Consider the following 143,680-nt stretch of genomic DNA (forward strand, 5'->3'; position numbering starts at 1 on the left):
GTGAAAAAGCAACAATTTTGAAATTTCCAAAAAAAAAAAAAAAATACAGAAGCATTCTGTGCCCCCATCCAGCTCCTACATCGCCACATTGTCTTCTTGATGTGCACTTAAAAAACTTTGCTTTGGATGTTTTTATTTATTTTTAAGACAGAAAGCACGAGCAGGGAAGGAGCAGAGAGAAAGGGAGACAGGGACCGAAGCGGGCTCCGTGCAGACAGCACAGACCCCGACACGGGGCTCGAACGCACAAGCCATGAGATCATGACCTGAGCCCAAGTCGGACGCTTAACCGGCTGAGCCCCCCAGGCGCCCCTATGCAGTATTTTTAAAAGCAAAGTTAGGATGTGGTATGTGTGCTCCTGTATTCACTCAGGAGCAAGATTTTGCAGCAGGCCTGATCAGGGGTATGATCTTGGAGGACTGAGGATCGAAACCAAACGCGGGGGCATCTGTCACAACCACAGGGGTTCAGAAGAATAAGCGATTTCCACCAGCAGCCAGCCCTGAGAGCGATGAACACCTCTTTGGGTTTTCCCTACGTTTATGATAAGAGGAAATGCTACATTTCACTCAGAGGTTAGTGAAAATAAACATGTGGTTTCCCCACCACGTTCACAGGCAGGTCTGGAGGCGGGGGGAGGGGGGGGCACCTGCAGGTCTCCAGGGCCCTGCCAATGTCTTCTGAGATCCAGGAAACGCTGGGGTCTCTAGATGAAAGCGGATCGTCCACAGAAAGACCCCAGGAATCTATAGTCCTCACAAGCCCTGACAACAGTGGGCAGCAAGTCGCCAGTGTGCTCGTGACAGCGGGGAAAGTTTCTGTCCTTTGTCGCTGGCAAAGGCAGGGACCTGATCTAATTACACCTGAGGGACCCTCATCGGTGGCCACAGCTGGCTTCTGCCCAAGGCATCACTGAATGGCAATTAGTGCTACCCCGGCGGGGGTGGAGGTGGGGGTGGGGGTGGGGGGAAACAGCCTGTTTTCACAGTATTTCTTGCGCAATAACCTTCCTCTTGAGAAAGTGGGAACGCTCCCCGTCTTGTTCATCACGGAATCCAGCCAACTGGACACACTCAAGAAGTATTTGCTGGGGCGCCTGGGTGGCTCCGTCGGTTGAGCGCCCGACTTCGGCTCAGGCCATGATCTCGCGGTCGGTGAGTTCGAGCCCCGCGTCGGGCTCTGTGCTGACCGCTCAGAGCCTGGAGCCTGTTTCCGATTCCGGGTCTCCCTCTCTCTCTGCCCCCACCCCCCCACTCTGTCTCTATCTCAAAGTTTGTACCAAATGTCCACGTGGAGACAAAAACCTGACGTGCAGGAAGGATCTCTGCGAGGGGATAGAAATGTTCCAAAGTTAGATTCGGGTGAAGCCCGCACGCTTAACACACTTACCAAACGTCACTGACTTGTGCACCCGGAAGGCGTGAATTTTACGGGAGTCAATTACAGCACAGTTAAGCCTGTTAAGAAAAGAGTGATAGACTCCCAGTGGAGTCTGAGGGGTCCTGGAGACCTCCACCTGAAGGAAGGGGAAACGCCTCTTCCGGAGCCCAGAAGGAACTCCCTGGTACAAAATGCTGTGGGTCTCCCGGGGTAAGCAGTGCAAAGATACGGTACCTCCGAGCCTGGAAACGAGGTAAAAGCCAGACGTGGAAGTGTCGTTATCTACAAGTGGGAAGGCTGGGCCATTCCTCACCTGCAACAGTCATGCAGACACCCAGTCACGTCGGATTTAGTGCCGTGGCCAAAGTACGCCCTTGTGCTACCCACGGGGAAAGCTCTGTGTGGACACCAGTAGCAGGAGGAAGGGTCCTGAACACTAAAAACCACCTTTCAGGCAACTTGCACGTTAGTTTCTTCACCCTCTTTCCGGGCTCTTTTTTTTTCTTTTTTTTAATTTTTTTTTTTTAACGTTTTATTTATTTTTGAGACAGAGAGAGACAGAGCATGAACGGGGGAGGGGCAGAGAGAGAGGGAGACACAGAATCGGAAGCAGGCTCCAGGCTCTGAGCCGTCAGCCCAGAGCCCGACGCGGGGCTCGAACTCACGGACCGAGAGATCGTGACCTGAGCCGAAGTCGGACGCCCAACTGACTGAGCCACCCAGGCGCCCCTCTTTCTGGGCTCTCAAAGCCTAATTTGTGCATCTCAAAGTCACGGCGAATCTTCTTAAAATTCTATGGTTGCATGTATTTTTTTAATTGAAGAAAAAAAATTTTTTTGGAGAGACAGAAAGTGTGAGTGGAGGAGAGGGGCAGAGAGAGAGAGAGAGAGAGAGAGAGAGAATCTTGAGCAGGCTCCATGCTCAGTGCTCAGTGCAGAGCCTGAGGTGGGGTTCAATCCCACGACCCTGGCAGGATCACGACCTGAGCCGAAATCAAGAGTCAGACACTCAACCGACTGAGCCACCCAGGCGCCCCATGGTTGCACGTTCTTGGGATCGGCTTAGACTGGCGTTCCCCCAGAGAGGTGGCTTTGGTGCAGGTTTCCTTTAAAGACACCGTAGTGAGGAGACACCTTCTAGTAAGGAATGAAGAGGGCTCTTCTGGGCATGTCTACAATTTATCTTTAAGCAAAAAGAAACGGAATCGGGCATTGCAGAGTCAGGCCTTGTTACGTGCCCATGTCAAACGAAGACCTCCTCGGGCCGGACTCTCCTCCACCTGTACATACATCCCTCCTTACGAGAAACAGGAGAAGCTTCAACGCGGAACTGGCATGAGTTGGGGCAGCAGCACAGGGAGGGACCAGGCTGCCTTCCCTCCCCCCAGTTCCCTTTAACCTGCCTGCACCCCGCCTCCCCTCCACTAAGAAAGAGCGGGAAGCAGGTAACACCCCTCACCTGAACTCAGCCCCCTGGTGGATGTGATAGCGAATGACACCTGTACTTTACTACCTGGAGCGGGGGTGCAGGGGCGGTAATACCCATCCTGGGCTGGCGGGTATCCGTACAGCTGCCTTCTGGAGTTTTCTCACTTGGTCCTGTGTCTCCCCGGGTAGCCGCACATGCCCCTAAGGCCTTCCGACACACAAGGGATGGTTCATCAAGCTGCTTCTCTGCCTCTGGGCAACATTTCCCACTAAGGCCTCAGCACTGCAGAGTGGGAAAAAGTGAACAGGACACATTCCAGAAAAAGCAATACTAGGGAGTTAAAAATGCTAACTTGCTCTTTTTTCTCGAGAGAGAGAGAGAGAGAGAGTGTGTGGGCAGCAGGGGAGGGGTAGAGGGAGAAGGGGAGAGAGAGAGAGGATCCTAGGCAGGCTCCACGCCCCGATGGGGGCTCAAACCCACAATCATGACCTGAGCTAAAATAAAGACTCGGATGCCTAACCTGCTGAGCCACCCAGGACCCCCCCCGTCCCGTCCGGTCCTTTTAAAAACATGTATGAGCACCAAGCCAAGGCTCCTCAGTCCTGCTCAGCTTTATCCCCACCTACGCCTGCAGGCGAACAGCGTTCCAAGCCCGGGGGCTCGGGACTGGCACTGAGACATCACTGAGGGGCACTGCGAGAAATTTCTCCAGCAGACCAGCTCCCTACCCACCGGAGGGCACAGAGCCCCAAGATACATGGTCACCATGAAAGAAAGCAAGGCAGGAAACAATCTGTAGAGAAGGGGACCGCGTACGCATTGAAATAAAGGGCTACAGATGAGAACATACAGGTACGTTTCCTCATGCGTGTGCTAAAAACTGGGGGGACCCTTAACAAGCCAATGACGGGAGTTTACCTGGAGGGACACGGGGCGGACGGGACGGGCCGTGTCTCTGACCTGCAGGAGCGAATTCACTAGGCAGTACTTAAGTGAAACAGAAATACAGAATTATGACAGCGCTATTCTGGTTTCAACACCTGACCCCGGGGCTCATGTCCTCGCGGGCCAGTGCCAGGGAGGCTAAACCCAGGCTTCCTCCACCTAAATAAAACCTCACTCCTATTTCAAGAGCCAATGGCTGCGTGCTCACCAAGTATCATGCCAGGAAGTACTTAGTCTCTAGTACTTTGGGGACCGATGAGGAGGGAGGCGGGGGCGTGGTGGGAGGGGGACAGACCTTCCGTAGGTCACCTTGGCTCATGGTGGCGAGGTTTCCAGACGGTACTCCGAACTCCATTTACTCTTAAAAGTTAACCTCTTAAAAGTTAACCTCAAACCTCCCCCCACCCCCCCAAAAAAACGGTTTAAATGTTCCTGTAAGAATCCCACACAGAACTGACATCTGTGTAAGATCCGTTTCAAACAAAGGTGTAAAATCACCAAGTGCCCCCACGTAGGTACCGACGCCGAATTTCCGAGGAGGAACCGAATGTCAAGGGAGCCTATTTAAAAAATGTTTCCGTGTTGAGAGAAGCAAGAGGTGTTCTTGATTGAGAGGGGAGGCTACCGTATACGGTGGTGTTTGGTCCAACCCTCTAAAATTAGTACAGAAAAATCAGCCATCGCTCTGACACGCTGTTCCAACAAAGACCGTTCGTCAAAAAACAGAAGAACTGAAAAAGCTATTTGTGGCTTTGCACGGCTTGACGAAACCAATCACACGTACACGAGTTACTCAGCAGCTGCGGCCATCTCCCGCCGTGGGATGGACGGGGACGGGCGTGCGGCCCGCGCACGGCGCGCGGGACGTTTATCTGAATCCTGCAACTTGGCTCTAACGTCAGTGGTTCCAGAACCTCCCTACCAAGTACCTGTTGTCCAGTGGACTCCAGAAACTCAGTCACCTTCCTGAGGATGTAAGAGACTTTACAGTTAGAGCCGTAACAAAAGATGCCGTGTTTACCCAACAAACAAAATCCCCCAATTCAAAGCCTCTCCTGCTCCGCAAAAAAAGCCCTGCCAACTTTTCTGCAGAGCCTCTGCTGGGGGCTCCAAGGCGCCAGCGGCCTGGGCCGCTGTCCCTGGCTGGGCACCGAGGGCTGGGGAGCCGAAGCGGCAGCTGCTGCCCGCCTGTGCCCGCGGCCAGGTGACAGTTCCCATTTTCCACTCTCAGGTGTCAACCCAACGGTTAAACCATCAGGTCAATGCAAACGGGAAGCAGCCCTATCCGATCCTGAGTTCTTTTCCTCCGCACCTCAGACCACACTCGCCAGGAGCAGGGGGCTCCGGGGGGTGGGGGGGGTCCGGGGGGGGTGGTGGTGTCCCAGTCCCAACCGCCCAATCATGCCACTTCCTCTGCCAAGCAGGGAGGCCTTCCGGTTTCAGGATACACATTCCTACATCCTAGCTCGTGTGTCAGCAGCATTCTGCCAAAGCAGCGGGTGAGGGCTGCACACGACGGCCCTGAAGCTCAAGATGACCTCAAGGGGCTGCACCATCACGTGGTCCGGTCTGTGGCTCCGTGGCTCGCCCGGGGGCCCTGACCGCCCCCCATCCGGCCGCTTGTACAGGCAACATCTTGGTCCCATCCAGACCCGCCTGGGAGCAGAGACGGCAGTTCTCCAGCACACGTGATGCAAATTCCCCGCTGAGCCCCGCCGGCCCCAGTGCCGTGGACCCACTGCCACCAGCTCCGACGGCCTCCTCCCAGGCTGGCACTGGGGCCAGGCTGCCTGCCGGTCCCCCTGCAGCTGTGCTGCTACAGTGGCCCCTCTCCCGACCGGAAGCCCTGGAACCCCCGGGGGGGGGGGGGCGGTTCATTCGGGCTGAACTGCCCAGCGAGCAGAGGCACAGCCGGCCCTGGGCGGTGGTACAGGCAGCCCATTCCCAACTCACCGCCTCGCCCCCACCCCCGCCCTGCTGGTCCCCAGCTGTCAGGGGTCATGGGACCTCGGGAGGAGACAGGCTAAAACCCCAGACCAACTTCATGTCATCGGCCTGGAAATCACCTCCGAGAGACCCTAGCAGAGGAGCGACGGCATGGATTTGCATCTGTCACGTGGCAACGTAAGTCCACACGCGGACGGAGTTGCCGTTCCTGGACGAGACCGCCCCCCCCCCCACCCCAACCCACGGCAAGCACTCAGCCCCAGGCATCGCCGTGGGGTCACGCAGCACCTCCACTGCCCCACGTCCTCGCAACCCGCAGAGAGCCGACCAAAAGTTCTGTTTCGCTTTATTGGATACGCCAGGTATGGGAGTTACAAGTGAGAGCCACCGGGATGCGGGGGTCGCGCTGTGACTGAGCGTTCTCTCCGGCCAGCTGGGACAGGAGCGGACCTCGCCTCCACGTGGCAGGAGCGCAAGCAAACGAACGCACGAGCAAGATCCGGTGGCATCCCGGCGCGGGTGGCACCAACGGTTAAATTACTAAAGCGCACAATACGTCAAGGCAAATGGTGCAGAAACCACATAAGTTACAGTTTTCGGGCCTGTACATGATTCTCAAGACACGAAAGAACAACACCGTGCTCCGTACGACGTCGCTCCTCACGTTTCCAAACCCAAGAAACGCTTTCCAGAAAAGTGGGCAAGATACACATGCGGGAGAATTCAAACCATTTCACAAAGATACAAAATCCCATCGGCGGGTTTCTCTTTTTTAAGGCACATTTTCATTGAAGGCACACAGAACTCCCACCGCAGGAGCCCCGGGCTCGTGGGACGCTGGTCGGTGGCAGCATCCTGTTCCCGCCGATCCTGGGTGGCTGAAGGGGGAGACCGACCCTGGCCGGGGGGGCGGCGGGGAGAAGGCAGGCCTCCCCCGGCCTCACACAGGCCAGCCGCCGGGAATCTCAAAGCCCGAGGTCGCACCTCGCCGCCACCCCGGGACCTGTTTTCCCAAAGTTTCATCACATTCGATCCATATGCCAACGTGGAGGGAAGATGCCACCTACGTTCCTGCCGAGCACGGGCAGAGAGCACCGCCGGTCTGACCTCAGGGAATGCAGGCCGTGCAGGTGGGTGCCACCCATTTTCCCGGGCCCCCGCCCCCGCCCGGCTGGGTGCCACGAGCACCCACACCCTCCAACCACGAGTGGCCACCGCGGCAGCTCTGTGCACAAGGGGACGACGAGGAACAGATTTCGCACGGTGACACCGCAAACCAGCCCGGTGGGGGTTGCCCGAGCCTCCCCGGGTGCCCGGCGGCCCGTTGCCCCTCAAGCTTCCAGCTGGCCCTCGGCCTCATCCATCCGCAGAGTGTCATTGTCCCCCAGCAGCTCGGTCTCCGGGACAGAGCCGTCCTCCTCCTCGGCTTCCTGCACAGGGCTCTGGGCCGCGTCCTCCGGGGTGTTCTGTGCGTCCTCGGTGGCCTCGGAGAGCAGGGCCGCCCTGTCCGCCATGGACGTGCTGGAGGGCGCGGTGGTGACGTAGCCCGTGCTGGTGGAGCCGCTGCCGCTGTGGTGGGAGCCAGGCTTGGGGACCACCTGGGCGGGCACCTGCTGCGGGGCCATCTGCATCGGGATCTGGACCGGGTAGAAGTTGGGCAGGTAGGCCCCGTAGGCCGGCACGGGCTGGTACCCGTTGACGGGGATGTAGAGCTGGGGAGGGGGCACCATGGGCCTGATCTGGCCCTTCACGGGCATGAACGGGGGCTGCGGGAAGGGCTGGGCCTTCGGCTTGGGCCCCCCGTAGCGGGCGTTGCTGACGTTGCTGACCGGGCTGGTGCTCAGGGAGCTGGTCTGCGTGGCATTGCTGGCCCCCGAGGTCTGCGCCGAGCTGTTGTAGGCGGACAGGTTGCCCCAGGCCCGGAGCCGGCCGTGGATGTCCTTGAAGCGGGGCCGCCGGCTGGGGAACTCGTTCCAGCACTCGAGCATCAGGGCATACACCCAGGCCGGGCAGTCGTCGGGGCAAGGCAGCACCTGCCGGCTGCGTATCATCTCCACCACGTCCTGGTTGGCGTGCCCGCAGTAGGGCTGCAGGCCGTAGCTGAAGACCTCCCACAGGACCACGCCGTAGGACCAGATGTCCGAGTCCACGGAGAACTTGCCGTACACGATGGCCTCGGGAGACATCCAGCGCACGGGCAGGAGCGCGCTCCCCATCAGCTTGTAGTAGTCGGCCGAATACACTTCGCGGAACAGCCCCAGGTCCGAGATCTTCACGCTCAGCTTGTCGTACACGAGCACGTTGCGGGTGGCCAGGTCCTTGTGGACCACGTGGTGGCTGGACAGGTACTCCATGCCCGAGGCGATCTGCGCCGCGACGTGCACGAAGTCGGGGGGCTCCAGGGTGGACTTCACCGTGCGGTCGTCGTCGGTGCTGCCCACGTCCGAGTGTGGCGAGCGCATGACCAGGAACTCGTGGAGGTCCCCGTGCGAGCAGTAGCTGAACACCATGCTGAGCGGCTGGTCCTTGGTCACCACGCCCAGCAGGCACACGATGTTGGGGTGCTGCAGCCGCGCCCGCAGCATGGCCTCGTGCCGGAACTCCTCCCGGAGCGGCCCCTCCGCTTTGTCCTTCAGCGTTTTGATGGCCACGGCCTGGTTCTGCTCCCCCGGCGTCGGGCCGAACAGGTGGCCTTTGTAGACCTTCCCGAACCGGTCCTCCCCGAGCTCCTCCATGAACCTCACCGAGGACAGGCTGATCTCCTTGAGCTTGGCCTGCCGAGGAGAAGAGGCCCAGTGAAACACGGGAGGGGGACAAGCGGAGCAGCTGGGAACGGCGGGGGGAAAGCTTAGGGGGCAGTCCCAGCAAAGCCCCCCCGGCCCTGCCCACCACTCTCTGCTCTTCAACACGCTCTGAAGCCGTGAGGCTGCCTGAAAACCTTGAACGGCTCCCAAGCAGCCTGCAGATGACGTCCCCCCAAATACTCTGGGGACGCCGTCGCAGTGCGCGTGCACCTGTTAACGCTCAAGCGCACACCGCCCCCCCCGAGCCAAGCTGGGCTCCACTGTCCCGGGGGCACCCCTGGACTCTCCCAGCCGCGCCCCCACCCCGGCCTTTCCTGCTGCTCTGGAAATGTGCCCGCCCTCAAACGAGGTTCTGCGACCCCTCACCATCCATCCCCAGAGCCCCCCAGCAAACACACAGTGACTGCCGGCTACACAGCTGAACGAGTCCACTCTACCTCCTTCAGAGCCCAGATGGGAATGAGCTTTCCCCCAGTGCCTGCAAGTAACAGAAACGTCCCCTCACGTAAGGCAGGCGGGTGATGACTTTCTCTTGTGCTGTATTTTGGGGTGCTCTCGCTGTCCTAGGAGCTCTCGGGGAGGGGGTGGCCTTCAGCAGCGCTCTGTCCTACCCCCACTAGGAGTCTGCTGCGACCCAACTCCACACGGACCAGAAAACACACCCCAGCCCCTTGGAAGAGCCAGCCTGGCCCTCGGGTCGTGGGCCGATCCAAACCCTTTTCCTTTTGTTCTCCCGTGGGGAGCGCGGAAGCCCTGCAGGTTCAGGACCAGGATGGCTCCCTCGGGCTCCCTCGTTAGCGCGCAGGTCTAGGCGGAGGGGGGAGCCGTAGAGGGTGGGGCGGGCGATCCCAAACACGCCTACAGCTTACTTCCTAAGCACACGAATGTCCTGATACGTCTTAGAGAACACACAGCAAAATCAAGGGCGGTTTAAAATAGTTACGTGTCAGGGTGCCCGGGTGGCTCAGTTGGCTGGGTGTCGGACCCCCCCCCAAAGTTTTGGCACAGGGCATGATCCCAAGGTCTTGGGATCGAGTCCCGCATTGGGCTTTATGCTGAGTGTGGAGCCTGCTTGAGATTCCCTCTCCCTCTGCCCCTCTCCCCAGCTTGTGCTCTCGCGCTCTTAAAATATAAAAAATAAAATAACAAAATAAAACAAAATAAGGGAAAAAGAAAAGAAAGTAAAATGAAAATTAAAAAGCAAAAAAAAAAAAAGAAAGTAAAGAGAAAAGAAAGTAAAGAGAAAAGAAAGTAAAGAGAAAAGAAAGTAAAGAGAAAAGAAAGTAAAAAGAAAAATAAAACAAAAGAAAGTAAAAATAAAGTAAAATAAAAATAAAACAAAACAAATTAAAAGTCAAAATAAAGTAAAAATAGAACAGAGTAGAATTAAAAGAATAGGATAGAGTAGAGTAAGAATAGAGTAGACTAGACTAGAATGGAATAGAACAGAATAGCTACGTGTTGAGTTTCGAGCAAATCGAGAAGCCCAGCGATCTCCAGGTAGAGGCTACGCCTGGAGGGGCGGGAGACCTGCTTATGCTGGTTGATGAGAGGCATCTCCACGTCCTGGCTGGGAGAGGCCATCAGCTGCCGCCGCTGTGGTGTGGACGCAGAGGCCTTCTGCTTATTCCGACACATGCAGACCAGGAAGAAAAGGCACGCGATGACCAGGGGAATCGCGATGCTGGGAACCAGGATGTACAGAATTCCCATCCTGCTGCTGTCCTGGGGGCCTGTGAACAGCAAGGGTCACGAGTTTTTAAGAAATATCCCCCTTCCCACCCGACGTTCTCCACCAGCGCCCGCCCCCCCCCCCCCCGCCCCCGACTCCACTATAAGAGTCAAACACAAATGGATACGTTTATGAGACACGATCCCAAACTGCCACCAAGGAATCAAATGGGAATGCCCAGCCAGCACAGAAGACAAGTGAACTCAAAGGGTCTTACGGGAGTAATAACCAAGGTACTGGGATGAGCAGTGACCCTTGTCTGCAACATTTGAGGATTTTCCACATTTTCTGTATAACGGACACATATTCTTTTAAGATAATAATGAAAAACGCATTTGATTTGAAGGGCACAGGCAGCCAGCGAGTTTGACCCTATACGGTGTGCAACTGGGGCTCGAGCATTCTTGAAGAAAGCATGGTGGGATGTGGGAGGCCTCCGTGAGGATTTACCTTTCTCCGTAATGAGAAGCAACACTCTGTCTCCCTCTACAGGATTTACGGAGACGCACAGGGGGCACGCTGGACTGAAGCACTGTCCCAGACCAGGGTCTGTCTGTCCCTCCCGTCAGTCCCATGCCCCCCACCCCCACACATAAAATCAAAACTCTCCTGGCCCCGCCCTCGAGGCAGATGTTCTAGAAGCCTCAGGGGCAGTGGAGATTCCGGGTCATGGCCATTTGTCATCAGGAGGGCCGGGGGAGATTCCACATGCCCCTCAGGCCAAGGTCAGTGATGTGAGCTCAGTCCAGACACCCTTGCGACCATCCATCTTTTCAAAATCACCAACAGATAACATGCTTATTAAGGACTCTAGTGTTACAGGAAAGTGGGTATTCCTAACAGCACATTCACCAAAGGCTATCCCACTGTCAACAGGTTGGTGTTCACCTGATTCTCTATGTGTATTTTAAGGTGACCCTGAAATAAACGGTATTCAGCTATTTCGGCACACAGAAGCAACAATTTGACATGTTTTTTAAAAATAGAATTATCAGTAGAATTCTTTTCAGATAGAAATCATATCACCCATATTTTCCTGTTCCTGGTTTGGTGGCAGAATAACACATCTCAGACAAGGCTTCATGAGAAACAGACAGCCCTACGCATTCTTCAATGGCCGCACACAATTCCATGGTACGGATGTGGTTCGATCACCATCCAACCCCCTACTGGTAAACAAGCAGCCTGTTTCTTATTTAGTTACTAAAAGTGACACTGCAATAAATACCCTTAGCATTTGTGCCCTCTTGAGTGCAGGTATTTTTGCAATGTAAGGTATTCTTAGAATTGCCAAATCAAACGACATACGGATTTTTAGGTTTTGGTTTATTTTTAGCTACAAAAGTAATCACTGCTCGTTGTAAAAACGTCTTACATTTTAACATCTCTGTAGGCCGTGGGAAATCACCGCTGAAAGTTTGGTGTGCAGTGTTCCAAAGCTTCACCCAAAAAATGTAGGTGCCTATGTGTGCTCACACACACACACCCACACACACAACCCTTTCCTCTATGAAGAAAGAGACAGAGAAGGGGAAGGAGGGAGGGATGCAGAGAGGGGAGTTGCGGGGAGGAAGAGCAAAGAAATAACACAGCTGTTGCCCTACAATTTCCCTCTTTCCCTCAACAGGACACCATGGACATCCTCCCTTGCAGGAAATTGTTATAGACAACTGTAGCATTCCATGAAGTAGCTTTACGATAATCTAACTACTGGCATTTTCATTCTTAAAGTTTATTCCTGCAGCGATCACACATTCTTGAAGGCCAGTGTTAAGATCTGCGGTGACAGGTGCCTGAGTGGCTCAGTCAGCCCCGTAGCTGGCTCTTGCTTTCAACTCGAGTCATGATCTCACAGAGATTGAGCCCCTCGTCGAGCTCTGCTTGAGATTCTCACTCTTCTCCCTCTGCCCCTCCCCTGTTCTCATTCTCTCGAAAGAAAGAAAGAGAGAAAGAAAGAAAGAAAGAGAGAAAGAAAGAAAGAAAGAGAGAAAGAAAGAAAGGGAAAGGAAAGGGAAGGAAAGGAAAGGAAAGGAAAGGAAAGGAAAGGAAAAAGGAAAGGGAAAGGAAACGAAACGAAACGGAGGAACGAAAGGAAAGGAAACAAAAGGAAAGGAAATGAAAGAAAAGAAAAAGAAAGATCTGTGCTGAGTAAAGAGTGGCAAACTTGGAACTGCCCAATTATACTTCCAGAAGGTGATGGATGCTAGTTTTCACTCCTGGTGACCGCAGGTGGAGACGTGCCCGGCCCGGGGCCAACAGGGGCACAGTGAGCCTGGTTTTGCTTCACTGTTCATCTCTCCTCATCCATGTCTTCTCAATAATGTTCCACCAACCCACTGCCTCCAGGGTCCAAAATATAAGACTCAGAAGGCTCTTCTCTCGGGGTATCCAGGCTGATGGTATCCAGGCTCTTCTCTCGGGGTATCCATTTATTTTACGGCAACACGTAAATAAATGGTTGCAATAGAGAAATAACGTTTGTAGTTTGTACTGTCTGCAGCCCTTAGTCACACCCTCTCTTCCTGTTCATAATGTAACAGAGAAATTGCAGGGAAACTGGTTACAAGACTGAAGTCCTGTTCTTCCCAACTCTGCCGAGCCCACCTATGAAAGCTGGCGCAGCGGGAGGCAAGGGGGGGGCCAGGCGGTGTTGCGTCCCTAGCGACCGACGCCAGGAAGCACCCTATCAATACAGCAAAACCTTGCATTGGGAGTAACTTGTTCTGCGAGTGTTCTGCGAGACGAGCAAACATTTCTAATAAATTTTAACTTGATCGATGAGTGAGGTCTGGCGATACGAGTCGTATGTGACGCCGGACGTCACATGATCAGCCCCGAGCCAAGGGTTCTTGAAATTCGCTTTGGGTCACAAGCATGTTTCCGGGACGATTTACGCTTGCAAATCAAGGTTTTATCGTACCGGCACACGTTCCGTGACGATGCTGGTGCAGAGACGAGGGGCCTAACCGAGCATCCCAGCACCACACACAGGTGACAGAGGGCCCCCAAAACGTAAACAGCAGTCCACGGAGCGGTGCAATTAGCAGCCCACGCCTCCTCCGACCTGCCTCTAACTTAAAACGTCCTAGAATGACCAGGTATGACTTCCCTAACCGCCAACGGCTTTACTTAAAACCGACAATCACGGTGGTGACGTGGGGGCGGCGGCAGCCCCACGTCCCCACGAGGTCGCACACAACAGTCAACACGTTACAAAAAAAAGAGAGAGAGAGAATACATACTACAAGGGGGTACGTCACACAGTTCCATGCGTACGTTTTTATTCTGCGTGAAGCACCAGGGGCCCTCCATCTGCCCCCCGGGGTTCCGGCAGTACGCGTGGCCCCCTCCGAGCTCAGGGAAGTCCGTGCTGCTCAGGTGGTGGCTGTGCGGGAGCTGCAGGGCCCACGGCTGGCACTGGTGCCCGGACTTGGTGGTGGTGGCGGTCCCCCGGTAATCCGTGCCGGAACCGTTGTAGCACTGATGGTCTGCGAGGGAGGATGCGTTAGGAGGCTCGAGGGCAACGGGCAGCGGCCCACTCCCGGGGGGGCGGGGGGGGGGACGGACAGCACCCTTCTTCAACTACCCCACAAACGGAAGCAACGAAACCACCGCGCCCACGTCTCCCACACTGGAAATTTCCAGACCAAAAGACTGTACGTACGTAGCTTCCCAGAAAAGCGCCACTAAAAGTCATGACTTCATAAAGCCCTGAGCCCACGAGTGAAACTGGGGGTGCATCTGGGGCGCCTGGGTGGCTCAGTCAGTTGAGCGTCCGACTTTGGCTCAGGTCATGATCTCCCGGTTTGTGGGTTCGAGCCCCGGGTCGGGCTCTTTGCGGACAGCTTGGGACCTGGAGCCTGCTTCGGATTCTGTCTCCCTCTCTCTCTGCCCCTCCCCTGCCCACCCTCTCTGTCTCTCTCTCTCTCTCTCAAAACTAACCATTCAAAAATTTGTTTTAAAAATTGGGGGTATATCAGGGACACACAGGTGGGGAAGAAAACCCACCCGGCGTTATACCACGATCCCGAAACCACCTCTGGGACCCACCAGGAGCCTGCATTCCAGAATGAGGACGTCAACCCCAACCTCATGTTCACTTGCAGCAGAGGCAAAGCAGAAGTGAACGGGGTGGGGTGGGGGGGGTAAACCCCCAGGCCCACAGCCTCGGAGACCCTCTTTGCTGCCCAGCGAGGACACCACGTGCATCTCTGCAGCCCAGGAGGAGACCCAGAGAGCTCTCTGAGCCAGACCTGGGGTGTGGGCGTTGAACAGTGGTTATACAGAGCTTGCAGGGCACGGGCACCGTTCTAAGCGCTTTCTAAAGATGAGCTCACTTGATCTGCCTCCCAGCTTCGGAGGATAGTGGTTCTTATCCCCGAGCAAGGGGAGGAAACTGGTATTTAAACTGTCCAAGGTCGGGGCGCCTGGGTGGCTCAGTCGGTTGAGCCTCCGACTTCGGCTCAGGTCATGACCTCACAGTTTGTGGGTTTAAGCCCCGCATCAGGCTCTGTGCTGACTGCTTGCTCAGAGCCTGGAGCCTGCTTCAGATTCTGTCTCCTTCTCTCTCTGCCCCCTCCCCCGCTCACGCTTTGTCTCACTCTGTTTCTCAAAAATAAATAAAATGTAAAAAAAAAAAAAAAAAATTTAAACTGTCCAAGGTCACACTTGGGGAAGCCCTACAGCCAGGATCCGGGCGTGAGCGGTGAGCCCAGGGACCAGGCTCTGAACTGCCCTTGGTGAGGAGCTCCGCCCCGCTCTGGGAACCCCCAGCCTCGCCAAAGAAGTGAATCCAGTCCCAAGCCTGGGGGGGTAGGGGAGAAGGTGGTCTCTTCCCTGGGTCCCCGCCCCCTTCAAGGGGCAGCGCACCTGACCTGGTCAGGGCTGGGGCGCTCCTCGGGGATCCCAGGGCAAGTCTGCCTCCCTCGGTGCTGTCGGCCTGCGGCGGAAGGACTCCCGGTGACTGCGCCGGGCCGGTGGGGACCCCGGGGCTCTAACAGACACCCCGCCCCGCCCCGCGCCCGCCGGACTCACAGCGGCCCAGCCTCTCCGCAGGGATGCCGATGCGCATGCAGTTGGCGGCGTCCGGGCTCTCGGGCAGGGGCAGCGCCTCGCACTTGGGCAGCTGCAGCCGCATGAGGATGAGAGGGTTGGAGCGCGCGATGGTGTATTCCTGGCGGCACAGGTCGCTCTCCAGGACCTCGCACTCGTCCCGGCACAGCTCGCGGGGCTTGGGCGCCCGGGAGCGCGCGTCGCACAGCGGGAACACGAAGTGGCAGAACGAGGGGATGGCGAACTGCGAGCACTGGTCCGACAGGTGCGTGGACGTGCCGATCATGGTGAAGGCCGCTGCGAGGGCGGGGAGACTGGCGTTAGCTGTGGGAGCCCCCGAACCCCGCCCCACCTGGCGCGCCTGGCCCCGGCTCTAGCCAGGTGTTCCCCGCCTGCCCGCGGCCCCCGGCCCCCTTTCTCCTTCCCGGCACCGAGCCCCCCCCCCCAACCCTCCACGCTGTCCTGCGCACACCCGGAAAGGCGCTCACACGAGCAGGCCCCCGGGCCTCGCAAGAGCCGCCGCGATCGGCACCAGACACAGAAAGGCCCTGGTCCCCACGCCTCACTTAACACAATCCAAAGGGGAACAAGGAAAACAAGGGTCTCATCCAGCTGGATGCTTTTTCCATCAAAGGAAGATCCGGATTTCCGACCCAAAAGCCACTTGCTAGGACCCTCCTGTGACCTGTGTGGGTAGAGCAGTGACTTCTAGAGGCAGAGATTGGAAAAAAGCACAGGGACCCAGGAGGGAGCCACTGTCTTCCGGCATCCCCGTCCTGTGGGCCTGCAGGCCAACGTCGCAGCCCCGGGAGGTGAGAGGGCACCCCAGAGGATGAAGACTGTGCCGGACAGATGGACAGGCGGCCAGCCCTGTGAAATGCACCGCAGGAGGAGGAGTAAGAAGACAGTGGCAGAGGCAGAGGCAAAAGGGAGAGCCAGGAAACAGCTGGAAGGTGCTCAACGTGGGAAAGGCGGGGAGGCTTTGTGACAAAGAGAGCAGAGAGGCAGGTAGAGGCAGGGGGTCCGGAGCCAGGATGGGCTGGTTTGCTGTTCAGAGGTAACACACAGGACGGAGTGTGCCAGGAACGAACCTGACCCCTGGTGTGGGGAGAGGATACGGGGTGGGAGCTGCAGGGTGAGCAGGATGAACAGAGCCCTTACTCGCCCCCTCTCAGCCATCGGGCCCAAAGGAAGGCATCAGCCACATGCCCACTGCCAGGAGGCCCATCCCCTTTGACCTGCGAAGGACCTGCTTGTAACAATTTGATCCGAGGAAGCTGAAGAAAAAGAGGTCCTTTTGCTGGCACACCTTGCAGACATGGGGAGAAAATGGGACAGGCTGGGATTCAATCCCTGGGAAGCCCCAGCTCTACCCAGGACTTGTGGTGCGGTGCCCAGTGTGACCAGCAGGTGGCGCTGCGGTTACCCCGGGGGGACGCGCGAGGCACCCGCAGCAGCCCCAGGAATAAGTGAGCTGGTGTGGGAGCCCCCTGCCCTGTTATTTACTATAGGCCAGTGGGTCACTCAGTCCCTTTCTGGTCCTGTGTCTTTATCTGCCAAGTGATTTGTTGAGGCTGTTGAGGCCAAACACTGTGGAATGGATGGCTGCACAGAGCCTGTATGAGCACATGAGGTGCATTCATGGTCCTGCCTGGTCCCTTCCGGTCTATATTGAAATTGAGGACCGGGTTTGGGTGCAGGGTCTCTCGGAGACGGCTCAAGAACCAGGTGTGAACCCAGTTCTGTCCCCTCATGGCAGAGCTGGTGACCATCAGGAGGGCGGTCATGATGTACACCTTGACCACCAGGCAGAGAAAGATTGTCTAAGAAAGCCAAACCCGGCATTTCTTTTGGGGTGATCAACCAATAGGGTGTCACAGCTGACCCTGTAAGGGTCTCTCCTCTTCCCTCTCTCCCTCAGAACATATCACATGAGGGCTGACTTCCGATCACCCAGAAGATCCAACAACTCATGTCCTCACCTTCCCCCGCTCCCCACATCACTCTGAAGACTCCTTGGAAGCTTCCAGAGTCCTGGGACAAGCACGCTCTCCAAACAGAACATCTCCACAGCCAGTCTCTAAACCCCAAGCCGGTCAGTCTAGAGCAACTTCCACTTCAATCCACAAATCTAGAGATCCTCATTTGACCCTTTTCCCCAAAGACGGCTGTAAAATCAGTCTGCTTAGGTATCTGAGTTGTTTAACGCTTCAAACAATTCCTAAAGAAATCACTGAGGGGCAATCTTGTGCCTGGAATCAGGGCTTGCCAATTAGTGGGATGTAAAATTCCAGAGTCTGTGGCTAGCATTCTAAAAGAGGGTTAGAACACCCGAGAGGACGTCAGAATGCAGGGTTCACGATAAGGCGGTAACCCGCTCCTCTCCCTTAATGAAATAAAACCAAAGAGAAAAACCACTGCTTTTGTTAAGGGTGCATTTTGTTTCCTGCAACCCATTTCATGTCTGTGAGATACATGCACGCATACACCAAGTCCTAATGTAAAGAACATAGCTCGCTGTATGTGGTCCCCGAAAAGGTTTGAGAAGTTCTGCTTCCAATGGCATGAAAAGCTTTTCCGAGGAGAGATACCAATGTTTTCAAAACGTTCTCCTGCTGGGCCCCCCACTGCCCTTTCCACTTCTCCCTGGACACCTGGCCCTGTCTTCAGAGGGCTCAGTCACCATGGGCCAGGCAGGTCTATGCATGACTGTGACCTCAGCCCCTCCAGGCTGGGGTGAAAGGCAAGGCCACGGCGCACCCGAATTTAGAAGGCCGTGTCAATGATACCCCCAGGAGCATACACCTAGGACCCTCACTCTTGCCCCTTACCAGGGCACCGCTTTCTTTGCCAGGCCCTCTGCCAACCCCACCACGTCTCCCGGGGAGCCCAGCCTCAGAGGCTGGCCGGTGGCTCCAACGTGTGCCTGGGGGGACAGCAGAGACAGGAGGAACAGGGCTTTGCGGGGCTTTGGTCTAATTCATTTTCTTACTTCTCAGAGGATTTCCCCTAAGATGACCTTCACATCAACATGTAAAGGTCAGTGCGTTGAGGGCTAACCGCCCACCAGAAACGCTAACTCCCAAAGAGACAGAGAGCCGGCCGCTTCATGCTGAAGGATCAGCTACGCTGTTCGTGCTGCGAAGAGGCACCTGAAAACCCGAAGGCTGATTCGGTCTGATGGTGCAGCGTCCCCACGCACCACCGCCAACCTGCAAACCTCTCTCCCGAACAGCGCAGTTGTGGCCCTAGTAACCAAGCACGAGTCCGAGACGGTGCAAGAGTCAGGAAAGGCGGAACAAAGAAGTCAAGTGACGGAACGCCGTGGGCACCGGCCCGCCTGCAGTGTGGCCAGCCCAGGGACAGGAGGCCCTGACGACGCAGTGAGGACAGGACAAGGCAAGACTTGGGACCCATCTGGTTGGCCCGATTCGACGAATCAGACGTATATTCTAAGCAATCTGCACTTGGTACTGTGAGCACACCAATGGGGACATTCTGGATCAAACCACAATGGCGACTCCAAATGCTTCTAATAAAGGTCTCCGCCTTTCCATCGCCAAGAACACAGAACAGGGACTGACTGTCCGAGCGAGTAACTGGCAAACACAAGCGGGTGCTCACTGTCTCACCGCAAAGATGTCGGGCTCCTTCCTACCTGTGATTCGATTTTCAATCTCTCCCTGCATCTGGAGGGAGTCCACATAAATGGTCCGGTTCCCGATGAAGCGCGCACAGGCGATCCCCCGGTAAGGCTGGCAGAATCCGTCCTCGTGGTAGTCGTCTCTGGGAAAGACACAGTCTGTGAGCACACCAGAAGACCTCGAGTATCCTTCGAGATTTTTTTTTCCCCTTGAAAATCCGTACCTTATGATCTAGCCATCTCGTTCCCCGGTATTTACCCAAATGGATTGAAAAGGACCACACGAAAATCTGCCCACAAATGTTGATTGCAGTTGTATTCATAACTGCCAAAAACTCAGAAGTAACCGAGCTATCCTTCAGTAGGTGAACGGATAAATAAATTGTGGTCCATCCAGACAGAGGAATGTTATTCAGTGCCAGAAACAAAGCGCTGAAAATGTATTTTCTCTCCCCTATGATGTTTTAAAAGTGTATTTATTTTGAAAGAGAGAATGTGAGAGGGAGAGGGGCAGAGAGAGAGGGAGAATCCCAAGCAGACTCCATGCTGTCAGCACAGAGCCCGACTTGGGGCTCGAACCCACGAACCCCGAGATCATGACCCGAGCTGAAATGAAGAGTCGATGCTCAACAGACTGAGCCACACAGGTGCCCCTCCCTTAGGATTTTCTTGGTAAAATTTTCTTTTCTGTAGCTTACTTTATGGTAAGAGTTCACTGTATAATACATACGACATACAAACTATGTGGTCATTGACCATTTACGTTATCAGTAAGGCTTCCGGTCAACATCGGGCTATTAGTAGTCAAGTTCTGGCGGGGGAGTCAGAAGTTATACACAGATTTTCAACCATGCGGGGGGTCAGTGTCCCAATCTCCGTGTTGTTCGAGAGTGAACTGAACATCTGTCCAAATTTGCAGAATGTCCATCACCAGGAGTGAATGCTAACGAATACTATGGACTTGAGTCGATCATCATGTATTGAAACTGGCCCATCGATCGTAACAAATGCACCACATTAACGCAAGATGCAACTAACGGGGAGACCGTGGATGTGTGGGTGCTACAGGTGGCACAGACCACACGTAGGAACATGGGGGACAGACGGGGGTGCTGGGCAAAAGCACGGCCCTCCCGCTGGGTCCCCCAGTCTGACTCCTGCCCCGGGGCCCAAGGGGAACAGCCTGCACATGCCCACCACGCGCACGCCCCCACCCCCTGCCACCGCTGGAGTCTGTGTCACATTCTTTCCTGCAGAACCTGTCAGTCCTGCCTTCAGCCCACGGGATCAGGCATTCTGAGGACCCAGACGCTTTTCAGGGGGCCCTGAGGATGCTCCCAGGAGACAGTGGAAGCTACCACAGCAGATACATGAGGAATGCCACCTGCTGGGGAGCAAAGGACAGGGGCCTGGGGCTCCCAGGGCAAGCTTCTAGCAAACGCCTTAGCCCTGTAATTACGTCAGTTGTTTTCCTGCAAATCTGTAACCTGCCCCTAAGCCTCGTCATCTCACCCTACGCTGATGTAGACCACCGCCCATTGAAATTCTGTGTTGTCCAATTCCGCCAAACGGACTTAAAACTCCCTATCTTAGCTCCCTCCCAGATGTAAATTCTGGACGCTCCTAACAGTGGAGACAAAAGACCGGGCGATACACCCTCTCTTCAGCCGCCTCTGGCTCTCTCCCCCCTCGGCACCTGCAGAAGCTCTTTTTCTCTCAAAGAAAGGAAGCTGGAGCCATAAATAATCTAAACAAAGAGACCGTGATGCCAACCACAGCGGGATGCCCTTTCTCGTAAGCTCGCTCAGCCGTCATTTCTTCGGGTCAAGGATTCCTCAAATATAGTTTAAATGGCCCAGCACGCGTGCTGGCCATACACACCAGCACACACACCCCACCCCCGGCCCCGTGAGCCGAGTTAACTGCTGATGAAATTAAAGCCAATGCCCACGCTCACCAAACGCACCGAAGGGCAAGTCAACTCTGCCCCGGGGTGTGCGCTCTGAGTCACCGCAGCTTGGTTCGGGGCGCTCGCACACTGTGCCGGGAAAATCGCGGAGAGGCGCGTGCTCTGTTTACCGTCACCTACTCCCAGGTTAGGAGACTTGATGCAGCCGGTCCCCGGGGGCGACCCCACAAAGCGAGCACTTTCTTTCCTCCGCTTCAAGAGTCAAGGCATAGAGAGCGTGGTCCTCTGCCGTGGGCTTCTTCCTGGCCCCTGTCAGGTGCCCCCAGAATGAGGGAAGGAGCAGCGGGCGGGCAAGATAACGCTGAGAAGGGGCTCGAGGCCACTGTGTCCCATCCACTGCTAACTCAGCTCAGGGGGCGTCTAATCTGAACTGCAGAGAATGTCCGAAAACACAGACAGAAGGGGTTGGAAAATGACATGCTTCGGGTTTCTGAATTATGGTAAAACAAGCGGGAATTACTTTCTAGTTTCAAGCACAGTTCTATCTTATCTTTACGGGGCAGAGTTGGGGACCTCTGAAGAGTGACAGAGCTGGAAAAGTGTGTACAACTGGCCAATCAAAGACAAAAGAGAAGCACTGAGACAGACGCCATCATCTGTAAAATCTCTTAAGCCACGCAAGTGAAACAGACCCGGGTACCAAATCGCAGAACCTCAATGTTACGGAAATGCAATTTTGGGGATCTCCTACATTCCTAATGTCCCAGGCACTAATCTAAGGCCTAATGACACAGATGAAGAAGAAACTTACACACCAACAGATTCATGGTCAAGGAAGGGAGACATGAGCAATTACAATATTGGATTAAAAAAACAAAAAGCAAGGGAAGGAGTAGGCGATTGAGAAGAAACGGAGGAAGGACAGAAAGTCTTTTCCGCAAAAGGCAGAGAAGATGATGGGCTGATGGCAGGTACCTTCCCCTCAATGGTACACACGTAAAAGTCAGTCTGAAGAAAAACATGGAAAAATTCCTGGATATAAGAAATGAATGACCTTTTTCTTCCCCCTCCCCCCCAGTAAGCTGCATGCCCAGCGTGGAGCCTGCTGCAGGGCTTGAACTCACAACCCTGAAATCAAGACCTGAACTGAGACCAAGAGTTGGATGCTTAACTGATTGAGTCACCCAGGCACCCCCAATTAATGACCTTTAAAGGGAAGTAGGCTCCCTTGAAATTGAAAGGTAATCAGTGTCAAAATTCCAATGTAGTTACACATTATGTAGGAAGGTAACTTCCCCCCAAACAGTTTTTTGCTAAAACTGTGGTAACACCGTTTTCATAATTGTTGTTCTTATTATGAAAGGGTCAGCCTGCATTAAATGGGCTGTCTGATGGAGTGAAGCAGAGGAGGCTATCTCTCCGGCATAGTGGAACGGGGGGAGAGCAGGAAAGAGCAAAAGCACAAAGAATAAATGGAGATAAATCGCTTTAACAAAGCCTGGAACTCCCTAAGTTTCAGGTGACCCGACAGCAACCTAATAGGCTGCAGTAACAAAACACTCTTCGGAGGAAGGTAACAAAATCTAGAGTACAAACTACAATGTCTGGTATACAAAGAAAAATAACCAAACATGTGGAGAAACAGGAAAGCTTATAACCCAGGGCCAAGAGAAACAAACCCAAGGACGATCCAGATGTTAGACTTGGCAGACCAGGGCTTTAAGGAGCTCTAAGTGCGGTAAACAGCGCATGGAACAAAGTGTAATGAAAATACAGGTAGTTTCAGAAGACACGGACACTTGGGGCACCTGGGTGGCTCAGTCAGTTGAGCGCCCGACTGCGGCTCAGGTCATGATCTCACAGCTCGTGAGTTCGAGCCCCGCATCGGGCTCTGTGCTGACGGCTCAGAGCCTGGAGCCTGCTTCGGATTCTGTGTCTCCCTCTCTCTCTGCCCCTAACCTACTCACATTCTGTCTCTGTCTCTCTCAAAAATAAACAAACATTTAAAAAAAAAAAGAAAGAAAGAAGACACAGACACTGTAAAATAATCAAGTGGAAGAACTGAAACATATAGTCTCCAGTAAACGATTCACTGGATGGTATGAACAGATTAGATAAAACAGAAAAAAAAAGTGGTAAGTTTGAAAGGTCGACAGAAAATTTCCAAACCGAAGGGCCTCAGTCAGTTAAGCATCTGACTCCTGATTTCAGCTCAGGTCATGATCTCATGGGTTCTTGAGTTCGAGCCCCATATCGGGCTCAGTGCTGACAGTGCAGAGCCTGCTTGGGGATTCTCTCTCTGTCTCTGTCTCTGTCTCTCCCTCCCTCTCTGCCCTTACCACGCTCTTTCTCTCAGAATAAATAAAGAAACTTAAAAAAAATTCCAACCTGAAACAGAGACAGACTAAAAGATTTACAAACAATAACCAGAGCCTCAATGAGCTGTGGGCAAATACAATGGGTCTAATTGATGTGCCATCAAGCCCCAGGAGAAGACAGACGCAAGGGGTCAGGGAAAAGGTTTGAAGAAATAATCCCCAACATTTTTCCAGAGTTGATTAAAAAAACAGTAACAGACTAAGCAATGTCAGCGAAGAGCGAGTGGGATAACACCGAGGAAATGACACCTGCTCACATCACAGTCAACCTGCGCAAAACCTAAGATAAATAGAGGCAGAGCAACACGACAAATCATGGCTGGCCCCTCATCGGAAACAACACAAAACAGGGTGACAGCTTCCACGCACCAGCACAGAAAATAAATCGTGAACCTGCAATTCCACACTCAGCAGAAACATCTTTCAAACAGAAGGGTCTGTTAACCAAAAAGATATAAATACGAATACATCTAATTTCAGAGCTTCAAAATATATGAGCAAGGGATGCCTGGGGGGCTCAGTCGCTCAAGCGTCTGACTCTTGATTTCGGCTCAGGTCATGATCTCACGGTTCATAAGATCGAGTCCCGCGTGGGGCCCTTTGCTGACACTGTGGAGCCTGCTGGGGATTCTCTCTCGCTCTCTCTCTCTCTCTCTCTCTCTCTCTCTGCACCTCCCCTGATCATGCTTTTTCCTTCTCTCTCTCTCTGTCTCCCACTCGCTCTCGCTCTCAAAATAAACATCTAAAACAACACAACAAAACATAAACAAGAAGTGACAGGACTAGAGGACAAAACAGAAAAATGCACAATTATAGTTGAAATATTAACACCTGTCTGTCAGTAGTTAATCAAACTAGACAAAAAATCAGTGAAGAAACAACAGTGGAAACGCTGGCCACCCCCCTTGACCTAATGGACGTCTGGAGAACAATATACTCAATGAGACAGCATGGGTGCTTCAGTGCGCATGACACATTCACCCAGACCGACCATATTCTTGCCGTAAAATCAATCACAATAAAGTTAATAGAACTAGAGCCACAAATCTCAGATCACGTTGAGTTAAATTAGAAATCAGTAACAAGAACCTATTTAGAAACTCTGCAAATATTTTAAAATTGAAGAGCCCATTTCTAAATAATCCTTGGGCTCAAAAAATAAAATACAAGAAAAATTAAATGGTATTTTATTTTATTTTTTAAAGTTTATTTATTTATTTATTTATTTATTTATTTAGAGAGAACGAGAGGGGGAGGGGCAGAGAGAGAGACAGAATCCCATCCAGGCTCTGTGCAGATGCTGGGCTCGATCTCATGGTTCACGAAACCTTGACCTGAGCCAACATCAAGAGTTGGGATGCTTAACTGACTGAGCCACCCAGGAACCCAGGAAAATTAAATGGGATTTTAAATGAAATATGAAAATATAAAATATGAAAAATGAAAACAGGCTACTAAAAATTGTGAAATGCAGCTACAACAGTAATTAAAGAGAAATTTATAGCTTTAAATGCGTAGACAAGCTTTTGTATCTTAACAAGTTGGAAAAAGAATACCAAGTTAAGCCTGAAGTAATTAGAAAATACTAACGATGAGAGCAGAAATTAATAAAATAGAAAAGAAACAACAGAAAAATCAATAAAGCCAAAAGTTGGTTCTCCAAACAAAGTAACGGAATTGCTCATACCTAGAAAAACTGATCAAGAAAAAGAGAAAAACACACATTACCGATATCATGATTGCTAAAGGGGGCATCACTAAAGACTCTACAAGATGTTAAAAGATAATAAGAAATATTATGAACAAATATGTGAACACAGATCCAATAACTTAGAAAAATATGGCAAACTCCTTGAAAAACACAATACACTAAAATTAATGGAAACGGAAATAAAAACTCAGAATAGACCTAAACGTCTTAAGGAAATTTGAAATTATAATTAAAAAACCTCCCCACGATTAAAACCCCAGCCCCAAACAATAGAAACTGGTGACTTCTGTTAAACATTTAAGAAAGAAACAGCAATTTTACACAAACTCTTTCAGAACATAAAGGAGTAAGATACTTCCTAATTTACTTTACAAGGTAAAATGATACTAATGCCTGACAGGGATGCCCAAGGACATTATAGACCAAAATGCCCTTGACCAAATGGGCACCATGCTTCACAAAACCAAAACAAATTGGACCAAGCAAAGTTTTTTATTTTTTATATTTTATTTATTCTCTTTTTGATAACAGAGACTTGGGTAATGAACGCACTGCGCTAACCAAGAATACAAGGTTATTTCAACATTTAAAAACCAGTCACCGAAAGCACAGAGACAAAGAGGGAAACCATGGAAGAATCTCGGTTGATAGGGAAAGGGCAGTTGACAAAAGTCAACCCTCATTCATTACCCAAAGTCTCAACAGTCGCTTTCTTAATCTAATCAAAAGGGCATCTATCGGAAGCCTACAGTGAATATGCTACTTAATGGGGAAATACAGAACACTTTCCCCACAGACATCAAAAAAAGACAAACCTGTCTGTTCTTACCAATTTTATCCAAATTGCTGTGGAAATCTTAACCATTATGATCAGGAGATAATCAATCATCCATCCACTGATAAACAGACACGTAAATGGTATTTGGATAAATGACTTACAGACTAGAAAGAAATAAAACTGCTTTCACTCTCAGCTGATATCATAATTTACATAGGAGATGCTAAGTAATATGTATACATATATATATTTTTTAAATTTTTATAACGTTTATTCATTTTTTTAGAGAGAGAGAGAGATAGAGAGAGAGCGCACAAGCGGGGAAGGGGCAGAGAGAGAGAGGGAGACACAGAATCCGAAGCAGGCTCCAGACTCTGAGCTGTCAGCACAGAGCCCGATGCGGGGCTCGAACCCATGAATTGCGAGATCATGACCTCAGCCGAAGTGAGATGCCCAACCGACTGAGCCACCCAGGTGCCCCTGTGAGGAATATATTTTTAAACTACTAAAAACAGGGGCGCCTGGGTGGCTCAGTGCGTTAAGCACCCGACTTTGGCTCAGGTCATGATCTCGCAGTTTGTGGGTTTGAGCCCCGCATCGGGCTCTGTGCTGACAGCTCAGAACCTGGAGCCTGCTTCGGATTCTGTGTCTCCCTCTCTCCCTCTACCTCTCCCCCACCTGTACTCTCTCTATCTCTCAAAGAAAAGTAAACATTAAAAAAAAATTTAAACTACTAAAACTAGTACAGATTTAGTAAAACCGTAGGACTAAGTCAATACAATCGTTTTCCTATACTTAACAATTAGCAAATGAAAGTTTTTTAAAATGTCATTTACAATCGTGTTAAAAGCACACAAGAGAGTAGTCAGATTCATAGAGACAGGAAGTAGAATTGTGGTTGCTAAGAATTAGGGGGAAGGGAAAATTGGGTGCCATTGTTTAATGGATACAGAGTTTCAGTTTGGAAAGATGAAAAGTTCTGAAAATGGATGGTGAGGACAGACAGCCACATAAGAGTGTGAATGTGCTTAGCACCATTGGATTATACGCTTCAAAATGGTGAGATACTTAGGAGTAAAACCTAATAAAATACATAGAAGACCTCCACACTTAAAACGTCAAAACACTGTAGAGAGAAAGAAAAGGGACAGAAATAGAAATATCTACCATATCCACAGGGTGGACCATTCAATGGCTTTAAGGAGTCAATTCTCCCAACGTGCAATCCCACCCATTGAAATCCTAGCAGGATTTTCTTACAAATTAGTTTCACTTATGCAGTGAAAAATAACTCTATCATGAGAAATTTTTTTAAAAAAAGAAAAGAACCGAGTGGGCACAATTACAGCACCAGTAAGGGGCAGACTGACATCATGTACCTCCAGATACAAGACCCTGAAAAGGAAACATCACTCGATCCGCTTTTAAGTAAAAAATGCATGGCCAGAAACTAACATCATAGTCATCACATCATAAACATCAGCCAAATCCCAATCCAGGGACGTTCTGTACAATAACTGCCTTGCACGTGTCAAACATTTCGATGTCGTGAAAGGCTGAGGAACTGTTCCTCACTAAAGCAATATGGGGGGCATTCTGTCCCAGGGAGGGGGTCTCCACAGAATCACTGAGGCCATGAAGGCAACTGGAGAGTGATGCCAATCTGACATACACTCTGAATTTGAAGCTGTTGTTCTGTAAGGAAATACGGTTGATCTTAGGAAACACGCACAGAAGTATTAAGGGGAAAAGGGTGTGATGAATGCAACCACTTCTCAACTGGCCCAGGAAAAGTAACACTTACAAACATGCACGGGCAAGTGATAAATCAAATGAGAAGGGATAAGCCTGGGGAAAGAGATCTGGGACTACGTATTACTCTTTGTGGAACTTTTCTGTACATTTGAAGTTATTTCAAAATGAAAAGTTAAAAAAAAAAAATCCCAGCACATACTTTTGTAGAAATTGACAAACTGGTTCTAGAATTTACTTGCAAATGCAAAGGTACTAGAATGGCCACAACAATCATGAAAGAGAGGAAGAATGAGGGTGCATTTACACCATCTGATTGTACGATTTACCGCGTTGCAACTGTCGAGACAATGTCACGTTGGGATATAAGGACAGGGCAACAGGACGCGATACAGAATCTCAAAATAGACGCTCACCTGTGGTCAACTGATTTTCAATAAAGGCACTAAGGCATTTGAGGAGGACCATACAATCGTTTCAAAAACAATACTGGAAGAACTGGATATTTGTACGGAAAAAATAAACCTTAACCCATAACTCTTACTGTACACAAAAATTGCTTTTGAGATAGATCACAGACCTAACCATAAAAGCTAAAACCATAGCATTTATAGAAGAAAACACAGGAGAATGTCTTTATAGTATTGAGACAAGGAAAGGCAAAGATTTCTCAGACACGACGTATAAAAGAAAAAAAAAAAATGACAGACTTACCAGAATTAAATCTTCCTGCTCATCAAAAGACAGCACTACAAAAATAAAAAAGCAAACCACAGACTGGGAGAAGACATTTTACATATTTGACAAAGGAATCATATACAGAATATATAAAGAACTCCTATACCTAAATAGGAAGATACCACAGTAAAACTGGACAAAAGCCTAACAGACACTTCACAAAAGTGTGGCCTGAAAAGACGGCCCGCTTTTGGTGATGGGAAAATGTAAGTTAAACCATCGTGAATCATTACAACACAAGATGATGAATGGCTAAAATCGTACGAGGCCACACGTTGGCGTGGACGTGGAATAATTGGAACGTTCACACACTGCTGGTGGCAGTGTGAAAATGGAAAGACCACTCTGGGGAAGAGTCTGGCGATTCCTTATGCCTTAGGTACACATTATCATCTGACCCAGTAATTGCACGGCCAGGATGCATTCTAGGGAGATGAAAACATGCTCACAAAAATACTCGAACACGAACGTTCATAGCAGCCTTAATTGTAACTGCCCCGAAGTGGAACCCAAACTTCCATCAACAGGTGAATAAACGTATTGTAGTATCTTCATAAAACAGAATAGTTATCACCAATAAACAGGAATAAACCACAGGAACAATCATTCGGATATTACATTCCATGAAAGAAGCCAGACCCAAGGGTCTCCCCAGAGGATGTAAGCACCCCATGGCAGGAATTTTTAGCGTTTGTCTGTTTCCTTCGTTGTCGTATCCCCAACACCTTGAGTAAGGCCTGGCACATCCTAGGCCCTCAATATAAATCTGTTAAAAGAATGAACGATTTCCTTAAAAATGAAACACTGTGTTTTATATTTCTGAATCCAAGACGAAATGCTCCTAGCCTCCAATTATACTGACGTCGTATTAGATGTGGCAAAAGCGTCCACCTGATCCAAACGAACACGCCTGACACCCAAATTCATGTCATACAAACTCAAGTCTGCAGCACCTCTTAGAAATACTCACTTCTGCCGTGGCCCTCTCTAAGGCCAGGATCACACGCGGCGTCCAGAGGCGGAGAGACGGCGGCTCCGGCGTTACCGGTTTACCGAGAAGTAAGTGTAATTCTCCTCTACTGTGTTCACGGGGCCGGCCCCTCCCGGGCAAACCTTGGAAGGTTGGTATTTCCTTGGATGACTTTGGAGGTCGGTGTGTAAAAAGCATTCATCCACGCATCATAGGGCATACCAGCTAATGCATGGGCTTAAGTGAAAACAAAAGACTAAGTGGGAGCATTAAATGTGTTACTACACGTCCAGCGCTAATACTCTCGTTGCCGCTAAAGCGCAAACGTCTTCGTCGGTGTCGCCTGCGTGGTCTGAATGAAGGAGAGTGTGCGCGTTCTCTAACTACTTTACCCACGATGATCTCTTCAGTCACTCGTTACCCACATCGTACACTCTTAAAATGAACTACCTTTCTATCTTTTATTCAAGTTCCCTGCTGTGGGATTCCAGGAGTTACGTCTTTCAAGAAATGGAACCTATCGTTAATGAGAAGTCACGGAGGAAAAAAAAAAAAAAAACAAATCAGGCTGGCTTCTCTCCTCCCAACAACTCAGTTTGATTAGGTCGGTGGTTTAATGGCTTTAACATCAAATGCTCTGCGTCAGCCTTCTGCCTGAGCTAGTTTACTTACCGACGGTTAAGGCAGCTTGGTTTCTCCTGAAGTCATTTTTAATCACTGGCTTGGCAGTCTCAGCTTTTGTGTTTTTTTTCATAGTGCTATTTTCCCGTAATTAGGATAAAGTTTGAACTCGGTTATGACAGTTCCCTAAAAATACCAGTGGAAGCAGTTGGAGGGAGCAGACAGCCGAGTTCTGTTTAGACACGCCAACCGTGGGGTGCCTCTGAGTCACCCGCCTGGAGATGCCCATAGCTGAGGTTGGGGGCCTGGAAGTGGGAATTCCAGGGCCACGAGCATTTGGGTGGTGAGTAGCCGAAGCCTCAGGGTCACCTGCAGTTTGCGAAGTAAGAAAATAAAGGGGCTCAGGACGCAGCCCCAAGGAAGACGGTTTCCCAGGGGCCAATGACGAACGTAAACTGTATTTGTCCAGAACAACAACGCATCTTCCATTAAGCAGTGTTTGTTGAAGCCCATTATGCGTGCACACACTCTGTGGCCCATGAACTCGGCCCGGGACAGCAACGCAGGAAACACGGAAGCTCTCACGTGCAGGTGTCGGGGGCCACCCCGCCACCGTGCGGCCATGCCACCGGGCTACCCCGTGGTGTGCATATGCGTCTGTAGTCATGAACACGAGCCACTTTTATTTAAGAGAGCAGATAAAAATGAAACCCACATATGAAACGTGAGACACGCAAGTGTTGCATTAATCCCCTCACGTTCCCCAGGCTGCTACCTGAGTAAGCTATAATAACCCTGTCTTTGAACCTGCGTCTGTGGGCTAACAGCCTGTTCTGAAAGGCTTTGTTCCCCATATACACACCCTCCACACCCTCCCTCCAAAAAGATGAAAGGAAGAGCAGTGTTTTAACGGTAGTAAATCCCTCTACCTCCCCCGACACACATGAACCGCTGTCCGGCGAACCTCCAGAGTCTGGGCGTGTGGGTGCGTGCGGGCAGCAGCTGGGGGCGTGACCTTGGATGGGAGTCACTGCGGCCGTCCCTGCTCGTGTTTCCGGACAGCAGCACGTCCCAACGCTGACCCGCGGCACTCGGGGATCGGCCAAGGCTCCGCTATTACGCACCGCTCAGCTCCCCACTTGGAGGCCCCAGCACCCCGCTTGTCCAACAAGGAAAGAGCCTCGGGAAATGGCCCAAGAGAGGAGTCGCAGGTGGGAAGAGCGGGTGACACTCCAGGGACGAAAATGGAGAACGTGTGGACACATCTGGCTTAAGCCCACTGATTTCCCCCTCTTTCTGTCTTGGTTTTGGTTAACTTCCAGAGATGCCACAAGGAGGCGGAGGTTAGTCTAGAGACCCGTGATCATGGTCAAGCGTGGGTACCCCCGACCACCAGGTGCCCGATTACAGAAGGTCATCTGCCACCACAACGCAGCAGATCAATTCAGCAGTCTCCTGAAAGAATAACTCCCCCCGACCGAGGGATTTCAGGCTAGAACTGTAAAGCTCCCCAACTCAAGGAGTTCTACTATGCAACATAGTATGTTCAAAGGAGAGAAACTACACAGTCACCTCTGTGTCTGAAAAAGTAACAGCAAAAACTGGATTTCTATGCAACTCTCATAAAACACAAACTGACAAAAATCCGGATGGAAGAATAAAAAGACAATGGCCAGGAGATCGAAAAGACACGGTCCGGGAGTAAGGCGGATGTATGTGTCAGCTTAGGCTGCTGTGACAAATGGCCCAGATGGGGTAACCTGACTTCTCATAGTTCCGGAGGCTGACAAGTTCAGTATCAAAGTGCTGGCCTCTTCAGCCCCTGGCTTGCAGATGGCCGCCTTGTCGTTGTGTCCTCACACGGCAGAGAGAGAGAGTTCTGATGTGTCTTTCTCTTCTTGTAAGGAGAAGTCTGGTATTTCTTACAAAACTCAGCACACAAATACCCTGTGAGCCACACTCCTCCCAGGTATTCACCTAACACAGATTAAAATGTATGTCCACCAAAACGTGGATGAGACTATCCTTAGGACCTTTCTCCAAATAGTCAAAAGATGCAAACTACGTAGGCATCCATCAACAGAAGAGTGGGTAAACCAACCAGTATGGTTATACTGTGGAACATTCTTCAGCAAAAAAAAAAAAAAAAAAAAAAAAAAGCAGTGGTCTATCGATACAGGCACAGCACAAATAAATCTGAAAAACGTTATGCTAAGTGAAAGAAGCCAGCCTTAAGTGGCTATGTGCTGTAGGATTTCATTTCTATGAAGCTCCAGAATGCATAAAATAAGTCCATGGTAGAAAAAAGAACAAAACAAAACAAAACAAAACAGAACAGTGGTTGCCCGAGGAGGAAGTGAGTTGCCTAAGAAGCTGCATGATGGAACTTTCTAGAGTGATAGGAATGTTCTGTGCCTGGACATGGGGTTTGCACCGCAGAGATTTTTTGGCATTCGCTGGACCTTATTAATGGGATACTTAAGATCTGCGTGTTTCATTGTATGTAAGTTTTTTTTTTAATGTCTATTTATTCTCAAGAGAGAGACAGACAGAGACAGAGTGTGAGTGGAGAAGGGTCAGAGAGAGAGAGAGGGGAGACACAGAATCTGAAGCAGGCTCCAGGTTCTGAGCCGTCAGCACAGAGCCTGACACGGGGCTCGAACTCACAAACCGAGAGCTGAAGTCGGACGCTTAACCGACTGAGCCACCCAGGCGCCCCGCAAGTTTTAACTCCAAAAGAAGAAACAAGACTAGGACACAGTCACTGAACTCTTGTCAATGATTTCCCCGCTGCAATATTTACGTACAGATACACAAATACCTATAACTGATCATGAAACACATTAAACAAATAAGATGGATTGATGGTGGAGAGACGGGTGATAAGGTTAGCACAGTGAAGTGTATGTAAACGGCAGGGTCTGGTTGGTGGGTATATGGATCCCATGTTCATCGTCAGATCCTTTCTGCTTTTCCATATGCTTGAAATTTTTCCTAATAAAATGTCAGGGAAGAAAAGAGCGTCTCAAAGCATGAAGAAAATGGTCCTTGACACAACAATTCAATTTAGATGTTAATTTCCACCAACTTTATCCTACAGTTCATTGTAATTCCAATCAAAAACACCATGGGAATTCTTCAAGGAAATTGGGGTGTTCTTTAAGACCTGATACAAACACCTTAAAATTACTGGTGACTACTGATAAGTGACAGAAAAATTTTAATTTCTATGTGATCAACTAAAAATCACGAAGGAACAATGTGAGGGCAGTGGCCAAAGACAAGGAGACAGGTGACAGAGTGGAAACATGAGTGTCCAGAAACAGCGAGCAAACCTCACTGGTGACAGGGAAAATAAAGTGGTCGATACCAGTCTTCCTCCTTCAGAGTAGCAACAACGAGGAGATTTATGGGAATCACCTTGGAAGTTAGGGAGAAACGGGTCCTCCCTTCGTGGCAGGGAAGGATCCCGCGCACACCTACTCGGCAAGATCACTGATCAAAGGTGATCCTGGGCCCCTGCGTGTCTACGCTTCAGAATGTCCCCCAGAGAAACACCAGTCAGCCTCGGGACACACACAGGGAGGCCGAGGTGGATGTGGGTCAAGGGAAATTCTCATCACTGTGGGAATATCACATGCTTCTCCCGGGACAGAGAGAGGGAGAAGGACAACCCGGGAAGTTTAAAATATACTGACGTCCTGGGCATCAAACAGGTCCAATGTGATATCCTTTAGGTAAAAAAGTGCACAGCAGCCAGAGGAAGCCACTCTCCAGATACACGCGTGTGCTAAATGCTCGGAGAGGCCTTATCTGGCACCCACCCAGTGGGAGAGATGATCCTGGGGGCCGGGGAAACTTTCACTGGACCAGAATGGCCTGAATGGTTGATCCTTCATTAAATGCATCCTTAATTAAAATGGATCCTTAATTAAAAATGAGAAAAAAATAAATGCAAAAATATTGCTGAAATTTTTATATAAAATGTGACTATAGTTGATATTTACATGTTTAAGAATTACATTATGATTACATATAAATTATATTTTGTATCTTATTTCCCGATAGTGTCTGTTTGCGTTATAGAATGTTTATATAAAGTTTACAAGTATAAAAAAATAATTTCAATATTTTTGAAATCACTTTGAAATCGCAGACATTTTCTCCAAAGACTCACAGCTGTGGCCCGGACGATGGCCACACGCATCAAACACCACAGCAGGTGACGCGGTTGGGGGCAGTGCTGGGATTTCCGTGGGAACGGCCTCCCCGTTTCCCAATGTGCTCGGGACGCCTGGGTCTTGGGTGGCCCCAGCAACCTGGCCTGTACTCCCACACACGCCCTCCAGCCTTGTAGGGTCACGGTCACGGAAAGGAACGAGCAACCGTTGCTCTGAGACATTCCTCCCTCACCCTGAGCCACGGAAAACAGAAGTGTTCCGGCCCGAGGCCAGGACGTCGCCATCCCTGTGTGAAGTCCAGCCAGCGTCCAGCAAATTCGGCAAAGACATGTGCTTGCTGGATTGAAAAACCCGGATTCTTACATAACGGAAACCCTCAGGGAATGAGAAAATGGTTCGAGGAAAACAGATACTTACTGAAAGTTATGATTTGGGCTGTGTGTTGGACCTAAAAAGGAAAAAAAAAAAAAAAGATAGGCTATTAATGCTTTATAATTTGGAATAAAACTTTTTTCCAAACCAGCCAATGGTAAAGGCAGCCACAGCCCAATGCACTCATTTGTGGTGAGCCGTCCTCGGGCCCCAGGCTTTGCTGCTGCCCAAGATTATACGGCAGGGACGATGAAAAACCACAAAATATGGAAGAGACGCTCTCTGTGTGTGCAGAAACGTCTAGAGGGATTTTTGGGGTTTTTGCTGTCTTCCCTGTCTCTCTCTCTCTCTCTCTCAGCTCATCCAACCTTGACTCACAAGATCTGGTTACTAACAGGGGCCCAGATGGTCTGGAGCCTGTGTGACAGGGCTGGGGCACTGTGGGGACCATCTCACAACTGGGATGAGAGAGGAAGCGTCCCCTCCGGTCGTGTGATTTCCCACCCCCCCCACCTCGGACGGGCACAAGTGTGTGGAACCATCAATGCGCTCCGCTCTGGCTTCTGCCTCTCAGCTGGGCCCGGGCTTCTGCGGGTGTCCGTGTCCCCATCTCGGTGCGCGAGGCCGGCCTCCCCCACCCGGCGCACGGCCTTCCCCCTATGCCTCGAAGCTCACCTTTGTGTCTGGGGTTATTTTCTGCACTCCAGGTTTACAGACCACTCCATCTGTGTCTGTTTTCCTTTATGACTAGTAAATGGCTAACAGGTTAAGCCGGGACCTCGTGCACAATGGGAAAGGCCCCAGGGGAATGGTTTTATGGATTTCCTCTCTGTTGGCTCGTGCGTGTTCGGTTTCAGGCTGCAAAGCAATCTCCTGCTCCGTGGCTGCGAGCGCCGCTGGCTGATAACCACACGCCTGGGCCGCCCCGACTCACCGAGCCGCACGAACAGGACGCCGGTGGCGGTAATGGTCTTCACCCCGTTGGTGGCCACGCACTGGTAGTAGCCCGTGTCTGTCGTGTCCAGATCTTGGATGCGAAGCCGAGAACCGTACTCCGTCTTGCGGATGATGACGCGCCTCGGCTCCTGCACGACCGGGGCATCGTTCTTCAGCCACCGCACGGTGGGGGGCGGGTTTCCGGCCACCTTGCAGTGCAGGATGGCCGTCTGGCCTTGCACTATGGTGATGTTGTTCACCGGCTCCAGAAAATTCAGAAAGTAGCCTGCAGGGGAGAGAGCGGTCACAAAACAGCAAAGCTGAGCGAGGGCTGGAAGAAAGGGCTGCCTGCGAGGAAGCCTTCCATTTTCTCTCATGAATACAGTCCGTTCTGTCACTGGTGGGGATTACATTCTAGAATATTCTGAGAGACATGCATCAGCAAACACTGAACCACCGCTCCCGGGGAAATACAGCGTCAGGTTCCTTCGGGCCTCTGATCGCAGTATTTTCATCAATCGCGGCATAACCTCATTTTCTGTGTGTTTCCGCTTAAAGACGCCTTATTAACACATATTGTTGATTCACTGACATCGAGCCCACGGCTGACGCTGCTGTTAACTCATGACTGAAAGAAGCTTATCTAACACGTGGTTTCCTACCACGAGGCACATCACAGCCTTCTGGTGTTTAGGAACGCTAGGCCGCCCTTCAGCACTGTCCCCGGGGGGGATTTTGAACTGCAAAATCACCAGGGCGCCTGGGTGGCTCAGTCGGTTGAGCGTCCTGTCTCGGCTCAGGTCATGATCTCACAGTTCATGGGTTCGAGCCCCACGTCGGGCTCTGTGCTGACAGCTCAGAGCCTAGAGCCTGCTTCAGATTCTGTGGCTCCCTCCCTCTCTGCCCCTCCCCTACTTGCACTCTCGCTCTCTCTCTCTCTCAAAATGAATAAACGTTTAAAAAAACTAAGCTGCGAAATCACCAACACAAAGCACAAAAGTGCAGGAAAAAAAAAGACTATATAGACCCCAAAAAGTACCCTTGTTTACAGTATAAGCTGGGACAATTAGACGGGTGTTGCCTTCTTGGGCCTCAGCTAGGAACGTGTGCATCAGGAAACTCTAAATGTTCACGGCTCTGGGCACGCCTAAATGCCCCCAGTGCGCCAGGAGTACCGATTTGGGGTTACACGTACACGTTAGGCAGTGGGTGAACTCGAAAATACGGAACCCGAAAATGAAGATCAGCTGTGTTTCTCTCTGCAAACCCTAGATCTTAATCCAACCTCGGGGACTCGTGATGTAATTGCACTCGGAAAGGCCATCCCCCTTCTGGCCACAGCACCTCAAAGCTTCGATGAGGAAAAATCCATCACAAAACAGACACACACTGAAAAATGAGCTAATCCCTGGCCGGGACAGAACAAAGGTGTCTAGGCCGAGTGCTGCCGAAGGCTCTGTCCCACGGCACCCCGGGCAGGAGCAGGGGACCCGGGCACAGCCCCACGCGGGAGCGAGAGCAGGCCTGACAGTGCCCGGGGTGCAGCACGAGTGGGGCTGGACAGTTGGGCTCAACCCATCCAGGGATGGGATTCTCAGCTGGTGAACAAGAGGAAGTGAAACAGATGGCAGAGGAGAGGGGTGTGTGTGTGTGTGCGTGTGTGTGTGCGTGTACGTGCCTGGTGTGGGTCAGGAACTGAGAGATTACTCGAGATGGACGTGCACTGCTAAATTCCGTCAACACGTAAAAAAAAAAACAAAACTAAGGCTCGACAGACAAGACGGTCAATCACGAGATGAACTCGCTTCAGACCAAAGGAATATAATTGAGCAATCTGAAAATGACCACAAAATACATTCATGTTCTGAATCTTTGGGTTCCTACGCTTTTTTTAAGCAGTGAGTTTGAAATCTGTTAGGACTGCCTTAATTGGATGGCAAATGACAGGATTTCTAGTGGGCCCTTGGGGTACATTTCACAGGATGGATGGTGGCCCCTAGATGTTGTGTGGCAGGGGGCAGCAGGGGGCGGGGAGGCTGTGGGTTTTAAGACGAAGGGATGGTCTTACTTCACAAGGGAGAGTGGATGCATAGCTGTTTGTAAAGGTGTCACTAATTAGCAGTAATCATCATTAACCACATCATTAACCACATCAAGCTTCTACCTTGATTCTCTCCTAGCCAACCCTTTCCTCAGTGCACTGAAGTAAGTTGCAGGTGAGAATTCTCGTGGTGGGACACAAAGCTGGAATGTGGAACAACCCCCTGAAAAGACAGGCCAGACCAAGCAGGGTGGCATTTGGACGTACACTCTTCATAAATGCAACTGCACAAGCTGGGCTGGGGGAACCCTGGTTCCCGCGGCTCCCACCTTAGACCCTGAGTCTTTTGGACACTAAACCCGATGCGATCTGACAGTCTGCAGCGGTCACTTCGACACAATCTGGACCGCCCTGATTAGGATAAAGACACCACGTCACGGTGTTCTGGCCAGAGCCCAGCTTAATCGGAGGGTTTCATAGGAAGGAAACTTCCAAGTTGCTTGATATTCAAATGCTTCGTCAAGGTTTGCATAACATGAATGCACCGGGAGGGCATATAAAGTGGTCATCAAGCCGGAATGGGAGATAGCAAATGACACATTAAAATCACAGTGCTCTCTTTTGGGCGTGAGCTGAACTCCCATCTCCCCTGATGGGAGAAACTGATGACAGTTTCTCCAAAGCCCGGTGACAAACCGTAGCTTCCCAGCAGGCACGGGCAACGGGTCTGTATTCGGGTAGAACAGGAGCATCGGCGACTCTGGGCTGATCAGCAAAAACATCTACAAGGAGCAGGCCCTGGGGATCTGGGGGCCGGGACATGATGGTCACGACTGGCTCTCATCTCCTCCCTCTAGGGGACCAGGTTGATGGTACTTCTCCCACGGCCTCCCTCCACTTTTAGGACGTTCGCACACATCCACCTGGGACAGCTCCGCCAGCCGGGGCTGCGTCTCCTGAAAGATACAGGAGGATCTTCTTCAACACGGATACATTCATCTAGAAAGGGAGGGAAGTGGGGGAAGACGTCAGAGAGGAAGGTCAAAGGGATCGTTCCTTTTGAACCACCGAGGAGACTTGAGGAGAAGCCAGCTGGTAATTGCTGCACAATTACCACAAACAGACCCAGTATCTGCTTCTCCAGAATATCTTTTTTTTCCCATCGAATAGGTACGGAAACACGGAATAATTCTTCACCCTGCCCGCCGACAGCTTCTCCTGCACTGTTGATTGACAATGAGTCTTTCGGTGTTCCCCAAGAAGGCTCCTTTCTGAGAAGTCAGAGTAGGGAACATGAACTCCTGCCTCTCCTGCCCCGTGCAAGGACACTGAGGGCGGGGTGTTACCCCACCCCACCCGGCAAGGTGCCGTGAGACCATCTACTGGAGTCAGAACAAGGCTTAATTCAGAGATGGTGCCAGTATTTCCTTTTTAGATGCTTCAGCCACAATAGCTAACGTGGCCTGAAGAGACGCGTATGTGCTGGAAGCAAACACCTTACGCCATTGACTTAATCACTCGAGCACTCTTGGCTCTGTCTGTTTCTATGAAATATCCAGATCAGGTGAACCTATAGAAGCAGAAAGCAGGTGAGTGGTTGCCAGAGGCTGGGGATGGGGAACTTACAGAGTGACTCTCAATGGGTATGGGGTCTCCCCGTGGGGTGCTAAAAATGTTTGGAACGGAAGTGTGCTGATGGTCGCACGACACCACAAGTGTGGTCCTGGGTCAGCAAATGCTCCTGAGGAGGGACGGGGAAGGTGAGACCAGGTCGGACAAACCAGGTAAAAGTGGGGGGTACGGTGAGGTTGATGGAAGCGTCAGGTGTGGGGGAGGGGCCACTCTGTCGAAAGCATGCTTCCCCAGGTGCTGGCAACCACCCTCAGATTTGCTGGAATCCTGGGGTGAGGCCACCACCGATTTCTTCCGGGCCTGAGGTGTCCAATTTTTCCAGATGCCCTTCACTGGCAACAGATGAACCCTCACCCCTGAAGCCACACCCTCCTCAGTTGGCAGAAAGCAAAGGAGAATCCGGTGCAGTGATCCAGCCCGCATGTGGAGTTCTCAACCAATTCTTCTTGACCCTCCACCATCTAAACCAGGGAGCTCAGCTCTTCACACTGGAGCCACCTGGGAGCTTACAAGAAGACCCGCGGTAACCAGGACCCAGGAGGGGTCTGGACAATGGCATTCGTCAAAAGCTCTAAGTGTGTAGTCAGGACCAGGGACACCTGCTTAAAAACGCAGAGGACAAAGAGAAGCTACGGTTTCTCTTGGGATGAACCAAACCCATCCAAGAACAAAGTCAGCACAGACCAGAGACAACCCCAAGATGAAGCATTGTTGGAGGAGAGCATCAGGACTGGAAAGAACGTGTCTGTATGTCCAGCACCAACCCCTGGAGGTTCTGGATGCGAAGGCGTACGAAAGCCTCATCTAGCTGGGAACGGACAGGGCAGAATCTCCACGGACGGCACCCTTGCCTCGACATGGGTCTTATATCTGCCTCTACCAGAAGCTTAGAGAGACCAAAACCATAGGTAGATACCATGGTAACTTACTAAACTCATAGTACCCTCCCTAGGTGAGTGCCTAAAACAGCCTTTGGGAAGAAATTAAGACGTCATGGTGAACAGCTGATATCCATGGTATCAATGCTTCTGGAATTTTCTCTAGCCTTCCCATACTCTTCCTCTACTGGAAGCAGCGGGGGGGGGGGGGGGAGGGGGGGGGAGGGGGGGTCCCTTACTCTTCCAGAAACACACCCAGCTGGTCCCTCATCTTGCAGTCAACCAGAACACCCTGTCCCCAGATCTCTGCTGTTTCTCCAGGGTCAAGTCTCTGCCAAAAGGTCATGTCCACGGACGGTGTTCCCCCGGCCGCCCCATCTAAAACAGCCTCTATTCATTTCTAACCTTGCTCCCCCACAGCACCGATCTTGGCCTGATGCTATGGCAGAGTCACATAATGGTTAAATTACGGTAACTGAAATAAGTTAGTAAGTTTTGACATCAAGAATAACAAAATGTGACTTTTTTGGGGCATGTTTCTCAACTTCATGGCTACTTCTTGTCCAGATTCAATTTAGAATCACCCCGGTAAGTTTGATTTCAAGCCTGGGGTGTTGACGGAGAAAGCGTTGCGTTTAGAGATGATTTGTAAAAACCGCCTTCTAGACAATAGGGAGAAAGCATGCTCTATGTCTCAGTCTCGGGCCTTCTCCCTCATTTAGGACATCTCTTTGTCATGCTTTTTCTTCCTACAGACCTTCACGTGTATTTGTAGGTAGTTTTTTAGGTATCCTGTAATTCTTGTCACTGGTGTGTGAACTGTTTTCATTTCTATCTAAGTAGTTTAAAGGAGGCTTAGTGGTTTAAGAAGGCATGGAGGACGACTCTTAGATTTCTACATCGACTTCCCACTGCTGCTGTAACAAGTTAGCACAGACTTAGTGGGGTAAACCGTGCCAATTTCTTGTTTCACAGTTCTGGAAGTCAGAAGTCCTAACACCCAGGTAATGACAGGGCTTTGTTCCTTCTGCAGGCTCTGGGAGTCTCTGTCCTTGCTTTTGCAGCGTCTGGAGGCGACACATGCCCTGGCTCGTGGTACTTCCCTTGCGTTTAGCCCCACCTCTGCCCCCATCACCACATCTCCAACTAGAAACTGTCACCGGCCGGCCTGCCTTTATAAGGACCTCTGCGAATGCAATCGCCTGGATCATCCAGGATCATTTCCCATCTCAAAATCCTTAACTTAATCCCATCTGCAAATCCCTGCACCGTGAAAAGTAACAACACGTCACAGGTTCCAGGGGCATCTTTCTCTTCTGTCCACTGTGTATATTTTGCTTTTATCTTGCCCCTTTACTGAACTATCTTGCTAGTTCTAACAGTTTCTGAGTCGACTGTCCTGGATTTTCCGTGCAGATCTCTTCTTCTTCAAATAGCAATAGTGTGGCCTTTTTGCTTTCAAGATTCATACCACTCACATCTCCTTTTGCCTAGTTGTTTTGCTCAATATTATTTTTTAAAATAATTTTTTAAACCTTATTTATTTTGAGGGAGAGGGAGAGCGAAAGAGAGAGAGCACACCCGAGGGAGGGGTAGAGAGAGAGGGAGAGAGAGAGAATCCCAAGCAAGCTCCATGCTGTCATCACGGGACCCAACTTGGGGCTCGAACTCATGAACCCATGAGATCGTGACCTAAGCTGAAACCGAGAGTCAGATGCTTAACTGACTGAGCCACCCAGGCACTCCCCAATATTAGTTCTTTTTAATTTAACAATTTTAAATACTGAAATGGTACAAACACACAAAACTACAAATATTAATGTAATAGATACCTGTGTACACAACATTAACATTTATGCTAACATTTTGCCATATTTGATTTAGAACACTGTTAAAAAAAATTACACATTCTAGAATGCATCTAAAACCCACATTTCCCTGTTTCTTGAAAACTGGTTATGCACCAGGCCAATGCACATTTCTACTGTTTTATATTTTTAGAAATTTTCCCTGAAAGATCACTTTGTTAGTTTTTTTTCCCCATTCAAAGTCAGCTTGGGATTTATTTTTGTTGATGCTCATTTATTTTAATGACTGTGTAATATTTCACTGTACAAACCAACCATAGTTTCTTTATCCTTTTCTCAAATGCAGGGCAGTAAATTGTTCCCACATTTTTGTCAGGGCTTAATCACCACCTGTACACACGTCTCATCATGCACACATACAAGAATTCCTTGAATGTGTCCACCCGGATGCAAAAGTGATGTCACGGGGCTTTGAAATCTCTCATTTATGTAAGTCTCAAGGGTGCCCGAAACCATCCACGTTCACCATCAACGTCAATCGAATTGTTTCCCCTTCAACTATGTCAACATTTGTGTTCAGGGGCCAAAGAACGTTTGCCAACCTGATGAATCTGAAACAGGGTTGTTTCACTCTCCATCTTAAGAATGTGTCCTGAGATGGGGCTCCTGGGCGGCTCTGTCAGTTAAGCGACCGGCTTTGGCTCAGGTCATGATCTCACGGCCCAGGAGTTCGAGCCCTAGCTGGGCTCTCTGCAGTCAGTGCAGAGCCCATGTTGGATCCTCTGTCTCCCCCCATCTGTCTGCTCCTCCCCGAATAGCATATGTTTGCCTTTTCTCTCAAAAATAAATACACATTCAAAACAAAAAAAAAGGAAGAATGTACCATGAGCTGGAGTGTCTTGGAAAGGTTACTGGCCACTGGCCTCTCCTTCCGCAGCCGTCTGTTCAAACCTTTGCACTGTTGCTCTAACTACTGCCATTCATAAATTTTCTTTTTCCTTTTCTAATATAAGCATTCAGTGTGCAGATTCCCTTCCACTTCTTCTTCAGCCATCTAATGAGTTATTTAATCTCCATACGGTTGGTCGGCCAGACCCAAATATCTTCCAACTTCCATTATAATATTTTCTTCCATTATAATAGTTCCAAGTTATTGAAAGCGTGCTTACCACACTGTTGTCATAGAACCCGGTCTACGTGATGATGATTCTTCGACACCACCGATATTTGCTTTACGGCCTAGCACGGACTCAATACCTAGGGTAGCGTTCCACATTTTACCAATAAGAATGTGTTTTCTCTAACCGCTCAGTGCAGGGATTTACATATGGGCATTAGATTAAACTTGTTAAGTTTTTCAAAATGTTAATAGGCTCATCTATTACTTTCGATGACATGTGTGTTCACGGACTCTGTATTTGTCACATGGCTATTAGTAACTCTGTGAAGGTGTGTTTACATATTGGAAACTATGTTACTGGGTGCAATAAACTTCAGGTTTATGGCATCAGCTAGTCTTTATATACTGTCTAACGCTTTTGTCTAAAAGCCCATTTTGTCTGATTTTGAGGTAGGGTACTCTTTTTTTTTTTTTAATTTTAATTATTTATTTTGAGGAAGAGAGAGACAGAGTGCAAGCCGAGGAGGGAGACACAGAACCCGAAGCAGGCTCCAGGCTCTGAGCTGTCAGCACAGAGCCCGACGCGGGGCTCAAACTCACCAACCGTGAGATCACGACCTGAGCCGGAGTCGGATGCTCAACCGACTGAGCCACCCAGGCACCCCTGATGTAGGGTACTCTTGATTAACATAGTCCTGCACTGTATTTTTAATTTTTAAAACCATTTTTATGATTATACCTTAGAAACGAATCCTGTAAACAGCATATAATTTAACATGTTAATTGATGAATCTTTACATATGAACCGTGAGTTTTTTAACTGGCAAATTTTATTTTGAATGTTTCCATTTTGTATTTTATTTCTCATTTCATTTTCATTTTAATCTGCCTTTCCTGTTTTCTACTTGATTGATTTTTTAAATTTTTCTTTTTCCCCTTTACTTGTCTAAAACATGTAGTAGGCAGCTAACTTACCTATTTTTTACAGGCAGACCTAATTTGGCAAAGTTTCCTCCAAATGCGACCAAATACAAGTGCCATGAAATGCTCAGACATGCAACCACATGCCCACCAACCAGTTTTGAGTTACTGCTTCCCGGTGTTCAGTTATACTGGATATCTAAGCCCCAGCGGTCATTATTATTTATGATTTTTACTCTCAGTTTATTTAGACTTGCTGATCTGTTAACCAAGTGCTTTTCCTTGCTTATGTGGCTTGTACTGCACCCTTCCTCTGGGCTCAGCTGAGCTCATCCTGAATCATACTTGGTCTTTGGGTAAAGGACTGAGGTTGTAAACACCCTCGGTCTTGGTCTAAGAGTTACCCATGACTTTCACACTTGAGTAATAGTTTAGCTGGGTATGGAATTCTGGCCTGGCACTTACACTGCCATCTTCTGGCTTCTGAGTTTACTGCAGAAATCAGGCTGGTTCTTGTTCATTTGTGGGTAATCTGATGTTCCCCCTCTTAGGCTGCTTTTCATGTTTCCCCTCTATCTTTACCACTCCCACGTATCTCTAGCTGTGGATTTATCTGTATATAGACTTAATGGGCTTCAGTACCATTCCCGATTCCACCAATTCTGTAAAATTCTCCACCAATACCTCATGAAATATCGTTCCTCCATTTCCCTTTATTCCTCCTCTGAAATCTGCTTCTGCATAGATGCCAAATTTCCTCCCATATGTAGTTTCTCTGTGTGTTTCGCTGCTTTGATATTCCCTAGCTCCTTTTAATCTCCAGCTGGGCACCCTCTTGCTCCTTGATCTGCCCATTAAGTTTCTCATTTCTCCGGCTACAATTTTTTATTTCTAGACAGCCTCTTTGGTTTTCAAATCCACCACTGCCTTTTCTTCCTTTATTTTTCATCCCTCTGGCTTCCTTGTTTACTAGCTCACCACGCATCCCAAGCCTCTCCGAGTGTGCCTTGTAATTTTCCACTACAGGGTGGGTTTTCTGTGGGAACCCCTTGGGGACTAGGTTCCTGCAACAGTCAATGCCAAGTCTTCACGTTAACTCTTGGGCCTGGGATTCCCCCCCACAACATTCCCAGCATGTAAACCGGGTTTCCTGGGGGGTGGTCCACGTCTTGTTTTTCACGGTAGCGTCTTCTGTGTTCGCCCCCTCGGGCCAGGGCTGAGGCGAGGACTGCAGCCCCTAGGTCTCCTCGCCTGCTGCCAATCGCTTACCTACCACACTCAGTTCCCTGGACCCCACAGGTTCCTTCCTGGTTTGACGCTGAAACCCAAGGTTCCTGCTGCGGCTGAGCCTCGATGACCGTTCAGAGGCCTTACATAGGGCACAAGAAATGTAAGTTCTTTCACTTTCCTGAGGCCGAATTCGATTTCTGTCTCAACCTCTTATTTCTCCTGATTGAAGGAAATGTCATCCCTCCAATTCCAAGTGATGTCAGTAAAGCTAAGGAATTTATTCACGTGATCGCAATCAGCATTTTCCCTCTCTTGGCTATTCTCTCCAGTGTCGCATTTGCGTCTGGGGATACTCCTCCAGCCTCAGTGCTTGGAGGATTTGAGGCATCCGCAGAGCCTTTTGCCTGTCCCCAGCATTTGCCAACGTGTGCACGCCTTACTGGTGTTCCTTCTACTCTGGAGCCCACGGATGTGTCCACAGCCACATGGGGACACGTGTTGGGGAGCCCGCATCATAAGTGCACGACACCTGCAAAACACCACTCTTTGTCTCAGATAAACTAAACCATGGGGACATTCTCCAAGGCTGCAAACAGAGTAGGACCACCTCAAGTGGCTCGTGCCCTGGCAGCCCAGGGCGGCCACAACTCAGCTTCCTCCCCATTCCTGGCTCCTGGTCATGTCTCCATCTCTCTTCGCAAGTGCACGTAAGCACTTACATCTTCTACTAATTTTTATTGAGCACTTGTATGTAATTTAAGTGGCGGGGGGGGGGGGGGGGGGGCAAGTTAGTTTGGTCCACCATCGTAACCATCATTAATGCTCTGGAGGCCAAGATCAAAGCCAGAAAGAAAGTTCTCTGAAGAGGAAGCACAGTGTTGTGTTGGCCTTTGGGGTTAGTTCACAGGCTCCCATTTAAACTCCTGGCTTCACTTCCCTTTTGTGCAAAATACGGCGTTTGTACTAATCTTTGCTCAGCTTTCCTCCAGCTCACAAGGCTTCCTTTTAGGACCATTCCAAACCACTCCGGACACGACAGAACAGGCCAGGAGGGGCCAGACCCCGGCGACTGAGAATCTGGCTAACTTGGATCAGTCAGCACCCCACAGTGTTAGAGGCAGAACAGAAGTCTTCCCTTCTAATTATCCAAGAGGGTTTCCCCTCTGCACAGCGGGGGAACTTTAACAACGATGCTAATGGATTCCGCACCCCTGTTCCCGGGGCCAGCTCTCTGCTCACCCCTAACTCTGGACACCGGACCTGAGTCCAAGCAGGAACGACATGCCAAGAGCAGAGGTAACAGGAGAGCCCGTTATTATGGGCCAGCACTCCCGCCTCACAGTCGGATCAGTGATGGATGGTCTTTTTCTCCCAACTGACCGTCCCCACGTTTTCCCACTCGGTCAAATTACTTAGGTGTTTGAGAAGCGGCCTGTTTACCAGGCCACGCTGACTGGTCTGGGAAGGAGATAAGGAAAGCCTTATGCACCAGGGGTCACAAGGTCACAGGGCTTTGACTGGTGGGAAATACAACAGACAAGCTGCCTGGCAGGGCAGGTGAGGAGGGGACCCTGAGGAGCACACGGAGGACATAAAGCCGCTCTTCTCCAGGGGAAGTATTTACAGCTCCATAAATCAGCCGGGGGCAGGGGCGAGGGGTCACTCCGCTCAGACGCTCCCGCTGAGCTGTCTAGCAGTCTGCACAGAGCCAGCTACAGGTTGGGGTGGGGGGGGGGATGGCTGAGCAGAGGAGCCACAGGGACAGGATGGGGGGTGGTGAGATGGGCAAAGGTGGGAGTCAGAGAACACGGGAAACAGGAGCAAAGGAACCCGAAGGGCCTGAGAAATGCAGAAAAGTACGTGAGCGTTTCTGCACATTTGGAGGAGGGTGAACGGTGGCCCCAACGACACGGGTTGGAACCTGTGACCGTGCCCTTATTTGGAAATAGGGTCACTGCCGATGCAATCAGGTTAAGAGGGGATCACATGGGTGGGCCCTAGTCCAATGGCTCTTGTCCTTATCGGAAGAGGGACATGTGGACACGGATGCGCAGGGAAGACCACACGACAAGAGGCAGGGACAGGAGAGACGCGGCCACAAGCCTAGGAAGTCCGCGGGCTGCGGGCGCCACCAGCGGCTGGGAGAGAAGCCCGGGACACTCTCTCCTTCAGAGACCCCAAAGGAACAACCCCACCCCACCCCCCGCCCCCGCCCCCGCAGACACCCTGATTTGGGACATCTGACTCCAGAACTGGGAGCCGGTTTCTGTCATTTGAGACACCTAGCCTGTGATCCTTTGGTAGGACAGCCCTCGGAAGCTACTGCAGAGGGACTGAGGAAGGAAGGAGCTGGCCCCACAAGCCTACACCTGCACCGGGCGACACCCACAGACTCACAAAGGGTCAGGGGCATGAACACACACACACACACACACACACACACACACACACCAGAAGTTCCAGAAGCGTACCCAACGCATACACTAATCAATCCACATGCCCTACAGGACTCAGGAGCCCAAAGCTCAGGAGACAGAGACAACAGGGCTCAGGGCCAGTCCAACACCGTGATCTGCGATCTCTGCTGATTGTTCCGTTCCCTCTGTCCCGGGAGACTTCGGGTCGACACCGGAGCGCAGCACCTGCAAATAGCAGGGGGCAGCCTGGACTCCTGCCCTGTGATTTAGGATGCCCTTGAGATCACCTACAATTGCAACGTATCCTCAAGCGGGGAGAGCTTGGAATTCTCCTCCTGGGCCCTCAGAAATTACCCGCTTCCCACACACATCCCAAAGTACTGATTTGACAAAACCCCAGACGTGTTACCTCTCCACTTCAAATACAGCCTTGGAGCACAAGACCAAAGGGTTTCTGGGGCAAACGTATGCTCTTGTAAATGTCACGACAATAACAGTGACAATGACAAAAATGCTAGTGACCTCGCCAGTAATAAGCAGTGTGTCTAACGCGGCAAGGAATCTAAGCTCCTGGTATATATCCACTCCTGGGTTAGCCCAGCACCGTAACCCAGGAGTCCTAGGCCGGCTTCCGTCCGAACCCTGACGGTCGTTTGGCGTGGGAAAACTTCAGGCAAACTTTCCTGGTGTAAATCACGTCTTCTGTGTTTTCTCTCCTACGTAGGCTTTTCGCTCAGGGGTCTTTCTCTGTCGATACCCACCACCCACTATGTATCTGTTAAAAACTGACTACTGGCAGATGCCAGAGTATATCCGAACACAAACGCTGTCTACACATGTGCCTAATTCCCAGGTCCCGGTTTGCTCGGAAGAGACGAAGCGGTTCTCTCACCGAAGGACTGGCCTGCCAGCCATTTCCCCCTGCTGGTGATTTTATAGATGCTGGGGCGTCATAAATGCTAACCGGATTAAAAGAAAGAGCTCATAGAGTCCACTCAGCAACCAACACTTTTTTTGGTATGATTTAAGCCACATATGGCCAAATAGTGACACTCCCTGGAGTTCGGCAAAAAAAGCACACGGAACAACAAGTGTGGCATGGCCAGGCCAATTCCTTCCGTCACGAGCGCGTGACGAGGAGGCCGGGGGAGCGGAAAGGAAGGGTAGAGTGAGTCCCCTTTTGTGCAAGAGCTGTAGCCCAGGAAGAAAGAAAACCGCACTACAGAACCAGAGAATTGGGCTGCAATGACTGGCGGGGGCCATTCGCTAGGATCCTGTCCCCAAGGGGCTGCTGAGGTCTGGACGCCTGGGACTGAGGCACACGCGGATGGTCGCACCCGGGAAGAGTGACAAACAGCACAGGCCTCCTGCCACTGCTTCCTGGGTGCGTGCCGTGCGCTGAGCCCTCGTGTCCCGCCGACAGCCGGGGGTGCGCCGGCCACAGCGGGATGCTGGGGCCGCATCCGATCCCGGGGTGCCCTCCAGCCACACCAGGCTCACACGGCTGCTCTGAGCAGGTGGCAGCACCCAGGCGGCCCCCACGGGGAGAGGGGCCCAGCTCGCCGTGGCCCCCTGCTTCTTTCCCACGGCCCAGGCACGGCGTGCACGCACAGACACGCACGCGAGGCACACACGTGTGCACACACGCCCGCTTTGCCAGTGAGCATCTGCAGCTGGTGTTTCTGTGCCCTGGAGAAGCCAAGGCCAGCTTCCAGAAGCCTCAGCACTGCAGACACGAAAGCACGCTCCGTTTTCACACAATCACATGTGGGTTAACAAAAGCAGTCAGGAGGCAGTCGAATCCCGACCAAGCAGAGGGCCTGACAAAGCATGCGGCTGTGGGCTTGAGAAATTGCTCCCAGACCAAGAAGGAGGGCCTGGAATCCCACCCAAGGCACAGGATCTGACTTATCCATGTTTGGAGCTTGTGGCTGGATGCAAATAAAAATTTCTGTGAACGTTCAGCCTACGGTCGCTTCCGAGCCTTGGTCAGCAAATGCGTCTTGCATCCAGGCGGGCCCGAAGGACCTTTCGTCTCGCAGCTGTGACAGGCCCTTGTGGCCCCTGGAGACCCCGCACCCTGCACCTGGGGGACAGGTCTGCTGTAAACACGTTGCCCCCTAGGGAGTCTGGAGTCTACGAGGGGAGTGCAGGTTAGAGTTAGACTCTGACTGTGGCTGTCCACTTCTCAGCCAGCCCCACCTCCCGCCCACCGCCCCCTCACCTCTCTCTTATCTGCCCCTCACCTCCCTCCCACCGCCCCTCCCATTTCCCCCCCATCACCTTCCAGACTACCAAGGCAATCTTTGCACAGCGATCAGGCTACACCGTGTCCCAGGCCAGAACCTTGCACAGTGGAAGACGGCGCTCAGAATAAAACAGAACATTCTCCTGCCACCTAAAACGCTGTATATGTTCTACCCAGGGCTGCCCAATATAACTTTCCGTGGTGATGGAATGTTCTAGATCTGTGCTGTCCATCGTGGTGGCCTTTAGCGCATATGGCCACTGACCACTTAAAATGTAGCTCTGAGAACTAAGGAACTAGATTCTTGATTTTACTTAATTTTAATTGATTTAAATTTGAAGACCCACGCATGGCTTGATGGCCTTGGAACTAGGTCACGTTGGTCTAGTCCCCTGACCCTTCTGACCTCAGCTACCCAACCCTTTCTCTCAGCTGCCTCAGGGCCTTTGCACAGGCACTGCCATGCCTCAGGACTCCCCCGTCTTTGTCAGCCCTTCGGATCTCAGTGTAACATCTCGTCCTATGCCAAGACGCCCTTCCCTTCCTTCCAGATCAACACAGCCCTGTCTCTTCCTTCCAGCTACTCTGTCGAGCATTCAGGATTCTGACTCCCCAGTACGGGGAAACGTCATGAATCAGAGACCACACGGGACGATGTCGTGCTGTTTGGGTCACCAGCATGTACCTGGGCATCACACAGCAGGGGCACAAAGAGACGGTCGGGGAATGTGTGTGGACCATCCGGACTGCAGGCTAAGTCAGCCTTCTGAGAAATGTTTCACCAGGCCCAGCATCCAGAGCACAGGCCTTGCCCCCTGGGAACACATCCCTATCCTGATGGAGGTCTGACCCCTGCAAGCAGCCCGTGTCCCTGTGAGGTCCCATCGAGGTCCACACACCAGGCCCCACCAAGGGCAGTCACGGCTCCACACGCCCTTGACTGAAATGACTGGCCTCTAAGCAAACAGCACCCACTGGTGAGCGTTCTGGGACGCGGAGGGAGCTCAGCACCCCGTAGGACCCCGGGAAATCTCTCGGGACCTGCAGGGACAAGCCGGCCCTTAGACTGAGGCCAGCAGACTTGGGTCCTAGCTGCTCAATGCCCAGGAGACCCAGCTGCGGACACACGGAGGGGCGACCTTCCTGAGGGGACGCGGGACCCTCAACATACAGTGGGCTAAGAAATGATTATGGATTCCTGGCCTTTGAATAATTAGGAAGAAATCAGGCAGAAGTAGAGTGGATTTTTTTTGTAGCATTCCCATTTTTTTTTAAAGTTTACTCATTTTATTTTATGGGAGAGAGAGAGCCCGTGTGAGCAGGGGAGGGGCAGAGAGAGAGAGAGAGAGAGAGGGAACCCCAAGCAGGCTGTGTGCCGTCAGCACAGAGCCCGACGAGGAGCTCAATCCCACCCACCTGGAGATCATGACCTGAGCCAAAAAAAGACTGAGCCACCCGGGCGCCCAGAGTGGTCACTTTAACAGGCAATCGTCGGGCATTGAATTGCGTCTCCCCCGAAATGCACACGTCGAAGCCCGGCGCCCAGCGCGACGGCGTTTGAAGGTGGGCCTTCGGTTAGATGAGGTCTCGAGGGGTCCCCACGAGGGGGTCGGTGCCCTAATGGGAAGAGGAGCCGGAGTGCTCTCTCCGCACCCAAACTGACCTTCTGGCGCTCTCACCCTCGCCCCCCAGCCACCAGGACGCTGGGGAGTGCATTCCTGCGGATGACGCGGCCCGCACGTGGTGCTTCCTTACAGCAGCTGGGCTGGGACGGCGATCAAGGCGACAGGGTGACAAAGGGCTGAGCGGGAGGGCGGCCACCTCCCCGAGGAATCGGGCTGTATCGGAAGAAATGTGTCCCATCCACTCACGCTACCAACCCAAGATGCCTGCAGAGTGCACCGCGGGAGCAGCGAGCCAGACGGTGACCTGTGGGGGAGGCTGAGGCACGAGACAGACCACCCACTCCTCCGTGAGCCACCCGCTCAGGCGGGACGCCCACCGGCTCCGGACGATTTCAGGGAGGATCCCAGGAGACCGCCACCCGTCAGCAGGTGACGGCGGCCCAGCCAAGAGTGCAGCTCCTGAGGGTCTGCTCAGCCCCGCGGGGCTCCCCACAAGGCCCCTTCCCCCCCTCCCGCGACCATCTGCCCGCCACCTGCCAGCCGCCACCTTCCGACCGGCTCGGACCAGCCCTCGATGCCCCCACGGCTGCCGAGGCAGGCACGTCGCCACACCCACCAATGGGGCAGCGCCGGGCCACGGGCACCCGCCACCCATCCCAGCAGCCACGCCCCGGGTACAGAAGGCACCCCACGCCTCTCCACGCGGGCCCCCGAGAATGCTTGCGAACACCTGCTTCCAAGAGCTCCTCACTCTTTACCTTTCAGAGTCGGAATAGGGCCGTCCTGTCCATCCAGCTCTCCCAGAGGGTCATTCGGGTCCGGAACCTCCATTTCCCCTGGACGAAAGAAAGAGCACAGCACATACATCCGTGAGGTTTACTGCACGCCCTGTACTCCGCTTCTCGTGCAAGAACAACAGTATTCTAGCAACACCGTCCACCGTGTACAGAAAACTTAGGAGGACAAGGCGCTGTGGGAGCTTCTGGAAGGCTCTGATCTGGCATTGCAGCAGAAGTGATTCTTCACGCTGACCCCCAGGGTGGCAGAACACACAGACGAAGCACACGTGTGACCGAAGCCCTGCGCGCCATTTAGGGAGGGACAGAGATTCGAACACTGGCTGGCGAAAGAGAACACCTCGGTCGCCAGAGTCTGCAGGTGGCTCTCCGGAGGGGGGCCCTGGAGATTGTGAATAAATTCGGAACCGGGGTGTTTCAGGCAGCGCGTTCCCCTCCTGTCCACTGGCAGCCAGCAGCCAAGGACGGACCTACCTACAGCTGTGAGGACAGAGGTATCTCGTCCTACAGCTCTAGCAACCCACCCTCTAGAGACGGGGTCACAGCAGGCGCAACCACTCCCAGACTCACCCCCACCCAGCGCGGGAGCAGATCTGGTCCGCCTAACCCAGAATACCACACAGAGCCGTGGGCCCCTGTTCCCGGGTCCCACCAGTCGGGCCGGGAAGGTGGGATAGAAATGGTGGCTCTGACGACACATCCGGATGGATCCGGGTCTGTGACATCAAAACCCAGCACGGAATGGGACACACGTGCCGAACGTCACGCAGCTTAGAAGGAAATCTTGCCCTGCTACACGTGGATGACCCTGGGGGACATTATGCTGAGGGAAAGAGCCAGACACAGAAAGACAAATAGTGTCTGACCAGTGAGGTCCCTAGAGGTGTCCAATTCATAGGCAGAAAGCAGACAGGGGGGCGGTGGGGGGGGGGGGAGGCAGGAGTTGGTGGTTTAATGGGGACAGGTTCTGGAGATGCATGGTGACGGCAGGAGTACAATAATGTGAGTGCCGTTAACGCCACTGAACCCCATACTTAAAAATGGCTAAGACGTGGGGCGCCTGGGTGGCTCAGTCGGTTGAGTGTCCGACTTCAGCTCAGGTCATGATCTTACGATCCATGAGTTCGAGCCCCGCGTCGGGCTCTGTGCCGACAGCTCGGAGCCTGGAGCCTGCTTCGGGTGCTGTGTCTCCTTCTCTCTCTGCACCTCCCCTGCTCACACTCTGTCTGTCTCTCTCTCAAAAATAAATAAACATTTTTAAAAAAATGGCTAAGACGTGTGGAGGTTCCTCAAAAAATTAAAAATAGATCTACCCTATGACCCAGGAACAGCACTGCTAGGAATTTACCCAAAGGACACAGGAGGGCTGGTGCACAGGGGCACTTGTACCCCAATGTTTATAGCAGCGCTTTCAACGATAGCCAAATTATGGAAAGAGCCTAAATGTCCATCAACTGACGAATGGATAAAGAAGATGTGGTTTATAAATACAATGGAATACTACTCGGCAATGAGAAAGAATGCGATCTGGCCTTGTCTAGCAACGTGGATGGAACTGGAGGGTGTTATGCTAAGTGAAATAAGTCAGGCAGAGAAAGACAGATACCATATGTTTTCACGCTTATGTGGATCCTGAGAAACTTAACAGAAGACCGGGGGGGAGGGGGAGAGGGGGAAAAAAGTTACAGAGAGGGAAGGAGCCAAACCCTAAGAGACTCTTAAAATCTGAGAATAAACTGAGGGTTGATGGCGGGGGGGGGGGGTGGTGGAAAGTGGGTGATGGGCATGAGGAGGGCACCTGTCGGGAGGAGCCCTGGGTGCTGTATGGAAAGCAATTTGACAATAAGTTTCCTATTAAAAAAAATGGCTAACACGGCAAACTTTTAGGTTATGTGCATTTATTACAATTTCTTTGAAAGTCTCCGGAAGGCGGTTTATAACTCAGTGACAAACCGGGTCACCCCGCTTGCCTCTCTTACACGAGACCCAGGAACCAACAAAGCACCCAGACACTCGAGGCCGCTCTTGCGATGAGAAGCCTTGCTCGAGGAAGCTGGGGCCTGCGAACAGGGTACAAGCGGTTTTCAGACAGAGCGGCTTTCACGCAAGAGTCTTCAATTTGTTTCGCTGAATAAACACCGACTGGCCAGCTGATTCATGAGGGCACCGGCATCTCTAAGCTAAACCTGTCTGCACCGCCAGGTCCGAAACCCCAGGATGCGCCAGGGAACACATCAGCCTTCAGCGCCCTTGGCATTGAGCCACAGCACCCATGCGGCCAGCGGGAGGGTGTTTCTGCCCGGGCCGGGGCTTCTCACACCCAGTTAAGGAAGGTCCCCTCTTTCTATCACTTCTAGCCCAAACTCAACCACACAACAGACGCCACGCTCCGTGCCGGCTTCCGTAAAATGTCCCCCATCGATCACGCGTCCTTATTCTCCAATTCCCCGTATCGCTCAACGTTCCCCAGGGGACTGTAAACAGCGGCTAGGCCATCCCAGCATTAGAACCTAGACAGAATCCGGGGCCCCGGCAGCACAGACACAGGCAGAAACCGGGCAAGGCAGTCCACGGATGTGTGCTAAAGAATTAAACTTGAGCTGGGTTGGAAATTTTCAATTGGCATGTTATACATGCCATCACTCAGCGCTGTGTAAATGCAGAGAGACCACAGGAAATCAAACACACTTGTACTATATACACACATCTGAAAGAGGCATAAAAATTATTAACTGCTTAGAAATTGACAAATGGTGTGAAACAGTCAAATAAATATACACCCTGAAGAAAAATAAGCACTATTAGCCCAATTCTACCGCGGAACAGATTCCCAGCTCTTCCAAGGTAGCTTTCTGTTTTGCGGCCCAAGGTTTCCCGGCGCGTCTGAGTCACGGTGTCCCCCTCACGGTGCGAAGGAGCCGGAGGTGGCCCCGATGCTTCTGCTGACTCTCGGGTCGACCTCACCCACCCACCCAGACCTGCAAAGTCGCTGTTCACCGCAGAAATGCTAAGACTCTGAACAGGTTGTGATGGTCAGCACGGAGGCTGCGACTTGACTTTTCATCTCTTTTGGCCTCAAGCTTTGCCTTAAAAAATAACTTAGTAGGGGCGCCTGGGTGGCTCAGTCGGCTAAGCATCCGACTTTGGTTCGGGTCATGATCTCGCGGTGAGTGAGTTTGAGCCCCGTGTGGGGCTCTGTGCTGACAGCTCAGAGCCCGGAGCCTGCTTCGGATTCTGTGTCTCCCTCTCTCTCTACCCTTCCCCTGCTCACACTCTGTGTGTCTCTCAAAAATAAACATTTAAAAAAAATTTTTAAATAAAAAATGACAGCAAGGGTCACATATGTGAGTAAAGGCAGAATATGGCCCATTACCGTGGTCCTTAGAGCTGACACCCTAAGTTTCCACAGAACGGGGCCCCGTTGTTGCTTCCTGAGAAAGGAGGACCCCACTGATAGCCTGATATTAGAAACTGTCATTCTCCTACAGAGCATGAAGTCAGACACAGAATGGTTGTCCACACTCAAGATGCTGCACGTCCTAAAATTTAAAAGCCAAATGGAACAGGTGCAAATATGAATTTGGGGAAAGGAGACAAGTGGGTCCAGCGTTTCAGCAGATGCCAACTGAATGTCTCCCGGCCCCCCAAAAGGGTTGGAAACACCCCAGAGGAAAAACACAAAACAAACACAGGCCAAAACCAACAAAACAACTGCAAAAACTACCACACACACACACACACACACACACATCCAAATGTCACTGTTGCATAGCCAGAATTATAAAGGTAATTTAAAATTTCTTCTTTTATTTTATTTTTAAACACCTCTACAATGAAAAAGCATCGGATTATTAATCGATGTAATCCACATACCACAAAATTTGCCATTTTAAAGTCTACAGTCCACGGGCGCCTGGGTTCAGTGCCAGGCTCTTGATTTCTGCTCAGGTCATGATCTCACAGTTTGTGAGTTCAAGCCTCACATCAAGCTCTGCGCTGTCAGCACAGAGATCCTGTCTGCCTCCCTCTCTGCCCCTCCCCTGCACATTCTGTCTCTCTCTCTCTTTCTCCAAAATAAATAAACTTTAAAAAGTATCTAAAAAAAATCTCAAAAAAACCAAAAATAAAGTCTACCTTCCGGCCCCAGCGGGTTTGGGGATATGCACAAGATTGTGCAACTGTCTCCACTATGTAATTCCAGAATATTCCATCGCCCCCAAAAGAAATCTTGTTCTCATCGGCAGCCCTCCCCATTCCCACCTCCCCAGGCCCTGCAACCACCAGTCCGCTCTCTGTCTCTAGAGCTTTATGTTTTGGGCCTATTATATAAATGAAATCACGCAACATGTGGCCTTTTGAACAAACACCAATTGTATGATTCCTTTTGCTTTTTGATATTATGTGTGGAAGTGCACACAAGACCCGAGGTGAGTACAGGACAGGAGGCTGGAGTCACCAGGATTATGGACGCCAAGACATGTCTGAAAGTCACCTGCCAGGACACCAGCACACCTCCACACGCTGCCACGGGAAAGGCGGGGCTCCGGGGCTCTGGACACAGGGGACCAAGTCGGGGTTCAGCACCGCCAGCACTGGAGCTGGTCTCTCCTGCTTGCGCCCTGACTAGCGGGCTCTCCTGGATGTCACTGCTGCTGGCTGACCGACCTGTACCCACCTTCCTAACCCCGCACACTGCCCTGGTGATCCCTGCCAGCCCGGCTGGCCGGTGACAGTCCCCGGCGGTGTGAGCCCCGTGCCATCTCCCTGATGGCCTGCCCAGCACCTCCTCACACAAAGCCCCGCTTCGGGCTTGCCTGGTGCTGCTGCCCTCGCCTCCGCTGGCCATCCGACAGACGAGGAGACCCGAACAGGGAACAACCTAGGGGAGGAGCCCCGGCTGCCCCAACGCCTCGGGACTTAATCCTCTTCTGAAATGGAGCAAATCACATGTCTTTCATTTTGGTGGAAGGCTACAGGGCGTGCTATGAAGGCCACACGTGTCCATCAGGGGCTTGGAATTTCTGATGCTCTAACTCTCCCGCACCAGACGTGGGGGGCTTTCACTGTGAAAACCCACGCAGGGAGACACGGAAGGCCACCGGAACACAAACCATCGATGGCCTCAATCAAGTAAGGGGTTTATCAGCTCCTTAATTGTTTGTTTGATGTTTGAAGAAGAGAGAACATTTAATTTGAAACCAATTGAAATGTGGCTGCTTTAGTGCAAAGACACATTAATTGTATAGTTTGACAGTCAAACTATTATAGTCAAAATTATACTTTAGTCAAAACTATAGTCAAAATTATACTTTAATGCCTAGAAGCAAAGGCTGAACACAACGTGATAATAACCCTTCTGGAACATGGGATTCTGGAACAGAAAAAAGTACATTAGGTAAAGTCTAAGCAAAGAGGAACGGTATGGATTTTGGTTAAGAATAGTGAGTGGCCGGGGCAGCCGGGTGGCTCAATCGGCTGGGTGTCCGACTCTTGATTTAAGCTCAGGTTGTGATCTCGAAGTTCGTGGGATCGAGCCCCATGTCCGGCTCCATGCTGACAGTGTGGAGCCTGCTTCGGATTCTCTGTCCCCACCTTTCTCTGCCCTTCCCTGCTCATGCTCTCTCTCTCTCAAAAATTAAAAAAAAAAAAAACCTCTCCCTCTCTCTTTCCCTCCCCCCACCGCATGCTCTCTCTTTCTTTTAAAATAAATAAATAAATATTTTTTTCAAAAAGAATCAGTCAATCGAGGCACATTTGCTGTGACAAATGTCCCACACTAACGTGTAAGATTTAACATCGGGGGAAACAGGTGCGTGGTGCAGAGGAACTCGATATGACCTTCACATCCTTTCTACAAATCTAAAACTGTCCTCACCGAAGAGCTTACTCAAAAACACTTACACATCCCATCACATGGCTTAAGCCCATAACCAAGGCTCACAGGTAGAGAAGGGCTGTAGGAAAGATCCTATCTCCAAACACCTCGCATTCTTGATCACTGGATACGGCCCCGAAGCCAGGCATGAACGGTAGATTTAGTGTCAGGTGTTCAAAGAGTCCGTAGCAGGCCAGTGACTACTCAGAAGTTAAGTGAGTTAGGTTCGGACCTGAATCCTACGTCATTCATCAGGCGTGGTGACGTCAGCTCTTACTCAGGAACTTAGGGCATATTCTGGGCAGCACTAATCAGTGTCCCGCACATTCAGGGCTGAACTGACCGGCGTCAGAATGGCCCGATGAAAAGATTTGATGCTGATATTTCATGGCACACACGCTGCCCACACGTGGGAAAATGCAGAGCGATTGGGAACCAGGCACCAGCCACACACACACGGAATCTTCCACAGACCTTCTCTCAACACGGGCCTCCAGCGTGACGTCCTGATTTAGGGCGTCCGTAAGAGACGTGTACGTCTGCAGAGCAGCAAGTGGGTCTGTGCTGATTTCCAGGCTCTTTCTGTCCTATTAAAATCCCAGCTTTCTCATCAGCAGCAGAGACACTATGAAGCAAGAATTTACTAATGAAGTTCAACCCACGCCCTCGGATGTGGGCCCATGGTGCTATTCTGTTTGCGATTTGCGTCTCTTAAAAAGTGTTTTGTTATTCCTACTGTTTTCATCCTTACGCCCTACCTGCTGATCTGAATCGGTACACGTGCTGTGATTTAATTAGATGTAGTCTCTAGAATATCTGGACACCTTCAAAGCAGGCTCCTTTTAATTAGTGAGGCTGCCTTCTTCACCGGAGCTTGGCATTCTTGGGTTTGGTCATCCTTGCGAAAAGGTATAATTTCCAGGATATGAGAAAGAACAGCAGTCAGGGAGGGCCCAGAAAAAGCCCACAGTCTGGAGGGGTGATCGTGTAGCAGAACAGGAGCTTCTCGAAGGACAGGCCCGGATTTTACGATGAAAACTCAGACAGCACACCCGTTTTCGACGGGCAACGTTGGCCGTGCATCCAGCGCAACCCCTCGGCTGAGCAACATGTGCAACCGAAACCATCCGTGACGCCGGAAGTGTAAGAATGGAGGGAAAGAAACTAACAACCGAGAGGGAGCGCGGTAGATGGTCCTAAAAGGCGCGTCCGTTAGTCTGGGCGTTCGGCCAGAGAAGGTACGTCCAACAGGAAGAAGACTCCATAACGTCTCTGGGAACACGCTGGTTAAAACGTCGCACGCTGTGTGTCTCCAGCCAGAAAAGCGCACAGCGGTCAGGGTGAGCGGCCTGTGCCCAATCGCCGGCCGTCTTTATTCTCACTATTGCTACCTCGGGGTTGAGTAAACATTGGTGGTGTTCTCCCTCAAGGGCTGGCCTAACCCTGCTTTGGAAACACGAAGTAACACCCACCAACCTGAAACGGAGTCACCAGGGTCCCTCACCAACTTACACTCCTCTTTGATTCCACTTCTGCGGCAAAAAAAAAAAAAAAAAAACCCGTCAAGGCTGCAGGTGAGTGGGAGCCCAGACCCAGCTGCCGCCCCGGCACCCCCTGAAGGGAGGGCTTTTCCACCCTGGGTCCCCGGTGGGTCCCCCGGACCCCCAACAGAGGCCCCGCTGTCAGGGTCCAGTGAGGATCTGGCCGAGGAGGGCGAGGGGCCGCTCGGGAGGCTGAATCGGGGACTTCTGTCTGCCCCAATATCTAGAGCCCCCCGCAGAAAAGGAGCCAACGGACATGCTGGGTATGTTCCCTGTTGCCATTGGGTTTCACGGACGAGTCTTGAATGTCGGTTGTCCCCCTGCACACGAGGAGTCGTTTCTTACCTCGAATCCCTAAATTTCATTAAAGGTAAAAAGAGGAAAAGACACCTTAAAACAAACAAATAAAGCAACCCTTAGTGGGAAAAGAATCCAGTTGTGCAGTAACCCATAGAAACAGGGGAAGTGACCTTCTAACTGTTTAAGGAAGGGATTTAAAGGCCTCGGCCACACGCGCCGCAGCCCCGGGACCCAGGCCTGCGAGACCCGTAGGCTGGCGTGAGCGGGACTGGAGAGAACAGGGTCCGAGGGTCAGAAGAGGCCTGCGTCAACCAAGAATCTACATCCGGCCTGTGTGGCCAGATGCTGCTCTCGTCCCCAGAAGCATCGTCCAATTGTTCTTTTGAAAGTGGGGCATGCGATCGCCTCAAGTTCATGGAAATAAGCAACAAAATGGGGGTCAATGTCTGCTACAATTGACCAGGTGGTGACAGTGATGATTTTTTTAAAAAATTTTTTTTTAACGTTTATTTATTTTTGAGACAGAGAGAGACAGAGCATGAACGGGGGAGGGTCAGAGAGAGGGAGGGAGACAAAGAATCCGAAACAGGCTCCGGGCTCTGAGCTGTCAGCACAGAGCCGGACGCGGGGCTTGAACTCACGAACCGCGAGATCATGACCTGAGCCGAAGTCGGACGCTTCGCCGACTGAACCACCCAGGCGCCCCAGTGATGATTTTGTTTAAAGGTACCTTCTGTATGAGCTTGCCAGCAACAATGCACCACTGCCCGGATGTCCAAATTTTGGAGGCCGAATTCGAGATCCCGATGCGAGCAGGGCTGGTTTCTTCATGGCCCCTCTCCCAGGCGTGCAGACGGCCGTCCCCTCTGCGTCCCCTCTGTGTCCCAATCTCTCCTTATAAGGACGCCAGTCGCATTGGCTTCGAGCCCACCCTAATGACCGCATCTAAATTTAATTACTTCTGTAAAGACAGTATGTCCAAACGAGGTCCCCCTCTGAGATACCGGGGGGCTAGGACTGCAGCGCGTCTATTCTGGGGGAGCACGATTCAACCGACAACAGGTAGCGTTCATTTGCCCTCATTGCCTCTTTAGAAGGAATGCGGATGTGAAAGCGGCTTTTGCGAGCACGGGGTGCAGACGGACAGACAGGCCTCAACGAGACAGGAGGCAGGGGTTTGGACCAGGTACAGAGGTGCGTCTGGGGGACCCGCCCACAGCCCGCTGATGATCCTAGCGCCCCGGCTGCTGCCTCAGACACCTTCTCTCTTGTACGAAATACACCCCGTGGCTGCGCTCCCCCAGACGTGAGTCAGGACAGGGGTTCTCCGAGCTCCATGCGCCTGCGATTTCCAGCAGCAGCTGTGACACCTTCCGAGCCCGCACCTGCCAGGTCCCTCCGCTCACGGCGCTCACTCACGTCAGCGCCACTGTCCCCGCTGGGCGGCAGGGAGGCCCGCAGGGAGGGGGGCGCTGGTCAACGTTTACATGGTGCCTCAGTTTACCCACGTCGTCCTCATAGCCCCTTCCCATGACCTCTGCGTCTGGACCTTCTCCTCCTGCCCTCATTTTCCGTGCCACTGAGTGTCTTCCCCTCCCTGCTCCTCCGAAGGCTGCACCTGCAAAGCTCCTCCCTCTTTCCACCCTTGAGGGGAGAGAGGGCTTGGCTTTAAAAGAGCAAAACAGGGGCGCCTGGGTGGCTCGGTCAGTTAAGCGTCTGACTTCGGCTCAGGTCATGATCTCACTGTTCACGGGTTCGAGCCCCACGTCGGGCTCTGGGCTGACAGCTCGGAGCCTGGAGCCTGCTTCCGATTCTGTGTCTCCCTCTCTCTCTGCCCCTCCCCCTCTCTCTCTCTCTCTCTCTCTCTCTCTCAAAAATTAACTTAAAAAGAAATAAAAAGAAAATGCACAGAGCCCCCAAAATGTACCTTGTCAGGTCAGACCCCTCTCCGGGAAGCCAGTGTCACAGACCCGAGGACCGGTTCCCATCTGATACGCACATCATACTCGACGTGTCCAAGCAGGAACCCCGCTCTCCTCCACAGACTACTCCCCTGCGGCTGCCCCCCACCTCCTGAATTCTGACTCCGTCGATCCACAGGCCAAGGCCCCAGCCCCCCCCCCCCCCAGTTGTGTCTGACTCCCCTTCCAGCCACATTCTGCGTCCAACCCGTCATGAAATGTCAACCGCTCGGTCTTCAAAATGAATCAGAATCGATGCTGCCGGCCCCGCCCCACCCCCGCCTCGCCCCTGCCCCGCTGCTCACGCCTGGTCCCCTTCGCTCCTGGCTCTGCTGGGTCACATGACAGCCCCTGCATGACCCACCTCCCCTCCAGAAGGGGCTTCACGCACCATCACCTGAGACAGCAGAGGTGACCCTCGGAAACATAAGGCCCAGCGGGAGAAGCCGGACACGGAAGAGCCCGGATTGTGTGACTCCCGCTTACACCACGTTCAACGAGAGCCCGAGGCACGTGTGGTGACGGAGGTCGGCAGCACCCTTGCGGGGGACGGCCACGACGGAGCAGGACAGAGGTTTCTGCGAGGCTGCTGGCGACGTGCGAACTGATGCACGTATGCGTATTACGCCCACCCCAAGCTTTCCGCGTTTCCCCTGGCGTGTTCGCTCCTGTAACACTACCTCCTTCAACGAGGCCCGCCCTGACCCCTTCCCTCCACATCAAGCTCTCAGTCCTGCTGCCTAAAAACCACATGTCTGTCTGCTCCCTGCTCAGCCCGGCAGCTGAGCAGGGATGGTTCCTCTGGCGAACGAGTGAATGAATGAATGCTCCTGTGCTCGACACCTTCCAGCACCTTCCACCTGCTCTACCCTCTGTCCGCCCTCCATCCAGATGCACACGCACACGCGCCCTCCTGAACTCGCCCGGGCTCCTCTACCCTTCACGCCCCCCTCCCCCCGTCAACAACTCCAGCCCCTTCTCCCTCTAGAGTTGACGTCTGTTTGCCCCCCGCCTGGAAAACGCCACCTGAGACCTCTCCGCTCCGTTGCTGGCTTGTGAGGCCACCCTCCCCGTCCCTTGCTGCATTTCTCTCCAGAGCAACGTGTCTGTCCCACGTCAGCAGAGAGTGGTCCATGGAACAAGGCTGTGGGTGACGGTCACAGGCGTTACCTCGAACCCCGGCATGCAGGAAGCACCCCAAAACTCCGAGGACAAAACGCATGCTGGCAGAGTCGTGGGACCGTCACGCTCACGTTCCGGAAACCCTGAGGTTCATCTCACGGTGTGAAGGGGGGGCTCACACCTGTCCCAGGCATGCGGGGGGGCCCCTTTGCTGCACTCCTCTTCTCAGAGGCAGATAAGGGGGTCACAGTGCGGGCCCCTGCCCCTCCCAACAGCAAGCGAGCACCTCCCTGCTCCACTGCCCTCCGACCCGACCTTCCTCCCCGTGCCCCAGCAGGTGCACCCGAGATGCATTCTGCTGAGAGACGCCAGGCCCCCGGACCACACGCCGCAGAACTGGCCCGCAGAACGGTGGCCTAAGGATCTCGGTGAACTCACTCTGCCTCCAAAACCACAAAATCCTGGGCCACGCGATGAAAACCAAGCATGTCGGAACTCCGAGAATTCACCAGGGCCACCGAATGAGCTGAAAACAAATCGTCCACGTGAAAGAAAGGACTGAAGGACTGGGCCCCGGGAAGATGGCCTCGCTGCATCGTCTGGACGTACAGCACCCGGGGGAGATCCTAGGTCTGACTCGGCTGGGCTGGGGCTGGGGTCGTAGGGAGGCAGCGGGGAGGGGGGTGTCACCCCTGGGACACTGTCAAACAGCAGCAGGCTGCCAGCAACACCTCAGCAGCTCCCTCGTGGCGACCACAGGGCAGGAAACACCAGGCGCCCAGAATTCAAAAGGAAATCCAGACCCAGGGGACCACAGGAAACTTCGAGAAGTCTGACGTACTTCCCGGATCAACAACACTGCGCATGTGGAAGGCCATGCGCACACCCCAGGAAGGCTAGAAGGCGGAAGACACCGGCCCCTCGTCTCTGGTGCCATCAGGAAGAGGCAGCGAAGGCTGATGTTTGATGGATGCCCGCTCACAAGCTCCCCTTGGCAAAAGGTTCAAGACACGCAGCGAGGTGCGTAAGAAAGTCTCCTGACCAGGGACTGGCTGGCCACACAACAGTGCTGACTGAGAGGTGACACTCAGGAACCCAAACTTGAAAACGTAGAGGACCTTCGGCGCCGGGGTAGCTCAGTCGTTTAAGCGTCCAACTTCAGCTCAGGTCACGATCTCATGGTTCATGAGTTTGAGCCCCTCGTCAGGCTCTGTGCTGACAGCTCAGAACCCGGAGCCTGCTTCAGATTCTGTGCCTCCCTCTCTCTCTGCCCCTCCCAGACTCATACTCTGCGTGTGTGCGTGTGTGTGTGTGTGTGTGTGTCTCAAAAAATAAATAAACATTAAATAATTTTAAATAAAATGTAGAGGACCACATGTTAAGTGTTCTTATCACACAGACAAAATAATAACAATACTAACAACAGTAATAAAGACGGGAGAAGGAGACTTTTGGAAGCAATGGCTATGTTTATAGCCCAGACTGTGGTGATGGTTTCACGAGCATACACTGATCCCCAAACTTACCAAGTTGTGTACGTTAAATCTGTAAAGTTTTCTGGATGCCAATCATACCTCAATTGAGTGGTTTAAAAACAAAACAAAGAGAACTTAAGAATAGCGGACAACTCAGCGGTCACACATCATAGGAAAGAGAGAACCCGCAGAATTAGTCAAGGAAAGCCACTAAACAAACAAACGGTAACAAGAAAAACACCCCCAAAAACCGAAATGAAAAACAAAAACAAAACCACAGCAGCAAAAACAAACCTTGTTGGGTAGAGGGGTTTGCTAATAGAGTTGCTAAAATATTATTTAAAATGTCCAATTTTGGGGGTGCTTGGGTGGCTCAATTGGTTAAGTGTCCGCCTGACTCTTGATCTCAGCTCAGGTCACGATCTCAAGATTTTTGAGTTTGAGCCCCATGTCGGGCTCTGTGCTGATGGCATGAAGTCTGCTTGGGATCCTGTCTCTCCTTCTCTCTGACCCTCCCCAGCTTGTGTGTGCTCTCTCTCTCTCTCTCAAAATAAATAAATAAATTTTAAAACATTTTTAATAAAAAAACCAAAATGTCCAGTTTTAACAAAGAGTACAAAGACATACAGAAAAAAAAAAAAAATCAAACAGCATGCCACATACACAGGAAGAAAAAAAAACACCTAACAGGAAATGTCCCTGAGGAGACTAAGACCATTATAAATATAGTCTTAAACATATTATAAATATGTTTAAAAAAAGAAAGAAAACCACATCTAAGGAATCAAAGGAGGGGCACCTGGGTGGCTCAGTCAGTTAAGTGTCTGACTTCAGCTCAGGTCATGATCTCACAGTTTGTGGGTTTGAGCCTCCTGTCGGGCTCTGTGCTGACAGTTCACAGCCTGGAGCCCACTTTGGATTCTGTGTCTCCCTTTCTCTCTGCTCCTCCCCTGCTCACGCTCAAAAATAAATAAACCCTCAAAAAAATTGTATAGAATCAAAGGAAATTACAACAACTTTTTCTCACCAAACAGGGAATATCAATAAAGTGATAGAAATCAAAAGAATCAAATAGAAATTCTACAGTGGAAAGAACAATAGCTGAAATTCACCAGGTGGGCTCCACAGCAGATGTGAGCTGGCAGAAGATTCAGTGAAGTAGAAGACACTTTACTATCTTTCCTGCAATAGAGATTATCTACTCTGAAGAGAAGAAAATGAAAAGAATAAAGAAAAGCAGCAGAATCTAAGGCACCCGTGGGACATGACCAAGAGCACCAACACATACATAATGGGAGTCCAGAAAGAGATGAAAAAGGCAGAAAAAAATATCTGAAGAAATGATAACCAAACACTTACCAAACTGGAGAATAACTATTCATTTAAACACTTAGAAAATCAAGAAACTCTAAGTAGGACAACCCCTAAGAGACCTACAACTGGACGCACCACAAACAAACCTGAAAAACGAAAGCAGAATCTTAAAAGGAGCAAGAGAAGGGACTCGTCATGTAGTGGGGGTCCTCAGTAAGATTAAGAGTTGGTTTCTCATCAGAAACCAAGTGGGATGACATATTAAAAGTTTTGGGGGGAAGAAAAAGACTGTCAGTCAAGAATTCTATACCCAGCTAAACTCTTTTTCAAAAATGAGTAAGTTAGGCCACTTCCAGATGAACGACAAATGGGGAAAATCTGTCATTAGCAAACTTCTCTACAAGACATAGTAAAGGGAGTTATTTGAGGGAAGATGAAAGGACATTGGAAGGAATCCAAATCCACACAAAGAAGTAAAATAGTACCAGTAAGGTACCTACATAGGTACTATGAAAGTTATATAAGCGTATTTTTGTCTGTAGCTCTTTTTTTCTATTTCTTTTAAAAAACTTCTGCATAAAACCATAACTATAAAATTGTGTTGATGAACTTAAAACATAAAGATGTAAATTGTATGGCACTAATAGTTCAGAGGGAAGGGGAAGGAATAGCAACATATTGGAGCAAAGTATTTACTATTAATATTAAGTTAGTATTAATCTGAACTATATTTTTTAAATGTTCATTTATTTATTTGGGGGTGGGGGGGCAGGGGCAGAGAGAGAGGAGGGAGAGAGAGGATCCCAACAAGCCTCCACACTGTCAGTGCAGAGCCCCACACTGGGCTCAATCCCATGAACCATGAGTGAGCAAGATTTTTTGTTAAGTAAGATGGTAATAGTAATCTTCATGCAACCACTGAGAAAATGATTTTTAAAAATGACATATATGAGAGACAAAGAAATTTTTAAATCACACCAGGAACTATCTACTTAATACAAAAAAAAAGGAAGGAATCAAGGAACAGAGGAACAAAAAAGAAGTGATATATAGAAAATAAGTAGCAAAATGACAGAAGTAAAACCTACCTCATAATTAATTAATTAAAAGCAAATGGGTTGAAAGGACAAATCGAAACAGCAGAGATTGGCCAAAAGGATTTTTAAAATTATCCAACTTTATGTTGTCTATAAAAGATACTTTGTATTCAAGAACACAAATAGCTGGAAAGGGGTATCACACACACAATAATCATAAGAAAGCTGTAAGGGCTATATTAGTACCTAACAAAATAACCTGCAGGATATAAATCATTACTAGAAACAAAGGACATTTTATAATGACAAGATGGTCAATCCAATCTATTTTAAACACATATGCAACTAAAAACAAAGCCCCAAAAACACAAAGCAAAAACTTACAGAAATGAAGGGGAAAATAGCTAAGTCAGCAATAATAACTGGAGATTTCCACTTTCAATAATGGACATAAGTACTAAATAGATCAGCAGGGGAACAGAAAACTTAAACAACACTATACACTATGCCTAACACTAAAGAACATTCCACGCCAACCACAAGATACACATTCTTCTCAAACTTACACAGAAAGTATTCTAGGACAGATAATATTCTAGGCAATAAAATAAAACTTGATAGCTTTAAAAGGAATAAAGTCATGCAAAGTACGTTCTCTAGCAACAGAATGGAATTAGAAATCAGTAACAGGAGAAAATTTAGGAAATTCACAAATACGTGAAATGAAACACAACATTTCTAAATAACCAATGAGCCACAGGAAAAAAATCACAGGAAGATTATAAAATACTCTGGGAGGAATGAGAGTGATGCCCAAAATAACAGAACTTAAGTGTGCAGCTAAAGTAATGCTTAGAGGGAAAGTTACAGTCTTAACTGTCCGTACTAAAAAGGATGTCAAACCAATAACCTCGCTTTACACGTTAAGGCCTTGTAAAAAGAAGAGCAAACTTAACCCAAAGCTAACAGAAGAAAGAAAAGAATAAAAATAACAGAGAAAATCAAAGCTGGTTCTTTGAAAAGATGAACGGAATTGAGAAAGCTTTGTCTAGGGTGACCAAGAGAAAAAGAGAGGAGGCTCAAATTATTAAAATCAGAAATGAAATATGGGGGCATTACTACTGAATTACAAGAAACAGAAAGGTCTAGAAAAGAATACTATAAATCATCGTGTGCCAACAAGTTAATAATATGGATGAAATGGACACATTCCTACAGAAACGCAGCGACTGACACTGATGTCAGAAGAAACAGAAAATCTGAACGGGTCTAGAACAAGTGAAGACATTGAATTAACAATAAGAAAACTGCACAGAAAGAAAAGCCCAGGGCCGGATGGCTTTTCTGGTGAATTCTACCAAATGTTTAGAGAAGAATTAACACCTATAACTTCACAGACACTTCAAAAAATAAAAAATGGAATACTTTCCAACATATTTGATAAGGCCAGTATTGTCCTGATACCGAAAGCACATCATGGTAAATCTGAACAAAGTAAATCTGTACACAAAGTGCAGAAAATTGCGAAGTCAAGACTCTTGAGTGAGCAGAGCAAGGTGAGAGCCAAGTGTACCCTGTGTCCCCAAGGCCAATCCCAGACACAGAAAGGCAGGTGACCTAGAGTCGTGGAAGCTAGGCAGGAAACACAACCCTGCAGAGACTTACGCAGGAAACAGGATGCACCATGTCTGAGTCATGTTAGCAAATTTATACATGTCCTTTTCCACTAAAAAAACAAAGAAAAAAAAAACAAAACACCTAGCTAAATTTTTTAGGTAGAACAAAATAACTCATCTTGGAAATTGTATAACTAACGAGATTTTCTAGGGGCATCTGGGTGGCTCAGTCGGTTGAGTGTCTGACTTCGGCTCAGGTCATGATCTCATGGTCCGTGGGTTCGAGCCCCGCGTCAGGCTCTGTGCTGACAGCTCAGAGCCTGGAGCCTGCTTTGGATTCTTTGTCTCCCTCTCTCTGTGCCCCTGCCCTGCTCACACTCTGTCTCTGTCTCTTAAAAAAGTGAAGAAACATTAAAAAATATGTATATATTAAAAAAAAAAACGAATGAGATATTCTAGTTTTTTTTTAAAGAATGTCAACAATTTAATGAAACTACGTAACTTAAAATATCTACCGCACAAAGAGAGATGCAGCCATAGTGAGAGTCCCCTGCGCGCCCCAGGAGTTTTAAACAACCCGAAAACAGTCTTTATATTCTGTTTCCCAAATACCTGATCCCACTGGAGAGTATCTGATCCGTTCAATGCAAAGAGCAAGGATTTGCAATAGCAACACGAATATTTGCACTCTGTCAGTTATGATTTTGGACCATTAACATTGACTATATTAAAGCAATACAGGGGCACCTCAGTGGCTCAGTCGGTTAAGCGGCGACTTTGGCTCAGGTCATGATCTCACGGTTCGTGAGTTCGAGCCCCGCATCGGGCTCTGTGCTGATGGCTCAGAGCCTGGAGCCTGCTTCAGATTCTGTGTCTCCCTCTCTCTCTGCCCCTCCCCCGCTCACGCTCTCTCCCTCTCTCTCAAAAAATAAATAAACATTAAAAAAAAATTTTTTTAAACAATACTAACCAGTGCAAGTCGTTACCATAAAAATGCAGGTAATTGCCAATTATCATTTTTTCTATAAATGAATGTCGTTGTCTCTTCTAAGCTTCTTTTAAACTAATTTACTGAAAGCATGAAGTTGGCAATCCTATCACCAGACACTGCCTATTTCCTCATGCTCCAATAAAAAAAGGACATTTTTCAGTACATTGTTTTACCTAAGTGAGACTCTTAAACTCATAAATCATGGTCGTTTCAAGATTTTCTTTGAGGGTTTCTTTATTTTCACAGCCAGAAGCCCTAAACTAATCAATCATGGAGTAATGTCATGGGCAATTACCACGGGCGGGACTTGCCTGTTCTGTCTCTCAAGGTGTGTTCTCAGCTTCATATTTTAAAGCACATTTGTCTTAACAACCAAAGGGCACCATGGAAGCCCTCTCTCCCAGTTGTTGGGACACCCAGGAAACACACACACACATACACACACACACACACATGCGTGTGCCTGTGACTAAGAGGGTCCCTGCAACTTCCTCCTCATGACTTTAAGCTTTCAGGATCTTAAACAGACAGATTTGGAAGAAAATGAGACCAGATGAAAAGAACAATAAGGGCTGGCATCCCTGGGCACAGGGACAGGGGGCCGGCATCCCCGGGCACACGGGCAGGGGGCTGGCATCCCGGGCACAGGGACAGGGGGCTGACATCTCTAGGCACAGGCATAGGGGGCTGGCATCCATGGGCTCTCCCTCCTTGTCCATGAAAATGGTAGCATCTCAGATACATCCTATGCAATCTGTCAGCACTGTACTGTACCTTCCCGAAACCTTCTTTCCCAGCAGAGAATTCAGGGAAAACAGCATTTCTGCTCATAATACATCTGTGAAGCTGAACAGACCTCGGGGTGAGGGAAGCAGGGGGAGAGCGAATGGCCACCAGCCAGAGAAAATCCCCTCCCTGCTCATCTGCAGGCAATTTTACAAGGACAATACAACCCTCTTGGAGAGCTGCTTGTAAATAATTTTCAAAGAGAACAAACAGGTTAGTGGAAATGAGTCTCTCTCTCTCTCTATTCCTGCCTCCCTTCCTCTCCTCCCCCTCTCCCATTTTAATTCTGTGTTTTTCCTTTTCGTTTTGAGGGTCCGTACGTGTAGGGGTAGAGGAAGCTGTAATGGGACCCCTTCTCTGTCTCTTGGTCCGGTTCTCCTTCCAGACTCCCAGAGGGTACCCTTCCTTCACTCCACTGGTTCTCAATGGGCAGAGGGATTTTGCACCCTCCCCCCTCCACCCCCACTGATGTCCAGCAATGCCTGGAGATGTTTCTGATTGTCAGACTAGGGTGGGGACACCAGTGTGGCCCCTCGTGGCCCAAGGCCAGGGACGCTCTGATGCACAGTCACCATGCAGAAAAGCCCCCATCGCACAGAATTATCGGGTCCCAAATGTCAACACCGTGTGGTTGAGAAACCCTGCTTGGGTCTGTCCTACCTTCTATTTTGCTGCGTGTTCTTAGTTGAGGGTCCGCAAGCCTGAGAGTGGGAATAAAACTCAGATATAATCTCATCCAGCCATCGGGGCTCCGGGCTCATCCTTTCCCAATGTCACACGCAATCTAAGCCCCGGAAGGCTCTGGCATGTTGGACGAGCCCAACTTTTACAGTCGGACAGAGGTCCCCCCGCCTCTGCCTCTTACCGGCTCTGAGGGGGGGCCAGACAAGTGGCTTCCCGGCCTCTCTGACTTGTACCCCGGGAGACAAGCTTACAGAGCCGTGACGGTCCCGGGAAGTCACACGGAACTTCTTGGACTGGGCTTTACATCCCTCCCACCGAAGCCGGTAAGTGTGTGTTCTTGTTCTCCATCTGTCCCCTTTGTCTAAGCTTTCCTCCTCTGCCACCACGGTTGCCAGTGAGGCGGGGACCCCCCACGAACACCGGCCCAGGGCAGCGGCCGCAACTCAGACGTGAAGGACCGGGCAGGACCAGCAGAAACACCAGCCACGCCTATGTTTGCTTCTGTGACACCGCGTCACCGAGGACGTCCTGCGTGTGTCCCAGGGTGCCCGCAGGCCAGCCGCTGGCTGGGGCTGCACAGAAGGCGGCCCGCTGTCATCGGCCACGGAGGGACTGGGGTCGCCCAGACAGCTAAACTGCTGGAGAAAGCACATGCCCTTTGACCAGGGTGAGAGGGACGCGGGCTCTCACCCTCCCGTGATTTCTCATCGCCATAAAAGCGCGAACAAGAGAGGGGAGGGCGGCCAGCGGCCCAGGCCGTCTCGGGAAGGACACAGGGACTGCGGCTTCCAGCGCCCACACGGCCGTGCAGACGCACACCCTCTCGTACTTGGCTCCGCGCTTAGTGACCAGGCCACGGTGAAGTTCACGGCCCTGCTTCAAATATCTACCAAAGCAGATGCCAAGGGTAACAGCACGTAAACGTCGCGGGGCGCGAAGGCTGGGAAAGCCTCCGCGCTGGAGGGGGAGGTTTTGCAGAAATGGGGAGGTCAGACCAAGGCACTCCAATAGCGCCTCATTCCTACAAAGGAGGCTGGATCGTACCCCCAGGCCACTCCACGTTCCTTCCCACCATCACCTTTATGTGTAAGGAGTTTACAGCATGGGGGCCCCTGGGGGGCTCAGTCGGTTAAGCCTCCGACTCTTGGCTTCGGCTCAGGTCGTGATCTCGCAGTTTCTGGGTTCGAGCCCTGTGTCGGGCCCTGCACTGACAGGGTGCAGCCTGCTTGGGATACCCTCTCTGCACCGCGCCCCCGTCCAAAAAATAAGTAAACTTAAAAAAAAAAAAGACTTTGCAGCACGGACACGGACGTACGCATCAGAGGAGGCTAAGCTGTCCTCTGAACACGGGAATGGCCACGACGTGAGATCCGCAGGGCAGGGTGCTGGGCACGGTTACTCTCTTCCAGGGCTTTCTTTGGACCTCGCTGACCCCCAGGCCTTGTGCTAAAACCGGGGAGTAAAAAGGGAAGAGCCCAAAGATATCTCGGTGGCAGTTTTCAAGAGGGAAAGACGACAAGGGATCACCTCCAGCGGGAATACGCTCTCCTCAGTGGGAACAGAAACGTGCCTTCGGCACGCCACACTGCGGCCCGGCACGGTGACGAGAGGCAGCGTCCACGCAGGGGGGCCCTCGGGAGGGGCAGACAGGTCCACACCTGAGGAGCCTGTCACCGATGCGGGTCCCTGAGGGCCCGAGGCAGCAGCTGTGCACGGGAAGATTGGACAACAGCGGGCTCTAAAAGGAACTAGAACTCGAGGGCTGCTGTGATCCATCCAACATCCCTGAGGCCATCTTACCTGTCGACAGGTAGGCTGGGGCCGGGTCCCAAGTGAGAGGCCTCGTGGCGGCTCCGTGACCAAGTCCTGAATGACAAGCGCACACGTGCAACAAAACTACCGCTGGCAGGCTGCCAAAAGGAGTTTGTGCTTTCAATTTAACACGGGAGGCAGCCGAATGTGTGCGGGGGGCGGGGGGAACCATCCCACGGCGGGGGGAACCATCCCACGCGTGCAGGCCCACCTGGGTGACTCTGGCCCACGAGCTGCCCCGGACCAGAGTTTACCTGGCGTTTCAAAACTGATGGTTCCCATCAGTTTGCCACCATCAGCTGGTAAAGATCCCCAGGTTAGGCTGAGGAAGGTGCAGACACGGCGACGGGCATGTATCTGGGGGAAAGGCCACACGGGACAGCCACCTTCCTCTGCGACGTTCACACCCGCCACCCGACCGTTCCACCTCCAGGAAATGCATCTCGCAAAACGAACTCACGCACGCATGAAATGCTATGCACCCACGGTAACCGAAGCGTTGCATTTCTGCTTTTGTTTGCATTTCCGTGGGCTTTTATTTTGTCTCTCGGTGTCCAGACTTAACAGATTTTAACACAGGAACAAATTCATTTCACCACAACCACAACCGATACGGAGAACAGACTCATCACCCAAAAAACTCTTCCCACACTCTCCCTTTACACACACACACACACACGTGCGCACACACACGCACGCACTTTTTCCTCCATTGGCTTTTTTGAGAAAAATGGAATCACATAAAATGTAACCGATGGAGATCAGATCATGCCACCCCCAAAAGAGGCTACTTTGGCAGAAGGATTATTCTGAATTGAAGACAGCTAAGAAACAGCAAAGAGAGGGGAGCTCTCTGCTCTCGGCATCTGCCTAAAAGCAGGGCATACATCTCCCTTTGTGAAGGCGTCCCCCTCTTCTGTACCAGGAGGGAAGAACGATCCTGATCGCCTGATCGTTGTAGGTAGATGCAGCACCAAGAGGAGTCCGCCTGAGCAAATCCCAGGAAATCACCCTTACCTACCACGGCTCCCCCCCACATACTTCCGGGTCACTCTGTCACAATCCACCACCCTTGGAAGCCCAAACTCTTTCCCTTCGCTTCATCTTGTCTCCGCAATGTTTCGCCCTTCGTTTACGCAGCGTAAGGCATCCGAGCCTCAGCAGTTCTTTGGGTTTTCGCGGGTTTTTTTCCCCCCGAAGCATTCATCCGCGTGAGAAAATCAACATCGACAAAATCCGTGCACCTTTCCTACTGTGACGCAGTCTGTCAGTTTAATTCCCAGGCCTTAGTCACAGAACCCAAGGGAGTAAAGGAAGCTTTTTTCCTCCCCTACGTGACCTTTGATACTGGCTGTTTTCTCTCAACATAATGTCTTCGAGGGGCCGTCTAATTTGGTGTCTGTGGAAAGAATTCACTTGCTTTTTTTTTGGTACAACAGTATTCCATGGTATGGATGGGCCACAGTTTACTTATCCATTCTTTCACTGAAGGACAGCTGCACTGCACCAGTTTGGGGCCATTCCAAATAGAGCTGCTAAGAATATTCGCGGACAGGTTTGGTGGGATTAAGTTCCCATTCTCGGGGTACAGGCCAGGAGCGGGGAGTGTCTGCTTTGAGGTGACCCCTTTGGATTCTGACTCGGCTGGCTGGGACCTGGGATTCTGCATTCCTAACGGCCCCCACGCAAAGCCATGCTGCTCGTCCGTGGACCATCGTGAACGGTCTTGGCTTCTGGGCAGACGGGTCACATGCTTTCAACTTGGCGTGAGTTAAGACTGGCAGCCGTCACCAGGCCCTCTGATTGGTCAATGACACTCGTCACAAATAAACCTTTGCTCAATCCGGAAGGTTTTAGGTGAAGGACGCACTTGGCACTTGTATTCCCCACCGAGCCCTGCGGGCGTTTGGGCCTGAGACCCTGCTGAGCCTCACCTGCGAGCAGGAGAAACTGTGAGCACAGCTGTCTGTAGACCCTAGATGTAAGGGCTGTACTTCCTCTGTGCCGCAAAGCATCTTCCAAGGCACTGAAACGGGGGCAAGTTCACCTGCAGGGCTCAGCAAAGAGAGACACAGAAGAGGCCAGGGCAGTGGGGAGGGGAGGTGTGCAGAGAGCCCGTGAAAGAGCTCCAGATCACCAGCCCTTTTGCCCACGGGAAGTGGACTGAATCCAGCCCCACGGGGCCATGTGTGCCGGGAGAGCCGAGTTAGGAAGGATGTGAGGTTCTTCTGGCTTTCCAACCATGGGGAGGGGCAGGAACCACCACACCATTACTCCAGGGAGAAAGTGCAGGGCGTCGGAGGGCCACGCAGGGATGCCGCCTTGTGAAAAGCCGAGGGGACTGACCAAAAAGTGGGCAAAGGGCCCAAAGAGACACTTCTCCAAAGAGGAAACGCAAACGTCCAACAAGCACATGCAAAGGGGCACTTGGGTGGCTCAGTCGGTGAAGCGTCTGACTCTCGGTTTCGGCTCAGGCCACGGTTCACAAGATCGAGCCCCGCGCAGGGCTCTGCGCTGACAACACGGAGCCTGCCTGGGATTCTCTCTCTCCCTCTCTCTCTCTGTCCCTTCCCCACTCATGCCCCCCCTCAAAATAAACAGACTTAAAAAAAAAAGCACATGAAAAGATCACCGATCATCAGAGAGATTACAAAACCGTCAGCAATCACTGGCAAGACCCACGAGCCACCGCAATGAAATACTTCGCATCCATTAACAGAAAATGACGAGCGTGGGAGAGGATGTCACGAAGCCAGAGCCCTTGCGTGCTTCTGGTCGCACTGCGAGATGGTCACTTGCTGGGAAACGGTATGGCAGTTCCCCCCAAAATTAAGAATATAATTACGACATGACGCAGCGACCGCACTTCCCAGTATGTACCCAAAACACCTGAAAGCAGGGTCCTGAAGAGACAGCCGCACGCTCATGTTCACAGCGGCATTAGTCACAGCAGCCGAAACATGGAAGCAGCCCAAGGGTCCACCCGGGGATGAACGGGCAAGCTAAGTGTGGTGTATACGCACAACACCGTAGTGTTGAGTCTCAACGACGAAAATCTAACGTGCACTGCAGCATGGATGAACCTGAAGATGTTCTGCTGAGTGAAATAAGCCAGTCACCAAAAGACAAATACTCTAGGATTCCTATGAAGCGTCTAGAATAGTCAACCCCACGGGCACAGAATAAAGAATGGCGGTTGCCAGAGGCCAGGGCTGGGGAGTAGCGGTTTAATGGGTATACAGTTTCAGTCTTGCACGGTGGGAAAGTTCTAGAGGTTGTGCGACATCGTCAATGTACCTACGACTACTGAACTGCACGCTTAAGAACGGCTAAGATGGCAATTTTTATGTGGTTGGGTTTTTTGTTGTTGTGGTTGTTTTTAACCACAATTGAAAAATAAATCTGCACGCTGGATGGGCGCACAGAAGGACGCACAGGTGGGGCGTGTGGGTGGCTCAGCTGGTTGAATGCCCGACTCTTGATTTTGGCTCAGCTCACGATCATGGTTCGTGGGATCGAGCCCTGCCATCAGGCTCTGCATTGACAACACGGAGCCTGCCTGGGATTCTCTCGCTCTAGCTTTCTCTGCCCCTCCCCCATCCCCAAATAAATAATCCAACTTAAAAAAAAAAGGAAACAAGGACACACAGTCTGGCCTCAAGACACCCACGTACAGCGTTCCAAGCAGAGAGGTGCCCGACGGTCCCAGGCAGAACCACAAACACGCCCCCAGTGGGACCACGGCCGCACACGGACGAACACGGACACACGTCCTCTCCGGACCGGCTGGAGCCCTGCACAAAAGCGGCGTGGTCTATGCTTTCCACGGGGCCTCGGTCACTGGCAGGAACTCCTCCTACACCACAGGTCCTGCCTGGCGACCGCCGCCTTTAGAATCTCACGGAGTCGGGGTGTGGACGTCAAGGCCCACATCGCGTGGGATTACATCATCTCTGGGTGAAAGCATTTTACAGTTTTCAGGTACCGGGACCCCGGGGAGGCCGTCGTCACCAGAAACACGCTCGTTTCTGAATGTCCGACACAACGAGAGCAATTTGTGGCTCTGGGTTGGGCGCCCGGGGGCGGCTCAGGCGGTTAAGCGTCCGTGGGTTTGTGGGTTCGAGCCCGCGTCCGGCTCTCGTGCTGACGGCTCGGAGCCAGGAGCTGCTTTGGATTCTGTGTCTCCCTCTCTCTCGGCGCCCCCCCCCCCCGCCTCACTCTGTCTCTCAAAAATAAATAAGCATTAAAAAAAACAAACAAACAAAAAAAACGCGTGGCTCTGTCTCCCGTCTGCAAATGGGAGCAATACGAACAGCGCCCACCCGTGAGAGCCGCCTATCAGCACAGCACCGGGCACATGGGGGCTCGGGGCTGGCCCACTGCAGCGACACCCAACGAGGAGCACACGGTGGAAGCATCACATGCCACCCGCGTCTCCCCGCCGTGCCCCAGCAGCCCCTGATTTCCCACGCCGAGCCAACGTACGCATCGCTAGATCCCGTGCCTGTCCCCACAGCGGCAAGGCCACCACCTGGCTGCCCCCGGAGGAGCCTTGGCTTGGCAGCCTCTTAACCTGAGGTCCTGTGCAGCTGGAGGCCTCCCAGGGCGGGGGGGCTCACTCCCTGGCGTCCCGGCCCACAGGCTCCGCGTGGTGGCCAGAAGGTAACGGGCACACAGGACCAGCCTGGGCAAGCCCACTTTGGGTCAGGACTCGGCAGGTTGGCAAGAACCTACTGCCGTCCCAGCTCCAAGCGTGACTGCCCTGCGTCGTGGCCGGTCCTTGCCCAAGATGCCTGTTCCCCAAGAGGCCACTGCCCTTCTCCGGCCACCTAAGCTCTGGACTCCGTTAAGAGCAAATCCTTTTTTTTTTTTTCTTTTTAATGTTTATTTAACTTTGAGAGAGAGAGTGCAAGCAGGGGAAGGGCACAGAGAGAGAGAGAGAGAGAGAGAGAGAGGGACAGAGGATCCGAAGCAGGCTCCGCACTAACAGCAGAGAGCCCGACGCGGGGCTTGAACCCAGGACTCACGAGATCGTGACCTGAGCCGAATGGGATGCTCAACCGACTGAGCCATCCAGACGTCCCCAAGAGCAAATCTTCAGGGACGAAGCACGGCAGTGGTCCTGAGCTCTGCAGACCAGAAGTCTGAATGCAGATCGTTGGGACATTCCTTCAGCACAGGGCTTTTGCGTCATTTTCCTCTATTTTAATTAACTGGATCATTTGAAAGCTTCATTTGTCTTCTCCAGTCATCTCTATTAGCATTTCCCCCGAGGAACATTCCTCTTCCTTTTTTTATGGTTTAAAAGCTTTAAGCGAGAACGCTCAGCAGGAATAAAGCAGATGCCCTTAATCCTCCAGACGTACCCAAAGCACCTCACGTTAACACTCCCATACTAAATGTTCAATGAGTACAACTGTATTCAACAGCTTCTAGCCTTCAAAAGGCCACAGGACTATGCTCAAGTCTCCAATCTCCTCCGTATCCCCCTCTCTGTGCCTCAGTGTCCCTTGCGCACACACACACACACACACACACACACAGAGCACAGAGATCGTCACACAGGGCCGACACGGGCCTCTGGACACCCACACTGGGCCGGCAACAGTCACGGGCCACTTGCTTTTTACCCACTCCCTCCCCAGGCGCTGAGTTCAGGGAGGAACAGGGAACCTGAGAGCCCCTCCTCTGGCATTAGCTGCCGCTTGGGGCCCAGTTACACAGGCAAGGACCCCAAGTCAGCCCGGGCAGACCGGCCGGAGGCAAAGCCAGAACAGCCCTGAGGTCCTGCCTCCTCCAACCCGCCCCTCACCCTCCAAACACGGCCCCACTCTCCCCCTCTGTCCTGAATTAAAGACGCTGCACTCTGGCCTAGAGCAAGAAGCCTAGAGAAGGGGCACCTCTTGGCTCAACAGTCCCACACTCCCAGCACACGAGCTGAAAAAGTCAAAATGCAGACACTTACAAGCAAAGGGAGCAGGACAGGAAGAAATGCCAACGTGCTCTGGGGGTGTCATGAGGGGGAAGCCACGCTCACAGATGCACGTGTCCACACATGTGCACACACGTTCACTCACAAGGGCACTCGTGCTTTCGTGTGCACGCACATACGTATATGCACACACGTGTGCACACATTAACTCACATGTACACCCGTGCTGTCGCGTGCACGCACATATATATGCACACATGCACGCACATGTGCAGACCCCCACACACGTGCACATATGTTCACTCACATTCGCACACATGCTGTTGCGTGCACACACATACATATGTGCACCCATGCACACACACATACACGCAGGCACGTGCAGATTCCCATACACGTGCACAGGGTCACTCGCAGGCACACACATGCTGTCGTGTGCACATGCATACGTCTATGCACACACATGCACACCCACACATGGGCACATGAACACACATATAGACAACACCTGCACACACAACTACACTTTTCACAACACCTCGTTGGGAAGCATCTCACGACACGCCCTGGGTTGAACGAAGAAAGAACAGGGATGGAAGGGGCTCCTGGGCGCCTCAGTCCATTAAGCGTCGACTCTTGATCTCAGCTCGGGTCATGATCTCACAGTTCACGGGATCAAGCCCTGCGTTGGGCTCTGCTCAGACAGCGAGCAGCCTGCTTGGGATCCTCAGTCTCCCCCTCTGTCTGCTCCTTCCCCACTCTCCCCTCCTTCTCTCTCATAAATAAATAGATAAACATTTTTTAAAAAAAGGGACCAGGGACAGGATGATGAGAGCCCACTCAAACTTTCAAAGGAATTGCATTCCATCATCAACATCATCCCTTCCAAAAGGATAAAGGGACTATTATCCTCAGCCAGCATTCTTCCCGGGGTGTAACTCCCAGGAGAGCACAACACGTAAGCACGGGAGGGGGCGGGGTGCACATCACCCCACGACGCGGACACTGAATTCAGCAGCAAGTTCAGCTTTACTTGGATAGACAGCTGTGTGTGACGTGCATTTCAGCGGTAGGACCAGCTGCTCCTGACTCCTGGGTGGGGAAGGCGAGAGAAAGGGGCCCAGGGTGGATTATTAACAGAACCAGGGAGAACACGTAAGCAGTGGTTTGGGAAGCGAAAAGGCATTCCATTCGGGGCTCATGGGGAGAGGCGGATGAGATAACTGCAAACTACGGGAACATGACAGACGGTTTCCAAACCAGCTGGCGGACCCACTGGGACAGGCCGTCTGGCCTCCCCTGGCGGGTGTCCTGGTCCCCTCCACGCCCCGACCGCGTCGCCGAGCCCTGTGCCTTCGAGTGGCAGCTGTCGGCCCAAACCTGCTCACGGCAGCCGTGTGCTACTTGCACGGGGCCGCTGGCGAGAAGGACGTTACCGCTAGAGAAGCAAAGGTGAACGCTTCCGGAAGAGAAATGAAAGTGGGTTCCCTGGCAACACTGCACCCCGTGTGCACATGACAGCAGTAAACACTGGGAGGAACGGAGGCCCGCATGCTGCAAGTGTCTCAGCGCTTTCTTTTTCTTTTGTTTTGTTTTTTAGGTTTTTATTCAGTTAGAGATAGACAGGGAGCCAGCAGGGGAGGAGCAGAGAGAGGAGAGAGAGAATCCCAAGCAGGCTCTGCACCGTCAGTGCGGAGCCCGACGCGGGGCTAACGCTCACAAACCCTGAGATCACGACCGGAGCCGAAATCAAGAGTCAGACGCTCGACACGCTGAGCCACCCAGGCGCTCCCCCACGGAGGTTTCTTTCCATTTTAAAGCAGTGGATGGGGTGCCTGGGGGGCTCGGTCGGTTAAGCAGCCGACTTCGGCTCAGGTCGTGATCTCACGGTCCGTGGGTTCGAGTCCCGCGTTGGGCTCTGGGCTGACAGCTCGGAGCCTGGAGCCTGCTTCGGATTCTGCGTCTCCCTCTCTCTCTGCCCCTCCCCCGCTCATAACTCTGTCTCTCTCTGTCTCAAAAATAAATAAAACATTAAAAAAAATTTTTTTTTAAATAAATAAAATTTAAAAAAATTAAAAAAAAAGAAGTGGAAACATGAAGGTCTCTGAAAATGTGCTCTGGGTGTGGCCGGTGTGAGAATGATGCTGTGGCTCAAAGGCCTCAGCTAAAATCCCAGCACAGCAACGCACGCTGGGAGTTAAAACAAAACGTGTGGAGAGGACACATCTTTGTGCTTCCCGACCCAACCTCCCCCAGCTGACAGTCTCGCGGCACCAAACGTGGGGACCGTTCACGCCATCGGCGGCCTCCAAGCTTCCCTTTGCTGAACGTTTTCGCTGTGCTGAGCATTTTGCAATCTTACCTGCCGCGTTCCTTTCAACGACCCCGTGAAGCAACCACTGTCATACCCATCCTGCGGATGAGTCAACTGAGGAAAAGAGCAACCGAGCGATTTAACCAAATGCACATGGGGCCGTGCAGGGGTCTCGAGCCATCTTCCCGCCCGACAGCCGCTGTGGAGACCTCGCTGGCCTGCGGGGCCCATCGCGGGAAGCGTTGGCAACATCCACTGAAGCTGTTCTCGTGAAAAGAGAGCTGCCAACAGAGAAAGCAAACGGGGACACGTACGCCAAGCCACAGCAACGTTTTATGAGCAATCCTCTTTTAAAAACTGGAAACTTCCACGCACACCCGACGAGTGAATCTCAACCACCGAAGCCCTCACTTACGGACCCTTCACCCCCGGCAACCAGCTCGTGGCCAGACGTGGCAGCAGCTTCAGAGACACCAAAAACGTGCACACCGGCCTCCGAACCGAGCGGGAGAACACAGGACAGAGCCTGGGGGCGGGGGGGAGGGGGCCGTGCCACAAAATACCCAGCACGTTTCGGGGGCAGTGCAACAGAAATTAAACAAAACTCCACTCGAGAAAGAAGACAGGACACAGTCCGTGGCCTCAGTGGCCAGGCAGCACCACGTCGGGGGCCCACGAAGAAGTCTGTTCCAGCCGTTCCTAACACGACCCACGCAGACAGAGCACCTTGAGGTCACCCGTCCCAGAACCAGCACGCACGTGGCTCGGCTGCTGGGCTATGTGACACAGAAGGACACTTTCCAACTTTGTACAAGACACGGCCACCAAGGACAAAGACACGGTCACTGAGGAGAGGGCTTCCCTGGAAAGACACGCCCAGTGGTTGTGCCCGTGGACAGCTTTTCAGGACAGCGACACGCCTGACTGGGGAGTCGGTCACTTGCGTGTGCCATGCGTGTCCCCTTCCCCGTGTCACAGGAAGAAAGCGGAGCTCGAGAAACAGCCAGGAGGACCACCTGCCCCCAGCTGCTTCACGTTTTGACGCAAGTGTCTTCAGAAGAGGTCCCCCCGCAGTTAGAGGGCCCCCAGGACCGAGAAGAGCCGGCTTTCAACCCTGGTATACACCGGGACCACAGGGGCTTTGTAAACCCCATGCCCAGGCTGCACCCAAGCCTGCCAAGCTCCCCGGATGATTCCTGCTTAGACCAGGGAGCACGGCTGTCCGTCCCCACTCAACCTTGCTGGCCCAGTGCCTCTGAAACCCGTGTGGGCATCAGAGTCACCTGGGAGCCTTGGGAAGAGTCCCGCGGGGCTCAGCAGGTGTGGGAAGGGCCCGGGAACCTGCGCGTCCAACAAGGTCCCAGCGTGTGATGCTGCAGGCTCAGGGACAGCATGCGGATGACAGCTGCTCTGGACGGTCCACCCACGTGGCGTCATCTGAGCGGCCCCCGAGAGGACCTGAGACTCCGATGCTCACTGACCTTCCAGCGATAACAGCGTGCCAGCTTTCCTCCGCTCCCTGCGGCTTCTGCTTCTCTGCAAGTAACCACATGCCGTTCCGGCCACTCGTCTGGCAGAAGCAATGATTTGGCTCCACAATTGTCTGTATCCCTTTGGACAAACCACTGACTCTCCCTGACACACACACATACCTAAGAGACACGGAGAGAGAGAAAGAGGAGGAGGAAGAGGAGAGAGGGAAGACAGGTGGGGGAGGGAGGGGAGGAGGAGGTGGGGAATAGGAAGAGAGAGGAAGGAGGGGCAGGAGGAGAAGCAGGAGGAGGAGGAGGGGGAAGAGGGGGATGAGGGGAGAGAAGGTGGGGGGAAGGAGGGGAAGGGAGCAGGGGAGGAAGGGTTGGGGAGGAGGGGAAGGAGAAGGAGGAGGGGAGGAGGGGCAGGGGAGGAGGGGGAGGAAGGGAGGAGGGGAGGAAGGGCGGGTGAGGAGGGGAAGGGAGGAGGGGAAGGAGGGGCAGGTGAGGAGGGGGAGGAGAGGGAGGAGGGGAGGAAGGGAGGAGGGGAGGAAGGGAGGAGGGGAGGAAGGGAGGAGGGATGGGGCAGGAGGGGGGAGGAAGAGAGGGTTGGGAAGACCAACGCAGGGAAAGGCCAGGCCTGCCTCATGGCTGTCTGCAGCTTGTACTAACCGGGAAGGTCCTGGGCCAAAACCAAACTCGGTCAGCAGACCGCAGTGCTCACCAGCATGATTCACATTCAGTAATTCATTCCCACGTGGCCACATATTGTGGGTTTCGGGGACCGGGGGGCAGCAAGGGAGGGTACACGTAGCGGGCGCCCTCACTGCTGCGCGCGTCCAAGCGCCCACGCGCCCACAGACCAGACCCAGGAGCCCCCACGCACCCCACCGTGGGTGCCGTAAGGGCTGAAGTTAACCTTTAACAGATGGGACCACGTCGCCAGAAAAGGCTGTAACACATCCACACCCGTAACGGCATCTAAAGGAACAGTCAGCTGTGACCCACAGGGAGGGCCCGTCTCGGACACAGTTTGTGGCAATTTGGTGAAACGGATGGGACGCACCCGCAAGAACAAAGCTGGCCAAGCTGTGCCGGTGAGCCCCGGCAACCCCAGCTACGAAGGGAGACAGCGGGGTCCACCCGTGGAAAGGACGAAGAAGAAACGAGCATCACGGGGCGGGCTCCCACACCACCCAGAGGGTGCCGACGCCCACAGGCTGGCCGGGGACACCTGCCACCCCGCCTGGGGCCGCCCCAGCCCCCGAACGGGCCACCGCGATTTCCCGACGCCCCGGCTCGAGCTGGGAACGCCTTCGCGGCCACCCTGTCTGTGGCACGGGGAACACGGAGCTCATTCTAAGCCTTCCTGTGCGAGGGAACCGGGCACAGAAGAGAGAGGCAGCCAGGGAGCGACTGGCGAGACCCGAGGGCCTGCGGGACTGACCGGGGTGGCGTGGCAGGACGCGTAAGCAGCTGTTTCCACAGGAATCACCTACCCGTGCTACGCGCTCGTGCAGGCCCACGGGGGCTGCCACACTCGGAGCCCGCTCCTGCCTCCTGGCGTCGGGCTGGGTGTCCGTGCAAGTGTGCCCGGCCCCCGGGGCCGCGCGGGTGGCCGCGTCGGGAAGACACGGGACACGGCAGGGGACGCCCTGCAGCCACGTGCCTCTAACACTGGGGTAAACTGGACCTGAAACAGGCCGTAAACATGGGGCACCTCCAGGCTCTCCCCACGGAAGCCCGGCGGCTCAGGAATACAGGCTGCCGCGTGGCTCCCACGGACGGCGGGGACCGCACTGTCTGCACTCACAGTCCCGGCGTAGGAGGTGACAGAGGGCACAGCCGGGCGGAGGGTGTCCAAGAAGCCTGGGTACTGAGGCTGGCCTTGGTGATGACCTCAGCACAGGGGGCCCCGTGGGGCTGTGTTCCAGCTGCGCTGGGGCTGGGCCGAGCCACCTACGTCCACGGGGGCCTGCACGCTTTGCGCGGGGAGGAGGGCAGCCCCCCACCTCGGCCGGAGCCCCCTCCAGGGTGCCGGTGACGGGGGCGACAGAAGACGATGCCAGAGGGACTCCCTGTCCTGCTTTCTCCGGTCGGCGTATCTGTTATGGGCTGAATCGTGGCCCCCGTGACCCGTGAGTTGGAGTCCTAACCCCAGCTCCTCAGAATGGCACTGTATCTGGGGGAGGAGCACGGACAGAGGTGATGAAAATACTATGAGGTCACTAGGGTGGGTCCTAAGCCCATAGGGTTGGTGCCCTCGGAAGAAGGGGAGACGCCTCCAGGACTGGGAGACAGTAAGTACCTGTTGCTAAGCCACCCGGGCTGTCGTGCTTTATCACTGCGGCCCCAGCAGACGGACACAGCGCCTTCCAGAACGAGCAGCCGCTGGGTGCTAACAGGCTGGAGGCGAGGACAGAAGGCCACTGCAGCGGCCTGGAAGTGCTCGACACCTGCCCGGGAGCCGAGAGCGGGCTGGCGGTCTCCTGCCTCGGCGGCCCCGGCCCCGGGCTGTTGTTTCTGTTCCCGTTTATAATCTGCTCTTGGTCATGACTGCGGATATAAAGGGGGCACTTCAAGTAGAGGAAGAAAGCCAACGGGGTCCTCATCCCCGGCATCAGAGCTGGACCTCCACGCACCTGCTGGAAGGGGTGTGGCCACCTGCGCAGACACAGTGCCCTCCCCTCCCCCCCCCCCCCCCCCCCGCACAGGGGAGGAGAACTCACAGAAACCTCCAAGGACGGGCTCCCAACAGTCACATGAGACCCCACCTGCAGTGACAGGAGCCCGTGTTCCGTTCACTCAGCCGATCCCACGTGCCTGCAGCACCTAGGTCCTTGGGCACCACCGTACCTGCCACCGAGAAGCCACAATCGTGTCACTGAAGATGGCCGGCCTTCTGCGGGGATGGGCAGGGCTGAGGGGAAGAAGCTGAGGTCGGGTGGGGCCCAGGAGACGCCCGCGGGGACCCCAGGAGCAGCGAGACGACGGGGGGAGCCGGGGAGGTGAGGTGCTGGTGGGCTGCAGGCGTGGACGTGGATGGGCAGGAGCCCAGCGGGGAGGCCGGGGCCCGCCCGGATGGGGCAGAAGTCCGCAGGAAAGGCGGAAGGCGGCGGGGGTTCTGGGTGAAGCCAGCCCCCAGCAGCCATGCACACCACGGCTGTCTTTTAAAACGTCGACAAGCAGTAGCCTTTGGGCCAGTCTGCAGTCTGCGTAGAAGCAGAACCGAGAGCCCCAACTCTCCAATGCCACGGCCAGCGGCTCCTTCTCGAGACGAGGGTGGGAGCCAGTCAGTGAACTGCGAGGCCCCACTGGGTGGTAAATTTCTGAGGTCCAGTTAGAACCCTTACATATCCTTGAAAGGAGCAGTTCATAAAGGAAATCCACGATCTTTAGTGACAGCGGCATCGAAGCTATTTGCACAGCGGAACGTGAATCACGGAGCGGATTTCCAAACAGGACCCGCATATTCGGTTCTCGCCAGCCTGGGGGACTCCAGAAGTGTGGCCCTCGGGAAGCAAACGGCAGAACGGCATGAACAGGTCTCCCCCAAGCGGACGCCTCGGGCCCCCTTTCAAACGGAGCTGGATTCCAGCACTCGGAAACGTGAGCCCATCACACCTCGGGGTCAAGAGGAGAAACGAAAAAGCACAGCATGCCCAGATGACTTGTTTTTCCGGAACCGTGTTAGTGGAAACGGTAAGATGATACACAGAGAGGTGGAAAATCACGCAGGAGGGGCGCCTGGGTGGCTCAGTCGGTTGAGCGGCCGACTTCAGCTCAGGTCATGATCTCACGGTCCGTGAGTTCAAGCCCCACGTCGGGCTCTGTGCTGACAGCTCGGAGCCTGGAGCCTGTTTCGGATTCTGTGTCTCCCTCTCTCTGACCCTCCCCCGTTCATGCTCTGTCTCTCTCTGTCTCAGAAATAAATAAACGTTAAAAAAATTAAAAAAAAACAAAAAAACAAAAACAAAAACACGCAGGAAAGAGCCGTCGCAATCCAACGATTAGCCGGAATGTTTCTCTGCCTCGCTTAGGTCAAGCCAGGCACACGAGTGCGGCCTGAAACCCTTCTCATGGCTTCTCTCTTATGAGGATTTAGATTGTTTTCTCTTCATGTAAATATCACAGGCTTGTAAAGTAAATGAACTGATAATATTGTAAATGTACGATAATGCATTTCTGTGATCCAACTAAAATAACCCCAAGAAACCCAAATAAAATGAATTCCCATGATAATACAGACACACTAAGACAGAGAGTCAAAGATATTTTTAGAACCACTCCCTCTGCGCACCTCGCTTTGCCTCGTCTCTGGGGCACATCTTCATTCCAGGTAACCTGGTGAGCATCCTTCCATCCTTTTCTCCGAAAGAAATGCTCCTGGGTGTGGCTGGGGCCCACGTGAGGCCTCCCTGAGGGAGGGGTTATATTAACCACTCCTTTGTATTTTCTGCAGTTCTGGTGTTTTGACATTCAGGGCCTTTTGGACCCTGAAGACACCGGCCCCCACCCGTGGGGCTAGCCGATACGCAAACCAACCACATTCTCAGACCATCACCCCCCTGCCCTCATCACCCCCAGGACCAACCCCCACACCCCAACCTGCTTGGCCTGCTCACGCCGTCTCACCCATTTCTTCCTGTGGAAACTACAGTCGAGGCTCCTGGCCCAGACTCCCCTGTGCCTCGGGACCGACCCCCGAGCTTCCCCGCACGGCCCTGCGTGCATCCCGGGATCCGTGAGGATAAAGCTTCTCTCTTCAGAAAAGTCGTTTTCCATGCCTGCTTGTATCACGACCTGATTAAAGCAAATCCCAGGCACATCTGGGAACGGAGCCTTGCTGTCGGGGGGATTCCCACGCACACTTCCAGCACCTGCCTGCCTCTCACTCGGGGCTCTGGTGAGGCCCGCCCTGCTCTTCAGTGCACCTGTGTCTGCTTTTGCGCTCAAACACACACAACCCCTCCTTCAGCTCCTGTGGGTGCGTGGGTGCGTGCACGCACGCGTCTAACCCATAGTTCTCGTCTCCTGGGAGGGGAGAGGCGGAAGAACGTAAGTAGACTTAGCAAACGGCTAGTCAAGATGACCGATCCATCTACTTTCCCAAGTAGGTAAGCTTGTCTTTTTAATTTTTTTCATGTTTATTTATTTTGAGAGCCTGAGCAGGAGGGGGGCCGAGAGAGAGGGAGACACAGAATCCGAAGCAGGCTCCAGGCTCCGAGCTGTCAGCACGGAGCCCGTCGCGGGGCTCGAACCCACAGACCACGAGATCACGACCTGAGCTGAAGTCAGACGCTCAATGGACTGAGCCACCCAGGCGCCCCCCCCCCCCCAAGTAGGTAATCTTAAAACAAATATGGCCTCAAACCTCCAGGCTGGGCTGAGCCTTTGGGGAGGAGGGGGCATCAGGGAAGCCTCAGAAGCCGCCCCGGAGTTGCAATGACTGAAAAGTCGACGCAAAGGTGACCTCCAAACACGGGGCGGGATCAGCACGTCCAGGGGTCAGGCACCCCCAGGCGTGTGGCCGCCTGACACCCCAGGGACCCTCTCCAACAGGCCTTGGGTGGGAAGCAGGGATGCTGGAAACCCGCCGTCGCTGGGGAGAAACCCCAGTGATCCCTCCCACCCGGGCGGCTCTCTGCCTCTCCCGTTTCTCCTCATAAAGAAAACTACTTAATTTTACGGGACGTCCTGTAGTTCCCACCTTGGCCGAGAAATAGAGAGGGAGCCTCCGCTCTGTCCTCCCACAAGAGAGGCCCCGCCCTCCGTGCCCCAGCGGCGGAGCTTGAGGCCGGGGACTTGTAGGCGACACTGCGGTTCCTCACGCGTCCTTCTGTCCGCTTAGCGTCCGAGTCACCTCGATCACAAGTCTTTGCGGCTTGTCTCTCGTTCTGTTTCAGTACCGGGAAAAGAGCCGCCACAGGTGACAGCAGGCCCCCGGTGCAGGGTTTACGGTCAGCCCGCCCAAGCCAGCCTCATTAACACCAGCCACCTATGCGGGGTCGACTTTTGCCAAAGACATTTTTTTTTTCTTTTTCTGGCAGGTGCTGCCTGCCCCCTCGTGATTAATTCCCCGCGAAGGAAACAGAACGGCGTTGGCCTCCTGGCACGATGACAAAACACACATGAGCGAAAAGGTGGGCTTTCTCCGGCTTCCATCACTCACACCCTCCGTCTCCGTGGTGTACAAATTACAGCTGTGGAAGTTTTCACATAACCTAAACTTTCACTCGGCAGACCTCTTACTTGTCGAAATGTATTTATACTCTCGGTAATGGAGGGGCTCATTATTTACACCGGTTGTTTAAACAGTAACCAGATTGTTTGGGGCTGGCGCGTCTGGGTCGGGGCGGGTCTGCTGTCTGTGGGCCGCCGCTCGGGACCCGCACGCTTACAGGAGCCAAATAAGCGGGCAGCGGGGAGATTATGACGTGAGAAGAGACCGTTGTGGGTTGTAAACAGGGGTACATTGTAGGGCCTGCTTTCTGGGTCCCCGGTGAAACACACGGCGAGAAACATTCCACCACAGAAGCCCCACCGGTCCCTGTCCCAGAGCCCAGCGCAGCCTTCTAGAAGATTCTGTCGTGCCCCGTCCCCTGGGCTGCCCTGGGCCACTCAGGAGGAAGTCGGGGCCCACTCTAGAAAGTGCCCTGAAGAGGCCTTTCCGACTCTCCCTTCACGGATGCCCCATCGGAATCACGAAGCCCATGCAACAGAAGAGAAGGCCTTCGGACACTGGAAATGAGCAAACTCCACGGGGAAAACATAAAGAGGGCAGAACAAGAGAGCTGGGGACCCGCTGGGCACCACGGGCACTCGTGATGACCCTGAATACTGCTGCATTTTCTCCCCACGAGGAGAAACCGCGACATAATTCTGCCAAGAAAGGAGGAAAAAGTCCAAGCAAAATTAAGTCTGGCATATTCCCATTCTCCATTTCTGAGGGGTCAGCGGCCCAGAGAGCCGAAAACCATGCACAAGGCATGCACGTGTATTTCCGGCCTTTAGCACAGCCCTGTGCACGTTCTGGTGAGGACAGGGGACACTCAGGGCTGCGGGTGAGACCTCTCTGGGACGGGGGTGGGGGGGCAGAACATCACAGCAGGTGGCTGCCCCAGGGCCGTGGCATGACAGGCACCCTAGATCCTGGTCGCTGGCTGGTCCTCGCTCAGTGACTGCAGGGTTGCCACCAACCCGTGACTTCCGAATACAAGACAAAAATACAACGTCACCGTAAGCAATACTGCGAAAGCAGACCGGCGGCTCGGGACTGCACTTTGGACCACGCTAGAAACAGTAACAATAATTGGGGCGCCTGGGGGACTCCGTCGGCTAAGCGTCCGACTCTCGATTTCGGCTCAGGTCCTGACCTCACGGTTCATGAGTTGGAGCCCCGCGTCGGGTTCTGCTCTGAGAGTGCAGAGTCCGCTTGGGATTCTCTCTCTCCCTCTCTCTGCCCCGCCTGTGCTCATTGTCTGTCTGTCTCTCTCTCTCTCTCTCTCTCTCTCAAAATAAAGAAATAAACTTAAAAAGAAAGTTAACTTCTGTTCCCTGAGGTTTAGGAACTCCGCTCGTGCTCCATTCTCTGCAAGAGTAAAGCGACGGGGTTCCTTCCTGCCTCTCAAGGGTCTGGACGATGGAGGGACAACCACAGCCTCCCAGGAAGAGGAGACGGGGTTTGTACGGATCAATACCGTGAAACGGGAACATAGGCTTCGTGATTTAGAAAGCAAAACAAAGAACACGGAGTTCAAACCCACTAGCTGCACTCCCCGGGCGCTCTATCCCCCCCCCCCCCTCAGCCCAACGGGCCGACACAACCCGTGACAATCCCGGGGCAAGGGTGGGAAATAAACCGTTCCTGAGAAGTGCCTGGTCAAGGCACTTTGCCGTCCAGCAAGGTTTGCCCTCACGATCGGCTCAAAATCCAGGGTCCAGAACATGGTAGCGCTTCTACGTCAGGGTCCGTGAATGCAAGCAATTTAATCCTCCTACTGAATTGTGAAGGTATGTGTGGGTTTACGAAAAAGTTCACCGTTACACAGATTATGTGTCAAGAAGGAAATCCAATCATGTCAACCGCCCTTTCCCATAATAAATGATACGCATTACATTTTTTAAACGACCTATGGCTTCCAACGGGCCGTATTACAGATTCATGGCATATATAAAATGATTTTTCTCTGACGAGCCGGTATTAGAGAGCACTCTAGCTCCCTCTCAGGAGCCAAGAAACCACCAGCGTTCTCAGTCATAATAAAAGTTATCACGTGGCTTGAAAAATAAACCTTAAGGCAATTAGAATACACGGGTCAGAAAAGGTGCTTAAAGAAGAACATTCACAATTTTGCAGGTAAGATCACTGCATTTGAGTCAAGACTGAGGCATTAAATCAAGCTCCCCTTACACTTGACAGGCTCCTGAGAATTACAGGATTTTCACTAATCCTCGAATAAACAGTGTAAATACTGTTCTTAGCTCCGAAGTTGCTGGCTGGCCGTCGAGGGGTATTCCTGATGGAAACTGTGACAGCACCTTCACTGTCAGCCTTCCAGAAACTGATGGTCTTCCTGTAAATTCCTTACCAACCAAAACTAGTCGAAGGGATGCCAAAGGAATCAAAAGGGACCGCTTCGCCATGCCGGGTAGCTCTGGGGGGCCTTTGTAATCGATGAGGAGGAAAGTACGAAATCCCTAAGCGACACCCAGAGGGCTGGAAGGTGTCTGTGCTTCAAACACCCAACAATAAAAACAATGCAAAAGCAACAATCACCCAGGGCAAGGGGCAGGGGTGGCGGGGCGGGAGGGGGTGGGGGCGCGCTGCCCTTGAATCTGCTTTCCAGAGCTGGTTCTCTGAGTATGCTCACGGTCACGGGCAACTGATAACGGACAGCCCTGTAGAACTCCCAGAGCCCATGGGTTCCTCCTCTCAGAAAACCCTTCTCAATCAGTGGTAAACACCCCCGTCTTTGGTCCAGGTGTTCAAGGCAAACACCATCCGCCATCTTGCGTCTGGCAGCCAGTGGGTCAGGAGTCAGTTCTACCCCAGGGCAGGTCCCGAAGCAAGTTTCTTTTCCCAGCCTCCCCTGCCCCAACCCAAAGACCAGCCTCCGCCATATTTGTTCTGGTGCCACAATGCGGCCTTCACTCAGGCTCTCCACCTCCACATTCGCCCATCATAATCCACATGCTTGCACCCCCCCACATCCCCTCACACTGCTGGCTGCATTGCCATTACCTCTATCCCCAATCCCTTCGTTTACCCTTTGGTTGGTTACTGTCTCCCCCCTTTTCCAGAACTGGTGGGCTCTTCGTATTTCAAAGGAAATTACATGATAATCCACAGAGGCTTTAAACATGAGATAACAAATCAAGGGCGCAGGGCCAGTAGGGGAAGACCTTCATTTACCACGCATTATTGGTTTTGAGCCCAACTTCAAAAAGAAAGGACACTTATAAACGCGACTTGTGAAAGACTCATAACCAGTCGCTAGCAAGTTGTGTTATTTTAAGTCGACATTATCTCAACTCGCCCAAAACTGTGACAAAGTGTAGTTTAACGGACCACCCCCGCTTCAATGACTTTCGGCAACACGTTCTGTAAGCTTGGTGCTGGGGAGGCCCCTGGCTTCGGTCGTGGCCAACATCACATCTGGGGTAGAGCCTGGGGGGAAGGGAGGTTTGCACCCAGCTGTGGGACAGAGCTGGGCGGGTGCGTCCCCCCCATCACCCCAAGGTCATTCCTGCTTCCAACTGGTGGGAGGCTTTCCACGGCGTCCAGGGATCCCGGTGGCCGCCCAGACCCACAGGACCACGGCTGCCTGAGGGCCAACCGATGGATCACATGGTCACGGTAAATGAGCGAGGCCACATCAGGAGCCTCTAACTGCGGCCTCAGGGTGTATATGCATCTGAGAAGAGAACGTCTACCACCAGAAGCCAGAGAAGGGGGTCTGTGTCCAGAAGGCTGTCACCTCGTCTTCCCACATCTGGCAGGCCCCAAGAAGGGGCCTCCCTTGGTGCCCACTGGTCCGGGTGATGACGCCCAGGAACACAGCACCACGGTCCCCCTGCAGCCGGGCAGTCCTGCGTCCATCTGGCCAAGCCGAGGCCCCATCTGGTAACCATGGGAACGGAAGAAGTCAAAGCTGGGCTTAACCACGATGATGCAGATTTACTTAGGGAGTAAAAGCAGAAAGAAACCACAAGGCCGGGGGGTTGTTAACGGGAGAGGGGAGAAGGCGGGAGGAGGGCGCGGAGGAGGGGCCGGCCAGGCCTCTCGGTGTCTCCCGCGTTTGTTTGTGGCTGTTCCAGACGATCTGAAAATTATCAGGTGGGGGAGAGGGAGCCTCGGTGCGCTGGTCCACGGGGCAATTTATGAAGCATTTCCTCTTCTCCGGGGCCAGAGATGGGGTCCCATGAGCCTTTGCTTTTCTGAGCTCCATGTTTGTTTTTGTAGTTTCTGCCAAACTAAATCAATCCAGCTTGTGGCAACCTTTAAAGAGTCGTGACTCGCTCCAACAGTCTCCAAGTTTGACTTCCTTCCAGGAACGCCGACCAACATTTGTACAGGCTTCACATGCCTGGTGATCAAACCCTCTAATTACTCAAATCTGTGTCACATAACTGTACATTAGTGACTCCTGAGATGACAGATTTCCACTCTTTGATGTGCACAGCTGAGCATCTTTCATTCAAGCCGGCAGAGACACTCAAGCTTTCCCAACAGCACCCACCAGGCGGCCGCTGGTGCCTCTTGTAACATGTGTAATGGGAACAGAAGGCCACACGTCCCCGACAGCCCTCTGCCTCCACCCCATCATGGCCCCTACCCCCCCACCTGGCCACGTCGACCCTCCCGTGGAGCCACCCCTCAGCTGCATGGTCACCGCATCTCTGGAAGCCTGACCGGTCCTAACAGAGCCCTCCGGTGTGGAGAGAGGAAGAATCTGTCACAAAAGTAGCCCCCGTGGCTTTCTGCAGAAGACACGGGAACCAACGGTCCAGGCCGCACAGAAATCGAACCCTTTCACACAGGAGAACACAGAAAAGAACGGGCAGAGGTCAGGAGCACTCAGCCACTGCCCCAGGGCACTTGTGCTACGGTCAGAATTCCTGTATGGTGGCGTTAGTGGGGGAGCTTTGGGACGTGAGCAGGTCCCGGAGGGGGGGCCCTCACGAATGGGATTAGCGCCCTTAGGAGAGGCCTCGGAGAGCTCCCCACCCCTTCCTCCACATAGAGGACGCAGGGAGGAGGCAACCGCCTGCCATCCGGAAGAAGGCTCTCGGCAGACCCCGTGAGCACCCTGATCCCACACTTCTGGTCTCCAGAACTCTGAGAAACCTTGTTTTTCCAACCCATCGGTCTGTGGTGTTTCTTCACAGCAGCCTGGATGGACCGAGACAGCTTGGAAACACAAAACACCAGCCAGAGGCCAACTGGCCCGCCCACGGCACCGGGAGCATGAACTTGGGTCTCTCTCCCCGCTGGAACAGACACGGCCAACGGCATGAGCGTCAACTCCGGTGAACTCTGACCTCTGGACCCTGAAATCTCCCTACCTGTGACCTGCGGGGCATCAGACCTTCTCCACCCTCCTACCGTCTCCTCTCCACGGGTCACCTCATTTGCCTCTGTTCTTCAAGCACGGTGCCCCTTTCTCTGCTCTACCCGGGCAGACCCTGGGGAAGTCACCCCTCCTTCCCCGCCTCAACTGCATCGAGGAGCCTGATGGTCCAGCTTCGGGGAAGAGACCACTGCTGGGCAAGCAACTAGGCCAGGGTGAGCGTCTGGGGGACAGGCTGGCTGGATCCCCTGTGGCCCGGGGAGGGCGGGCAAGGGGCCAGGAGCGGAATGGATGCCTCCATCCCGTCACTAACCTTCCGATCCCTTCAGCCGCTGGGCACCTCGCAGGGTTATCACCACACAGAGAACACCCTTGCTTCACGGTCTCCTCCGCATGAGGCCCTGAACACTCTTCCCTGGGGCTGTATTACAGGGTGGTGGTGGGGAGGGTATCTAACACACACCAAACTTGTTAAGGAACAACTAAGTAGAACTGGACAAATCCCAGCTCTGAACTGCTAACGGGGGGGGGGGGGGGGGGGGGGGCGCCTCCCCTCCCCCAGAAACGTGTGTTTCTCTAAGGGGCCAGGAGTAGAAACGGGTTGGGGAGCATGATGCAAACGGTGCCTGGGGTCAGGTCCCAGGGGCCCCGTCTCCCAAGGCTTTCTGCTTCCTGGGCAGGTCACGTAAAATTGGTACTTGAGGTGCACCTGGTGAAGGGTGAACACAGGCAGAGATGACACGGGAGGAGACAGCGTTACAAACTCACCACCAAACAAAGACCAAGAAAAGACCCTTCAAGGAGCGGCAGACGGACAGCTAACCGAGGTTGGGATGCGGGGAATTCAGGAAAGTGAGGAAAACGTAGAGGCGTGCATTCCGATTCTAATTTGAATCACAACGATCTGGACAAAATCATCATTTTTTTTTTTTTTTTTTTTTTTGAGACAGAGAGAGAGAGAGAGCGAGCTGGGGAGAGGAGCAGAGGGAAAGACCGAGAAAGACTCTTAAGCAGGCTCGGTGCAGAGCCCAACACGGGGCTCGATCCCACAACCTGGGGACCAGGACCGGAGCCGAAATCAAGAGTTGAACGCTCAACGGACCAAGCCACCCAGGCGCCCAGAAGTCACGCCTTTTAAAAACATGGAGCTAGCCACAGAAAGGGCCTGGAAGCAATGAGGGCCCCGTAATCAGGAGGCCAGCAGCACCCATACCTGGGGTCTCCACATCGCTAGCAAGGACCAGGCTCCCTGGGAAAAGGGCTGCTTGTCTGTCTGGGTCAGGGGGACGCTGAGAGGAGCCGGGCAGCAAGAACGCACCCTCGAACACTAACAGGGTCAAGTCGAAGGACACAGGTGCCAGCCTAAAGCACTCCACTGACTAAACGTGAGCATCAGCCAAACTAAAGACGCCTTTAATTCTAACATATTGAGGGTTTTTTTTTTTTTCCTTTTTTTAAACCCGCAGTCCTAACGAGTCCCAAAAACTGGGGTGGACGGAAGCCTTGCGGTATTAACGACTAAATGAGAACGTCATCGTTTCGCCACCTGCCGCGTCGCAACTGGTTGGGACAAGGCTCGTCCCGGGAGGCAGAACACTGTGCAGAGAGGGCTGTGGGGGAGCTGGGACCCTCCGTATGCGACGCGGTAGGAAGCACACAGCTCACCCACCCAGCGTTCGGGCCACAAACGCTCAAATACTGTCCCGAGAGTGTGCACGAGGGACAGGGGAGCCAGCAGGAAGGAGTCCGGCATTCGGGGCGGGTGACATCCCACAGGCTAACCAGCCCGCTGTACCACATGGCCAACGTCACAGAGATAGGAAGAAAGGGGGAGGAGACTTTCTGGATAGAAAGAGGCCAACTGGTTATAACCACCAAACCGATGAGTGTTTGGGGACCCTGGTTTGTGGGGGGGGAGATAGGAAGGACACACGCTTGGGGAGACCCGGAGAAGGGAGCACGCAGCCCACAAAGCAGCCGCTGACATCCCTGGACAGCGGCTGCTCTTCCTCCGTGTAGGAACGGTGTCGCCGGGATGTACAAGGAAGCCGTAATTCTCAGGAGATGCTCATGTGCGAGGTCCGGGCACAGGCCACAACGTCATCAGCTTAGTTTCAAACAGCTCAGCGAACGAGGTTTGCAAAACGTGAGCGCGGGGGCGGGGAGTCTGTGCGTCTCTGCCCTACCAATACTTTTTTTTTTTTAAGTTTATTTATCTTGAGAGAGAGAGAGGGAGCATGAGCAGGGGGAGGGAGTTGACAGAGAGAGAGAGAATCCCAAGCAGGCTCTGCACCTCCAGCGCAGAGCGCGAGACGGGGCTCGAACCCATGAACCGCGAGGTCATGACTCTGGAGTCTGCCGATTACCCGACTGAGCCTCCCAGGCGCCCCCTGCTGTACTGTCTTTCACACTTCTGCACACTGGAGAATGTGCATCGTCAGGACATGAGGGACATAAGGAGGGACACCGGCAGGGTGACGACGAGTCCACAGGGTTATGTTCAGTTAGGTTCCCGGGGAAGCCCGATACGTCACCCCCCAAAGTCCTCGCATGCAGTCCTGCTGGATTTGGGTGGCTCCTCTGAGATCCCCAATTGGTAGCCGCTCTTCCCCCCTCCCCCCCCCACCTGCCTCGGGTTCGCGAGCCCTTAGAACGCACGCCCTGCTCCACGCACATGGTCTCTCTCTCGGGGAGGAAAGAGCGAGGTCTGCTGACCGTGCATTTGTGGGACACCACTTCCTGCGTCCCTGGCGCTCATCGTGACGCCCCCCCTGCAGGGGAGAGATGGCTGCTGGCCCCTCTACGTCGAGAAGGGACTTCAGGGGGCGCCCGGGTGGCTCAGTCGGTTAAGGGTCAGACTGCGGCTCAGGTCACGATCGCCTGGTTTGTGGGTTCGAGCCCCGCGTCGGGCTCTGTGCTGACAGCTCGGATTCTGTGTCTCCCTCCCTCTCTCTGCCCCTCCCTGCTCGTGCTGTTTCTCTCTCTCTCAAAAATAAACATCAAAAAAATTAAAAAAGAAAAAAATAACGGACTTCAGGGGGGTCAGCGGATGCTCGGGGCCACAGGGAAGTGGCCAGTGGGACACAAGCCCATGACTCACTCACGCTGCTGTGCACGCAGGCCCTCCCCACTCCAGGTTAGGCCCCTCGGGCGGCATCAGCGTCCCCTCTGCGGGACACAAGGCAAACACATTCACAGGAAGAGAAAGCAGAGGCAGAAAGACTGGAAACCATTTCCCGGAGCTGCAGAAGGTGCCCCAACTGCAAGCAGATCCCAGCGCTCAGCAACCTGCCCCAGGACGTTTGTGACGGGCGCGTCCGGGAGGCGCACCTGAGCTGAGGCAGGTGTCCTCTGTCCCTGGTAAGGGAGGGGATGGCCCTGCTTCCTCGAGGAGAAACAGGGCATCAGGGGCGGGACACGCACAGCTCTCAGCAGGCGGACACACAACCGGTCCCCGAGTTCTGGAACTCACCCATGTGTTTGCAATCAGGAGACGGCCTGGCAGGAGGGGAGGGCCCAGCAAAGCCTCCTGCCAGCTGCCAAAACAATGCCCCCTAAACCCAGCGAACGGCACTGCTCACAGGGCGCCCCGGTCCTCTGGCCTGTGGGAAATGGAGGACAGGGAGCTCTGGGCTGCAGATACACGTCCAAGTCAGACGGGCCACACGGCCAAGCCCCTGAATGTTTCTTTACGGCCTTCTGGAAGCCAGTGCCAAATAACATGTGTCTCTCAGACTTAGGGGACGATCAGAAAAACACACACATCTGTTGCCACCGCCGGCATGCCCCACACAGGGGCCAGTGCCGTGCGGTGTGAGATGGCCAGCAGGGAGGGGCGGAGGGGAGGTGAACGGGACGGGCCCGGGGACACCCCCACCCTGGAGAGCCGGTGTGCGGGTGACCAGTACGTCCCGCTCACGTTTAATTCATCTGTAATCACGCTGGGGTGAAAACTGAAACCGAGCAAAACATCTGAGAAACCATCCTGAGATCCTGCCCCTGAGAGACCCGGAGAGCTGCCATTGCCCAATGACTTACAACGATTCCTATAGGACTATCTGGCCTGGGGCACAGCATCTGACTTCGGCTCAGGTCATGATCTCACGGTTCGTGGGTTCGAGCCCACGAGCTGTGCTGACAGCTCAGAGCCTGGAGCCTGCTTCGGATTCTGCGTCTCCCTCTCTCCCTGCCCCTCCCCTGCTTGCGCTCTGTCTCTCACTCTCAAAAATTAATATCAAAAAAAAAAAAAAAAATTGGGGGGGGGGGGGATATCCAGCCTGACACCCGGGAGGGGAGAAGGTGGCTCTGAGGACGCCTCCCGACTCCCATCTTCTGGGACGCCCAAGGGACGGGACACGAGTCACATGTTACGGTTTTATAAATCACAGGACTTTTGAATCAGCTCAGAATTGGGCCATCAAAGGAAAAGCATCAATTTAGCAAAGCCGCAGAGAGAATCCTGCGGATTTTCTCCGTGGCCACAAACTGCTGACTCGGGCAAACACTCTGATTTTCAGCAAGACAAAGTCCTCCTGAATTCGGCAAAGGCACCGACGAAAGGCATCAGGGCTCATTAAGTCAGCCGTGATCCACAGGCCCAAGGGACACAGGCTTTCAGGTCCACACTTTCCTGGCTTCTATGAAAATCTAACCGGGTGGGAAGACGGGAAGGCCCACGTGGCAGTTCTGACTCGCGGGGGAGTAACCACTTTTCCTGGGGTCTGTTCTGACAGCGTCGCAGTAGATGTCCTATAGTTTGCGGCCAAGTCCTAGACAGGCCAAGGATGTCCCCAACGAAGATGTTCTCCTGGTTCACAGGATGAAATGCACAGAAGTGTAGACAGAGCATGATACATCGAGCATCCCACCCGTGCTTACGGTGGTAGTTCATTTTTATATGTGTCTTTCTTCTCCTTTCAGTTTTTTTAGATGTTTATTTATGAGACAGAGAGAGAAAGAGAGAGAGACAGAGAGAGAGAGAGAGAGACAGCACGAGTTGGGGAAGGGCAGAGAAAGAGGGAGACACAGAATCCAAAGCAGGCTCCAGGCTCTGAGCTGTCAGCACAGAGCCTGACTCGGGGCTTGAACTCATGAACCATAAGATCATGACCTGAGCAGAAGTCAGACGCTTAACTCACTGAGCCACCCAGGTGCCCCCGTGCGTGTGTCTTCTCACACACTCCAGGTCTTGCTTCTTCTGCATGGTCCTTTTATCCTTGACATACTTTTTTTTATCCTTGACATCTTTGTGTTATAACCAAAGTGTTCTCCCTAAAACTCCACATGTGTTGTGGTTAAATTCCTTGACCCTGCAGTTGTACAAGGTAACTACAAATCCAGTAGTTAATTCATGGGTTAAGCAGACGATCTTTTGTCAATGCGAATAGGCAACAATTACTGTGTATATAAATGGCTCTGTGTTTAATTACTCTTGTGGTCACATTTTGAGAAGGGAACACTGTAAGTTCCCTTCCTTTCTTAACTTTGTTCTTAGCTTTGTTCTGATCACTGAAATAGAAGTCAGATTTTACGGAAAATTTGGGAAATACTAGAAAGCACAGGGAAGAAACAAAAACAAAACAAAAAAACCTATCAGACTTTGAGCCAAACAAAACCAGTATTAACATTTTGGTGTGCGTTTCTTTTTGACTCCCCAGACCATACATGCTTACGTGGTGATAAAAACACTTTTTGTTACCAGAGGAGAGTCATTTCTTAAATTGAGCTTTATATTGTTATACGATCCTTAACAGTACAGTCATAATTCCTCCCTGGGCTCTATGCTCCATAAGGAAGGGAATTCTTCATAGTTCAAACAGATCCTGGGAGTCTGGAGCACTGTCTGAGACACGTTAAGCACTCAATATGCCTTAGTTGAACAAATGAATATTATATTGTAACATTTTCCCCCTATCATTATAGGTATCATTGTGTGATGAAGATTTTGCTGTATCATCAATTATTCTTTGAAAATGTAATTTTTTTTTAATGTCTACAAAATACAAAATGGAGTATGTCAAGTTTACTTAACTAGTCTCCTGCTGCTGAACACTCAGGCTCTTTCTAATAATTAACTGTACCAAACGAAGCTATAATATACATCCCTGTCTATAATTCTTTATCTCTCCCCATATTCCCAAGATGGATTCCTAAAAGTGTAAGTAATAGACACAAGGTCTGATCCTATCCACACATTTGCTTATGATATATGTAAGAATACTGGGGCACCTGGGTGGCTCAGTCGCTTAAGCATCTGACGTCAGCTCAGGTCATGATCTCCCAGTGGGTGAGATCGAGCCCCACATCGGGCTCTGTGCTGATAGCTCAGAGCCTGGAGCATGCTTCCAATTCTGCGTCTCCCTCTCTATCCCAGAAATAATAAATGAATAAACAACAACAACAAAAAAAAGAATATAATTTTGGGGGCACCTGGCTAGCTTAGTCAGTCAAGTGTCCGACTCTTGATTTTGGCTCTGGTCACGATCCCAGGGTAGTGGGACTGGTACCCAAGTTGGGCTCTGGGCTGGGTTTGGAGCCTGCTTGAGATTCTCTCTCTCCCTCTGCCCTTTCTCTGCTCATGTGCAAGTGTGCGTGTTCTCTCTCTCTCTCAAAAAATAAAAACTAAAAATAAAAAGAATATACTTTTTGAAAGTTTCATGATTCAACAACTAAAAAGCAGTCCATCGTTAAGGTTAATTTTTATTTGCATATTTTGAAGGATGTTGAGGCCTTTGTACATTTCTGTGATGCCCATTAGTGTTTTTCTTCGGCAAAGTTACTTGTATCATTTGCCTATTCTCCTATCATTCATTAGTCATTATTTGGGGCAGAATCATACTGTGTTAGAGACTACAGTTTTATAATGTATTTTAAACATAGCGATGATCTGCTTTAAGCACTTTTCTTACTCAAAAATTTTTGTAGCCACTTAACCAATTCTTTATTCTTCAAGATGGGCTGTTGGGTCATTTTGTCCAGTGTCACCCAAAAGTCCTATTGGGATATGGATTATTTCTGATGTCTGTTACCCTGGGGGGAATGGACACCTTTAAAGCATTTAACCTTCCTGGGGCGGCTGGCTGGCTCAGTCGGGAAGAGCATGTGACTCTGGGGTCACAGGGTCTTGAGTTTGAGCCCCACGCTGGGTGTAGAGACTACTTGAAAATTGAATCCAGGGGTGGGGCGCCTGGGTGGCGCAGTCGGTTAAGCGTCCGACTTCAGCCAGGTCACGATCTCGCGGTCCGGTCCATGAGTTCGAGCCCCGAGTCAGGCTCTGGGCTGATGGCTCGGAGCCTGGAGCCTGTTTCCGATTCTGTGTCTCCCTCTCTCTCTGCCCCTCCCCCGTTCATGCTCTGTCTCTCTCTGTCCCAAAAATAAATAAAAAACGTTGAAAAAAAAATTAAAAAAAAAAAAAGAAAAAAAGAAAATTGAATCCAGGGGTGCCTGGGTGGCCCAGTTGGTTGAGTGTCCGACTTTGGCTCAGGTCATGATCTGACAGCTCGTGAGTTCGAGCCCCATGTCGGGCTCTGTGCTGACAGCTCAGAGCCTGGAACCTGTTTCGGATTCTGTGTCTCCCTCTCTGCCCTTGCCCTGCTCACGCTCTGTCTGTCTCTCTCAAAATAAATAAAATAAACATTATAAAGAGAAAGAAAGAAAATGGAATCCAGACCATGCCTAAATTGCTGTCCTTTTAAAAATTTTCATCATTCTAACACACGTTCATACCCTTTGGTAAAGGTGTGGTTTTAACTGGTTATGCTTTGTGCAGTGAAATTTTTCCCCTAGACAGTTTCTGATCATTCATGGTGTCTAGAAAAGGTTTTCCAATGGATTTTTCCCAAATATATTAATGATTTCACTAATTCTGAAAGTTTTTAGTCTATTTACCCAGGTTTCTAAAGTACACAGTCTCTATAAACAGTCACCATATCTTACACAACCCATTCAACCTCCCCTTTCCAAACGTCACGTAAGGCTTCTTTTACTGGCCTGGTATTAATAGGATTATCTAGGCTACACAACTCATGTTGGTTTCTACTTTGGCATAGATATTAATTAACATTAGAAAAAGTTATCTTTTCTATCTCTAGTTTCCTACAGCTTTTAAAAACGAGAAATGTGTGATTAATTTTCTTAAAAGCCTGTTTGGGGATCTCATAATCTCCCTGTTTACAACGTCTAAATGGTTACAGACGCCAGAAAGTAAACACCAGCTGAGAACGAGGGAGAATTCCATTTTCAAGCGACCTCAAGGTAGAGCTTAAATACACATCGGCGGTCACTATCGCTCTGCCACACCTCTGACACGGCACGAGCAGTCACCTCCCTGGAGTGCATTCAGAGAGACAAAATGAATGGACACAACGTTGTTCTCCCCCAAACGTGTGGCCACACTTTGTCGCGCATCAGCGCTTAACCGCGGACATCCAGGGTAGGTGTAATCCGTATTTCCACATCCCTGGAACCACCAGAGAGAGAAGAATTTTAAACAATCAGAACGGGGAGTGACCAAATGAAGGCACGGCCATATCCTGGAGTGTAAGCCCAACGGACACCTTCGTCCCAAAGTGACCGGGATTTGCAGATGGCTGATTAATGGAAGCCAGCCACATGGAGCGGGGAAGTCGTAAAAAAATGACATACGCCTACGATAAATATTTTATTTTAACCTAAAACACACAAAGGAGCCATCATTAATCAATCTACTGGTGTAGATAGAGCCCAGGACCTTTCTTGGAGTAAAAATCTACTGAGTTCTCTTTACACTGATTTCTTCACAAAGCACATACAGCTGATCCTTGAACAACACGGGTTTGAACTGCTTCCATCCACTTTTACACAGGTTTTTTTCGATACAGTACTATAAATGTATTTCCTCTTCCTTAAGATTTTATTTATTTTTTTTTAATGTTTATTTATTTTTGAGAGACAGAGACAAAGAGTGAGCAGGGGAGGGTCAAAGAGAGGGAGACACAGAATCCGAAGCAGGCGCTGGGCTCCGAGCTGTTGGCACAGAGCCCGACGCGGGGCTCGAACCCACGAACCACGAGATCATGACCTGAACCGAGGTCAGCCGCTTAACCGACTAAGCCACCCAGGCACCCCAATTCTTTTTTTTTTTAATGTATGGGAAAAAAAGGTTGGAAAAAGAGACACCAGACTATTACCAGTAACTTTAAAAAAAAAAGAAGTATGCAAGCAGGAAGTCGTTTTTGGGGTCAGATGAATCAAATGACCTTCTGGAAGAGACCAGCAGAGTCTGGATTTCACTGCCGTTACCTCTTAGAGGCAGCTGTGTGCACAACCTCCTTCCTTTTAAGAAAAGCGGCAAAGTGGGGCGCCTGGGTGGCTCAGTCGGTTAAGCGTCCGACTTCAGCTCAGGTCATGATCTCCTGGTCCGTGGGTTCAGGCCCCGCATCGGGCTCTATGCTGACAGCTCAGAGCCTGGAGCCTGCTTCGGATTCTGTGTCTCCCTTTCTCTCTGCCCTCTCCAGCTCGTGCTCTGTCTCTGTCTCTCTCTCTCTCAAAAATAAACAAACATTAAAAAAAAAAAAAAAAAGAAAGAAAAGCAGCAAAGTGACCGTGGATGTCAGCTTGCACTACTGGAAGAGAGCACCCGTCTCCCATGCCTGTAAAAGAGGCTCTGTGTGAGGCCAAGTGACAACTGAGAACGTCCCAGAGTCAAGAAGGGGCGTCCTGATTGGGACTCCTCACCCAATATGCCACACATCGGGCCGGACACGGGTCTCCTGCCCTGCTGGGCCTCGCCGGCTGATCCTGGCAGGTCACGGCAAAGCCGACCTTGCAGAACAGGTTCAAGGAACAGAGAGAGCCAAACGAGGCACAGGCACCAAGGGTCCCCAGCCCTGCCCCAGCCACTCCCGCACTCACAGGACATGACAGCCCCATCCTCTGAGTGCACAACATCTCTAGTCCCTCCATGGCACCCACAGACCCCAGTTCTGTGCACCACCTACCTCCCGGTGCCTCCCCTCCCCCCGCCCCACTGAAACAACCCAAGACCCAGCCCAGTCTGTGGACCTCATGTGACTTGACCAGCAAGCACCCAAACACCCTCGGTGACCCATGTCCTGCCGGCTTTCCCGTGGTCCACCTCCTAGACCCTGACTTCCCTCCTCCTCGCACAGGAGAAGGAGCTCCTGCCCCAAGCATCCACTTGAATGCACCGATTAGATCGGCTTTTTCCCAGCCCAGCTTTCGGGGAAAATCCAAAGCATTTGTGAGCAACATGGTATCTTCCAGGGGTCTTGCCCCCCAGCCGTCAGCACTGCTGGCTGAGGTCAGGGGCGGTGCAGGAGGGCAAGGAGGGCTGGCCCTCCCCCCTCCCCACCCTCCCCTGCTGGGCCGTAAAGCTCATCCAAGTTCCCTGCCAGCTGGCAAAAGGGAAAGCAAAAATGTGGCTCAGGTTGCAAATTGATTTCCATGACAAAGAGCAGTAAATCCTGTTACCCAGAGAAAAAGAAAAAGGCACACCCTTGGCTTGGGGGACAGGCCTAGGAGCAGGGACAGGCCTAGGATCACTGGGACCAGCTTCCCACCTTCAAACCTGCGGCCCCGCACGGCTGCTGGCTCTTGCAGCCAGCCCTGCTTGAAGGGCCACTGTGCTCTGTGGTTTCTTTTTTCAATCCAGGCGCCGAGCAAACATGAATTCTGGACTTGGCCCGGCGTGTGCTGTGTGAATTTTCGGTACTTCTAACTCCGGCCGAGGCAGGAGATCCGCTCAACCAGCCTCCCAGAGGAGTAACAGGGAGAGAACAGCCCCCAACACCCAGTCAGTCCTTCCAGGGCCACTCAAAGCCAAGGTCAGCGGGATTTACATTCTAGCCCCAAACCAACATCACCAGGTAACGGACCCATCTACCCAAACGCTTAAAATTCCAAAGTAATTTTTTTTTTTAATGTTTATTTATTTTTGAGAGACAGAGCGTGAGCACAGGAGGGGCAGAGAGAGAGGGAGACACAGAATCCAAAGCAGGCTCCGGGCTCCGAGCCGTCAGCACAGAGCCCGACGCGGGGCTGGAACCCACGCACTGTGAGATCATGCCCTGAGCCCAAGTCGGACGCTTAACCGACTGAGCCACCCAGGCGCCCCTTAAAATTCCAAAGGCAAAAACCTGAAATGGAACCAAGTTTTTAAAGCCTCCTCAAAAGGTACAGATCCCCAAGTGGAAGCCCTTGCGATTTTAAAGCTGAGACAAGCGTTTGTCGAATCCTGAATCGAAGAAAAGCGTGGCTCTGAAGTTTACCTAAAGGTTTCACTCGAGCCTCGGCTCTGACTCCCCCGGGGCTCAAGACAAGCACAGCCCTAATAAAACCTGATAGCGCGGGCTCTGTCTGCTCACGGGAGGCCACTTTATAACCTGGCCAAGCCCTCTGCCAGGGAATGATTGCTTTTCCACCCCAGCACAAGAATGCGCCCGGCCTCGTGTCTGGGAGCGTAGACGTCATGCGGACGGGTGGGCCGGGGGCAGCGGGCCAGAGGCCGCGTCGACGCCCGACGGGGACCCTGCGGACCACGGCCCGGCCGGTCTGGAAGCAGCAGGAATGGAAGGGGGCCCGCGAGCCACCTCCCTCCTTCCCTGCCAGTGTCCTTTACCAACCCAGCCGCTCGCTGATGAACGCTGAGATGTGCCTCACGTACCAACAGTGTCCGGTCTTCGTAAGGCATTCCAATTCCATGCTTCCTCGGCAACTCGCTGGGATCGCGGCCTTGGTTACGGGCTCCTTCCCTCTCTCCACGCACCCACCACCCTGCCCCCAGCCGCTATTCCAAAACAGCAGCTACAGCTCAGCCAAATAAGCAGGTCCAGAACCCTGGGCTGCCCCGGCAGGCTTTGGGTTCGATGCATGGCAGAACGGGCCTCTCCAGGATCCCGGGCCTCATTCCTGGCCCCCCCCCTTTGCCTACTAGGGAAGATGCCCCGCTCTTCCTCTGGTGCACCTGTGCCAGGGGCACTGGACGTTCCTTCCAGAAGATTCCTGAAAAAACGGTGCACAAAGTCCCTGCAGAAAGGCCAGGAAAGGCCTGAACACAGGGGTGTACCTGTCACCGTGGGAGAGGGCAGGACACAGCTTGGGAGGCTAGGGGCTGACCCCAGGAGGCAAAGCCGGCCCCTCCCCTGGCCTGGAAAGGTCACCCTGCGAGGTCCTCCTCAGGAGACACTGAAAAGTACTGTCCAGCGACAGCTCCGTGCGTCCTTCCCGCTCAGGGTCCCAATCCCCTCCAAACATAACCAAAATGCTTCTGTGGTCACGGCTTCCCCACTTCTCTATAGACGTCGACCGCCTACATCGTCGGCCGGGCGGAAAGCAGTTCCGCAGGTTGGAATCCCGCACCTGCGCCTGCGGTCTCTGTAGACACCCGCCCGAGAGATTCGCCCACGATGCGGCAGGAGCGCCCCCGCTGCCCTGGCGTGTGTAGACCGTCCCCGCCCACGGATCCAAGACTCATTTTCGTGCAGCGCTAAGAACATTCTGAACCGGGTCTCCTGTGTCCAACTGTAGTGATGACGCGGGACGGCACCCCGCCTCGCCCCAACACCCCACAGGGTCTGGGGGCTGCCCGGAGGCTGTTCGGGCCCCCCCTCCTCACTGCAAGAGCCGGAACTTCCCGGGGCGTGGCTTACCCAGCCCGCCCAATCAGGACTCATGGTCATGGTCAGGGCCAAGCCACGTGCACGCGTCTATGACACGCTCAGTGCGAGTGTGCAGCCCACCCCCCCCCCCCCCCCCACCCGGCGCTGCCACAGAGCCCGGGGCAGCGACGGTCCCTAAACGAATGTCCCTCTGCAGCCCCTGTTACATACAGACCATCTGGGTCTGAAGGTCATCACCAACAATTCGTGCCCTGGCCAGCAGCTGGCTACCCCCCAAAGGATTTAGGGACGCCCTACTATGTGCATCAGCTTCTATACCAAACACCTACTTCTATTCAGTCCGAACAGCAGCTCCTAACCTTGGCCGTACTTTAGAACCACTGAAAGTATACCTGCTCTGGGGCGCCTGGGTGGCTCAGTCAGTTAAGCATCCAACTCTTGGTTTCGGCTCAGGTCATGATCTCACGGCTTCATGGGTTTGAGCTCCACATGGGGCTCTGTGCTGGCAGTGTGGAGCCTGCTTGGGATTCTCTCTCTCTCTCTTCTCTCCGCTCTTCCCCCATTCGTGCTCTCTGTCTCTCGCAAAATAAAGAAATAAACTTAAAAAACACAATAGGTTTCCAGGCCACACCCTGGACCGAGGAAGTCCGCGTTTCTGGGCCTGGGCATCAGCATTTCCCGAGACGGTCTCAAGGAAGGCTCCCAGGCACGGGACAGCATGGCGGGCTGGAGGCAGCGGAGAAACCTCGGTCCTCTCCCACTTCCCCTCGAGTCTGGGTGGGCTCCAAGGCTACTCTGACCCCAAGAAGAAGGCAGAAGCGATGCTGTGCCAACCCCGGACCCAAATCTCATGAACCCCCGGCAGTCTGTGCTTCCGGTCCCCCAGGAAACTCCCTTCCGGAGCATGAAGCATCAGCTGTGATGCCACCTGCCTCAGCCTCCCGCACACCTGGAGAGAGAAGAATGATCTGGGCCGCCCTGGGGTTCCAGCCGCCCAGCCCAGGTACCAGGTGAGGACACCCCGGGCCACCTCAGCCTGTCCCGTTCAACCCGTCTCTCCAACACGCTGCACTAAACACAGTATTGAAAGCCGGGCCACCTCTGTTTGCAACTGCGGTCAATGGTGTGTGGTTATTATTACCTCCCAGAGAAAAGAATTTACAATAATTCCAGATTACTGGATTTGAGAACCATCAGAAAAAAATAACGAAAACATTTTTTTTTCTTTATGGAATGTGTACCCAAAGAAGCTATTTTAAAAGTTCATTTCAGGGGCGCCTGGGTGGCGCAGTCGGTTAAGCGTCCGACTTCAGCCAGGTCACGATCTCGCGGTCCGTGAGTTCGAGCCCCACGTCAGGCTCTGGGCTGATGGCTTGGAGCCTGGAGCCTGTTTCCAATTCTGTGTCTCCCTCTCTCTCTGCCCCTCCCCCGTTCATGCTCTGTCTCTCTCTGTCCCAAAAATAAATTAAAAACGTTGAAAAAAAAAAATTTAAAAAAAAAAAAAAAAAAAAAAAAAGAAAAAAAAAAAATAAAAGTTCATTTCAGGTTAAAAACATTTATATCTATGCATGTTATTAAGTCTTTCCTTAAGAATTTCTGTTCTACGCTGTATTGCGGGCTGAAGACCAGAAAACCATGTCATGAGGTCACATCCAGGGTAGCAAAGCCCAAAACTGTAACAGTAAAAAAAAATCACCAAATAGTATAAGCAGAGATGTAAGTGTTGGGGAGGGAGGGAAACCTGACTCTTATGAACACCATCCAAGAGTGGGAGATCTTGAGGGGTTTGGGGGGGGTGGTGTAAATCAGTTATGGGGGGGGCAGGTATTCTCAAAAAGGCTTCTCATAAATTTTCCATTTCCCAAATGTCTCATTTCCAGGATTCTTAATGTGTTTCAAAAGGAGGAAAAAAATCCCAATCGTGCCCCAGAAAATGTCTTAAGGTCCAGGGTTCTTAGACTAATCGGTGCACATTTGGCAAGCGGAAAAAAAAAATTTTTTTAAGTGCTATTGTGGGTTCAACTCATGGTCCCCATACCTTATTTTAAACTACCCAGTAGAAGTAAAAGAATGAAAGATACGGCAGGGTGTCTGGGTGGCTCAGTCAGTTAAGCGGCAGACTCCTTTTATTTTTTTAAGTTTATTTATTTATTTTGAGAGAGAGAGAGCACAAGCAGAGGAGGAGTACAAAGAGAGAGAGACAGAAAGAGAATCTCAAGCGGACTCTGTGCGGTCAGCACAGAGCCTGATATGGGGCTCGAACTCACTAACCATGAGGTTGTAACCTGAGCCGAAATCCCGAGTCCGACGGTTAACCAACTGAGCCACCCGGGCGCCCCGGGCAGCGGACTCTTGATTTCAGCCCAGGCCGCCATCTCAAGCATCATGAGATCGAGCCCCACGTCGGGCTGTGCGCTGACAGCTCGGAGCCTGCTCGGGATTCTCTCTCTCCCTCTCTGTTCCTCCCCCACTTGCACTCTCTCTCAAAGAAATAAACTTAAAAAAAAAAAAGAAAGAATGGGAGACGTGGATTAAAGTGCCACTTGTTCCCACATTCTAACTGAAAACACGTAAAAGAAAAAACACAATCCTCACGTTAGTTCTAATTGTCAAACTGCTACCTTAAACGCACATTTTTCGGAAACACAGCAGTCACCCACACCCCCACTGCCCTCACAAGACCAGTTCTGTGTTTGCCTGTTGACTCGGACGCTTTCCTGCCTTGTCCAGAGTTTATTTTGGGATTTATAGTTTATTGGGCAGTAAACATCTTTACCGTATTCCTGAAACCGGGCACATCTGAGATGCAGAATGTTCCCTTTGGATCCTGAAAGATGCAACTCAGAGCATGAAAAGACTATCCCTATGAGAAGGTCAGTGTCTCCTGTCAGCTTGTAAAGGCAAATGAGAGCAGGCGGTACGAGCCGTCTGGGGACAGAGCAAGCCACCTAAACCACCAGTTTGAGACTGCGTTAACCTGAGGGCCCAGAGGGAAGGCATCAGGGCCTCCACTTACTTCTGAGCCAGTCTGCCGCGGCCCAGGCCCCGTCCCCGCACGGGGCACGCAGGGGGACGCCCGCAGCACGGCCCCATCCTCTCCGGAGGGGAGGGGGCCCGGGCTCCTGGGGACACCGACCCCGAGCAGTCAGAAAATGTGATGTGTGGTACCAGGCCCTTTTAAAATAGCAAAGCAGGCATTGTGTGTTTATGCACTTCGCCATTACAGATGTTATGAATTTTCGTGAAACCCAGCATTCATAAAAGCAAACGCTCCGCTCTGGGGTTTTAAATAAAAGGCACAAAGAACAAGAAAATCGTTTTTCGGCCTAGAGTGGAAGTCTGCTTCAGCAGAAACTAGAGAGAAGGTCTCTTTGTGAACTCGGGAGGGAAAAGTGGATACGTTTCCCTTCGGTAAGGGAAAACCTAATGACCCATCCTGGGCAGGGAGTCAAGTGGACATTAAAGTAAAGACACTCAGAGCTCACTCTCCACGAGGTGTGGAACAGAGAGAGGAAGGGGCTCACGGGGAGTGCGGGGGGCCTTCTTCTGTCTTTACCAAGATACCTCCTCCAGTATCCCGGGCTGATTCTTGGGGTGGCCGGCCCAGAGCACACGGGTGCGTATGCATGTCTGTGTGTGTGTGTGTGTGTGTGCGCGCGCGCCTGTCTCTGTGTCTGTGTATCTGCCTCTGTATCTGTATGTATCTGTGTGTGTTACTGTGTGTGTGTGTGCGCCTGTCTGGGACGGGGTCAGCGGGCAGCGTCGGGAGCCAGAAGCCCCCGTCTCGGCTGACGTCACGACACCACCCGCAGGCCGAGACCCCTGTAGGGAAGCCGCGTCTCACCTGCCCTCCACCCTTCGCTCGCAGCCCTGAAGCACGTCCTGGTTCTCACGAGCACGTCTGTCTCAACAGCTCACAGAAAGGCCTTGCTGGCGGCCAAGTCCACACCCGTGTTGCCCGAAGCCCAGCCCGCGCGTGCGGCCTCCCTTCTCCTGCAGGAACAGCATCCCGAGAGTGAGCCCGCCCCAGAACATTCCAGAGCCCTACCTAGACGTCTGCACACTCCACCCGCAGCCCCACCACGTGGGCCCAGGCGTCTGCGTCTGGGAGGCCGGATGGGAGGCCTGCGTAACTGCGGGTCGACCAGGGACAAATACTGGTGCCTGCACACGTGGCTGATGGAAATGAGGCAGAACGTGACCCCCAAGAGCAGAAACTCCCAGCCGCACGGGCTGTACCTACGAGCGACCCCACGAACACGCCGCAGCCACAGGTCACATCGGGGCATCCTTCCTTGTCTACCCGTCCCTCTGTGATGAGGAAGGCCAGAACCGGGCTTTCGACGAGAACAGACATTTCCACACATGCATGAAAACATAAGATATCTGTCTTTCTGTGACTGACTTATCTCACTTAGCATAATACCCTCCAGTTCCATCCGCCTTGCTGCAAACGGCCAGATTTCATTCCTTCTCATTGCCACATAGTTCTCCATTGTATATATAAGCCGCATCTTCTTTATCCATTCGTCAGTTGATGGACATTTCGGCTCTTTCCATCATCTGGCTATTGTTGAAAGCGCTGCCGTAAACATCGGGGTGCATGCGCCCCTATGAATCAGCACTCCTGTATCCTTTGGATAAATTCCTAGTAGTGCAACTGCTGGGTTGTAGGGTAGTTCTCTTTTTAATTTTTTGAGGAATGTCCACAGGTTTCTTTTTGTGGCATCGATACTTCTAGAAGCTCTTCCACTGAGCACGCGTTCATAATTCCCTAGCTCCCTGCCCTGACGGTCAGTTCTGGAGGCCTCAACATTTCACTCCGGCTCGTGGGACCCAGGACGGAGCCAGGTGGGAAGCCGGGCCCAGGCCCCAGCGGAGCACCCAGGGCACTGGGAGGGGAAGGGCAGAGGTGTGCCGGGCTCTCCTCCCGCCACCCACGCCCCAGGCTCCCGCACCACCAGCCCCACGTCTGCTGGGTCTGCAGGCCCCTGAGCGACGCACGTAGCAGAGCTGAAGGGCACAGAAGCCACGGATCGTGGCAGGCTCCCGGCCCCCAGGGCAGCATCCTCCCAAGGCACACTCCCTTCCGCCCCTTGGACCCAGGTGTCCACCCACACCGCTGGTGGAGCCCGCACCCCTGCAAGATGGCCTTCCAGACTTGCTTTCCATGAGCACCTGCTGGAGGAAGATGGACTTAGAAGAGAAGCCCCCCCAAGGACGGACTCTGGAGAAAACCAGCCTGTCCCGAGTGCTCCGCGGGACATGAGCCTACAGGCTAAAGGGAGCACCCGGGGAATTTCGGACGGACACAGGATGTCGGAAGGGGCCCGTGGGAAGATCCCGATCACAGGCACAGGGATACAGCCAGCTCCCATCTGGGGGGGGGGGGGGGCTCCACGCTGCCCCCGGGAGTGGCACAGGTACCGGAGCCACCCAGAAGCCCACATGGCCCCATCAGACCACCTGTGTATCCTAACCTTACTGATAGTTCCAGAAAGCTTCTCCGGGCCCCACATAACACATCCTGACAGCCCACAGTCCCCCCCCCCATAGGAAGTGCTCATCTAGACTGGGGTTGGCAAGGTGGTTATCAGGGCACTTCTGCTCCAGTCTTTCCGGCTCCTTCCCACTTACCGATGACCCCATGTCCACCAACCCCACGTGTCCAAGTGGACATCGAGGTCTATATGTAACAAACCAGGGGGCGGTTGAGAGCCTGGAACACGTGTGCGATCCTCCTTCGCAACCCCTGCTCCCCTTCCCAGAAACCCCAGCCTCCGCGGACACCGGGCAGAGAGGCCGCTCGTCCTGGGCAGTGGCCCCCACCCAGCGACAGAGCCGTCCGAGAAACGGGGCCAGACCTGCTCAGCCCAAGCACCATCTGCACTTGGACCTCAACCAAAGGTGGACACACCAGCCCCGACGTGAGGGGAGGAGGGCAGACACCAGCACCAGAGCAAGGGTGACGGAGAGGCCAGGGAGGCCCCACGGGGGGCGCCGTGGGGCTCCACGCCTCGCCCACCTGCCACCACAAGGCAATCAGCTCGGGCCCCGAATCCACACCTGCTGATGCCGGATGCTCAGCCACCTGGTCCCCCGTGCAGAGCGGTCCCATCAAGCCCAGATCCTGACAGCAACGTGGGGAACGCAGGCACAGAGCCGCCCCTCCCCGGCCAGGATGGCCTCCACCCCGCTGTCCCTGCTCCCCTCTGTGGAATGGGGGTCTCCAACACCGAACTCCAGGGTCTCGTCCTGTCGGAGGCGCAGAGCACAGGGTCCCAAAAGCCTCAGCTCAGCACAAAAGGAAAGCAGCCCGCGGGCGCGCATTTCCCGGCTGGTTGGCCCGCCCGGCCGCTTCCCTGCAAGACCCCCTTCCTTTCAACAGCCACTCGCTGCACCAAGGGCCTCCCCGCCCTCCTTCTGAAGTGTTTTTTCATCCCTGGAGTGGGGGGAGGCCGCGGGGAGGGGGTCCTCCTAACTGCGCGCAAGCCGCCCAGAGCCAAGGGCATAAATCACAACGTGCCTTAGCATTTCGGGGCAGAGGAAACGGCTCTCCGGCTAAGCTCCCTACTGTTTCTTAAAGTGATTATTTTGATTTAAACCGCTGCCTGTGACTAGACTTCCAGCTACCAGCTCCAGGCCGTTAGTCCCGGGAGCCGCGCGCACAAAGAAACACTGTTGGCTGGGCGTCGGGGCCTCCTCGTCCAGGAAGGCGCGGGCTCCTGGCTCCGGTTCCGTCCACAGACAGCCGCTTGTTCCAGCCCCGGGACGCGGCCACCGTGGACTCGGCCCGCGGCCGCCACCGCTTTCCTCGGGACCAGCCGTCCGTGTTCCGCTGAGCAGGCCCCCGCGTGTCTGGGGAACATCTCGTTGCTGCCAGGACCCGCACGGCTGGGAGGGCCGCGGGGAGAACCAGAACCGGGGGAGGTTCACTGGGGCAAAAACAAAAAGAGGCTGCACTGAGTAACTGTTCCCCCACGACCTCCGCGGTCGCCCCTGGGTCAGGGCCGGACAGAAAAGCGGGACTGATGCCTGTGTTTTCCACACACGAGTCCCGACTCAGAGCAAACATTTCCTGGTTTGCAAACTCCTGCCAGGCCAAAGCGCAACGCATTCGTGACCCTGCTGGAAATTACGGGTCCGATCAAAACTGGGGGTGGGGGGGTGGCTACGGTGTCGTGCTGGGTGCTCCTCGTGCCCTGTCCTCTCTGGGCCCAGGTGCGGCCCTCCCTGCCGTTCAAGGAAGGACGAGGACGGCGTTCTCTGAACGGCCGTCTGTCCGGCGACATGAGGACACGGTGGGGTCGGTCCCCCCAGCATCCCTAACCCCGGTGGCCAGCCTGGGCAGCTCAGAGTCTGCGCTTATCCTGGAGGAGGTCGTTCTGGACTCACTCAGGGTTCTTCGATGGAAAAGCACGGAGGCCGTCCGCCTGCGAGCCAGGAAGAGGCCTCCCCAGAACATGACGCTGCGGGCACCCCCGATGCTGGCCTCCGGCCCCCAGAGCTGCGGGGTCTAAACGTCTGTTGTGGGAGCCGCCCGGCCCGTGGTGTTCTGTTACGGCCCAGGCGCAAAGACACAACACTTGCCTTAAGGAAAACCTCCGGGGAGGCCCCACTTACTCAGCATGTGACGGACCCGCCCTACTCACGTGGGCAAAGGGCTGCAGGTCGAGCTGTCTCCTCCAGGGCTCGGGAGAACCCCCGAAAGCCCCCCGGGCTAGAAACGTCTTTTTGTTTCCCGCTCCGTGCTTTCTACAGAAGAGGAGATGCATTTCCCTGGGAAACCCCACGACCCAAATATCAACAGCTCGGGGACAGAACTGCGCTTCCAGAAACTATGTGTCAAAATGCATAAAGGCATGCTCAGGAAAAAGTGTCCACCAGCACACATTTGGAGATGCCGGGGGAGGGGAGGGTGCCACAGAGCCGAAGCTGAAAGAGGACTGGGTTTCCCAGGAAACGGAGGGAAAGACAGCACATGCTGAGGGAACAACATGTGCAAAGGCACTGGGGCACAAAATGGCACAGGGCGGAGAAGGGCGGGGAGAGAGAGGGGGGTTTACAGAGGGAGGAAGCAGCTATGCAAGGGAGTCTCGGCTAAAAGTAGGTCTAACCCCGTCCCTCCCAAAAACGACACGGGGGCTACTGTGGCCAGGACGGGCAGTCAGTCACAACAGCCCCATGAGCCCTGGGTGGGACGCTGTCCCCAAAAGAGGAGGGAGATCAGACTCAGGGTGTCAGCATGTACCAGCCGGGAGGGGGCACCGCCCCACCAGGACGGGCTCTCACGAGCCACCTGCCCTCCCTCCTGGAACCTTCCACCCAGCCGAGGCCTGGGTTAACTGTAGCAGGCAGGCCACCGTCTCCAAGCACCCGTCTTGCTAAGAGCTTAGATGCCCCCGTGCTCCTCTCTGCCACGCACCCGAAAATGGAAGGCTGCACTCACACACCACACAGAGACCCAAATACGCCCCAGAAAGCGCTACCAAACCTAACTCCCCATCTCAGTCAGCTGCCAGAGCAAACACCACCGCCTGGGGGCCTTCAAAGCTCCGGAGGCTGAAGTCCCAGATCCGGGCACTGGCAGATTCGGTTCTGGTGAGGGCTCTCTTCTGGGCGTGCAGACGGCTGCCTTCTGGTTGTCCTCACGTGGCAGAGGAAGCGCTGTGATCTCTTCCTCTTCTTACAAGGGCACCGACCCACCACGGAGACCCCATGCGTGATCTCCTCCCAAAGGCCCAACACCAAACACGACCCCGCTGAGAGTTAGGGCTCCGACACGCGGACGCGGGGCAAATGGAGTTTCAGTCCAGAGCACCCCACACACAGGCAGGCTCGGAGGGCACCAGAGACGACAAGGGGCAGCTTACAAATAGAACAGTAAGTCCGGTCTTTTATGTGTTTAATTTTTTTTATTTCTTTTTGAGAGAGAGAGGGAGAGAGAGAGAGGCACAGAGTGCGAGTGGGGGAGGGGCAGAGAGAGCCGGAGACACAATCGGAAGCAGGCTCCAGGCTCTGAGCTGTCAGCACAGAGCCCAACCTGGGGCTCGACCTCGTGAACCTCGAGACCATGACCTGAGCCGAAGACGGACGCTTAACCGACGGAGCGACCCAGGCGCCCCAGCAGTTGCCGTCTTTCGAGAGTCGCTCGGAACCCACAACACCCGGCCGTCCTCAATTCCGCCCCGAGGGTGCCGGGCGGACGTCAGGCGAGAACGCCCCGGCACACGGCGGGCCCTGCCCCTTCCATCCTGCTGTCGAGCAGGAAGGCATCCTTCACGTCTATGCAGCCACCGAAATTACACTCCCCAGGGCTCCAGTTCCGCTCGGCTGGACGCGCGTCTGTCTTTGATCTGGAGAGCGGCCCAGACTCCTTCCCCGGGATGGGAAGCACGCAGGCACCGGCTTCAGCCGACCTCATCGCCTCGTGTGTCCCGCCAGGCGGTGTCGAAACTGCCTCGCAATGCGAAACAGATGAGCCTTCTAAAGAAAAGGTTATTTATGCTGCGGCATCTTTCAGAGCAAGCAGAAACTTGAAGAGGCTTATCACCTGGGGCACAAAACTAATGACACTCGGGCCTCCCTGCACCCAAGGGGCGGATGTGTTTTACGGAAACGAAACACAAGGAAAAGGCGTTGGTTTGATTCTACTACCCCGTGGTTTCGCCTTCCTGTAACAGATGCACGCCGTTCTCATCCATCAAGGGAAAATGCCATTCGGTGAAGGTGCTCCTTCTTTATTCTTTGTTAATATTTACTTATTTTTGAGAGAGAGAGAGAGAGAGAGAGCATGAGCCGGGGAGGGGCAGAGAGAGAGAGGGAGACACAGAATCCGAAGCAGGCTCCAGGCTCCGAGCTGTCAGCACAGAGCCCGACGCGGGGCTCGAACCCACCACCCGCGAGATCATGATCTGAGCCGAAGCTGGACGCTTCACCGACTGAGCCACCCAGGCGCCCCAGAAAGCGCTCCTTTTGAGACTGCACACCCTGAAGGTCAGGACTAAGGGGAGGGAGGCTGTATTCTAAACTCTGCTGGTTTCTCAAAAAGGGGTGGACGTGTGTGTGTCCAGCCATGCAGAGGGAGGAGGAGACGTGGAGTTGGATGCGTGGGGCCCCTGCTCCTTGTTTCTTCACCCGCCTGCTGAAGTTCTGTTACTTCGACAACAGCTGCACACAAGACTTTGGTCCATAATATCAGGTTGGACTCATGCTGGCCTACGGCTGGGGCCAGCCTTAGAATGATCTCCAAGTCAAACATGGGGAAAGAAATATGTTAAGACAGTACTTCTCTGTTCAAAGACTGTTGAAGCAATCAGAACTCTAGGAAAATCAGGATTCTCAACGCTCCACCCCAGAGAACTGAGAAGTCAAGTCTTTGGCAGCCACCGTGCACGCACCCATCAGTGCGTCCACCTCCCCCGTGCCATTCTGGAGGCGTCCACAGGCTGCTCACTGTGTGGGGATATCCCCTCGGCCAAGAATACCAGGGGACCCAAGGCCTTCTTGCGGGGTTGCGTGATTTTGGGAGCATCTCAGGAAACGTGCCCAACCGCGGGCCCCAACAGGAGTCTCGGGTTTCTCTTGACTTCAACACTGAGAATCTCAGGAGGGAAAAGAGAAAAAGACCAGAGGAAGGGACCCAGGAGGTGGAAATAAAATGCAACGTGAGAAGCATCTCCACGGACAAGCAGATGGTCCCGGAAGCAAGAAAATGCAATTGCTGAGCCTCTAGGTTCTGCTCTTTAACTCTTCGGATGGGACTAACTCTTGCAACGGAGCCAAGTTCACACAGGACCCAGAGCCTGAGAACCAAGTGCATCCCCACAGACCCCACGCTTCTGGGGGCTCACTGCTGAAGAGCTGATTTCTGCTTCAAGTGAGCTGTCCATGCCTTTCAACCGTCGGGAGTCATGCCCACGGACAAAAATGAAGTTCGCCTCAATCTCCGCACACGTGACCAGTTCTGGCTTTGTCACGGACGCTTCCAAAAGCACGTGGTTCTGAGCGTATCTTCTCCCCTAAACGGCATCGCCGTGGGCGTGCTATTCTACAAATGACTTGGGTTCACCGAGCCCGGACCTCTCAGGGCAGAGTCGCCTCACTGCCTCCATGGCTGCATAATACTCCCCAGTACGAATGCACCGCATCTGCGAGTGCGTTTTTACACCGCTTGCAACACAAGAAACAGTTCGTGTTTTTTCTTCTTGCTCACAAACAGCACTGCCATGAAGACCCCATATACTCTCTGCGCCCCAAGCTCTGTGAGTCTGGATTGGAAGCCCGAGACACGGACCCAGCAGGCCCATGGGAGTACACGCTGTTCATTTATTTAAGAGATACGGCTAACGAGGGTGCCTGGGTGGCTCAGTTACATGTCCCGACTTGGGCTCAGGTCATGATCTCGCGGTTCATGGGTTCGAGCTCCACGTCGGGCTGCGTGCTGACAGCTCAGAGCCTGGAGCCTGCTTCGGATTCTCTGTCTCCCTTTCTCTCTGCCCCTCCCCTGCTCTCTCTCTCTCTCTCTCTCAAAAATAAATAAACATTAAAAAACATTTTTTTAAAGAGATATGGTTGGCCTCAAAATGGATGAGGGGTCTATACTCCACAGTTTATACCAATGCCCATCCCCCCACACCCTCCACAGTCCTTAGCAAACTCTTCAGACCTTGCCAGAATGATGGTGGGAAATCATAACTCATTGCGTGTTTCTCAATCCTAGTGTGGTAGACAGAATTACGGTCTGCCAAAGATGTCCACGTCCTGATGCCCAGAATTTAGGACTATGGTACCTTACACGACAAAAGGCGCTTTGCAGATGTGATTAAGGATCTTGAGATGATGATCTTGGATCATCAGGGTGAGTCCACTGTCATCCCCAGCGCCCTTGTGAAGAGAGACACAGGAGGGTGAGAAAGGGCCATGTGACGAGGGACAGGGGGAGACGGGAGGATGCTCCACTGCCGGCCCCGCAGGGGAGGACGGCCCCCAGTCAAGGAGCGTGGGAGCCTCCAGGAGCCGGAAGATTCTCCCCTAGAGCTTCCAGATTCTCCCCTAGAGCTTCCAGAAGAAATCCAGTCCCGCCGACCCAGTTTAGATTTCTGACCTCCTGTTTCAAGCCACGCAGCTTATGGTATTTGTTACAGCAGCATTAAGAGCTTAAACTACCAAGGATGAGCATTTTTTTTTCTCATGTTCCCGGCCACTTGTATATACCTTGCTGTAAATCCCCTTTTTAAGATCCTTTGCCCATCACAGCTTCTATTAAGATTTATCCATCGTGGGGTTGCCTGGGTGGCTCAGTTGCATAAGCGTCTGACTCTCGATTTCAGCTCAGGTCATGACCGTAAGGTCGTGAGATCGAGCCCTGCGTCGGGCTCTGGGCCGACAGCACAGAATCTGCTTGGGATTCCCTCTCTCTCCCTCTGCCCCTCCCCACCCCTCTAAAATAAAATAAAATAATTTTTTTTTTAGGATTTATTCATTGTTCCTTTCATAAACAAACTCTCATATCTACTCTTTTTTGGTGACTGGTATAAAGCAGGTGTCTGACATGATATTCTCCCCAAGGCACACTTAATCACTGCAATACTATTTATTATAATAACTCCACTATCTCCCCACTCATTTGAAAAGGCACATTTATCATTTAACAAACCCCCTTATATTCCACGGGCCTGCCAAGGGATTCTCTAATCTATTCCATAGATCTATGTGTCTATTTAATTCTGGTTAAGACGTCCTCGTATCAGATACAGCAAAAATCCCACTAGCTTTACTTTTTCAAAACGATCTTGGCTCTCCTTGCTAATTTTCAGTTCTAGATTTTAGAAAAAGACAGCTAAATTCTACTACAATACCTTACAAGGGCACTCGCCGAAACCGCATTAAATGTAGACGTTCGTTTCAAAAGAACAGGTGTCTTTATAACGTTGCCTTCCCACCCAACAACTGCATTCTCGCCTCCAGGAATTCCAGTCTTCCTTTACCCCCTCGCGGTGACGTCACAGAGCTGTCACACGTTTCTCACGAACGTCATTCCTGGGTATCTGACTGGTTTGATTCCTGTTCTCATCGTTTCTGCAGGTACGTAAGAACGATGCCGATGTTTTCGAGCTGATCCTGATTCTAAGCCACTCGTCCTATCCATCCCATCAGTGCTAAGATATTCAGTTGAGAACTCTGTATTTTCTATACACAGGAAAGAGAACCAGATGCAATTAGTTATAGATTTGTCACCTTAAACAATAGATACCTACTGTTTGCTTCATTTAACTTCATCTGAGAGAAATTTTGTTGTTAACAAATAGATCCATACGGCTCTGCACGGCTTCCTGGAGTCTGTGAGACTGGCGTTGCCCCTCCTAACGGGGGAGACGACAATGACAGGGCTCTCCCACGTGGGCCGGGGAGTTAAACACCTAATTCCATCCCAGGTGGTGATGGTGGGGGGGTGGGGGGGGGAGCGTATTCTAGATACAATACAGAAGGACTTCCTGGAGGAAGCGTGGAGGGCAGAATTTTAGTTCCAATTGCAGGAAATATCAGCATACCCAAAAGGAAATGAGGAGAAGCCGGTTGAAAGAGCAAGGCCGTAAATAAGTGAAACGGACACACGAAGACACGGGGCCGTAAGAAGCTGGAGAGGAATGTGGTCCACAAAGTAAACCAAGCAACTGCCCTCCAGAAGAAATCATCTTCCCCATCCTCACAGGGAGACAGAGAGAGAGAGAGAGAGAGAGAGAGAGAGAGAGAGAAGGCAGGTACGGACATGATGCAGACCAGGGACCCAGCGCGTTTCCCTTCTAAAGGCCTCCTTCTTCTCTGAGAATCAGGAGGACCATCTGGGGAGCTGGAGACAAAGGGAGATTTCTAGCATCCAAGTGAAGCATGCCTCAGGCCACCCGATTTGCGACACATCATTTCACACCACCCTACACTCGTCCACACGCTTGCTGCCTTTCTCGGCCCCTCCGGGGAGCACTTGGGAAACGCTGGCTACCTGAACGGATCAAAATAATCGCTGTGGGGCAGGGGAGGACACGCCCCTTGAGCCAGGCTGTGAGTCCAGGGACGGGTCCAGCTGGAGGTCCCCACCACGGGCAGAGTTGGACCACTCTGCCCCGTGGGACGCCCTCCAGCTGCGTTGACGAGCAGGTTTCTGGGGCTCAGTCACACTGGGCACCCCTGGGAGGCCGTGCAGAACGCACCTCGTGGAGCTGACCCACCCACGGGCGAGGCAGCTGATGTGTTTCTTTACCGGGCCCTGGTCATCGCCGGTCAAAGGACACCGGACACAAAGGGTACGTGCACCTACAGTGTACCTTACCGCTGGGCCCAGGACGGCCCCCGCCAGCCTGTGGCACTGTCCCCTACGTGACCGCGAGGGCTCACAGCGTCCTCGGCACATATACGCCCTGGTGCCGCTGACATTCTGTACGCCGACATTCCTCATCTGCGGAGTCCTGGCCGCAGAGGAAGAGAGCGACAGCTCGATTCTACCCTCAGCTCTCGGCTCGCAGCAGAGGTGATTTGGCTTTGTATCACTTCCCAGTTACTTAAGTCAAGAAGTTCACGGGGCGCCTCAGTGGCTCAGTCGGTTAAGCGTCTGACTCTTGATTTCAGCTCAGGTCACGATCTCCCGGTTTGTGAGACTGAGCCCCGTGTCGGGCTCTGAGCTAAAAGCGTGCAGCCTGCTTGGGATTCTCTCTTGCTCTCTCTTTGCCCCTCCCCTGCACACATGCACTCATCCCCCGTAAAATTAAATGAAATAAAATAGGGGCGCCTGGGTGGCTCAGTCGGTTGAGCATCCGACTTCGGCTCAGGTCACGGTCTCCCGGTCCGTGAGTTCAAGCCCCGCGTCGGGCTCTGTGCTGACGGCTCAGAGCCTGGAGCCTGTTTCGGATTCTGTCCTCCCCCGCTCATGCTCTGTCTCTCTCTTGTCAAAAATAAACAAACGAGGGGCGCCTGGGTGGCTCAGTCGGTTGAGCGTCCGACTTCGGCTCAGGTCATGATCTCACGGTTCGTGGGTTCGAGCCCCGCATCAGGCTCTGTGCTGACGGCTCGGAGCCTGGAGCCTGCTTCGGATTCTGTGTCTCCCTCTCTCTTCTCCACTCATGCTCTGTCTCTCAAAAATGAATAAACGTTAAAAAACTTTAAAAAAAAAAAAAAATAAATAAATAAACAAACGTTAAAAAAATTTTTTTAATAAAATAAAACAAAACAACATAAAACAAAACAGAATAAAATAGAAATTCAGATCACGTATAGCTTTTTAAGGAGCCCAAGTCAAGAGGCAGGAGCGGGAGCTTCCTAATCTCAGGGCACAGGATCCTCCGTGGCCTCCAAGAGTGTGGCACAGTTGTGGACACTTGGTTAGCCAAGGGTCTTACGCCAAAACATTATCAGGCAAAACCATTTTTAGAAAAAGCCCTTCTCGTGTTGACTCCAGTCGGAAGCGGGGTTTGAACTGTGGAGAATCGCTTTAGTAGCGTTTGGCTTCAATAAGCCCATGAGGAACTAGCAAGGGCTTTCTTTTAAAAACTGTAATTAGGAGAGAGGCCTCAACGATTCGACAAGAGGCAAAGGGGAACACCTATCAACAGGTTAACATCACAACTGATATTTCCAAAATGCTTGAAACAGCGTTCGCAAGGGAACGGAAGTATTCACACGTCAACTTACTGTTCTGCAAGTGAGAACAGAAGGCCTAGCTCAAGTCCCCCCCTGACCCAAAGTGCGCCGACCGGAAGTTAGGTTCCCGTCCCCACGGCCGTCCCCACCAGGACGGCTCACCCGTCCCGTCCAGCGTGCATCCCTGAGGCCCAAACCCCCGGGGCCGGGATGCACTCCCTCCCGGGACAGGGACGAGGCTGCTGGAAGGGGCACTTTCCCACGGAAGCAACCTGAGTTGGCTGCAACCACGTGGCCGGTGAGGGTCCAAGAGGAAGACAGGTCAGGACAAGCCCCAGAACGGTCTGGGGCAGAGGCGTCGTGCGCCCGGGGTCTGCGCTCGCGGGGCTCGGTGACCCTCGATTGAGTGAGGGCTGGGCTCCCCCTCCCGGAACGGACAGCCCGGAACAACGGCGCAAATCCCAGCGGTGGACGGGCACCCCTCCGCTGCCACCCTGGCGTGCACAACCTCCTCCCAGGGCTGCTCGACGCGGTGTGGAGGCAAGCGTGTCGTCACCCACCCCGACGGATGGAGCAGAAAGCGGGACCGCTTTCTGCTCAAGTCACTCTCCCGGGCTCACCTAGGGGTCGGCGGCAGGGCCGGGACTGGGGCCCAGGCCGTGAGGCTCCAGAACCCACTCCCCCTGGTCGGCCCCTGGGTCAGGGGGCCCAGCACACACTTGTGGGGACTGGACGGGGACTGGACGGTGGCGCCTGATTCGCTGGTGACCGTCGGCAAAGCCGTCAGCACCCCCGCCCCACCCCACCCAGCTCTGCAGTCTGGGACCTCAGCACTGTCACTAAATGCTCCCAACACCCACACGAATCGCAGACACAAGGTCGCAAACAACAGCAGCAGGTCCGAGGTCCTTCCCTTCCGCGCGTAGACCATCCATCCGCCTGCCAGCCGTGACCTCGCCCGTAGAGTCCTGGGAGGGTCCCCAGGAGCGAGGGCTTCGTGACCCGCTGATGGCACCATCAGGCATGCAGTGTGGCCGTCGTGATCAGTGTGACCGGCACCGGTGCGAGTCAGCCGGAAACACGCTCTCCACAGACGTCCACACGGGCTGGCAGGAGCCCGTCGTGCACACAGGCTAACACGCGGGCGCGGCCCCGGGGCAGGGAGGCCGGGAGCACAGACTGGGTCACCCCGGGGCGGCTCCGAAGGCCCCGAACTCCCGGGCGCCGGACGTGACGGGGCCGTCCCTGCTCTCCTGCAGGTTCAACAATCTGGTTTTCATCGAGGGCAGTCTCGAGTGCTCTCCCACCACATTTTTCTTTAATTATGATAAAAGAGAGTAACTTAATCAAGCATACATCCTGTGGAGACGAGCATGAGAAAATAACGGGGGGAACGTGGGAAGGGGGTGGCAACTACTCCCAGAGGTCCTCCGGGTTTAGGGGGACGCCCGCGAGCGGCCGCCAAGCCCAAGAAAGGGAAACAGCGGCTCGTCCCCACTCAGGATCAGGCCCCGGTCCTGCTGCGGGAGGAGGGAACAAAGGCGGCCCGGCCCCGCCCGACTTCGGCACCGGGGGGGGGGGGGGGGGGGGGGAGCAAAGACCGTCCCCCCGGGGCTGTCCCCTGCAGCCCCCCACCCGGATTCCTGTCCCACCGCGCCAGGGAGGTGCTGACCGTCAGCAGCCCACCTGGGCCACGGGAAGAGGCACACGGACACACACACGTGCACATCCACCCACATGCAAATGCACACGTGCACATACACGTACGCGACCACATACGCACTCACATGCACACAGAGAAATGCACTCACATGCGCGCGCGCGCACACACACACACACACACACACACACAAGCCCGCCAGAAGCCCAGGGAAAGTCCTCCGAAATGCAGCATCCCAGCCACACCACAGACCTACAGGACCCCGCACTCCGGGGCTGGACGTGAGTAAGAAGCCCTCGAGGCTCACGGCTGAGAACCGCAGACACTTGGAGCGGGTCTGACTCCTACAGAGGTCAAGTGTTGGTTTATAAAACAAGACGGCGATCGAGGCAGGGGAGTATTACGCAGCGCTAAAAGGAAGCGGCCCATCAAGCCGCGGAAAGACGCGGAGGAACCTCCGATGAGTTTCATTAATCGAAAGAAGCCAGCCGGAATGGGCGATATAGACGCTATGCTGTGGAAACGCAAAACTAGGGAGACAGTAAAGGGACCGGGCAGGCGGGGGAGGGGTGACCGGGCAGGGCGCGGAGGGATTTCGGGGCAGTGGACCAGTCTGAGAGACACCTTCGTGGCGGACGTGTGACGTCCCACACGTGCCCAAACACACAGAATGCACACCACCCCGAGTGCGCCCCAGGGTAAACTCGGGGCTGCGGGGGACCACGACGGGCCAGTCCAGCTTCGTGGGCTGTGACAAACGCAGCAGGTGGTCAGGATGTTGACGGGCTGGGTGGGGTCAAGAAGGACGTGCGAGATCTGTGCCTTCCGCCCAAATTATCTGGGCACCTACAACTGCTCTAAAAAGAAGGTCTGTTTACATTTAAAAAAAAGAAAAAGAAAAGAGCAATTTTACGGCTTCACTTAACCCTTGGCGCTCACAGGCAGTAACAAGGGCACTTAGCGCCAGGAGCCCCCCAGTGCCCTGAACGCCCACACACCAACCCCGTGACCTTCAGAGACACACCCTGAGGCTGTGATGCCTCTTGCACCTTACGGTTGAAGAGCCAGAGCACAGGAAGGTTGAGCAACGCGCCCGAGATCACACAGCCAGCGAGGCGTGAGGCTTGGCAGGTCCCGGCGTCCACCCCCTGAACACACAGCCACGGCGGCCATCACACAAGGAAGGCACGGTCCTGCCTTCTAGAGCTCCCGAGGAGAGACAAAGGACAGCCGATGGACAGACCGAAGGACAGAGGGCTCGGGAGCGTGCAGGTGTGGGTTCCCGCCCAGCTCGAGACCCAGCCCGGGCAGGTCTGTCAGTGAAAACCTTGGTGACCGGTGAGGAGACACCAACGCTGGCCCGGCCCCAGCCAAGGACCACGAGGCCCCCACTACACGGAGCATTTGAAAGTCTTGTCCCCCACACACTCAGGAAAGACTCCGATGAAGGCCGGGGTCCTCTCCAGAGCATTCCAGGCACAACACGTGCGGGCACATGCTCCCAGTGGGTGGCAGCGTCCTGAAGGACCCGGCCCAGAGAAGACCTAGCCGGCCTCAGCCCCCACACCCCCTCTGAGAGGTACCGGGCGAGTGGGGTCCTGCAGGCCCAGGGTGCTGTGCCCATGGGGACAGCGACAGGGAGGGGGCTCTTCTCGTGGATGCGTGTAAAGATTCGCATGGGATGGTTTGAGGGAGGGAGATAGAAGAGGAAATGAGAAACCATCAGGAAGGGCTAGGGTCCAGGTCCTGCCTATCAGGGACTTCTGGAAAAGTGAACCCCTGGCCAGCATTTAGGGAAAGGGCAGAGTCAAACCCACTGGCCTTCCCGCGAGAGGGGGCCGGTGGGGTTCCCGCGGGAGGCAGGGCCCTTCCCTGAAAAAAAGTCGAATCCCAGCCAGGGTGGTCCCCTTCCCTCCGGACGAATGGAGGGGCCTTGTCAGGAACACAGGAGTCAGGAAGAAGAGGGGGAGGGGGGTACTGAAGCCACCAGTGAGCGTGTTGATAATCAATACACAGAACATAAATACAAAACGCAAACCGCATTTCCATGCACTAGCCATGAACGGCCTGAAAATGAAATCTAGAAAACAATTCCATTGGTAATAGTCTCAAAGAGAACAAACTGCTTAGCGTTAAAGTCATTCCCCCCCAAAAGTGCAAAACTTCAAAACGTTGCTGGAAGAAATTAAGAAGATCTAAGTAAACAGAAGAACATCCCACGCTCGTGGACTGGAAGGTTCAACACAGTTAAGATGGCAACGCTCCCCAATCCGCACAAACATCCCAACTGGTTTTCCTGCAGAAGTTGTCCATACGGAAACGCAAGCGACCCAGAGTAGCCAGAACAATCCTGAAACACAAGGCTGGAGGCCTCACACTTCCCCAGTGACTGAGACAGCGTGGCAATGACACGGGATGGGCATACAGATCAACAGCACAGAATTCGAAGGCCAGAAATGAGCCATCGCATTTATGGTCCGCTGATCTTTGCCGAGGCTGCTGGGACAATTCAGCTGGTGTTGAGACAACCGGACATTCACACGCCAAAAAATGAAGATGAACCCCTTCCACACCAGACACAGAAAAAGATTAACGTGAAATCGACCACAGACTTCAACACAGGAGCTAAAACTATAAAAGACTTAGAAGAAAGCACAGGTGTAAATCTTTGTGACCTTTGTTTAGACAGTGGTCCTTAAGATGTGGCACCCAAAGAAAGAGCAACACAAAACACAGGAACCGGGGTTCATCGATATTGAAAACTTTCGTGCTTCAACGGACAGCATCAAGAAAGCAAAACGATACCCACAAAATGGGAGAAAAACTTGCAAGCGATATATTTGATGAAGGATTTGTTTCCAACATAGATCAAGAAGGCCATCACGGACTACATGACTGTGTCCCCCAGAACTCCTACGTGGAACCCTCAGTGGGATGGTATTTACGGGTGGGTCCTCTGGGAGGTGAGGAGGTTTAGCTGAGGTCATGGGCGTGGGGGCCTCGGGGCCCCACAGCTCTGTGGGTACCCTCAAAGTCACTGCATTTTATACCCTCTATGGTCAGCTGCAATTGTATGCGAATTGTATCTCCATAAAAGCGTATTGGTAAGAATGACTAAATTGGAGATGCCGGCAACAGGACAGGGAGCAGGCGGAGGTGATATAAAACCTAGAACAAAAGCAAGGAAGCAGAAAGAAAGCAGAAGAGAAAGTGGTTTCCAGGAAAGGTGGAGGTGGGCTCCATTTGGGATCACTGGGAACGCGCGAGGTTCCCATCTTTGTGCTCGCGTGCGGACGCATTTCCTTTCCCTCTACACGCCTGTGTGCCCCAGAGTTTAAACGCAGCCCGATGGGGCACCAGGGCGGTCAGCAGGTTGAGCGTCCAACTCCTGATTTCACGCGCAGGTCACGATCCCTAGGTTGTGGGATCGAGCCCCACATCGGGCTCCGGGCTGAGTGTGGGGCCTGCTTAAGAGTCTCTCTCCCTCTGCCCCTCCCCCATTCACGCCCCCTCTCTAAAAATACTACCCCTCCTCCTCAGATAAATAAACAATAACAATAAATAAGAAACTCAACCCAAAAAGCCCCAACACATGTGCCAGACTACCAGACCCCCGCCCCCACCATGAGAAAGCGGTCCTTCAGTTTCTGACGCCGGTCACTGGGCTTGGCCAGGACGAGAGCTGGTTCCTGCAAGGGAGAAAACCTACGTCTCGCTCTGAGTCCACACACCCGCCCTGGGCCCCCATCCGCCCTGGGAGCCGAGCACCGGGGCCGCGGACCTCCGGAGGACAAAGGGCACAGAAATAAGGAAGCATTCCCAACACGCGCACGCACGCACACACACACACACACACACACACACGGCAGGAGGGGACTGTTCCAGGAATTATACCTCAGCGATGCTACGATCCTGGTGCTAGAATCTGCAGGGAAACGCCACCGTAGATCAAAGCGTGTGGAAGGCGCCCAGTAGGGACAGCACAAGTCACAGGACTTGAGAGGGCCCCTTTCCGGGGCGGTCACTCGCACAGTGTATCCTTCCGAACGAGTCCAAGAATCTACGGTTTCCGTGAGGGCATGCCAGAGGAGCCGGTGACGCCAGGATAGTTTTCAGAACGTGCTCGTTTTAGGCAACTTATTTAAAAGGCAGCTCATGGGGCGCCTGGGTGGCTCACTCTTGATTTCGGCTCAGGGCATGATCTCAGGGTGGTGGGATCGAGCCCCACATCAGGCTCCGTGTTGACAGCATGGAGCCTGCTTGGGATTCTCTCTCTCTCCCTCTTTCTCTGTTTCTCTCCCGTGTGCGCTCTCTCTCTCTCTCTCTCAAAATAAATAAATACACGTTAAAAAATAAATCAGTAAGTAAAAATAAAAGGCAATCATTTTCACCATAACCGAGCACAAAGAGGTAAATCAGATCTTGGGAAACTGAAATGGGCCATATGTTTCCTTTCTGCTGACACTGCACACCCTCCTCCCGTCCCCTCCGAAAGGGAGGGCAGTGGTTCACGAAAAAGGCATTTTGCATCCCATTAGCCAACAGACAGCCTTCCTCAAAAGGGAAATTGGAATGACCGCAGCCAGGAATTTCTGCGCTCTGCAAAATACTCCCCCCCCTCCCCGCCCCCCACCAGCAGCGAAGTCGTCGACTCAGTTGTCTGTGATCTCCAAATCCCCAAAGTACGAGCTAAGGCTGAAAGGTTTTTTTCAGTATAGTTTTCAAATACGGTAATTCTATATGGCAATAAAAAGCTTAAAAGATCTCCAGCAGCCCTTTCAAGGGACAACAAAGGGAAAAACCACATGAAGGCACTCTCGGTCCTTAAGCCCGTCACTCGACGTAAATAGGTCGTTTATACACCTCCAACCACCACCAGGTTCTTCCTCGGACTTAGGGTGTCACCTCTCTGTGTGAGTGACACCTCCACTGAGGAAAACAGCCACCAGACTACAGAGGCACAGACTCAAAGGACTCAACTGGGAAACCAGTTGTTTTGGGGTTTTTTTGTAATTTCACGTGATTTTCACCACGTGAACGTTACTCCTCTTTACGTGGAACAAAGATATCAGAACGCCAGCTTCCCAGGGACCGTGGCAGGGTCATTTCATTTAAACCGGCACGCGAAGTGACCAAAAGCAATCAGTAAAGATCTCGTTCTAAGCAAGAAAGAAATTCCCGTTTGCAGATGAGTCCTTCACCGTTCCTTAGAAAATCAGACAAGGGCACGGGGTGGGGGGGCACAGTGAAAAATGTCAGTTCCACTGGGGGCCAGGTCAACCTCCCGACGGCGATTTCTAAAAATCAGAGTTCCCAGAGATGTTCAAGAGCCACCACGCCTCCCCCAACCCCCACCAGATGAAATCTGGAAGATGTTTTCTTTAAGCTGTTCCACAGCAGACGCCTGTAACACGGGCCACTACCCAAATTTAGCAACACAGGTTGAAAAAACAGCCACTTCCTGAATTACCTAAATCAAAACACTCCGCCGGGTGCCGTGTTACAACTGTGCAGTCGGTCTGAGGCACAGTGAAAATGCTGTCGTGTGAACTGGCAAAGGAAGAAGTAGAGATGTTCTTTCCTTTGACCCAAGTCCAAGCTCGCCAGCTGTGTGCTTCGAAGGCGCAACATACATGCAGCAGGGACGCGGCCACACAGATGGGGCTGCGGACGTTTCAATTAATTACAATGAAAGAAGTTCCCAGATTCAGTTACTTGGTCCCACCAGCCACACTTCCAGGGCTGAGGGGCCGCGGGAGGCTGACGGCTCCCACACGCCGACGTGGAACATCTCCATCATCCCCCGAAGTTCTACGGGGCAGGAGTGATGAAGGAAAGGAATTAACTACTTCGTGGAGATGCTTTTGCTTGGAGAAAAGAAACGGGAGAGGATCTCCATACAACCTGAGACCCACAAATCCTTCTCAAGTGGGGTTGGTGCTATCGTGTTTGAAGACACAACAGAACATGAGATCGGCACATTTTCTAGGATGATCTCAACACCTTGAGGGCTGGGCCCTGGGCAGGATGGGGCTAGTCACACTCTGACCGTGTCTCCCAGGGAACGTGCCTGGGGCTTCTGCAGGCCCTCCCGACACAGCCCGAAACACAGGTGGGCACCCGCACAGGAGAGTGAGCGCCGTGAAAAGCCTTCCGGATCTGTTTGAGGAGAGTCGAGAGAAGTATAGAACACAGGAAGCACCCCCACTTATTTTCCAATTTTTCCCTTTTCTTCATTCTCTTACACCCCAGCCCCATGGGATGCCGTGAAGGTGGTCTTGAAGTCGGCAACAGGTGGCCGCAGGAACTTGACCTTCTGAGGAGAGCTTATCTCTGCACTTAGAGGGGCTGGGGTCCCAGGAGGGGATCAGACCTGCTGTCTTTGTCTCTTTCTGTCCTCTAACCATGGGTATGGTCCAGGAGAGCAAGCAGCAGTAAAGGTAGCTAAAACCCAATTTTGTGCCAGGGGACTGAAAATGGGAGCCCCTGGGAACCAGAAAGTATAGAGATCACAGGGAGGATGAAACTCAGAAAAGTATTCCCTTAATGTTGTTTATAACCAAGGTCCCCCACGAGCTGTGTGTGGGGGTCCGACCCCAAAGAGATGCTTAGAATAACTGAACAACAGGGGCGCCTGAGTGGCTCGGTCGGTTGAGCGTCCGACTTCGGCTCAGGTCACGATCTCACGGTCCGTGGGTTCGAGCCCCGCATCGGGCTCTGTGCTGACAGCTCAGAGCCTGGAGCCTGCTTCGGATTCTGTGCCTCCCTCTCTCTGCCCCTTCCTGCACTCTCACTCCCTCTCTCTGCCCCTTCCTGCACTCGCTCTCTTTTTGAAATAAACTTTTTTTAAAAATATACAAAAAAAAAAAAAGAATAACTGAACAACGGAATACCACCCAGGTCCTGACAGCCATGGTGAGGTGCCTGTGGGGGGCACACCTGACTAGCACTACAAAGGCTTTGAACACAGAATTGACATTGATCCACAAATACAGGAAGCAGTTGGGACCTTGTAGGTGAACCCAAATGAACCAACTGTGCTCACACAACACCAACATTCCCCACAAGGACCAAAACAACATTCTGGGTCCCACAGCCAAATATAACACCTCAAATCTCCCTGATACAATCCAAAGTTACTCAACGTACAGAAAACCCGGAAAATCTCAAGCAAGCAACAGACATAAAGAGCAAGAGGACATAGGTGTTGGAATTATCTGACAAAAACCTTAATGTAACTGCCAAAAAAAAAAACCACTCCAACAAGTAAGGATACACACTTTGGAAAACAACAGAAGTAAGAAACAGTTCAGCAAAGAAACTGAAAATATAAAAAAGAAAAAAAAAGGAAATTTTAGAATGAAAACACAATAAACAGAAGAAAAACCTTGTTGCATGAGAATGAAGCCAGTATGGAGATGGCAGGTGTCCATAAAAATTACAAAACCTGAGGGGCGCCTGGGTGGCGCAGTCGGTTGAGCGTCCGACTTCAGCCAGGTCACGATCTCGCGGTCCGTGAGTTCGAGCCCCGCGTCGGGCTCTGGGCTGACGGCTCGGAGCCTGGAGCCTGTTTCCGATTCTGTGTCTCCCTCTCTCTCTGCCCCTCCCCCGTTCATGCTCTGTCTCTCTCTGTCCCAAAAATAAAAAATAAAAAAAAAGTTGAAAAAAAAAATTACAAAACCTGAACAGAAAGATTGGAAAAAGAAATGAAGAGATCCTCACAGGTCTGTGGGACAAAATTAAGTGATCTGACATTTGTACCATCAGCGTCTCAGAAAAAGAGGAAAAAAGGGTAAAGAAATAATAGCTAAGTGGCTCCTGGCTGCCTCAACATGTAACTCGATCTCAGGATCATGCGTCCAAGGCCCAGGTTGGGCACAGAACTCACTTTTAAAAAGAGAGAGAGAAAAAAAGAAATAATAGCTAAGACTCTCCTAAAAGAGGCAAAAATATATATATAAAGCCACAAAATAAAGACCTCAATGAATCCTTAAAAAGATAAACTCAAAGAAATCTACACCTGAACAGATAATAATCAAACTGCTGGAGAAAAAAAAAAAAAAAAAAAAAAAAAAAAAAAAAAAAAACAACTAAAGATAAGGACAAAGCAAAACGATCTTTAAAGCAATCAGAGAAAAACAAAGTATTTATAGAGGAAAAACTATTTTTATGGCTGCAAATTTCTCATTAAAAATAACGGAGGTCAGAAGAGTGAAAAACCAACTATTAAAGGTCTCCGAGAAACAAACTATCAACCCAGAATTCTATACCCAGCAAGCGAAAGAAGCACCCTTACCAAATGAAGGATTTTCAATTTCAAATGAAGGCAGACTCCTGGATCCCACTGTCAGCAGACCAGCAGGAAAAGATCTGCTAAAGGAAGCACTCTGTGCAGAAGGAAATTCCTACTGGAGAACCTGAATGATCAAGCACGAAGAAAAAGGAACAAAAATGGGATGAACTATCGAGAGCTAGAACCAGATGGGTGAATCAGGAAGGTTTATGCCAACTCAGAAGGTCAAAGCCTTGATGACTCCACAACATGACATTCTTGAGAAAACAAGAATACAGGACAGAGAAAAGATCAGTGGTTGCCAAGACTTATGGGCGACGAGGATCGGAGCTATAAAGGGGTGCCACAAGGACGTTTTGGGGGCCACTGGGACTGTTCTGAATCCTGCTTTCGGTCGTGGTTACACCCACCAATCTCTGCTTGTGATGTTAAAAGCAACTCAAGATCAAAAGTGATTTTTTTAATGTTGAATAACATGCTGAATGCTGAAAGTACAGATTTCCAAAGGGGGGAAAAAAAACCTTCATATTTCAACAAATCTGGACTGCATTATTTTATGCAGCCTGCAAATGGCCCTAAGCCACAGATTTGGAACTGATTTTAAGGAGAGTCTGAGCGAGTGTGTATAATATTTTTATATACCTGGGGGAAAATATTTATTCTAAGGACACTCACAGGAGCAAGGAAACTCTAGACACGAGCATCCTTTAATTTCTGGAATGCTATTAGCAGAGCTCACATTAAATAAAAATACAACCACAAAGAATTGTTAATGCCAACATCATAAATAGTATCGTTCTATAAATACGGCTCAGTTGAATTACTCTTTAAAGTGGCGCCTTCTGGGGAGAGGCACGATCCAGGTTTAGGGACTGACTCTGCTGAGCACAGAAACCCTTGGTTGACCTAGCACAGCCCAAAGGCCAAGAGTACACTACCTTCTCCAAGCGAGAAGGTACGGCCAGAGTGCAGCCCACATCAGCTCCCACATGCCGTTCTCCCCTCTGTCTGTTGAGTCTCGCCTTCTCTGCGTCCACACTGGGCCTCCGCCCGTGTGGAGAGCAGCTGTCCAATATACATACCACTGTGTGTCTGTCTCCGTCTAAAACACTTGTCTGTGTCCTTTACTACTTCCTTCCACCTCGTCATTTATGGGCCAGGATGCGTCCAACAGCACCCGGTAAACAAATGTGTGCTGAATGAATGAACCAGCCTGCAGGTTCCAAGCGTCTGTTCACGGGCTGCAACACACAAATGTGTACGAGCCTATTTCAAAGGGGTTTGAATTCCAATTTAGACTTTAAAATCTTGTGACGGGGTTATATTTTCCAAGGGAGGCTGCAACAGTATCTCTGTTTTACATGTTCTTCTGCAAGGTGACCTTGACACTCCCCACCAAGAAGCGGGGTCCATTTCTCTACCCTCCAGAATCAGGGTGGGCCCTGGGATGCCTTTGACCCACAGAATATAGAGGAAGTGACCTGGTGCCATCTGAATAAAGCCTGTACCTGGCCAGGTTCCACTCCCTGCCCTTAGAACGCTTACTCTCCGGAAAGTCCTTCTGGAATCCAACCGCCATTCCGTGAGAAGGCCAAGCCACACAGAGAGGCCACGTGCGAGTCCTCAGTCAAGAAACCCCTTAGTTCCGAGCCAACAATCAGCATCAACCACCCACCACGTCAGTGCATCTTCTTGGACAAACAGCCTGGATGAGCCTTCAGATGAGACAGCGGCCCTAGAAGACCCCAGACTTACGAGAGACACACGTGGGAAACCTGCGAACCCAGAGAAGGGCGGTATTTAACACGTGATCATTTCAGCCTGTAACTGGTGGAGTGTTTCATTACACAGCAATCGATAACCAGAACAGATCTGGAGAGGAATCTCATTCTCTCCATAAATTCTAAATAAAGAAGTTTATATCCTTTATTTCTGTTTCTTTTTTTTTTTTTTTTTCCTTCTCTTTCTGGGAAACAGCCAGCATAAAAGAGATCCCTCACCTTTGCTACAGTCAAGACCATGGCACGTGGAAAGTTTTCTGACCCAGGTCCCTCGTATAAACGCTTTGCAGGTACAGCCGCTGGTCGGCAGTACACCCCTTGATCCACCTTGTCCTTTTATGCTTATTCATTTTTGAAAGACAGAGAGAGACAGAGCACAAGCAGGGGTGGGGCGGAGAGAGAGGGAGACACAGAATCCGAAGCCGGCTCCAGGCTCCGAGCCGCCAGCACGGGGCCCGACGCGGGGCTCCAGCTGACGAACCGCGAGATCGTGGCCTGAGCCGAAGTCGGACGCTCAACCGACTGGGCCCCATCCACCTTGTCCTTTTAATTAGGAACCACAACATCACCCAAGGGAGGCGGCTGTTCTCCCTCGACAGAGGTCAGCAATCCCCAAGACTTCCCAAACGTGCAACGCCCGCCCCACGCTCGGCCTGGAGGAGGGAGCCGGCAACACGTGGCCGGAATCAACTCTATTTCTGCCAGCGCCGATTTCTGTCAGGTTGCTACTAGGTCAACTCTCCTCCCACCTCAGTATTTCCCAACTCCCACTTGTGGCTGGGGTGCTCCGCAGACAGCGCGGTCAGCGTGGCCCTCATGCCCAGGAGGGCAACACCGTCCGCTGCCAGAACACAGGGCGTGCGTTCTACCGTGTGACCCGGGAGGCCGGGCTGGAAATAAGACGAATGTGCAGAATAACGACTTCCGCAGCAGCGTCTCGATATCAATCAGGAAGGCCCGGCTCACGGCCAACGTAGCAACACGCGCTGGGGTACAGAGGGGGACCCGCACACCGTGGGCCTGTTCGCGCCAAGAAAAGCAAAAGGCGCCTTGGTGCACTTGGCATAAAGCTAAAGACCCGCGCAGGGCACAGGCCCGGTGTCCCCCTGACTCGGCAGGACCGGAGGAGACCCCGAGTACGGCGCCTCCGGGATTCTTCAAGTTCACAGAGACTCGACTCTTTCGTATCACCACTGCCATCACCCTCTCCTCGGATTCTGACCGCTGGGAGCTGGGGCTTGTCCCCCGCGGGGAGGACTTTTGGGCCCTGTGGGTTGGGTTCCCTCCTTTGGGTGAAGGAGCTTATAAGGGTGGGGTTTACTCTCTCCACGCTGTCACCTGCCCCCCACACCCCGCTTGCCCGTCTGGTCCACACACCCCTTGTCCACCCTCTTGTCCTTGGGCAAGAGCGCTGAGATCCCACCAATGGGGGCCCAGAGTGCAACACAGCCTCTCCGGGGCAGTCCCACGGGTGTCTCGGTGCATTTGAACCCGGGCAGATGCATGCACCCCCCCCAAAGTGACAGAGTGTGCCCAACCCAGCGGTAAACCCGGCTGTGTAGACAGTGCTGTGATTTACCCAGAGCCACACAGCTCAATCCCAGAGTCTCCTTCTACACCCAGATCCTTCCATAAAGAGATGCCTTCAGGGAAACTTTACCTCCCCTGAAAATTCAGGCCGTAAATTACCTCTGACAAATTAACCTTCACTTCTCCTCGGAGATAAATTTTAAAAGGAGTGCGTCCAAGAGAGTCCATTAAAGGCTTTTCCATCTGGTGGTCTGTTGAATCGGCTGGGGGACTTAGACTTCTGATTTGACAAAGACTTAGACCAGCAACTCGGTGTGTGCTCTGTAGAAAATCAAGTCAGGACGTGGGGGAATGATGACAGCCACCTGGAAGGGGGCTGACAAAGCCAGCCCCAGAGAGGGCCTCCAGGAGCCATCAACTTTGGGCTCATGCTCAGGGAAAGACAGAATATCCTTCATTTCCACTCCCTATGGTGGGAAACTGAATCTGCTTCAGAGCAGGATTAGTGCAGCAAAAGTCTCTTAACCAACTTCTACTCAAGCAACTATTCTGGTTAAGGGAGGTCCTCAAGGCCCCTGAAAAATGCACCGAGCAATCACGGTGAGACCACACTCCCCACTTCTCCACGAAGTGACGCACACCCTCGCCAGGACTCAACCACATCCGCTCCCGAGCCTGTTCGCACCCGTTATACCTATCAGAGTATTAAATTGTATAATTAAATGTTGTCTGAATTCACAACATTTCTGCGGAACAAGGAGGGCGAAAAGAATTCCTTCTAGGAAAACTAAGGCGGCTTTGGAAAAAAACAGGGGGACGGGATGTGGGAGACTAAGCTATAAAGGACTACAAGACATTATACACTTCTGCCCTCGGACTGCTTTACAAGCTCCTCTTGGTTTTCATTCCGTTTCTAAAGACACCCAAACTGAAAACTCTGGATGCAGTTTGGGAAAAAAGACAACTGCGGACTCCTCCTCGGTAACCCTCACTGGGAGACCTTGGCCGACAACCAAAGAGGCATGATCATTCGCATGATTTAACTCAAACACGTGATTTAAGTCAAACACATGATTTAAGTCAAATACATGATTTGAGTCAAATACAACGTGGATGTGTTGTCTCATTATCTTTCACTCACTTCATAAGACACTTTTTTGGTGGGATGCATGGGCGGCTCAGTCGGTTAAAGCGTCTGACTCTTGATCTCGACTCGGGTCATGATTTAATGGTTCATGAGTTTGAGCCCCGCGTCGAGCTCTGTGCTGACAGCACAGAGCCTGATTGGGATTCTCTCTCTCCCCTTCTCTCTGCCCCTTTCCCACTCACTATCTCTACATAAATAGAGAAGACATTTTTTTTGGCAAGCCCACCTGATCGCAGATCCCAGGGGCAGAGCGTGAGAAGACTTCTTCTCCTTCTCCTCCTTCTTCTTCAACCTCAGCATGAAAGGCTGCCAGTGGGACGCCTAAAGATCCATTCCAAGTGCTTCCATACTTTTGTTGATGGCGATGTTTTAAATGGACAAGAACCTGACTCTATCAGAAGTAACAGACATCTGGCAATGAGAAGCCTGTGCAGAAATCCCAGTAGGGCTCTCGATCCACCTGACAAAGGTGTAGAAACGTCAATGCTTCCAAAACAATTTCCAAGTACCCTTAAGAAAGTCACTGGTTAATTTTCTTGTTTTCAGAAAACAGGAAAGGCGTGTTGTGGTGCTTCTCAAATTATTGTATCCAGCTGGGGAAAAAAATTGCTGGATTGACCACATGCCTTTCTGTTTCCCTTTCCAAATGCCTCAAAAAATAATGGGAATGAAATAAAATAAGGTAGAAACCCATAATCATATAGAGAACAAGATTGTTCTCTCAGTGAAAGGAGAGGAGAAAGCCCACAAATAACAGAAGAGAGCAAGTCACCAGACAGAGGGCACAACAGACAGCAGCAGAACCCACAGCCTTGGAGATCCGTGGAGGGTGATGAGAACGACAAACAGCACAAAGAGTCCACATGGCACCAATGAAGAACGATTCAGAGCGCAGAGACACCAGGTCCATCAGAGAGCAGGTGGGAGTGAAAAACAGCAGTACTGCAAATACGGGGAGGGACCGGCACAAACCCTAACCACCAAGTCCCATCCCAACCAGGCTACACCCTTTTCCATCCGAGCTCAGAGCAGGCCTGACACTCTAGCCTTCGTTTCTTGCCTTCCTCCTAACTGCTGTAAGGGACATAAAAAAAAAAAATCGTGCCTGTTTATCAAAAGATGCAATGGACCTTCCAGAAACAGACTGGTACACCTTGTAAAGTGCCCAGTCCCAACACTGAACTTGAAGTGAGTCCACTTGGGCCTCACCGGTCGTATGCTACTGTTTCTACTGGGAATCAACCAAGAACCAGCAGACATTGAAGAAAGCCTCCATTCTCAAGCTGAAAGACTCAAGCATGCAGACTGAAAAAGCAAGCCAGCATTCAGAGCAATGAACCAGGAGACGTGGGCCTCTTGTACACCACCGTGAAATTTCAGAACACCACGGAGAAGGAGAAGATCCCCAAAGGTCTCCAAGCAAAAGCAAGACACCGGAAAAGAAAGGAGGATCCGAAGGCAGTGGACCTCTAAGAAGGAAGCATGGGGCACTAGGCAACCGTGGGGTGACATTCCAGGGAACTTGGCATTCAACTGAGAATGATACCCAGCCAAACTATCAGCGTGTGTGTGTGGAACTCATAAGGACTCAAACGTCCCACTGACACAGCATTTCTTAGAACGTTCCTGTCTCTTCTCCCCACACCCCTCCCCCCTTCCACTCTCCTTCTGACCTCACTCACCACCACACACTCGAGGTTTGACCCACACATCCCGAAAGGAGATCAGGAAGCACCGGGGCATGTGCCCACCCCTTAGTCATATGCCCAGCACTGATGTATGGGAGGCAGAAAGACACAGAACGAGCTCCCAGGAAACTGAGGGATTCTAAGACCAGAATAGGATCAAGAGGGTCAAAGACTATGGTATTCAGGGAAAGGAGAGGGGCGCCCTTAAAGGGAAAATTATAATCCAGATGTGCCCAGATAAGTGGATCTCTAGGAAACGTGCTAAGTGCTGCCAGATGCCATTATTACACTCACTCCTAAGAGTCGACTATTCAGTCTCCAAGAACTCTGAAGAACCATCACAAATAACGTGGGCAAATCACTTCACAGCTGGAGTTCGCTAGATGCCGGTGATTCCCGTTTGGTCTATTGACAGACTAAATTATACTTAGGCCAATCGCTTTGTCTCCCAGATTTAGATTTATGCTCAAATACTAGAGGAAGGGGCCAAAGAGATAATAATACTTGAGTCCTACCTACCTCAGTGGGAGGTTGTAAGACGTACAATTAGATCGCATTTGCAAACTGTCCCAGAGCTCTCCAGGAAGGGCTATAAATATCTCAAGGTATTATTATCCTTGAAGATAATCAATTATTTTCTCATCACAAAGAGGCTGAGAAAGAAAGGCTTTACGCACGAGGACCCTTTAATTTGTGTAAGCCTCCAGCATTAACGAGATTTTCAGAGCGTTTAGAACTTCACAAGGCCCCCTACCAACCATGGCTTCCTTCAACAAATGGAATATTTACAATACCTGAGAAATCCCTTTATTGCTGGGAAAATACACAGGTAGCACTCTGTGCACGTTCATTAAATTCACTTACTCTACAGGCTGGCGGGAGGCAGGGGCAGTAAGAATGAACGACTCTGGCCTCAGCAGACCATGACACCCCGTCCCCTCCCCAGGCCCAAGGCCGCAGGCCCACGGCTCTTCCCCTTCGCCGCATGGTGAACAGGCAACACCTGGGAAACCCAAACTGCAGGACTTTCTACAAAAGTGGGCAGAGTCCTTCACAAGCGTTAAGGCTGCAAAGGCTGAGGCATGTTCCAGACAGGAGGAACCAAAAGAAACCTGACAGCGCGCGACCCTGGACCGGACCCTTCTGCGCCAACGGACATCCCCAGGGCCACCGGCGAATGTGCTGTGGGTAGGGTCTGACGGCGGTCACGCATCAACGCTGGTCGATTTCAATGGTGGTGATGTCAGGAAGACGTATAGGAATTTCCTTGTCTGTAGAAAATACACACTAAAGCATTTGGGGATGATGAGGCACCCTCTCAACTACCCACCTTAAAGTGGCTCAGGGGACAAAAAGTTCTGTGTACTGTACCTGTCATTCTCCAGTAAGTTCTCGACTTCATGAATATAATGTGGAAAAACTGGAAAATGAGAGAAATAGTGGGCTATCTGGGGCGCCGGGATGGCTCAGTCAGTCGAGTGTCCAGCTTGATTTTGGCTCAGGTCGTGACGTGTGGGTCGTGAGACTGAGCCCTCAATTGGGCTCCTGGCTGAGGGAGGGGCCTGCTTAGGATTCTCTCTCTCTCTCTCTCTCTCTCTCTCTGTCAATCTCTTTCTGTCTTTCGCTCTCTCTCTCCCCCCCGCCCCTCCCCTGCTCACACATGTGCGCTCTCTCTTTCTCTCTCTAAACAAAAAAAAAAAATAGTGGAGCATTTGACCTGTTACAGGACATCGTACTTGACTAGATCACATGCAGCCATTAACGATGACGGTTATGGGGGCGCCCGGGTGGCTCAGTCGGTTGAGCGTCTGATTTCAGCTCAGGTCACGATCTTGCAGTCCATGAGTTCAGGCCCCACACAGGCTGTCTGCCGTCAGCATGGAGCCCGCTTTGGATCCTCTGCCCCCTTCTCTCTCTGCCCTTCCCCCACTCACACACTCACTCTCTCTCAAAAATAAACAAACATTAAAAAAAAAAAAAAAGGTGGTTATGGAAAGACTAAATAGACAACGAGACAAACGTTTATGTAACAGAAGCCTGTTAGGTACGATCACGAACGTGTAAAAATGGAAGTAAATATTCCAATTTTTTAAATACTGAGTTATCTGCAGTAGCACAATTGTGAATTTTTTTCTTCTTTTTTAAAACAATTTTTTTTAACATTTATTTATTTTTGAGACACAGAGCACAAGTGGGGAAGGGGCAGGGAGAGAATGAGACACAGAATCCAAAGCAGGTTCCAGGCTCTGAGCTGTGAGCACAGAGCCCGATGCGGGGCTTGAGCTCACGAACTGTGAGATCATGACCTGAGCCAAAGTCGGTCGCGCAACCAACTGAGCCACCCACGCGCCCCTATTTTTTATTTCTTCTTGACAGTTTTCTTTCCAAATACGGACATACACGAATCAATTTTATAATGAGGTGGGAAAAATTGGGGAGGGGGTAGGAATCCCTCCGAGCTGTTCAGTTTCTTCAGTAAAGACCACTAGGCAAAGGGCAAAACTAAGACCGTGCGGGAATGTTAGCAAGACGAGGGAGGCCACTGAGGTCAAGGAGAGATGAGAGGACAAAATGCCGGGAGAGGTGCTAACAGATGAAAATTCTGAAGCGGAGGCTGAAAGAATGTTCTGTCAGAGGCCCGGAGGCCACTCTCCCGCTGGGCGTCCGTGTGTGTCCGCACCTGGCTGGGCAGAGGGAGCACGGGGCTGCCTGGGGACTGCCCGGGGAGCCACCCCTCTTTGTCATATCCAGGCGGAAGCCTACTGAGCCAACAGCAGGTAACGTCTGATTCCGGCCCTTTTAATCCCGAAGGAAGGGACCCCCCCCCCCACCCGGCCCACAAAAACTAATGTGTTGCCCAGGCAACCACACCCCCAAGAGAGCCGTCAGATGGCCTGCAAGTGACCGTGAAGAGGCGATGGAAATTCTGGGTGACGAAACGCGGCTGCAGAAGCATAGGTAACACACCTCCACCTGCATGAGGGGCCACACTCGCAAAACCAAGCAATATGCTGTTCAGGGATGCTCCTGGCTCGAAAGTAAGTCTCCGTAATTCATACGCTGACATCCGAGCCCTGGTATCTCAGAATGGAGGTGCACCTGGAGACAGGGTCTTCAAAGAAGCAATGAAATGAGGTCATTAGGGGGGGACCCTACTCCAACGTGACTGGTGTCCTAAGAGGAGATTAGGACACAGACGGACACAGAGGGATGACCACGTGAGGACACAGGGGAGGCGACGGTGACCACACGTGCCAGGGAGAGAGACACCTTGAACTTGGCCTCCAGCCTCCAGACTGAAAGGAGAGACACTCCCCTCGCTTACGCTGCCCCATCAGCCCGCTTTGTCGCAGCAGCCCTGACACAGCGACCCAGACGCGCTCCCAGGCGGCAAGACCACAGACGTGAAACAGAGGACAACTGGGACCTCGGAAGACGGTGGGACCCCGCACGCTACCCAGCAAGCGAGAAGGAGGCTCGGTTTCTTAAACCCGCCGGAGGGCACGCGGCTGGCCACGTCCTCATCCTTCACGCTGGGCGTGTGCACATTACACACTCTTCCCCGTTGACGACATAAACCGTGGAATGGTGAGAGGGAGCCGCCCCTCCAGGCTGCACCGTGCGACACGGAAGCCACGAGCTGCAGGGGGCTCTTTAAATCTAAGTTACTTCAAACCGGGTTCCTTTTTAACACAGGGGTGCCTGGGTGGCTCAGTCAGTTAAGTGACCAACTTCAGTTCAGGTCATGATCTCCTAGTTCGTGGGTTCGAGCCCCGCGTCGGGCTCTGTGCCGACAGCTCGGAGCCTGGAGCCTGCGTCGGATGCTGTGTCTCCCTCTCTCTCTGCCCCTCCCCTGCTCACGCTCTGTCTCTCAAAAAATAAATAAATGTTAAATTAATTAATTAATTAACAGGTAACCGAGGGGCGCCTGGGTGGCTCAGTAGTTCAGGTGTCAGACTCTGCACTCAGCCTAGTTGGGCTTCTCTCTCTCTCCCTCCATTTCTCCGCCCCCCTCCCGCTCATGCTCGTTCTGTCTCTCAAGATAAATACACATTTAAAAAACAAAACAAGTAACACGATTAGAAATTCAGCTCCTCGGTCTCACTGGTCCCGTTTCGCATACTCGACGTGTGGCTGGGGGCTGCTGATCTGGACACCACGAATGGGCAATACCTCCCTCCGGCGGGAGCCGCTCCGCACGACGTCGCTGACGAGAGGCCCCGGGAGGGCACCCAGCACTAGAACCCTCTCGCTGCAAACCACACACTTCTGCCTCTGTTCCGTGCTCCGGGAGCCACGGCCGCCTGCACGGTGCCGGGAAAAGCCGGTCACCGTGGCACCTTTCCGGCAGAGCCCTCGCTGCAGCCGAGACCCTGCCCCAGGAGGCCGTCCGAGGTCTCCCCCCCTCCCCGGTCCCGGCCCCTTTCTAGCACCAAGTCCGGCAGGGAGCAGACTCTCAGGGGGGTTCACGCCCGCCCGGGTCTGGCCAGGACACACACGTGTCACGGGAGGCACGTGTTACCATCGCGGCCAAAGCCACAGAGGGAAAGCAGGCTCAGCGCCCTGCCGGCTGGCTGGGACCACGGTGCCCCCCCCTCCCCCTGAGCAGGGCGGGCGGGGGAGGAGCCCCCCGAGTGGGCGGGGGGGGGGGTCTCCGTGGGGGGAGCCCGAGCACTTGACCGCAATCCCTTCCTGCCTCCTAACTCTCGGCCTCTCTGTCCGTCTGTCTGTCCGTCAGCTCAGCGGCACGGTCCCTCATTCAGCACCACCGAGAACACCCGCCTGCTGTCCACACACGCCAGCTTCTGTGGAAACATACCCGGGCAAACCCAGGCAGCCACACACACACACACACACACACACACGCGCGCGGGCGCGCGCAGCAGTCAGGGCCCTTTGTGGCAGGAGCCCCTGTGATGCCCTCACCCCCTCTGGTGATCAAGGCAGAGCGTCCAGGCGACATTCTCCTAACCGACCTTTAAAGAGGATTACTTCCTCCCCGCTCACCCTCAATTATCTTTTTTTTCTTTTTTAAGCTGAATCTACATTCGGCTTTCCTACTGTCAGAACATTCCTGCCGAACGGCTTTACCTCCACGATCTGATCTGATCTGATCGGCGGTATCTGACAGCCTCTTCCCTCTCCTGCATTTCTGGCTTGAACCCGGGCTGACGCACCCTGTGGGGCCGCCGGGCACGTCCCACATCACTCCACCAGGGAACACCTTCCATCTCCAGTCTCACAAAACCTTGGAGTTTTTTTTTTTGTTTGTTTTTGGTTTTTTTTAATGCATGTCAGGATATCATCTGCATAGGCGTAAACATGCACTGAGTTAAGTCCCAACAGCCTCTGGACCAATTTTTTTAAACCATATTTTCGAAATTAAATCATCGGCTTCCTGTGCTGAGAAGGTGATGATGAATCGGCGGGGGAGACGGAGTAGGAAACGCTTTATTGCCCTAACTCAGCATTTTCTGGGACCAGGCAGGGCTCTTAACTAAGCCTTCTACTTACAAAGTTAACGAGCCACTGGG

General features: G+C 52.6%; 1 protein-coding gene across 2 annotated transcripts; it reads right to left on the reverse strand.

The window, feature by feature from the left end:
• Positions 1–6,048: 6,048 nt before the first annotated feature.
• ROR2 (receptor tyrosine kinase like orphan receptor 2) lies at positions 6,049–84,302 on the reverse strand. 2 transcript variants are annotated; one of them, XM_042913257.1, is made up of 9 exons: positions 84,237–84,302; positions 51,957–52,034; positions 35,277–35,564; positions 34,388–34,418; positions 18,948–19,075; positions 15,272–15,586; positions 13,480–13,725; positions 10,036–10,238; positions 6,049–8,475 (listed from the first exon to the last, which is right to left on the reverse strand). In XM_042913257.1, the coding sequence occupies exons 2-9, from the start codon at positions 52,027–52,029 to the stop codon at positions 7,033–7,035; spliced, it is 2,727 nt and encodes a 908-aa protein (XP_042769191.1). In that variant the 5' UTR covers positions 52,030–52,034; positions 84,237–84,302; the 3' UTR covers positions 6,049–7,032. The 2 variants fall into 2 exon arrangements, 1 of the variants encoding a protein (XP_042769191.1); XR_006195910.1 differs by having other exon boundaries at positions 8,392–8,475; positions 13,514–13,725.
• Positions 84,303–143,680: the final 59,378 nt, after the last annotated feature.

The sequence above is a fragment of the Panthera leo genome, chromosome D4, assembly GCF_018350215.1.
Source record: "Panthera leo isolate Ple1 chromosome D4, P.leo_Ple1_pat1.1, whole genome shotgun sequence".
In the NCBI taxonomy this organism is placed as follows: Eukaryota; Metazoa; Chordata; class Mammalia; order Carnivora; family Felidae; genus Panthera; species Panthera leo.

Coding starts and splice junctions, on each gene's coding strand:
- ROR2 (XM_042913257.1), bottom strand. CDS start 52,029: ATGGAGGTTCCGGACCCGAATGACCCTCTGGGAGAGCTGGATGGACAG. Junction 34,419..35,276: donor CGTCCTGTTCGTGCGGCTCG/GTGAGTCGGGGC, acceptor TTTCCTTTTTAG/GTCCAACACACAGCCCAAAT. Junction 8,476..10,035: donor TCATCAACCAGCATAAGCAG/GTCTCCCGCCCC, acceptor TCTCCTCGGCAG/GCCAAGCTCAAGGAGATCAG.